Here is a 144,179-nt window from a genome sequence, read left to right on the forward strand (position 1 = left end):
CCTCCATCCCAACCTCTCAACAATTTACATCCAGAAGTTGAGAAGCAGCTGGACAATAAAAGCAGCTTAAAAGGACACACTCCCACAGTGTTTATGTTAACCAGCCCTGAACAGCAATCAAACTGAAGAGTAAAGAGGCCAGTTGTTTTGGTCGCTAGCCAGATTTGTGCGTGTAGATCCATCTCTGGCTGCCACAGTCAAAGCGACTTTAGGACATTCTGGGGCAGACACGGCGTATGTTTGTGTAAGTTCATGAGGCGATGTATCCAAGAGGCCTGGGTTTGGGGGCTTTTAAAACACAGCTCAATAGCGCAGTTTCTCCAAACAAGCTGTTAGGACGATCAGATTAGACATTAGAAGAGGGAACATGCCCAAGATCAAGGATGAAAGAGCTTCCTCTGGTACATCTTACCAGCAACTGATGACACGTTATCATTTCTATCTGTAAATATAAGAAGACTGGTGCTGCATAGTGTAGCATTGTGCACCTCCTTTTTGATTTAGCTTACAGCCTGTACTGGACAGATAGTGGCTTATCTCATTTGAAAATAAAAATAAAAGCTTCTGAAGAATATATTTTATGAAACCTTTTTTTAATTCTACAAGGACACCTTAGCGAGAGAGGGCCACTTAAAGTGTAAGGAGTGCTAAGATGGTAGATAACTTTGTCTTTCATCTACTATATCTACTGTTTTTGTTTTGTTTTGTCTGTTTGAATTTACAAGCAACCATTCACTTCACAATGCCTTGTTTTTGCCCTAACACACACACACACACACACACACACACACACACACACACACACACACACACACACACACACACACACACACACACACGCTTTCTTTGGCTGCAAACTCTTCTTAGACCATCAAGACGTGGCCAACCAAATGTGTCACACAGGTACATCTTAGGCCCCTGAAGGTTCTTATCTAAATCAGACATTATGGGGTCAGCATGCCTAGCAACCACCTAGCAACGTGCTAAAATAACCCTGATTTTAGCCTTTATGCACCTAAAACATGACAGCATCCTATTGTTTTAATTTAATGAAAAAGAACATCACATTTACGGACACAAACATTTGAAATTACATAATCTAAAAGGACTTGAGCATGGACATGTATGAGTAGCTTTAATTTAATGTTGGATTTTTCCCATTGACATTTTTAATTAGTTTGCTCTATTTTTGGAGTTTCTTTTTCGGTACATTTATTGCGGTGCTGTTGGAGTTTATTCATCTATAGGATAACACTGGTAGAAAATACCACTTGAAGTGTTAATAAAAGCTTTAACACAATTAGCTTTGTGTCAAAGCTTTCAAAGGTAGTTGTATGTGAGCTCATTTTTTTCTCCTGTAGCAAAGCTGTAACATTAACGAGCCAGTTAGAACATATTGCTCTGATTTGGGATTCCAGTTAAAAATGTTTAATAATTCTGTCTGTGGTGAGCTTAGGGTGTGGACAAGTGACACATTTGTCCTTATTTGCACATCAGTAGATTACCACATTGCGAGACATGTCAAACACACTTTCTGGAAAGGTTTCATGACACAGCCCAACTTTATGCTGGAGGACCCATCTCCATAACCCTTCAGTCACACAGTTACATTTACACGCCTTTCAACAAGATTGCCTCATTTACTCAAGAGAATATCTGTCTATTGCACAGAGGAAAGTAAACACACAGACACACACGCTAACTCAGATCTGTGTGCAGCATAAGCTTCCTTTTCACTGCGAGAACTTTTGTCGGGCATGAGGCAGTCTGCCTTTCGTTTCCATTGTGCAGTAAGATCAGCCAGATTCACCACGTGATATAAAAATATTTCACTTTGAATGTGATGCCAGAATATTGTAAGTTATGTGACTATCGATATACCCCATGATTTAAAGAAGTTTTTGAAATAAAAACTAGACTTTATAAAAATGAGAACTAACTGAAACAATATTTTCCAGCTAGTTCAAATAAAGATAAACACGGGAGATGTTGTTAGTCGTAGTTTTTGTCACTTGGGTCAAACAACCTGCCTCAAGAGACCTTTTTCATAATAACTCACACAGTTAAGAAATAAAGTAAAAACTAAAAAGAAAAACAGAAATAAAACAGTATTTGAACATTGCTGCTCACGAATAAGCACTTCTACACACGCATGGATATACTTATTTACAAGCATCTATACACAATCAGTCTAATCTATATGCATTCATAATTATATACAGACAATTCAGTACTTACACTACATTTGGCTCATGGAGCATCTTGTTTTCTTGAGACTCAGGATGTTTGACTGTGAGTCAGCTGCTTTCAAAAGTGTGGTATCCATCTGAAATCATGCCTCTGACAAATATTCTTCATATTATAGCAATGAAAAAGGCTTAAACTGAAGCTAATAAACATTAAACTGAAATACAAACAAAAGTACAAAACTATAATTTTATTCATAAAATTGGGGGCAGAGGGGGCTGTGGCTCAGGAAGTAATCTGTGATTCCTCCAGTCTGCATGTTGAAGTATCCTTGGGCAACCCTGAGTTGCCCCTGATGTATCCATCAGAGTGTTAGATAAGGTGGAAACATGCGCTCGTATGAATACATATGTAATGAATGAGCGTTGGACTAAAAAAAACAAGATAAAACAATGAGTGTTGAGGGACAAGCTTTATAATGACTGCTTTTATCTAATTTTATTTTCATCTCAGCTGCATGCCATATTTTAAATGTTTTTGAGATTCACATTGTGATATTTCTACTTATCTGCAATTTCTCTCAGATAAAAGATTAAAAAGTATTCTCTCATCAAAACACACTCCTGTCATAAATAATTAAATACCTTCCACATCAAATCGCATGCAAGGCCAAGAAAAACAAATTAAGCAAATTGTCTGTGTGTGTGAGTATTTTTTTCCAAGGAGGGCAGACTATCCCTGCTGGGAGGAAGGATGGAGGTTTATTGTGTCTGGAACATGCTGCGCTCTGAGTAAATACTGGCAGCGTGTCCCTACTTCAGCTGATGAGACTGTCACCTCTGCAGTGATCTTCCCTCTCTCACACACTCTCACACACGCACACCTTTACAATGACCTGAAGTCCTCCTGATGCGTGTTGCAGACATATGAAAAATACTTTCTATTTGCATTCAAGAAGAAAACAAACAAACAAACATAAACATGCAGGAATTCCCTGACAGTGATTTCCAAACCTGTTCTTTTATAATTATCACAGCAGTTAGCCTGTGCTCTGGGAGTGACAGCTCTCCTTAGATATCCTCAAGCATGCAACCAGATAACAGCCTGTCTGAGTGGCACTTGTTACAGGATGAAACCACCCTCATCATGCACACATGCAATCCCCATGTCCATAAATCTATCTACAGTTTAATCAACTCAATCTATGTGGGTACCACTCCCTTTCTAAGTGCCTCTAGTTTACTCTTTGCTGATGAATAGCAATCAAGTGCCGCTTGTAGGTGAAAATATCACACAGCCTGATATTTACATTTCAGTCATTGTAAAAACCCTCATCACAGACTCATGCAATCCCATTCTGCAAAAGAGGGACACCTTGAAGTTAAAGTGGCTTTCCTACCCATTGTGCTCATCTTCTACCCGCTGCCATTCAGAGAACCAGGACTATTCTTTGTTTATACCTTAATTTTTAAAGGAAAACAAAAATTTGAATCATGTTTGTGGCCGGAGTTACGTCACTTCCCAGCTGTGTTTCAGTGTTTTATTTTTATGGCTGTCTTCCTTTTAGTATCATCACGAAATGTATCATATCTTATTGTGAACCCTACCATCTTATCATCTGAAGCGATCAGTGCGCTGCCTTAAGCATGTATTTGTCTTTATAGTTTCCTTTCATGCTTTAAAAATCAAAGCAAAAATGCTGCTAAATTTTTCATGCTGTTTTTATTATCTATAACACAAAAATGTTAGTTATGTTTTTCAGCAATACTTTATAAATAAATGAATAAATACAAAGGAAACCCTTTCACTGCTTTGAGCTGTTTGCTAATGTGCAGCATTCAGACGTGTGTTAACACAATGCTAAGTTGGAAAGATATCTTCAGTGATCTTAGAGAAGAAAATGCTGCTGCCATCAATCTGGGAAGGGTTATAAGGCCAATCCCAAACAATTTGACAGCCATCAGTCTACGGTGAGAAATATTATCCACAAACATTCAAGACAGCTGCTGATCTTCCCAGGAGAAGACATCCGAACAGGATAAGACTTCTAAGTAAATGTCCAAACAAATTTAGACGGATGAGACCGAACTGAATACATTTGGTGAAAAACGAAGCATATCAGCACAAACATCTCATACAATCTGTGAAGCACAGGGGTGACGATTTGGGGACCCTGACACTTTGCTATCAGTTGGGCAATTTGCAATTTGTTCACACAGGATTCACACAGGATTCTAGAGTCAGATGTGAGGCCATCTGTCCAACAACCAAATCTTGGTCACACAGGGTCACACTACAGATTCCAAGCACAGCAGCAAATCTACAACAGAAAGGCTGAAAAACAAAAAAACAAGGTGTTACAAAAACCCAGTGAAGGTTGAAATGCTCTGATGGGGCCTTAAGAGAGTTGCACATTATTTAATGTTAATGCAAGAGTGATAAAAATCTTTCACATTGTTGATTACTTCAATTTTTATCCTAAAGGTGGTTCTAACAGCTACCGAATCATCACATGTACTTAGTTCTGCACAGGACTTTTATCTAGTCAAGAGAAAACAGATTAAAAAACAAAAAACAAGAGCATGCATTGATTAATATGTCACCCAACAGAAGTTTGAACTTTTCCAAGATGACATATTTGTTTACTCTAATTACACTCTGAGCTTCAAAATGCAGCGTTTCCTTGTTTTGTTCACAAATGGAATATGAAAGGCGATGTAATCCTATGAACATGTGCTGTAAGTGTAAAAGTGATAAAAGCATGGTGAGCTGGAGTAACAGAATCTAAAACAATGGCCATTTTAACATTATAAGACTTTGCTACCTGATTGGCTGCCCCTCACAAACCGAAGTTCGTTCAGAGCCATTAAGGAATTAGGGATGAACTTGAATTTTCTCCATGTTTAATGAGTATCCGGCGTTGTGGCGGTCGTCGGTGGATCGTGTTGTTTAGTCTCTGTAAAGCTGCACTGGGGAAATGATGCATGTGTGGAAGTGTGGATAAAACTCCTTCCTCCAGCTTGTGATCCTTCATTTAGTTAATTGCTGCAAGTATTTTAGTTTTCAACTCTGCCATAGAAGATTGGGCTGGTACCATTAGCCTCACAGCTGTGGCGGACCTCAGGGAAATCCTTGCAGATCAGAATGTTTACTTTAAGGGAATTCAACTGCACCTTTCACCTTTAAGTGTACGTCAGGGAAGAAATTACGCTTTCAGGAAACTTGTGTAAATACAGATTTATTAGGGATGAAAATGTTCCATGACAAACAAAAGAGGGAAAAAAACAAGTTCACAGTACATTTCATCAGTTCGTCTCCATAACATGGTGCACTGAAACGTTGTACAACTTTAAAACCTCATTGTTGCCCTGCCTCTTTACAAAAATACTTTCCTTAAAAAGAAGAAGAAACGCAACAGGCATAAGGGGGGAGGGATACTAGCAGAATTATCAAGATTTTCCATCACTTTTAATTTGCTCGATATCAAACAAAGAATGCATTTCCTTGTGGAAGCTAAGACGTGAGAACGATAGGCCCTCATGAGCACTAGTGACATGTGCAGCTCTACACTTGCACAACGAAGCAAACATGCTGGCAGCAAACTGAGGTCAGGTGGTTAAAAAAAATGCAACATGAACACAAAACAGAAGGCTATTGGTCCTGTGTTTGGTTGGAATTTGTCTGTCCTGATCCTGTGCTTGATTATGTAATAGGTGACTGGTCAGGTGAAGGTCCCCGTGGAAAGGTATTGGCCATTTCATGGAGAGGTAGGACAGTTGCCAACATATCAGGTCCCAGGATGATACTATAACAACTAATGCATACAGTACTTGTAGATTACAAAGTCATGAAGACTGCTCACATGTTACCTCATGACTATTGTTCAAATTACGCCACAATATACATTCTTGCCAATTGATCTGCTGCAGCAGTGCAACCGCAGCAGAAAATAAATGGAGCACATTCAAACGTGACTCAGTTGTGACACAACAGGTAGAAAGTGGAAGCTGCCATCTTTTTTCGGTCTGTGATCTACTCAAGTGTTTTTTCATAACGCAAATCTTTCCGAATTCGAGGGGCCATTTGGCACTTTTTTTTGTGTTTTGGACTTTAATAAAAGAAAGGAAGAAATAAAGATTTTAGAAGTACTTCATGATAACGGACACCTCATATCTGCTGGATCGTGGCAACAATTTTAATTAAATAACTGCTTAGTTGCTTGGACTCGACGCAACAAAGCCGACTGACATATGGCCCTACTTTACAAACCTTCATTTCACCGCAGAGCAATAATGAGGGCACGCATTGGAGTGGATGAGCCACATTCACTTAAAAGGAAAAAAACTAAACCTTCTTTACCATTAAGGCCAGCAGGATAGCATTTAGTGTACTGTAATATCTGAACCACACAGAAAGAAGAAACACATCTGGCTCAAACACATCATAAAAATCCAGTCGGCTATCAGAGTGTTTGTAAGAGTGAGACGGGCTTCACTAGCGTTCAGCACAGCTGTGGTGGCACACATAACGTTCAGATCCTTTTGGTTTATTGCATTGCTCATCTGACGGAAGAAGTCTGAATGGAGTTTTTCTCAGCTGTTTTCTTGATGGAAGGTCACGAGATACACTCAAGTGAAAAGAGAAAAAGCAAAACAGCACTAAATACAGACATTTTCTAAAATAATTATTAGACCAAATACAAAAAAATCTCCCAATACAGCATAAAACTGGAACTGAAATGTTGCACTATTCTGCCTTTTTTCCTTTTACTTGTACAGGGGAGAAAAAGAGCAGATCTATCAAAGGGAACACATGACTAAAACAAAACCAAATTGGGGGAAAAAAAGGGGCGAGGAATCTTTACAGGGTGGTAAAATGTTAGCGCTTAAGTCTGTCATACCTCCTCTTGTGATTCACCATCATATTTTTTAAATTCCAATCCAAGTCTAATATTTCTTTTAGCTATTGGCTATTTTCTAAAACACCTTAACAGTGAAATGCATCATCTCTAACATCTTATCTACATTTGTGGCTGTTTTACATTAATATACGTCTCTGTAATGAAGATGACTCGCTGTCAGCTGCTCCCCTTATTAAACAGAAGACATGCAGAAAGTTGACAAACCCTTTCTTTAAGATCTAGAAATAAAAGAGTTGTGCATTACCTCATTAGAAAATGATAAATCTACAATATCTGCATTATTCAGCTCTGATTGCAAAAGCAAATTTGCTTTTATTTATAGATCACAGAAACGGTTTGCAGAAAAGCTTTTACCCTATTAATCATCTTTGTTCACTTGGCTGCGTTACAATTGGACAAAGATGAACTGAATGCTGGAATACTTTTGGAAAAACTAAGCCTTATTGTTGTCGTCCTTTCTCTCTCCATGTGTGTGCTCTCAGCGGAGGTGCCTGGTTGAGGCAGGGGGCACATTACTGGGACTCGCGGACCTTGGCTTGTAGGGCATCGCAAGTCTTCTTAGCATCGCCTAACAACATTGCAGTGTTGGGTTTGTAGAAGATGGGGTTGTCAACAGCTGCATAACCCACACCCAGGGAGCGTTTCATCACAATCACCTATGGAAGGAGACAAATTCACACAGGCTGGTAAGCTTCTGATTGGACAACAAACAGATGACAAAACAGAAGACAAAAGTTTTTAAGGACCATCTGCAAAAAGTGTTTTCCTCATCTTCTCCATTCAATCCCTCCATTAACAATGGTTGAGGCACTGCCGCACGACTTATAGCGCATAAATCTGCACCATGCCACGTGCATGGATCACATTCACTGGATCAAAATGGTAAAAGTTCAACTTGAATTTCTTGGAACGTCACAGTGAATCAAATCTGGCAACTAGGGAAGGAGGATCAAAAAACTTCTCGTCTAACCATTAGAGATTAAAGTTGCTTTCTGTGTGATGTAATCTTTTTCAGGGTAAATCTACGGCACTATGGCTCTGGACTCAAAGGATTGTAGCTCCAATTAACACAGAATTATGGATGCTTGAATCTCTGAAATATTTGAATCCCCAATCTCTGACAGCAGATTTGGACGTCTGCAGAAAGCAAACTTTTGCAGGCAGGGGGATGATATTTTATTTACAGCCTCTCATATACAAGGCACATAATATCGTTTAAGACAGTCCAAATTAGGAGAATGGTTTGACAGATATTCAAGCTTGAATATGGAAACAAAACAACAAACAAAACACATTTTCATTCAACTTCACTCTCATATTTCTCAGGTGTCAAATCCAAATTAATCTAAGGAAACTGAAATTTCTGTTGATACTGATATTTAAAAGTGGTGATGGTGTTCTCTCTTATTTTCCAACCACTATGAATTTTATGACAAAGAAAAATATTGGAGGACTAAGCTGAAGTAGTTTTCTAGACAATGAAATTTCAAAATGGTCCATTAAACGAAATGATCATTGAAAAACGCTAAAAACACTCCAACTTTTACCCTTAAAAGTTTCTTAGTAGGCAATTCCTAGTATGAATGAGTCTCTGAGTCAAAGCCAAAGATTATTTCAATTATAAAAGTGGTGTGTGATGAAAGTGTAATTGAGCACTTAAAAAATAGTGATTTAAAATCTGTATGTGTGTCTCTGCATGTGCGGTTAGGTAGAATGTCCTGTTTTATTTCCTGTGTGGAAACTAGTGGGAGCACTGTATAAATCACAGATCTCTGATCAGTGCCAGTGGGATGCTCCAAATGTTGATATTCCACACGGACACAGTCTCAGTAATGAGATCATGATGGGACTGCACCTGGAACTGCAACAGTCTGTAAGAGCCTGGGTTTATATGTCTATACATGTGTGTTTTTGTCTTCTTTTCTTTAGGTTTGTGTGCATCTTTAAATGAAGCAGGTCTGCAGGTGCAGACAGTCGAACTGTTGTAAACGCTTCCATTTGTTCCTCTTCGTGTTTTTGTGCTTCAGGATAAATCTTATTATCACTCATGCATGCGCCAGATTTCTCACCTGCTTCGCCTTCCAGACTTCCAGCACGGGCATACCAGCGATGATGGAGTTGGGGTCTTCTTGGGCCGCTGAGTTAACTGTGTCATTGGCGCCAATCACCAGGACCAGGTCAGTTTCTGATTGGATGTACGAACACATCTCCATTATTTCACATCAATTTATTTATTTTTAGGTAAAATACCAAACACTTTACCCACTCATTTTTGTTTGTTCATTTAATACTGAAACATGGGACTATTATGCTCTGGGGATGCTTTAATGTGCCTGGAACTGTGAATCTCATCAGTGTGGAAGGAATCTGTGGGATAAACTGGAGGTCAAGACCCAATCCTGAAGATCATCACGTTTAAAGGCGTTTGAGAGAGTCACTAAAGAAAAATGGGCTGGAATTGCTCAGAAGACATTTGTGAGACTTGTTAAAAATGAAAACAAGCGATTGCAGGCTGTTACCCACCAAAAAGGACACACAGCTGACCAACAGCATCAGCTAATAATACTTTTAGCCCTGGTAGTTTTTGTGAAATAACTTTGTTTCTGTGTGCAAACTAAAACTAATGTAAGCATCCAAAATAAAACTGGGACGTTTAGAAAGCTGTGTTAAAAATTCCTTGCTCTGTTGTAACAGCACGTGGGCAATACTTTTGGTTTTCATGAGAGGGCCAATAATTCTGTTCTCACCTATGTAAGGCCTTTGAAGGTTTTCCAATAGAAGTCAAACTATCCTTTTAACCCTACGTTCGTAAATATAAATGGGTCTGATTGTAAACTCTGTAAAAAGGCAGCAGCATTTACGGATGAATTAATGACAATGTACAGATTTTAAATGACAGAAATAACTAGTTCTCACCAGGGAAATCCTCATTGATCTCCTCCATTTCCAGGACAATGTCATACGGGACACCAGCTTCAGCCAACAGCACATTTAGCTGACCAGGCATGCGGCCAGCAACCGGGTGAATACCAAACCTGAGGGTGAAAAAAATACATTAAAATGAATACTTCAAATCAGTCCTACCTACTACAAACTTAGTTCGTAGTTCTTCTTGACTGCCATCAACTTCCTTAAATCAAAGAGAATTGGACAAATGGAGTTGATGAGTGTGATTACAGTCTGGTTCCACACAAACACACCTACTGCACTCCCCCACCAGTGTTATTTGTTGAGTGTGTGTCTGGGCATACACAGCTCTCAAACTCAATTAGCCATGTAATGTAATCATGGTAGGAAATTAGCACCAGCCACTGAATACTGGTGGCTGGTTCTCCTTTTCTGAAACCTTCCAATCACTTTGGCCACTATTTGGAGGTTTGATCTTTCATTTTTGTTTGATGAGCTTCGGCGGATACAGACAGCAGATGACCCCCGCTGATTCTGGGGTGAATTAGCAAGTCAGTTTATGCCTTTTGTGTATTTCCATACGGTCTGCATGCACAGGACGACAGTGGGGAACACAGTGGTTTTGGTCTGGATGAGCAGAAGTTGTGGCCAAGTGTTATATTGCTAGTACCCTGCAAAAAGGAGGAGGCTGGATGAAAAAGACAAGCGGAAGAGGTGACAAAAGCAGGTACAAAGAGTAAGAAAATAAGTGACAAAAAAAGAGTTTTAATAATACAGAACAAAGTTTTAAAAAAATGAAAGAAAGAGATCAGAGTGAAGGAGGTTTTTTCTGTTTTTCTCTGACCACCCACTTTCCTCTAATCAAGTACAAATGCTCTAAGCAATAGCAGCTGCAAGAGCCACGATCAAACGACAGAGGCAGGACAATTACACATGCTTCCACTGTACCTTGTCCTTCGCATCCTCTCTTTCGCATTTCCTTTTTTACCACACACACATGCCCACTACGTGTTGTTGCCCTTGTCAGTCTCCGCTTGTTGGTCATGTCCTTCGTAGTATAACTTTTACATTATGTATCGATATACCCAAACAGCTTCCAGTGCAGCTACCATTTTTAGATGGCTCATTTGAAGTCCAAATCTGACCACTTACACTCACCACCACACACGCACGCACTGCCCGTTATGTGATATCACCACAGACCTTAAACTTGTGCACAGCGAACATCGGCTTTAGCTCGAAACTGACCCAAATTTCCCGTAGAGGATCATCACTGGGACTGAGCCTCCAGCAGCTTTCGGTTAAAAAGTTCTTTGTCGTGCTGATGTGCTGTCTTTGGCAGCACATCAGGTGAGGAGTTAGACCAGGTGGTGTCTGAAGAAACTGGACTGTGGTGTGTGTCATCATGTGGTGGCACAGAGTGCACTCAAAACAAAGGAGGGTTTTGCTACAAATATAATTTTCGCTCATTTGATTTGCCTCAATGGAACTTCCAAAAATGGAAATCACTTAGAAGGATGGGACATTTTGATTTTGATGCACTAAAGGAGGTTCGGTGCCTCTCACTGAGGCACAAGTGAAAGGGGGAGTTGATCTAAAAGTAGCAGCCATGTTGAAAATGACCCAGAGATGCTCAAGATTTACAACCCATAAAAATCCTGTTCATAAACAAAATTGATGGTATTTTTTGTTGTCGTTTGGCAGCAGTTTATTTTGACAAATTAAATCTACTTTAAAAAAAAGTCAACTTTATCATTCCTTTACCTGACACTCTTGCCCGCCTCTTTGAGCATCTTCACCAAGTCCGCAATGGGGTACTGGGCCTTTGCAGCACAGAGACCGTAACCTGAAATAGATTTCAAAGCAGTAACAGACAACAAGAATTAGATGATTATATATACCCAGCACAAACAAACCCTTTAAATTTAGCCAAAACATATGTGTGGTTACAGCTATATACCTTACAAAAGCACATGCAGGAAAGGAGCGTAGCTAGAGTGAGGCAGCCAACACAGTGCCTCAATGTTTATTTGTAAAATCCCTTTCATCTCACTCAGTCTCTGTGACTGAAACAATCTTCTAATCTTCAAATCTAATTTCTGCAGTCTAATTACGCTGCTTTAATGATTCACCAATAATATAAATATTCTGAAAATGAACTGAATGACCAAAGAGTAAAAATAGAGTATTTTTTAACCCACTTTATTTCCTTGTAATATCCTGTTTTTATCATTTTAAGATTTCTTACATAAATTCATGTTGACATTAATTGTCAATGTAGCATAAAACTACATAAGCATAAGTACTTCTGCCTCCCAGCCTTGGATTTATCTCATGTTTGATAATAATTCTGGAGTATGCTACTTGATTTTTTCTTTTCTTTTCTTTTTTTAAACTCACGCTGTTGCTCACAAACACAAACACATGTCAAACGGTCCGGTGATGTTTACTAACCTTGTCACAACAACCAGTCAAAAACTTTCATGTTACAGCACACCAATCAAAATGACAGTTCTACTGAAGACAAACAGAGACCCCACCCCCCAAAAAATCTCCAGAAAATTGGTTGACCCACTGCCACCCAGCTCAAAAATGAAAAATGTAGCGCTTTTCACTTCTCTGCCTCTCTCTGTCAAAATTACTGTATCCCTCTGCGCTTCCAAAATTCTCAGTGGAGCTTCTCGTATAAGAACAACAAGTGGACCCAGACCATGAAGATACGAGCCGGATGAATGCCAAGAATGCACCGTGTTTATCGGGGCAGTGTCTTAATCATTTCCACAGATGTCAGGCAAACTGACTGTGACAGCTTCAATTTAGAGGGAATTGGTGAAATGAAAACAAGGGCACTGACTGAAAGCTGGTGCAGAGAAACAACACCAAACTACTGCTGCCTCACACAGCTCAACAAACCATGCATTTGGCTGATGTGAGTTATGCAGGCATAGCCATAAAAAAATATTGGCTCTGGCTATCTGGCTAACTCTGGCTATTGTCATGTTTTACCAATTAAATTTCCGATTGTTCTGCACATTTTAATGTACTGGGTTCTGTACAGTGACATATGAAGCGTTGTCTCCAGTGGAAACAGTCTGGCTGTATAAGTTTTACATTTACCTGTCATCACAGGTGACAAATGGCACATGTGCAGTGAAAAGGCCTTAAAACTGTAAAACTACAGAGTTGTAAACAAATCTAAGATTAAGAATGTTTGAATGTTTAACACTAAGTGGAATTTTAGAAGCTTGCTGACATCCAGACTTTGCAACAAAGTCTGGATAGCTGATTGATGTTGTTTAAAACGGCCAATTATTCAACAGATTGTTTTATAATTTGTTTTAATGGATTTCAGTTCCCAGGATTGGGATCTTATTCACAAGTGATAGGAACATGGAGCACATGGAGTTGGACCGGCAGATCGGCGACGGTTTTAGCAGTAATTTAGGAGATGTACCAGAGTGTCACAGTGAAGAGAGAGTCAAGCCAAAAGGCAAAGCTTTCATTTAACAATCGATCTACGTCCCAACCCTCACCCATGATCATGAGATCTTTGTAATGACCAGAACACAAGCAGCCGAAATGCATTTCCCCCACTGGGTGGTTAGAATCAGCCTTAAAGAGAGAGTAAGGAGCCAAGACATCTGGATGTCACAGTGCCTCCAGTTGGAGATTTTCTGGGCATGACAAACTTGAAGAAGATCCCAAAGTAGTACCAGAATTCACTGGTGAGATTATATTATCATATGGCCTGAGTAGAGTTTGAGATGGAGAACTCTGAGAGGGAGAAGAACATCTGGAATACCCTTGACTCACCTCGCCTGCTTTCAAGGTGAGTCAACTTCAGATAAGCGAACGATAATGATTTTAATCATCGTATTTGCGCTGGAATCTTTTCAAGTAGACTGATTCTTAATTATTCCTGATTGCTACTTATTAAAAGCTCATATTGTCCAGCATGTGTCCCTACTAGCTGGAAGCTGCCCAAAATGCCTGGTTTCAGCCAGTTTTTTCTACTATTGAATCTGTATGATGTCAAAGAGAGGAGATATCCTCCATATGATAATTTCAAGCACACAGCTCTGGCCATTAGCACAGAAGCCCCATCCACCTGTTGTTCAAACCTTCTGCTTGTGAGGGGAAGCCAATCAGAAGAAAGCTGGTTTAAACAAGACAGCAATGAATGACCCGAGAAGCTGCTCCAAGTACAAGATAAACGATTATTACTCTGAAATGTAAATCATTCAAAACCTTTCAAAATATGGAGCAGGAAATAAGTAATAACAGACCAACTGAAGAAATGTCTGGTATTTTATTATTTATCCTGTCTTGGTGTTGATTTGTTTGTGAAACATTTTTGAGAAAAGGCTAAGAAAATATATCTGTTTTTGGGGGGCTGGTTTTGGTTTTAGCTGTCAGGCGTGTTCCTGTTCATCTGCCATTATTCCCAGAAAAGAAGCGGGGGTGGGATGGTTTAACCTAAATTGGATGCCACTCTCTCCATGGATCACCTCTTTTTCACTTGACCACGTGACCACTTTAATTTTGCAATTCTTGTAAATTGCAGCGGTTTCCTCTGAAGACTTCATTTTTGTATACAGCCACTCAGCGCTGTGACTGGAATCACCAGTTTGCAGATTAGATGCCTTTGGTCTGTGTTTACATGTACCCACGTGAGCGAAACAACCCTTTGGAACTGCGAATGGTTAACAACAGTCTAGACGAGGGGACCGAAATGTCAGTGGGCCACACAATAATGAGTTTAGAGCAGCAGCTCCAAGGACAATCGTTGTAGTCCAGGTGGGAGGTTCAGGCACATATCTAGACAAATATTGAAAACATGTGAAACAAAGAAAATCATATAGCTGGAACAAAGACTGGAACCCACTCTTTAACCCTGAAAAAGGAACTAGAAGCCAATTTGGAGTGTGGTATTTGAGTTGTCAACAAAAAACCCAACATACCCTCATTCCATCTAATTTCCCCCTTTGACCTTGCATACATAAGCTGCACTGCAGAATGTCTATTTACGAGCACTGACGACCACACAGAAACCTAACAGCGGGTTTACGTGTGTGTGTGTATGTGCTTTTGTGTGTGTTCGTGCGCGTGCGCTCCACCAGGACCAGCAAAATGATGTAACACGGGTTAACAAAAGGTTAAATAAACAGAACACACTGTGCTAATGATGGCAAAAAAGAGACTGGCAAAGTCAAAGTACTGTATTTTTCCACTCACATAAAATCCTCAGTGTGAGTATAGGGTTGTGTGTGTATGTCTTACCTGGAGTGATGATTATGTTTTGGGCCTCTTTAATCATCTCGACAGTCTGATCCACATTGACTTCTGTGTGTGTCCCTGTGATCTCCATGGGCTTTCCTGTGCCGGTGGAAGATGTGCCGTAGCCTCCCAAGATCACATTAGTCAGTGAGCGATTCATGGCCTGGAGGAGGGGGGAAAATCAAGATACTTTATTTCATATTTACTTTACACTAAACGCTGTTGTCTAAAACAAAACATGGCTATGAATTTCACACATTTGTGACCGGAATATTTAGAAAAGCCACTCCACAGTCTTGCTATAATGGAAAAGTTAAGAGTCCCTCCTGGTGGACAGATAAGGAACAACCACATTAAACTCTCTGCTACATGAGATGCTGAGTCTGTGCTCCACTCACCACACACATAATATATGACAAAATGGCTCCAGATGACCCGATGAGAGCTCCGACGATGGTCAGCAGGTTGTTGTTGAGAAGGAAGCCCTCGGCACACAGGGCCCAGCCTGAGTAACTGTTGAGTACGGTGATTACCACCGGCATGTCAGCACCTCCAATAGCTGCTGTCAGTGTTACACCCTGGAAGAAAGGAGTAGGAAATGTGTGGTTAAACCCACTCCTGTGATCATCTTAAGTATTCGTTAGAGCAGCAAAATTGAGAGCAGCTATGAGCTCAACTGACAGACACGTTTGCTGACGTTGTCGAATGATATTGGCCGCGATTTCTGCATATATGTCGTCCAGTACGTGCCAATATTAGAACTTTGTGCTGCGAACATACAGCAGCGCAGCAGCGGAGTTCTTAAATCATCACTGCAAATTCCTCCAACACAATCAGGAGTTGAGTAGCTAAAATTGGCACAAAGGCCCCTGACGTTTCTTGTCTATATCAGATATTATGAAGCCAGTGCAGCAGCTCCATAATGTAGTGGTTTACACATTTACCTAACAAACAAAACATCTCGGGTTTGACTCTGGGAGGAGACACAAATCCCTTTGGGACTGCATTAAGAAGAGCATCTGGTATAAAAAACCAAAAAAAAAAAACCCAGAACAGATATGGACCCACCCACCGAGGTGACAAAGTAGCAGCTGAAAGTAGCTTTAATGCGTTGCTCAGCAACCACATACCAACAGGCTACAATGACCCATTTGTGGTGTGTATACACCTGTAACACCTTGAAAAAAAGCATTGTGTCATTTTAATTCCACGACAATGACATCTAATTTCTAACCACAAAACTTTCATTATGCATGACATATTATGACATCATAAGCCGCCACCGAACAACAGACCAAACAATCCTGTAGCGTGTGCGCGTGCCAAAACTTGGGCTCTGTCGTGTCAACTCTACACTTAGTCCTCGCTCTGAGTGTGTAGAGCCGAGCCCTGCACATTCCTGCTCCGTGATACTGCACATGAACTTGGTGCTTTATTGAAACAGAGCAGAGCAGGATCCAGTGTGACTTTTACAGTTTTACACAGAGATTGGTACACAATGAAAACATCTCTGTCCTTCCTCAGCAGTGTGCACACAGAGCAAGACTAAAGTTTCTTTCTTTCTTTTACTTCCCTTGGTAGGTGCTAATCCATAAAATCCGACTGTCAAAATACAACTAATAATTTGTTAGGTTAATGTCTGAATGTTACAATGTTAGGATTAAGGTTAAGTAATGTAATATATGCAATAGTCGCACTCTAGTGTTGAGACACTCACATTCAAACAAAACCTTACAAACTTTTAAATATACTAGAATGAAACTCCTGTCCACTTAGTGTTTTGTAATAATTAAATAAACAACATTTTATTTTCAAAGGATAAAAACATCATCCTAGTTTTAGACATATTTTTCACAATCAAATTTTTCTTGTCCTCCATTCCCGCTATCATCTGAACAGCTTTCGTTTAATAAGAGCCAACTGTAGTTACGAAAGCCTCAGCAGGATCCAGAAGTGTTAAGAAACGCACACGTGTACAGTAGATGATGCATTATACTGTATCTGAACGACTGATTAGAGGACAGAAATATAAAACAAACTGTGAAATGATATCCATCAACCTTCTCCGGGGACATGCTAATGTTTTTAGGGGGATTGGCACGTGTAAAAACTGAAACTCCAACACGCGGCTGTGCATAAAATTTCTTCCGTTTTTAACATGTACTGCCTGGCTTCCCTTAATGTATAAAGTACTCAGCATCAGTAAATGAAACTTTGAAGGCCTAAAGACTCTCTAAAGAGAACAATTATCACTTTCCTTTATTATTTACACTGTAAAACGCTTCTCTATAGATCCTAAGTCTAACTTCATAGAATATAACTATTGCTAATTGTAAATCTAAAGACTGTCAGTAAAAAATAGATTTAAAAGTAGGTGGGGTTGTTGTTTATTGTTATTGTTCACTGTCACATGCTTAACATTTGACACTGCTATGGAGAAATGCCTGCATTGAAGATGTCTGTCTCTGATTTCTACAGAATTGCAAACGTTAAGCTTAACGACAGTGGAGAAAATTAACCCAGCAGTTTGGCCACTGCCAACTCTCTGCTCCATTCTGAATTTCTGGGCAGCTACTGTTTCCTGTGCAAAAAGCCTCCTGACATTTATGAGCAAATCCCTTCGTTTTGTTTCTTTTCTACACCTCTCTGGCATCATTTCTCTTGACTTCTTTATGCCCTTTCACCACTCGTGAAAAATTTTTACCATCATGTCCAGTCTGTCGGTATGAAATAACATCTCAATCTGTGATTTTTAAGAGCGAAAAAACAGACTTCATACATAAACACAGCATACCATGACAGCAGAGAGAGCAGACACTGATCCGAGACAGGTGATGCCTGTGGTGTAACTTGGATCCAGCATGTAGGGAATCATCCCACCGACACTTGCTGCCATAAGAGTGGCATTCAGGGCGTGACGACCGGGGAGCATCAGAGGAGCGCTGTTCAACATACCTGCAAGTGGAGAAAAGTGGTGAGAACAAAAAAAAATCTGTTAGGTGTACACTCAAACTCCTAGCAGTAGCTTTTTTTTTTTTATGTGTGACATTTATCATTTTAGATTTCTTCCTTCGCAACCACCACTTGAGACTTGTCATTAACTGAATGCCATGTAGATGCATAATTTGTACTTATGAAACACTTTCAGTCAACATGGAAATTACAGTGTGATTACAAGGACTGGAGCCAGCACATGAACCTGATGAACTGGGCTTCTTTTTTTTAACGCTTCACAGCGAGCAGCGGTGACATGAAGCAGCAGACTTCCTTATGTGGATAAACACAGTATGATCAAGCTGGCAGCAAAGTGTGCATATGTGTGTCTGTGTATATAGTCGATGCAGGTTAGAGTTAAGTTTGTTAATCAATAAAGATAACATTTTTTTTCCTTTGATCATTTTTCACCTCCAAATGTCAAAAAATAATTGTAGGTCAGTTAACTGGTCATGTTTAGGAAAAACAATCGCAAATAAAACTTAACCATACATACATATGAAATATAATAATAACAATAATAATAATAATAATAATAATAATAATAATAATGGATTGCATTTATATAGCACTTTTCGGGGCCCTCAAAGCGCTTTACAATTCCACTATTCATTCACTCTCACATTCACACACTGGTGGAGGCAAGCTACAGTTGTAGCCACAGCTGCCCTGGGGCAGACTGACAGAAGCGAGGGATGTAGGTGAAGTGTCTTGCCCAAGGACACAACGACCGAGACTGTCTGAGCCGGGGCTCAAACCGGCAACCTTCCGATTACAAGACGAACTGCCAACTCGATCGTGGCTCAATCGTCTCAATTATAACAAAAACAAGAAGTGAGTTAAACGAATTGCAGTATTCAGACAGGAACTGGAAACTAAAGATGGGTGGAGCTGCTGTGATGGCACCTGGTCTCAACAGTAACGCTTTGGACTTTTACAGTCAGAAGGTACCTGAAGAAAACAGTTCCAAGTTCTCTTATCTAGCAAGTATGGTTAGTAAGTTGCAATGCACAGATGTCTGCTTATCAATCTGAAACAACAGTAATAACAAAATACAAGAATTCACTCACTGAAGCTAAAACACAAACTTCCTAGATGGTCTGTACCACACTGTAATCCACATCACTTGTTCCTACCAAACAGCAAAAGCATGGCTGAGAAGTCTAGTTCAGTAAGTCTGAGTAGCAGGTGTGAAACCTAGCTTCAAGCTATCTGCATCTACACTCTGTGTTGGCACATCTGCCAAAGAAACCACATCCCTAACTTTTGGCCTTAACAGTATCTAAACGGATTCACTCAGTACAAAGTTGTTATGAAGCGGGAAACTATCCATAATGGACCAAACTGTTGTAAGCTGGGCATTTTAACACGGAAGTCTCTGGAGACTGAGGTGGTTTAGGAGCAGCCTCAAGTGGCCAGTAAGAGAACTGCACTTTTTGGCACTTCCATACCAGCTTCATTTTTCAGGCATTGAGGTTGCCACCCATAATTAAGACTTCTTATTAACTTAAACAAGGAGTTTACTTTTGCTTATATAGTGTTTATGCTAAGCAAAGCTCAATGACTCCCAGCTCCAGTTGAAGAATTAATGCAGAGACTCGAGATTGGCAGTGATCTTCTAATCTGGCTCTTGGAAAGAAAGTAAAGAAAGAGCACATCTGAGCTTAAAAAATATTTTTCTAAAAAGAGCTTTGCAAAATTAACATTAACTGTAGCTTTACAGATCACAGTTGACCCAGATCCATGGTTTTCCTAACATGTATCGTGCACCTAAAAGTAGCATCTCATGATGGACTGTATCTGCCTCCTCTCTGGCAACCAGGATGATCAAAAGTGTAATAAATATGCTTTATAATAACATGTCAGCATTATTCCAAAGTGTGCCTGTACATCAGCAAGTGTAAATGTTTCTTTTCCATTCAATATTTAGTATATGCAACTGCAGCTCTCACCTTGCAGTTTGCCATATGCTACCAAAGAGCCGCTAAAAGTGACTCCACCGATGTAGGCTCCAAGATACGCAACTATCTTGGTGAGGTTGGCTGCAGGGTCTGTGGCGAAGTGTGGGTACTCAATCATGTATTCAGCCACACAGGTGAGCACAGCAGCCAAGCCAACCAAACTGTGGAAAGCAGCCACCAGCTGGGGCAAGTCACTGATCTGGATCTTCTTAGCAATGGCCAGGCCTAGAGAGAAGGACAGATAAGAAGTAAATAAAGTTTAGTGGCCCTGAAAGACCCACACACAAATAACATGCAAATCACAAGCACATGCACATGCACTCAGGACTGCTGGGAAGTGGGCCCATCTAAAGAGCCAGGTGTTGCTGATGAGGCTTGCTTGGGGAAATTCCGTGTGTGTGAGTTGGTCTACACTTTCTGTACATGTGCGTGTGTGAAATACATTCCCGTATCTGGGGTTAAAAAGAAAAACAGCATTATTGTCTGTGTGGATAGTTTAGTCTGGGTTTCGGCTTTGTGGCTGGAACAATTAGCATTTAAATGATCAAACAATCCTCAAAGAGAGAGAAAGTGAGTAATGTGTGATGCTGACCATTCTGACAGATCTGCTTTGTCTGGCAGAGATTTAGTCATGATGTAAATATCACTGCTCTTAACACACCTGCTAACCTAATGTAGCCAAGGCCAGAATACATGCAAACAATGCAAAAGCCGCGTTCAATATATTTGAGTCAAGAGACATTCCTACTTCTGTGTAGGGGAGAAGGACAAGTCGATCTTTTAAAATCTATGCACAGCTGCAAGAAGGGAGTTTGTGAATCATTTGGAGTTACGATGATTTCAATCAACTTGAATACAACCGGACTAAGCTAATTAACACACAAATAGTTGTGCTTTTCATTGCTTAATTGAACAAATTAAGTAGTTATGGTGGAAGCTGAAAAGAGTTAAACATTAACTCTTGAATTCAGTAACTTGTGGGACATCCTTTAACAATCGAGTATGTCCAGTAAGTGCTTTTGCAACATGCAGAATGCTGAGGAGGAACAGTGGAGCCTTCCTTCATACAAAACTCCCGGGATGTCAAGATCAAAAAAATCCCTCTAAAGATCCCTCAGGATCTTAGCTGGATTAGAGTCAAACCTAATCAAAACCTGAATCTTGTTTCACCGTCTTCCAGCTCTTCTGGTGCTAATTAACTTGTGTGCTTGTTGCTTTGCATCAATACTGCTGCAACACCCAACCTCTCCCAATCTCAAGGTTATGGACTGCTGCCTTGACAAAGTTACTTCATACAATTTAGCTTCATTATTTCATTCATTAGATATATATTCATTATATTGTTGCAAGGTGTGTGTGTGTGTGTGTGTGTGGGGGGGGGGGGGGGGGGGGGGGGTAGTGGTTTCGTTACTGTTCTTACTATTATCATCCAGTTGAGAAGATGTCTGCAGGTGTTTTGCTGCTACCCTTGTGCTTACCTCTTTTTGGACTGAAACCTTGGGATGATCTTTGCAGTACGTCTAAAACAATTTGGCTCATTGTAGACTGATGAACATTCAGGTCCCTGTAGTTTTCTAGCCTTTCCCACTTCTTTTTACCTCAGTAATGCTTCTAAGATCTTGTGAAAGCTGTCGTAATCAAGGCATGTTAAATGCCAAGCAGGTTTTCCTTAAGAGGAGCAGACTTTGCATGCCTTTATTTACAGGAATGGCACCTCCTGCAGCCCACGCATCAAGTCTCATGTCTTAAATCTGAACATCAGACATTAGTAGCTTTTAAGCTTGCAGTGTAATTTATTACTCACCATGTTAAATAAAGACAAATGTCTGTGTGTCATTGCTTTACTCAGACTGTTTTTATCTCCATTTGTGACTTAGATGAATATCAGACTGCATGTCATCAGTAATCAGTACTGAGATCCTGGTAATTTTAAAGTTTTTATTTGCAACTCTAAATGCAAACAGACTCACCAGCAGTGCCACCCACAGCCATGGCTGCACTCATTTGTGCCAGGAGCTCAGGACTTGGTTTGAGGGCACCCAGAGTGGCTGCAATCCCGCCTGCGACTCCCATCATACCTAAAGTGTTACCCAGACGGGCTGTGGTCTGGTTAGAAAGGCCAGCCAGGGCACCAACGCAGCACAAGCCTGAGCCTAAGTACATCATCTGGTCAGGGAAAGAGAGAGAATGGAAAAGAAGGGTGGACAAGGATTAAGGAACCACAGGATGAAAAAGAAAAAAAAAAGAAAAGTCCAAATGATTTTACTTAGAGTTCCTGCACAACATCTGTGGAATCAAAGAATACATTTTGGAGGTCTCAAGGACTTTTATATAGTCATGAGCTGTTTTGCATCAATGCACATGGATAAAGAAAATAGCTTCAGTGAGAAAACATGAAAACACTTTAACTAACGGACACAACTTAAATGTCCTCTTTCACCTGTTCAATGTTATATCCAGACTGCAGGGCAGCAGCGTAGCCTCCGACGAAGACACCACCAGGAAGCAAATAGAGGTAGTTGTACTCTGGGGGATCAGTGGGACGTTTGAACATGTCCAACATCTTCTTAGTCACCAGAAAACCACCTGATGAGGAAATGAAGACACTTACATTGACAACTGCTAAGTCAATTAAAATTAACAAAATAATCATTTATACAGAAAAACACAAAAAACTTTAACTAAAAACAACAAGATGAGGAGAAGAAAAAGAGTAAAAATAGTTGACGCACCTGAAAAACAGTTTCTACATTTTTAGACTAACAGGTGTTTTAAAGGACATAGCTAAAATTTGTTGCCAAGCCCAATAACCAATGTTAGGAATTTAATGAGTCTACTTTATGTCAGGGTAAATATTTCAAGTAGAAAACCTCAAAAGTGTCAAACCGGGAGCAGACAGTGTCTTACTGCTTTACAGGACAAGATCACATTACTGCATGTATGCCTCCCTTTTCCCCTCTGGCATGACTGTAGCCACGTGCATACACATGCACTAATACACAGAGGGGTGAATCGGAGGTTAGCATCTGTTTCTGTCCCGTACATGTAATTTTAGTCACATAATGTCCCATTTAAAACATGTACTAATAATCGACTATTATTCCAGACCAGACTGGGTCAATACAGTTACATATTTGGACGGAGACAACTTTCTTTTTTCTAATTTTGGGTTCTGTACGTTACCACAATGAATTTTAAATGAAACAACTCAGATGCAGTTTGAGTGTAGACTTTAAGCTTGAATTCAGTGGGTTGAACAAAAAGATTGCATAAAAATGTGAGGAACTAAAGTATTTTTTAAGCATAATCCCTTCATTTTAGGGGCTCAAATGTAATTGGACAAATTAAATAACTGAAAATAAAATGTTCGTTTCTAATACTTGGTTGAAAACCTTTTGCTGGCAATAACAGCCTGAAGTCTTGAACTCATGGACATCACCAGATGCTGGGTTTCCTCTTTTGTAATGCTCTTCCAGGCCTTTACTGCTGTTTGTTTGTGGGCCTCTATCCAACGTTTAGTCTTCAACAAGTGAAATGCATGCTCAACTGGGTTAAGATCACGTGACTGACTTGGTCAATCAAAAATATTCCACTTCTTGCTCTAATAAACTCTTGGATTGCTTTGGCTGTATGTTTTGGTCACTGTCCATCTGTATTATGGAACGCTGTTCAATCAATTTTAGTGCATTTAGCGGGATTTGAACAGACAGTATGCCTCTGAACGCCTCAGAATTCATTCGGCTGCTTCTGTCCTGTGTCACATCATCACTAAACACTAGTGTCCCAGTGCCACTGGCAGCCATGCACGCCCAAGCCATCACACTGCCTCCGCTGTGTTTTACAGACGATGTGGTTGCTTTGGATCATGAGCTGTTCCACGCCTTCTCCATACTTTCTTCTTGCCATTGTTCTGGTAGAGGTTGATCTTGGTTTCATCCTTCCAAAGAATGTTTTTCCAGAACTGCTGGGGTTTTTTTTGTTTTGTTTTTTTGCATCATCCAGTCAAACTTCACTATTCTTGAGACTTGTGAGTAGCTTGCACCTTGCAGTGAACCCTCTGTATTTACTTTCATGCAGTCTTCTCTTTATTGTAGACTTAGATATCGATACGCCTACCTCCTGGAGAGTGTCGTTCATTTTTTGTCCTACACCTCTTGAACGTAGATACCCTCAAATGAAAACAGAGTGTACACATCATATCCATTATATAACTATAATTGGAATATGTTTCAGTAAACAGGTTTTTAAAAAAAACAAAAACAAAAAACAACTTGTTTCAGTGCCCAAATATATATGGACCTAACTGTATATTAATATGGAGGAATGTCTGTGTATGGGCTGAGCCAGTATTGGTCTCTTTTTGGGGGTAATTCTTAACCAAAAATGGGGCTAGTGGCACTATATTTGGAAAGCTTGCAAGAAAAACAGCCTATAAACAAGATTAAGAGTTTACACTCATGCTGGAAGAGTTGTGCTTGAACTCATTCAGACAGCATAATATTGATTTACTGTGTCAGATTAAGCAATAACAGAGTTATGAAATTCTGATAAACACTGCTTATCTTACTTCATTTAGCACCTCACCATGATAACATCTGCTAAATACTGCGCTGGGAATGCTGCCGGTAACCAAAGAATGTACATACAACATTTTTAGCCTGTTATTTTCAGTAAAAGATGAGGTATTTCACAAGACCAGTAAAAACTTTGACCCATTAATAAAGTTAAGAAAAAGGCAACTAGCTGTTAAAAAAGCTCATCGTGCTATCACGTGATAGCAAACAAATTAAATACTCAAAATGTTAAAACATGAATTATACAATCTTTAAAATGTCAAAATGCTTTTGCTTCGCTTACATGAATACATTTAATGGCCACTTTGTTAGGTACATCTATCTAATACTTGGTTGGTCCTTAATTCCTTGGTCCACAGATTCAACGAGGTGCTGGAAAGATTCATCAGAGATTTTAGTCCATGTTGACATGACATCATCACACAGTTGCTCACTATGGAGGCCATTTGAGTACAGTGAACCAATTTTCTTGTTCGAGACACCAGTTTGAGCTTTTTTATACTCACTAGACCAGGCAACGTTTTTCCAATTGTCAGTTGTCCAATTTTGATTAGCCTGTGTTAAGTGTGGCCTCAGCTTCCTGTTTCTTAGCTGACAGGAGTGACACCTGGTGTGATCTTCTGCAGCTATAGCCCATATGTTTCAAGATATGACGTGTTGTTCATTATTGATACTTTTCTGCGTACTTTGGTTGTAACAAGTAGTTATTTACTACTACTACTTACTTGCTACTTGCTTCTATTACTGTAATTTGCTTTTAGTGAGCAGTAAAACAGGTATACGTAATAAACTGGCCAATTAGTTGATATTAGCTGTAAACAGGCATTTGAATATTTGACTTATCAACAAGAAAGTGCCTGTTGCACATGCAGATATCAGAATCCCAGTTTTACATGTTTTTGGTTTTATTGAAAGGCTCGTTTTTTCAGTTCAGTAGCTTAGAAAAACGTAGCTCTGGGTTTTTTACCCTTCTTGCAGTGCAACCAACACACTGGAGCTTTCAGGCATTTTTCAGATTTTTGCTAACAGATGGAATTGATAAGGCAGCATGTTCACATTTTACATAGACCTAATTGTGCTCTGTCTTTATTGTGTTTGTCCGTTTCCATGGCGTGTTAAGTTTGTTCCCATGGGGTTATGGTAATGTGGTATACTGCTATGAAATATGTCTGAGGAACCCAACTCAAAGGGAACATTAAAAAAATAACTGGTAGGTATGTCAATGAAGGCTGTGGTATTTCAGAAGAAAGAGCAAAGTTAAGTGAAAGCGCTAAAAAGTGGTTTGTACAGTGATGCATTTGAAAGCAATGATTGATCTGTGGTAAGATTCCACTTAATGCCCTCTGCATCTCTAACACTCAACTGATGCATCAGTATATTTTAACAAACAAACCAAATGTATCTGTTATGCAAGTCAACTATTTATTTGCTTGCATCAAAGTCTGTCCTGGTGTCTAGCAGTGAGCTAATAGGAGAAATTAAAACTAAATCATGGCTCAGCCCTGGAGGAACACTCTGTTTTTCCCAGGACTATTACAGAGCGATGAGTATTATAATGACTCCAGGAACAGTTTGTCATTATAATGGAAATTATTGAGGCTAATAGCAGGAATGGATGTGTGTGGTCCGAACGAGAGCCACCGACTCTGGGCTGAGCAGGTGGGCAGAGAGGGCAGCTGCAAAACTTGGGTTTGAAATGATGTTATTGCACAATCAATATTAAACACCTCAATCTTCAGCCCAAGATGATATATTATTGGCTCTGGGTTGCTGTAACTGGCAGGGGTTACCGTGAGGTGTCTGTGTTAGGGTGACTCACCAGCAATGTTGACCGAAGAGATGAAGGCAGCGAGCACAGCCAGTGTCTCAGCAGTCGAAGTTGGGACGTAGCCCCCTCCCATCAGGGACAGACCACCCACAGCCGTCAGACCTGTAGACCACAGACATTTCAGTATTCATGAACCTACACTTTCATAATACAGTGGGGGGGGGGGGGGTTCAAAAATTTGGTGAAGATGTCACAAAAACAGCACAGAACTTCAAAACATGAATTCAGTTGTCGAAAAAATAAAAAGTTAATCTTGACACTTATTAGATTTGGTTTAATCAAACAGTTTCCTCAGAACACTATTTGTTTTCCAGATAGGAAAAAGATACGGAGATAAAAAAATGGATGGAAAGGAAAAGAGTGTGTGCGTTTTTACCAAAAGAGACTCAGGAAACCTCGATAACATCAGTCCTGTAATGATTTACAGGCAGTAGGATGCAATGCACAACTACCATTGGAGCCTGCATTCACATGGGCTTGTGACTGTGTGCTATTTTGGTTGACTAACAGGTAGTGTGTGTGTTTGTGTGTTTGAAGTCAACAGTGTTAGATTGGACTTTCAAATGAGGAAAAAAGGAAGTCTGACCTCCTTTTTTCTCAGACAAAATGCAGCTTTATAAACACGCCTGTATGTCGGCTTCAACTTTTAAAGCTGCCAAACACTCTTTCGCCACTTGTATTTATGTAAATACAACCTCATTTTAAATTAGCTGTCGCAAATAGAAACCACTGTTGCAGGATAACCTGGAGCATTAATACTTTAAAGTTGGTTTTTAATCACCCCACAGAAACCAGCAAAAAAATAGTCAGGGTGCCACTAATCAATCTTCTTTTAATAATGATTAATGTTACACTCTCATGAACAAAGTGACCGTATGCAGTCTGTATACATCTCACACAAACTGAATCCGTGTTCTGTATTTACGTATGTAACCTAGTGATGATCCCTGTAACTGTCCACATTTTCCAACCACGCTGATCCAGTCAGTTTTCCATTAATTTGCTTACTACAGCATTCTGCAAACAGCCAGCCTCGACACTGGTCGTTGATAACAATCATCTGTCAAGTCAGCGGTCTTCTGCATGAATGTGGTTGCGTGTGCTGAACTAGACCGACAGATACGATATTAATACAATGTAAGCAAGTCAAATTTGAATACTGAGGTTTTAACAAGCAACAGTTACATAATACATTGAAGTTGGTACTATTTAAATTTAACAACTAAATAGTTTTAAACTTTTTTATACCACATGCAAATTTCTTGAGATGCAAGTATATACGTCCAGTAGGTGTGTTACATTTTTCTTTGGCTTTCACCTCTTTTAACTAACAGCCTTTTTTAACTGTATTTTCTTTTTTTTAATATCTAAAAATGTCCTTAGAATTCCAACTTTGCTTTAAATTTGATAACAAACAAACTTTTAGCTTTTAAGTTGCAGCGTATTAAGCATGGCCTTGGTTATTTCAAGCTTATTCTTCAAGTTTCCTTCCCTCTTTCTATTTTTTTTAGGTCACATACTCATTTTAATGTTTATTGTCCTTTTGTTTGCCATATAGATGGGTATCTGTTATGGTTAAATGGTTAAATAAAATTACCAGGTGGGCCCACTTACTAAATGTAATCTGAATGGGATTTTTTCTTGCATTTTCTCAGGGGAGGTTTTTTGTGTGTGTTGTTTTTGTTTTACCTACAGCTAATGTCAACATATATATGTTGATGTTAGAAGCCTTGAAGTCTCAACAAAGAGTTACATTAGGGCACTACGGTCTTTACTTCTTTCTGCTCCTGATCAATGAATAATGTGTGCAAATGCAACCTGACTGAAAAAAACAAAACAAAACAAAAAAAACAAACAAAAGCAATGTTGCCACTTGTCAACAGGAACTGAGCTGCACAATAAAAAAAAGCCCATGCTATAATTAGTCATGGCAAGAATGTGCCCCTCCTTAAGACTCCAGTATACCCGCCATGTTGGTCGCCTTGTGTGCCACTGTTATGATAAAACCGACGTCTTTTTATGTTCGCCAATGACACACAAGCCACTGCTGCAGTATTCACAGGAGAAACAAACAAGATGGGATAAAAGTGAGGATAAAAGTGCCATTACGCCTGTTTTGGTTGGAGATTTTCTATTAAAAGGGAGTTCTTCATTCCCACCATCTCCAAGGGCTTGTGCATGTGACTGCTGGGGTTTTCTCTCTAATATAAAGCACCTTGAGCTAATTGTTCTGAAATACTTCTAAATAAATAAAACTAAACTGGACCTACAGAATAAACTGATCAGTCACCAGGAGGACAGCAAATAACTAGTTAACTCCTTGCAACTAGTCACTAACAATGGGAAAAGGGGGAAAAATGAGAATTTGATTTTTTCTTTTTTAAAGAAAAGAAAACAGATGCAGTTACATCTTGTAGGTGGGGATCAAAGACATTCCTGTCCAACTTAATGAACGGATAAGCCCAAAAGCAAGCCAATAGGCATCAGTGGACACATGCAAACTGTAAGGTATCAACAGATGTCTGCACTGGGTGGCCTAACGCCCTGTGTGTGTGTCTATGTATCAAACATTAGGTTTCAGGCAGTAAATCAGGGCTCTCAAGTAGATTAAAGCCTTATTATAAGTCACCAGATATGAAGATACATTTCAATGAGCCACTGGATGTGAAACCACTATCTGAAGAATCAAAGATGACCCACCAGTCGGAGTCACTACAGGCTGTAACACAATAATGTCCTGAAAAGAATAAAACTGTCCCTCATTGCAACCCTAAATTCCAACATGATTCCCTAATGTCTGTAAGTTATTGTGTGTGTGTCTTTATGATGCCTGGCACAACAACAACAATTCTGCAGGTTTCACTGTTTCCATAACCACAGTCAGTGACAGAGGTTTTTAAAAAAGCCAGTGAGTCCCTGCCAAATATGAGAGGAAAAAAAATACCTGGACAAAGAGGAAGGTGAGAGGGGAAAGGAGGTGAAGGGAGCAGACAAGATGGAAAGAAAAACAAAAAAACGTTTCGGGAAATCTATCAAGTTCTACCAATATTAAGCGACGAACCCCATGAACCCCATGTGCCTTTTCGAGCCATCTTATTTAAGACAGCACTGGACAAACTTCACAGAAGGCTAAATGATATATAGGTGTTGCTAATAAAATTTCAAAGAAAGTGAAAACTATCTCTTAGTTATTACACTGCTTGGCTCTGCAGGCGAGCTCTGATGTCCGGCTGTGCACACGAGTAAACGAGCAAAAGACTTCCCTGACCCTCAGAGATCACCAACGGCGTGTTACTTCCTACCTCAGTGTGTAGCTGTGGAGTGATCAAAGCTGTGAGAACACACACGTACCATTTACCTCTCTAACCTCTTAACCCTTCTGTGTTAAGCAGCAGCCGCAATAAGAACTCGATCCTGAAAGTTTTAGAACGAAGGGCAAAAAGGCAACAGCAGGGTTACAGCAGCCAGCTGGGTGTGATCGATCAAAGATTAAGGTTAATGCTTTTTTATATATATATATATATATATATTTTTTTTTTTTTAATTAATGTATTGCTATTCTATATCTGTATACCACGAGGTAGAGGATGTTGTGTTTCAGTAAATTTTACTCTGCTGGACAGTAAAGCTGTACGGGTGTCAGTGGGGATTAATGACACTTGTGAGTACACATGATTAATAATTTTGGTTAAACAGCTTAAAGTCAAACTTTCAAAAAAGTTCTTTTTTATTAGTTAAAATATCCAGCGTCCAGTCAAGAAGTGCATAAAATTACCGGTTCGTGTGATTCAGACTGAATAAGGAAACATCAATATTCATGTCTGTAATTACAATTATTCTTAGAAATGTAAACGTGATAAATGTGTATCACGCGGCTATAAATCAGGCACTGTGTGATCTGTGATTTGTGCTTACACAGATGGGAGAAACGATGACTTCATTCATACTAGACAGAAAAATGACTTCCGTTATGGGAAGTTTAACTCACAAACTGTAATGAGACACATTGCAAATAACTGACCTGAGATGGCGTTGGTGACAGACATGAGAGGAGAGTGCAAAGCAGGAGTGACTCCCCACACTGTGTGGTATCCCACGATGCCAGCCAGACCAAAGGTGGTGACCATCTGAGTGAAGGCAGCGTTGGGAGCTGACAGGCCCAGACCAAGCAGGGTGGCGATGCCTGGCACAGAGAGAAGAGAAGTTAAGGAAATAAAAGAAGTAGAGTAGCTCTGACTGCACAGCTGAAGGACACATTAAGAGTGAAATGCAAAATGTATGCCTACTGAGAAGCTCCTATTTATTACTCACAGAATTAGGTGGAGAAAGTGTTTTAAATGTGCTGGCTCTTTTTCCTGGAATATTCTATAGAAGGAGCTGAAACTGTCAGGACTGGTTTATGTTGGAGCTGAAGTCTAAGAAAACAGTTCTGTCTTCATTTTAATCTCAAATATACGTAACTGGAAAAATAAAGGGTGCATATGTGGTGGGCACTTGACCACCCATGTTGTCCTAATTCCCTTCACTTTAGCAGACAAGTTTATTTTATTACTTTGGCGACTATTCTTTTACACACTGAATGCACATCCATGATGATCTAAATGGCTGCAGATAAATGGGTATTTACAGGCAGTCCACACTGATTAAGAGGAGCTAACATCAGTAGTTGTGTGTTGGTGTTAAGTAGGAAACTACTCAAGCACCTAAACAATGTGTGAACCGCATCCACTACATGTGCTGCACTGACACAGAAGCACCATAGGAACACCTCACCACAGCTCTACTTCAAACCAACACTCAGCGTGATGCTGTTTTTACAATGCACACTTCCTGACACTAACAGGGTGCCGGTGTGTGCATCTGTAACCTGCCTCTGTCACTTCTCGCCTCCTGTACACATTCCAACTGTTAACAAAAAGCTGAAAGACTTCGACCTCCCCTAAGACCCTTTGATGACAGTTAAAATATATGAGAGTAAACTGTGTTAAAGAACACTTTAGTTGAATTACTCCACCCTAAATCTAAATTTAATGGTACACCCACAGTTATCTGCAACAACCAACCTCCAGTGTAAACCCCAGCGCTGGTGAGTGTGGCCCTGAAAGGGGAAATCTGTGCAGCCTTCTCTGCCTCCAGTTCCTGGACGCTCTTCGTTTTAGGAGGCGCTGCGACGGGCACGTTGAGAGGCTGAGGAGCAGGGAACAGGTTCTTTCCTTTCTGGAGGTGACAAATAGAGAAACAAAAAGAGCAAACCATTTTTATGGCTCAGCTGGTGATGATCTTTGTCTGATTTAAAAAAATAAAAAAACACGGTGCAAAGTTATGAATTTAATATATGACACTTATCATGAAAGCAGTCCAAGCAAAGACCTCACTGATGATGATAACAGGAGGCATCCCAGTAAGATGCCCAAGGACAGCTTAACTGACTCCTTTCGATGTGGAGGGATAGCAGCTCTACCCTGACCCCCCTCACGAATGGTCAATCCTTACCCTTTTAACTGTTCAGATCAATGAGGCAAGCTAATGGACAGGTACAATAAAAAATTGCTGTGTTTCAGCAGCATTTGTAAGACCATTACTATATGAGTTAATTCATCTCTGAAATCTGCTCTTTTGAAGAAGTGAATAAGATTACAGACTAATATAAGCAAAATAATCTCTTATCTCTCTTTTCCTGTGCTAAAAAACATGGATTGAAGAAATCTGCAGCAGCTGTAGTGTGGTTTGCATATGGATATCCATATTGTAGTCAATATTTCAGCTCATTATTGCATTAACTTTGCTTAACCTAAAATTCTTTGAAGAATTCCATAAACAGGAGGTGAAAAATAAACTTGCTTGTAGCGTTGCTTGTAAATCATTAGATAAAGCAAAAATGAGAACCTCTGACTGCAATATTTAAATAACATAGAAATTAGAGTATGTCATGTGGCATAAAGATTTAATTTGCCTTGGGGTTTGGTGTAATGAGAGGACACTGCTTCATTTGCAGCTCTATAGAGACTATGATGCAAGAAGAATGCATGCTAAGAGTGACATCTAGTGACTGAGACATGATCCTACAACATGTGCAGATGGATGGATGGATGGAAAGGACCAGTAAAGAACAGCTAGAAAATATTAGGTAAGGACAGCCAGAGAAAAGGCAGAAAATGTCCACCCAGCCAAAGATCACATTGGTGATACCAGCACGTTTGGCTTTGGACTGCACAAGACCTCATACCTCCATGACAACAGATCCTCTGACAACGTGATCCATGGTCCCATAGTCGAACTCGTCCTTGACATTAAAGTAAAAGTTCTCCTTGTCAGGGCTGATCGCCCGGATCAACTTGGTGATGTTGTTGGAATACAAAGTGCTGGACTGAGTTGGTAAACGGCTGGGTAGGTCTGTGTAGCCAACATGGGTCACGCCCTGTAACAAAAAAATAAATATTTAAAAAAATTTAACTAAGCCAATCAATTAAAGAAAACCAAACAAAATCTTCCTTTTGTTTAAGTGTGAGAACGTCTGAAGAGTGTATGCACTGACCTTGTATACAGACAGCTCTCCAGGTTCTGTGGTTTCAATGTTTCCACCTGCCTCAGCAGCCAGGTCCACCACCACTGAGCCATCTTTCATACTTTCTACCATTGGCTTGGTGATTAGGATGGGTGCCCGCCTACCTGCATTGTTAAAACAGAAAGACTAGGCTATTAATGCATCACTGGAAAGATGATTAAAATGTGTCCACATTTACAAAGTATCATATCACATCAGCCTCAATGGAACCTCAATCTCAAAGTATAACCCAGCAAGTAACTCATAGTCACTGCAGTTAAGCTTACTGTGCCCACACTACATTTAAAAATTGTTAAAACCAAAAGATTATTGGAGCTAATGGGCACTTTTCTAAGAGTTGAGACGAGAATACACATCTCAAATCCTATTTCAAATGGAGAGAAATCTCTTTATGCAACCTTGATGCTGAGGACAGGGCTCGTGGCCACAGCCAACATTCTTATTCTGCCTGACACTGCGCTTCTCTGCATACCAGGGATAAGAGCAGTGCTGATGACAATGTCCACGTCCTGACACTGCTTAGCAAACAGCTTCATCTCTGCCTCTATAAACTCCTTAGACATTTCCTTGGCGTAGCCTCCCTGGCCTTCTCCTGACTCCTTAATGTCCACCTCCAGTGGTTCTGCACCCAGAGATTTAAACTGCTCCAAAGCTGCAGCTCTAGGAGAGAGGAAAATGAGAGGTTACTGGTAATTTCAAAATCTCAGATGAGAGCACATTACACGTGTGATAAAAACTGCAAAGATTAATATATTATTTAATGGAAAACTATTTGGTAACCATTTACTGAAGGAAATCCCATCCTTCCTGTGCTCTATTAAAGGAAAAAGTCCCAAACATTTAGCAGTTCTGCCTTCTGAAATCAGAGAACTTTATTTTCTACTTTGTACATGAAAATAAAGTAACTGTCACCCAAATCAAGATATCAAGTTGGGATATGAGAGATAACAAGCACTACATTCAATAAAGAAAAACAATAATCATGAAAATATCAGAAGAATAATCACTTCTAAAAATGATTATGTGGTACAATATGAGAAACACTGTATGTCCATAAAACCTGAAGAGAAACACACTGTGAATACTGTGTTACAGCAATAACATGTGTTAATGTCTCAGTCACACTAGAGTAAAAATAGGAAGCCAACCTTGTGACTAGGAAAAACAAAATTGGTGGTTGTCTAGTGATTGCACTGAATTTTGTGCAGTAGCTGTGGCGACAGGCTGGTCAACCAGACGTTAAGCATACAACACCCTTAATGAGCACAACTCAGCCATTCTCAGATGCAATTGTTGGCATGTTTTTGCAGTAGGGAACGTGACTCAGATGGTTACCAACTGCACCAACTACGTCCCCATTATTGATGAGGTTGTGACTGAATTTATCACAGCTAATCACTATATTATCACAAACAGAGTATGCCAGCTGGACCCCAATCAATCGCAGACAGATTGCAGACTGAATCTGGCTTAATAGTGGCTTTAATTTTGACTTTATCTGTTAGGTCTACAAAGTCTGCAAATAGTCAGAGATCTGTCTGTGAAGGTTTTCAGTCATCCAGGTCATCGTAGTCTAAGGAGCTTGGAATGAAAAGCATCTGGACTTCTTTCTCTTCAAGCAACTCAAAGAAGTCCAGACGCTTTTCTTTCCAAGCTCCTTAGACAAGTCCGAGATCTGGTTGCTGACTTTAACTGCTGTAAAATAAAATCTATAGGACAGCAAGTTCACTGCACACAGAAAATTAGCATGACTGTAGAATTAACTTTATAAAACTGAACGGTATACAGGGCTTGCAAAATCGCTAGCCCGACGTCCCGGGGCTAGCGATTTTTCCAGTCGGGCTACCAAAATCTATCTCTGCCCTGCCCGTCGGGCTATCATAGGAAGGAAAAATATATGTCAATGCTTTTGCATTCTTTCGGAAATGTAGCTGGGTAATTATGTCATTGGCATCGGTGAGCCACTGTCAATATGTGACATATTGAAATCGCGTTTGAATTTGCGCTTGTTTTTTGCTTTCACTTTGCAAATGTCCAGGTGCCTTCTTTTGGCGCACCGGCCGGTCACGACCGGCGGCGGAAAAGTCACTCGGGTCAGAACATGGGGTGCCACCATCATCCCACTTCTGACACCAATGTGGCGAGCTCAGACAACGAGGAGACGGAGGTGTCGTTTGGTCTTGCTTCCCGTGAGCTAGCCAGGGAGCACAGCCGTTTATTGACATCTGCAGAAGAACACTGCCGCTAGCTAACTGCTCAGCGCGGCAACCGGACAGCAACAACAACAACACACAGGGCGCCCTCTGACCCCGGAAGGACACACCGTCGCAGCGAGAGGGCGTCACCCGTCACTATGGCAACATAAACAAAACATAACTGAACAAACAGAAACCCGAACAGCCCTGACCCGCTACAATATGCTGCTGAGAATATAGCCCAGAAGAAGCGGATAGTATAGCTTTTATTTTGGAAAGAGCCATTTCTCTGTAATAAACTCTCTTTTCCAAAGAGGAGTGATTCCTCAATCAGATACAGGTGTTACCGCGCCAGATCCGCGGCCCCGAACCGTAGTAAGGAAACCTCTGGCAGTTACTTGAAGGTTCCGTAACTGACTCGTAGCCGGCAACAGCTTACTATACAGGTCAACTCCGCTAGCAAAAAGATCGAAGGAGGCGTAGGAAACTGCTTCACCGAACTTTATTTCTTCTCTAAGGCACGAACACCGCGTACAGTGGGCTGAAACAGTTTACTCACAGCGAGCATCGCCGACACAACTCTGGCTGTCGAGGGAGTTATTATACTCCTTTTATTTATTTTCTTTTCGTCTCTTCTGTATGGAGTGCCAGGACTGCCATAATGCATTAATTAAATACACCATTAAATAATTAATTAAATGTGGCAATAATTAATTAAAATTGGAATTAATTAATTAAATAAATAGTTATGACACATGTAATTAATTCATTATTGACACATTTAATTAATTATTTATGTATTTCACATTTTAATTAATTATTGACACATTTAATTAATTAATTATTGACACATTTAATTAATTATTTATGTATTTCACATTTTAATTAATTATTGACACATTTAATTAATTATTGACACATTTAATTAATTATTTAATGATATATTTATTTATTTCATTTTGGCAGTCATGGCGCCTGGCTCTCATCATGAAATAATTTTATCTGTCAGCCTCACCCATCAAACTCAGGGGGCGGGGTTAACGCTGATCGAGTCAAAACCATTGCTTTGGCCTGGTGGCCATTGTTTCTAGCACACAACAACCGGCATGTGGAAGCTAACAGAACTGAACTTTGAAAAACCCTGTTTGTGTGTCACCACATACCGTTTTAATATTTTTTTAGCCGAGAATGTAGTGGTTTAATCTTCATGTGTCTGGTCGGTTTGTCAAGATACAGCCTCTTTGCAAAAGTGCTTCGATGATTTCGGAGATGTCTGCCCAGTCTCACGGCAAAGCGTGGGATAGACCCGCTCGCCTCGCAAGCAATCCCACCGACAAAGCGCAGGCCCCGGTACACAGCTGTAGTAACCCCCGCTGACTTCTTTTACTGAGGTTATATTTATCGGTGTTTTATTTCCTGATGTTCTTATGTGTCCTACGTGTTTCAGTCGCCAATTCTGAATTATAACTAACATTAAAAACATGTTTAAGGAGGAGAGAGAGCAAATAAATCTGTTTAACATCTGATCTTTGGGTTTTTGTTCAGTAATCAGCGTGACCTGTGTATAAACGCATAAAAGAGATAACGTTGGTGTTTCTGTCATGTAGTAACTGCTGGCTTTAACTGTACAAAGGTTGTTCGACACTATGAAACACATACAGACTTCATGATGTTCGGCTAATATTTTTATAGTGAATATTAATCATGAGGGTAAACGGCCCTGTACACCACGGAGCGAGGTCAGCATATCCACGATATCCTCAGCTCCATGAGTTAACACAAAGTTTCCCAGCTGACTATCTAACTGCCAACTATTCCAGAGACGTGAAAATATACAGCATAAAGAAAAGTGTAAGAGACTCAGCAGCAGATTAGAATAACAGTTATACATTTAATAAATCACCAAATGAATCCAAGAAACGAGCAAACCTGTTCCGACAATTTGAGTTTGTATTCCCTCAGCTGCAGACTCGCTGCTGTTTAAATGTTTGAAAAGGAAGATTAGATATAAAAAACGTCAAACATAGACTCAGTCTGCCTTCACATTTGATATGAGGCCAGCACGTATAGTGGCTGTGTCCTGTTTTAAGATCATACATGTAAAATTGTTGTCTGACCTCCGTCGATCCAGCCGCTCAGAGTCCGTGGTTACCATGGTTACTGCATAAGCAGCTATAATGTTAACAGCTGGCTGGAAACCTACACCAGCATGGGTGTTTATGTTTTTCATTGCAAAAGAACTGTCTGAATGGTTAACTGAAGTTAACTTGGATAAATTATAGTTAAGGAGTTTCACAGATAACGCCTACGTGAGCTGTGCGACTGTTCACCTGAAATCAGCAGGCTATTACTGAAATACACGTGCTATATCATAAACTATGATATAAATAGGGAGGTCCTATTAACATGTTTAGTTTTAAAGGACACCTTCCTGCCTTTAGTCTCCTTCATGAGCAGTATTAGTTTTCTTCTAACATCCAGAAGTCTGCACCATGTGTTTCATAGTTTGTAACAAGCCTTTGACAGGTAAACATAACATGACCGAAAAAGCAAAAAAAAAAAAAGAAAAAAAAAAGAGAGAGAGTGTTGACATAAGAAGAGAAAATGCTCTCAATTATGGAGACAGGCAAATGGTTCATTTATGTTTGATGTGTGTTTATTCCTCCCTAAATATCGTCGGTGAAGTTTGCCATGCACGTCAGATTTTCCTGCGCATTTTTATACCTCTGCCAACAGAGAGAAAAAAAAATCACATTCTAACAGACAGCTGGTGCTTAGAATACAGTTGAATAACTATTAAAAAACATGATATTTAGATGATAGTTCAGTCTAACACATGTGCCAGTGAACCATTAAACGTCTGTGAAACTATGCAGTTATGAAACGTAACTTTAACCTCAGCCAAACCGATTTGCTCAGTTGTAAATAAAACAGCGAAGTAAACGTGACCCGACAGACAGAACCTGAGTGAATGAAGTCCAGCGTTTAACCACTGAGAGCTAAAACTCAGCTGAGGTTTCAAAGCTGTGTGCCGGTGATTGGACATCAGCCGCTGATGAAGCTGCTTCGCCTATAAAGTGCTCTGTAAGGAAACAAGCTCCAGCAGCTCTGCGCTCGGGGAAAACACTATATTTACTTATCTTGTGCAGAAAAATGCGCTGACATTGCTTTATATTGAGTACCGGCTGCCCGGTTAAACTGTGACTATCACCAGGTAACGTAGGCGTGTTTCTTGAATTAGCAGCAGGTGTTAAACAGCTGACAGATGAGGAGGAGGATGCATGCAGGTAAACTGAGGGTCTGTTGAGCTGATCGCTGGTTTCGTGAGAAAAATGTCAGCTCGTTCTTTATGTTACAGAAGCACAGAGACACAAGACCAGGCGGAAAGAGACGATCGTTCGGTGAAAATGAGAATCTGCGAATGCAACATGTGGAACACGGAGAGTGGAATATGTAAACAAACCGGTTAACGTAACCCCCTGGGTGCACTCTGCATGCTAATTGTTAGCAGAGCTAGTGAAATCTCTGAAAACATCTGAGCACTTTTGCAAACATGTTCTATGTTGACAACCTGACCAGACATACTTCGTGACATTCGCGGCTAAAACACTGTTAAAAGTGTAGCTGGTGACAGAAAAACGGGGTATTTTAAAACTACACCACCACCATTGCTGCCTGTGATTTGATCTGCATTCTGGGATACCTGGCTGCCCCAAGTCTACACAAGCAATCGATTATCTAGGATCGACCTGTTTTGACTTACTTTGCACGGCAACCAATCAAATGTTAGAGAAGCTGCATGGGCAGCGTTAACCCCGCCCCCTGAGTTTGATGGGTGAGGCTGACAGATAAAATTATTTCATGATGAGAGCCAGGCGCCATGACTGCCAAAATGAAATAAATAAATATATCATTAAATAATTAATTAAATGTGTCAATAATTATTTAAATGTGTCAATAATTAATTAAAATGTGAAATACATAAATAATTAATTAAATGTGTCAATAATTAATTAATTAAATGTGTCAATAATTAATTAAAATGTGAAATACATAAATAATTAATTAAATGTGTCAATAATGAATTAATTACATGTGTCATAACTATTTATTTAATTAATTAATTCCAATTTTAATTAATTATTGCCACATTTAATTAATTATTTAATGGTGTATTTAATTAATGCATTATGGCAGTCCTGGCACTCCATACTTCTGTAGCTAACCGTTACTTTTCCCCCTTCTCCGCTCTCTCTCGTCACACACACACCAGGCAGGCCCGCTACACACATCCCGAATACATTTCCCATCAGGCTTCATCCTTAAAGGGCCATGCCTGTAACACAGGGCTTGCAAAATCGCTAGCCCGACGTCCCGGGGCTAGCGATTTTTCCAGTCGTACTACCAAAATCTATCTCTGCCCTGCCCGTCGGGCTATCATAGGAAGGAAAAATATATGTCAATGCTTTTGCATTCTTTTGGAAATGTAGCTGGGTAATTATGTCATTGGCATCGGTGAGCCACTGTCAATATGTGACATATTGAAATCGCGTTTGAATTTGCGCTTGTTTTTTGCTTTCACTTTGCAAATGTCCAGGTTCCTTCTTTTGGCGCACCGGCCGGTCACGACCGGCGGCGGAAAAGTCACTCTGGTCAGAACATGGGCTGCCACCATCATCCCACTTCTGACACCAATGTGGCGAGCTCAGACAACGAGGAGACGGAGGTGTCGTTTGGTCTTGCTTCCCGTGAGCTAGCCAGGGAGCACAGCCGTTTATTGACATCTGCAGAAGAATACTGCCGCTAGCTAACTGCTCAGCGCGGCAACCGCACAACAACAACAACAACAACACACAGGGCGCCCTCTGACCCCGGAAGGACACACCGTCGCAGCGAGAGGGCGTCACCCGTCACTATGGCAACATAAACAAAACATAACTGTACAAACAGAAACCCGAACAGCCCTGACCCGCTACAATATGCTGCTGAGAATATAGCCCAGAAGAAGCGGATAGTATAGCTTTTATTTTGGAAAGAGCCATTTCTCTGTAATAAACTCTCTTTTCCAAAGAGGAGTGATTCCTCAATCAGATACAGGTGTTACCGCGCCAGATCCGCGGCCCCGAACCGTAGTAAGGAAACCTCTGGCAGTTACTTGAAGGTTCCGTAACTGACTCGTAGCCGGCAACAGCTTACTATACAGGTCAACTCCGCTAGCAAAAAGATCGAAGGAGGCGTAGGAAACTGCTTCACCGAACTTTATTTCTTCTCTAAGGCACGAACACCGCGTACAGTGGGCTGAAACAGTTTACTCACAGCGAGCATCGCCGACACAACTCTGGCTGTCGAGGGAGTTATTATACTCCTTTTATTTATTTTCTTTTCGTCTCTTCTGTAGCTAACCGTTACTTTTCCCCCTTCTCCGCTCTCTCTCGTCACACACACACCAGGCAGGCCCGCTACACACATCCCGAATACATTTCCCATCAGGCTTCATCCTTAAAGGGCCATGCCTGTAACACAGGGCTTGCAAAATCGCTAGCCCGATGTCCCGGGGCTAGCGATTTTTCCAGTCGGGCTACTAAAATCTATCTCTGCCCTGCCCGTCAGGCTATTGTAGGAAGGAAAAATATATGTCAATGCTTTTGCATTCTTTCGGAAATGTAGCTGGGTAATTATGTCATTGGCATCGGTGAGCCACTGTCAATATGTGACATATTGAAATCGCGTTTGAATTTGCGCTTGTTTTTTGCTTTCACTTTGCAATGGCGCGAACTGTGTATAGAGAGCAACAGCACTGATTGGTGAGTGATGATAATTTGCGCACCAATTCCTCTGACATCGTCTTATCAATCGTTAGCTTACTATGCAAACATGACAAGTGAAATCTCCCGCAGCAAGCTTAAACATATGAGAGGTTGATCGCGCAGAGAATCGCTGACCGTTATGTGTGTGTGTGTGTAAAAGCAGCAGGATATATATTTTAGTTCTGCTGAGCCAAATAAGACAGGTCAGGGTGAAGAAGTGACAGCCAAAGAAAAGCTTACCACAAAACGGAGAAGTTATGACAAATCAGACTATAAGGCAAAAAGAAAGTGCAGCTTTATGGTTTCATGGACAAAAGAATTTCTGTGGCTGCAATATGACGAGCTATATAACCGGGGCTGCACATAAGTGGTCAGCAGGTGCGCATTCGCTGTCAAAAAAAAAAAAAAAAAAAAACGCGCACAAGATATGAAGTTGCAACGCGTGTTTGCATACATAAGATTTTCTGGAGGAGGACAGACATTTGTTTAGAACTCTTAAAGATGTCGAAGAAGCTCCTTTAAGCAATTACTTTGGTGTTCCTCTACCTCCAAAGAAATGTCAGAAGGAGTCCGAACCACAAAAGAAGCGCGTATTCTCGGAAGAGTGGTTGCAGGAGGTGAGCTGGCTTCAAACAAATGATGAACGCACAGAGATGTGGTGCGGAATGTGCCGTGAAAATCCCACTCTAGCGGACAAAAACAGTGCTTTTTATATGGACGCAAACGCGCGTTGCAACTTCTTATCTGGTGCGTGTCTTTTATTTTGACAGCGAATGCGCACATGCGGACCACTTATGTGCACCCGTGTAAATAACATAATGTTCTGCTGGGTGTGTTGTTGGTTTTCTCTCGATTTCTGAGTCGACAAGCGCCTTTGTTACTAGGATCAGTCATTTTAAGAAAGGCCCCCATTAGAACCCATGAGAAATGCAAGAAATGCATTATTGCTCAGTCTGCAATATCTTTCCCAGAACAAACACCAATTGCAAATAACATACTAAAAATAAACCTGAAAAATCTGTTTAGAACAGCGTACTATGTTGCAAAGAGTGAACTACCACTGGCAAAATTTAGCAGTCTTTGCAAACTTCAAAAAGCAAATGGCCTCGATCTTGGTTCCACTTGTCTCTTACCCGTGACTTCAGTGGAAATTTCAAACTCAGGATCTGACACAGACTGATTCATGTCCTACACAGTTCTTACAAGTTCATAGAAATTTCTGTTCAATTAGAACCAAGTATTTGAGTTGATGATTGTAATTTTTATACAATGTTGTAATTTGTTTTTCAACAATTTTTTGATTAATGTTTTGTTTCCTTTACAATATTATACTTTAATGTATAATATTGTAAAGGAAACAAAACAGGAAACAAAACATCAATCAAAAAATTGCTCTCTTTTTTATTCGGGCTACTTGCATTTATTTTGGGCTACCAAAAACTGAAGAGTCCCTGCCCGAAGGGCTACCAGGGATTTAGAAATTTTGAGAGCCCTGGTATAGTATATGAAGGGATGAAGGCCCTTACATTTACAAAGCCCTTGTTTTCTTTGAATTTTCCATGTACAGCAGGTATAAGGAACTCAAAGGAAAGAAGGCATGCGTCATAATTTTATCCCATTTTTACATCATTACTGCACATTTCCTTCACTTTTCTCTTAGCATTTTACTGCTGCTGCTTCAAAGTGTTCAACTGCCAAATAATAATAATAATAATGGATTGGATTTATATAGCGCTTTTCAAGGCACCCAAAGCGCTTTACAATGCCACTATTCATTCACTCTCGCATTCACACACTGGTGGAGGCAAGCTACGGTTGTAGCCACAGCTGCCCTGGGGCAGACTGACAGAAGCAAGGCTGCCATATCGCGCCATCGGCCCCTCTGGCCAACACCAGTAGGCGGTAGGTAAAGTGTCTTGCCCAAGGACACAACGACCAGGACAGAGAGCCCGGGGATCGAACCGGCGACCTTCCGGTTACAGATACGCTTCCCAACCCCCTGAGCCACGGTCGCCAAAGACAGCTTTTATTGTGAAAAAGCCAAAGGAGACACAACGCCTTTGTCCCAACAAAAAACAATAACAAATAATATTTTACAGTCAATAACTTTTCTAACCTCGTATCAAATCCTCTGACAATGGCTCCCATGGCTCTGGCGGTGCCCGCTGCTGCCAACCCAGCCACTCCACCTCCAATGATGAGCACCTATTAAAGAAGGCATAAAAATACTAGTTAAGGATGACCAGAGTTATGGCCCGTGCTTAAAGTTAAAACTGGCAGAGTCACATTCACAGACGCATACCTTCTAAATAAAAGAAATGCTACCTCCAAAAGTACACGGACTCAGACTACACACCTTTGCAGGAGGCACTTTCCCGGCTGCTGTAATTTGTCCAGTGAAAAACCGTCCAAAGCTGTTAGCTGCCAGCACCACTGCCTTGTACCTGAAAAGACAGGGAATTCATAACAAAGAAAACAATGAATATAGATGTGCTACATGCAAAAAAGAAAGAAAAATTGAGCAGTTGCTAAAACATCTGAAGAAATGTTTTCCTTTTTCTGGTCTGGGTCTGTAATCCAACATTTTGTTTATAAGACAAGAGTACAGGAAGACAGGAGCAGATCATTCAACTGGACGCAAGCAGTCAACAATACATGCCTTGAAGGCACTGTGAACATACCCTGCGATGTTTGCCATGGAGCTCAGTGCATCGTAACCCTGGGCAATGGTGACTCTGGGCACCTGGTCCATAGCCAGGACAGTTGCTTTCTTCTTGGACAGCATGTCCATCAGCTCAGGGTTCTGAGCTGGATAGATGAAGCTGATCAAAGTAGATGCATCCTTCATCATATCCACCTCATGCACACCCAGAGCAGGGTTGAAAATAGGAGCACGGACCTGGAAGCAGACAAAGCTCACATAGTTCAAAACAAACGTAGTGTGACCAGAAATAACTGATCAGATCTTATCGAGATCAGTTTATCCCAGAGTATATATCAAAGCTACTATAGAGTACTGCAAGTGTTTCCTTTTTATAGATATGTATATTTCTACCTTTTCTTCGACATCAGCCAACTACAGTGCAGTGTTTTAGTTTTAGTGTTTTTTAGTTCTGACTTTTTTATGCTATGAAGTTCCAGTCCAGACTCACCCACTGGTTTCATCAGTAGTATATTACAGTTACCAAGGCTCTTTCATGAGTGACCAATGCACTAAAACTCAGGTCCATACTGGTATGTATAGTATCCAAGGAAGTAAGGATCCAGTGGGTTGTGTTTAAAGTAAGTCATCCACAGCAACCTCCACTTCTCTCTGACATTTTTCCACTTTCACATTAGTTTAGATTATAAAATAACAAACCTTTAATTATAAATGATTATTAAATAAGAACCTGTAAAAGCATGAAGCTGCTTCTCATTTTCTTAGAATCGCTGCCTTTTTCTCATCCTCAACCACCATGTCTGACGTGAAGACAGACAGTTTAATTGTTTTGGGATAGTGACATGTTTTTTTCCCTGCATTCACATACTCTGTCATTCCTCCACATCCTCCTACACTTACACCACAAGACACACATCACGCCAAAAGCTGCTGTCATCATCAAAACTCTGACTTCCTTCCTTTCCCCCACTTCCTTCTATTATCCCTCATTACCTCTTCTTAACCAGTCAGTCAGATAGTGATACATTTCTGGCACAGGTTTCATTCAACCGCCTTTTGTGCCCTCCTCTTCCCTCTCTACAACACACCCTCTCTTTATTTAAGACTTACCTTAACCACCACATCAGAGGCTAAGACATCTTTGAGGTCTTTAATTGTTGCTCCGGCCTGGGCGTACTGTTCATCACCGAACTTGGAAGACTCTCCAGCTCCGGACTCCACAACAACATTGAAACCCTGTTTGATGAGTGCCTGGACACCGGCAGGCGATAGCGCCACTCTGCGTTCATTCTGGAAAATTTCTTTGGGAACGCCGACTGTGAGTTGTTTGTATGGAATACCTAGAGAGGGAAAAATGATCTGGTGAAACTCACAAACTGAAGGAAATTTTTTAACGAGCTACAAAAGCTAAGGTGAAATAAATAAATATTGAATCCTTAATGAAGAAAGATGGTAGAAATGTGCAGTGTGTTTCTGGGTTTGTACGACTGAAGATGCCACGTTCCAAAACAGCAGAAAGATATAGTGACAATAACGGCCTTTGTTTGCATTCCTGATAAGATCTTTCTCTTCATGTGACATTTGCAAATTAGCAGTAAACACAAACTACAGCTTGGACTGCTGGTAAATTCATCAGTTTTGCAGGAATTTTGAGTCTCTCATTTACTAATCAAAGCTGACCTGATTCAAATGGTGACATAAAAAGGGGAGTATGATATGAGAGAATAACAAGGGATAAATTAGTAGCAAAAGAGAAACTGAAAAGAAAACAACAGAAAGAACAAACTGAAAACGTCAGAGTCTTTTTATAGTACTTTCTTTTTCAAGTGACAGGCAGGCACATGCTTTATTGGCTCCTATGGGAAATTCCACTGCAGTTCCTTCCTGCTGCCTGCTCAACCCATACACATGAACCTTTACTCTTTTCTGCTCCTGCTGCTGCAGTGACCCATCCTATGGCCACTTTTACAGGAAGCGTCGCAGCACAAGACGGCTCAGAATTTATTTTCTGAGCCAACCATGTGAATATGGTCTATAAATCAAAGGTCAGTACTGATATAAGAACCCTATCTACCAAAATAAAATGCTCTCAGGTAGCCTTCCGGCAAAAATTGGGATTACTGAATAAACACGCTGAGTAGACAAAAGCAGATAAACCCATTCACCACTAAAAGCAGTGACCAAGGGCTGTTGATTACCTTTTTTTGCTAAAGACCTAATCAATTACCGCATATGTAACGTGACATTTTCAACAAACTAAACTAATGTAGTCCGATTGCAAACATACGGATAGATCGATGATGATCAAAGTGATCCGTGTTAATCCCTTCACATATCAACAACACTTGCAACATAGACGTGCTCGGAAGACCCGGTGCAGACACAAGAGACAAGACAAGTGAAGATAGTCTTATGAGTTGAAGATAACTTATTACGTTACTGTGAGAGCAATGAAAGCTTCCACGACTGAAACCCTGAGCCTGCAGCCTCGACACCTTCCCCTATGAATGAAACATTGAAAAGGGCAGACCTTCAGAGGCACGTGATTGTTGTTTTTAAATAAACATGTTTACACTGTGCCGATTTTCTTGGAAATGAGGACAAGAGGAAATGCTGAGAGGCTGACAGACCTGGGTTGTTTCAAAGGAGGGGATGCTTAGACGTACGGCAAACCAGCCTTTTATTATACAGGGACATTATAATCATTGATTGGGCTGAGATAAAAACTTACAAATAAGATTACAGTGATTTTTATTTTTTTAGATTAGTGCTGAAGCAGCTCTCTGACAATTTTACAAAAGAAGTCAGAAGCATCATGCTGTGCTCATTTGCTAACTCTAATCCCACAGTCATCTATGTCTGTAAGCTTGCTTGCAAGTTATGCCAACACCATACACAACATGCAGCAAAGTCTGATCTTGTCCACTTTAAAGAACAAAACCCGTCTCACGTAAACACATGCTTTCAGGTTATGCTGTGAGTCTATAGGTTCTCTGGAGGTCAAAGCATAATCACACGTAAGCATGTGTGCCCCTCCTACATGAGATCATAATCTGACACTTGTGTGTCCAGAATAAACGCTGCCAGCTGTTACTGGAGCGAGCTGAACTGCAGAAAATCAACCCATGTCACCATGAAGCAAAGGAAACCAGCACACGCAGACATAAAGCTCCTCTAACCAGCTGGTACTGGCTTCACAGTCATCACACCTACTGCCTCAGAAACTTCAAACTGAGAATGTCCCTGAAACTGGGTTATGATATGATATTTAAACAGAAAGCAACACCGACTCTAAAGCAAAACTCCAAACTGAAAAACTGCTGGATGAGACTGAAGTTTGTCCTCTGGATTAACTATTTCATAACACTGACCTTCAAAACAAGCATGCAAGAATGAATGAATAGAATGCTACAACAGTGATTAAGGTGAACTGAATAACCCTCTATCTGTTTTATATAATGCGTAGCAGACACCTGTAACACTCATGCTGTACACCTGACACTGAGAAAAGACATGGATGCTACAGGTGGTGTTGCTCCTGTGGCTATCAGCGGTTAAATATCTACCTATATCTCAATAAAGATATGTCTCAATGAAACAGTAGAAAAACCCAGCCTGCTATTAAAGAATGACCAATCATACATAATTGTGACTTTCATGGCATTATTCTTATATAGGAACACTAGGTCACAAAAGCTTACACCTAGCAATAAAACACTGTTCCAGGCCTGGGTCACCTTGCCCATTTTATGGATTACGAAGACAGTCAATAAAACAAAGAGTCACACCACACTGATTATAGCATAAATGATTCTTTAACTTACGCTCCTCACTGTGCAGTGCCTTACCTGGACTAGCACATCGCCCGAGAGCTTGATGGGTCCTAAAAAAACGCAGACATGTTGACTTGATGGTACGGCCACTCTGCAGCTTTACAGCAGAAACCCCGCTGAACACAGGCGCTGAGCAGCTGGCTGCCACAACTCGGAGGAGGCTAGCCATGGTGCACGCACACACACCTGACACTCACACTGCAGGAGGAGCTATAGAGGACAGACAACAGCCCTCCTGGGGAGGAGACATGAAAAGAGAGAGAGGGGAGGGTGGTTAGAGGTTAAGAAGAACTGCAGGATGAAACTATGTTGAAGTGAGAGGAAAAAATAAGCATGTTGAATATTTTTCTCGATCCCAGAACTAGAATCCAACTACACACATGTCAAATCCTTTCACAGAAAACTGTCCTTCCCTTGCACATCAAGGACATGCAAGTGACCGCTGTTTATGCAACAGGTCACATAGCTGCACTAAAATTCAACACCTTATTATGAGTGCGTTGTTTGATCGCATATCAACCTAACTGTGCACTAATAAAGCCACAGAGAACTACAATCACTTATTTTAATTGCAACAAACCAAATGATTCAAAGGCAGTAAACAGCATATGTGGCGTAGTGTGTTTGCTTTAAAAGAAGATAATATGACTGGGATAAACTAGGAGAGGAGGCTGGTGCAGAAGGGTTCAAACTAGACCGCACTGGCTACAAGCTCTACTGTGCCACTTTTTATGTCTTGAGTAAAGGTTAAAAACATGCACCAATCATTAGTGCAGAGAGTGGCGTTCAAGGGACTCAATGAACTGAGGAATCCTCAATATTTCAAGTAATTTGTCAAGCAAAAAAAAATCATATTATTTGCTGCTACACCTTTGCGAGTGGAAAATATAGTTACTGTGTAAACTGCAATCAATGCTATTAATTGAGCTGTCCGTAATTTTTTTGTAAAAAGTATAAAGAGCTAATAACAATGTCTTAGTACACAAAAAACACAAGTGATAAATTATAAACAGCAATCAATACATCATTAAATCTAAATAGAGTCATACAATCATAGCGTAGGCACATTAATGAATATGCCTGCAAACATTTTAAATTAAGTTATTTATTGTTATTTCATTATTGAATTAAGCTCTCAATCTAGAGTTAAACAGTAGTCAAAATGTAACAGGCCAAATATGACCAACAATATTCAAAAACTACCCAAGAAAACCAAACTGTACAACTTCATAAACAAAAAACAGTCATTTGATGTTTACTGATAATTAAGAAGCTCATTAACAATGGGATCTCTCAGTGTACAGCCTTGGATGTGCATACACTGTTTGGATATTTCATGCTAGACATTTTTAGTAGTATTATTATCATCATTATTATTGATTTTTCAGGCATTCAGTTGGAGCACAAAAGCTGAGCAGTCCTCAGTAAACCAAGACTGAAGTTAAACAGGCCTGAATGAAACGTGGCAACATAAACGCAAAATGAACTACGTGTATGAATTAATAAATAAACAACAACACGAATAAAGGTCGATAAAAGTTAATTGTGGATCATTTAAAGGCAGTAGTTGAGGGTTTGTTTGTTTTTTTAACCTGTAACTACCACGTCATTGAGTTTCAGCTAACATGCAGCTAACAGTTAGCTAAAGATACATAAAAATAACCACCAACATCATCATCATCATCATCAAGCTGCTTGGGTCTGCTGCTTTGTGTTCTATGCTTAACCCGCTCTGAGCACCGGTAACCTTTCCACCACCTCGTGAGTCACCAGTAAAACAAACCCACATATCAATGGCTTCCTTACAATAACAACAACACAGCGGTGTCATTCAAATAATCTGGAGCATAAAAGCTGGTGCATTAAACGCATTTCAGGCGGGCCAGCTCTCACACAGCTTCCCCTGCGACTCAAGAGACAACACGCTCACAATCCAGGCGGGCTGCTCGCTTCTTTTTGTCTATACCCGTGACAAAATATATAACGGGGGGGGGGGGGGGGGTAAGGAAGCTAACCCGAGCTAACATAAAGCGCGCTAGCTTGCATACAAAGTCATATGGTTCTGATTCATACATGTAGGCGACGTGTGAATCAAAAAGGCCCCTCGCACACTCGCAGAAATGCAAACCGAAACAAATGTATGGTGGAAAGCGAGAGTGGAGAGGTTAACGATTGATAACTCGACTGACCTTTGAAGACAGTCCCCGGCTCTGTGCAGCACAGGCGAACTTTGCGACGACCCGGAAAGAGTGAGGAGAAGCGGCCGGCACAGAGACGTGATTGGACCACGGGAGATGCGTCAGAGGATATCAGGCGGCGCATGTTGCGCTGTTACTGTCAGTGCCGTTTCTCTGTCTTGTCAACGTTTCCTTTTATGCTTTATGATAACTTTTCCACATATCATATGTCATCAGATTTACAGCCTTAACAGCCTTAATTCAGACGAAAAGTTATGGTGAAGCCTTTCCATGTGCTGGAAAAGACTAATGAGCACATTTCTGTAATGTACCTGAAAAATGCATAAAAAAACGTTGAAGGTGCAACTCTGCATGGCCCCACTGAGGCGCGCTCTACTACAGTTTACTAAATATGAGGCTCCGCTTGGTTCATAGAGTTTACTGTACAGTTTTTGTGTTGCTATTCGCATTTGCTTTCATTTCGTGGATAAAGCAGCCCGCAGCCAATACTCTCATTCTTTTTGTTCCTGCACAGAGGAATTCTTGGTCTCCCCAAAGTAGCACTGAGCCAAAGAAATAGGCTATTGCCAGCTGTGTTTCATTAATGCATGCTCAGTGCTGTGAAAAAGTATATACCCCTTCCTTTCTGCAAATAAAAAGCAGGAAGAGGTCGGATATTTTTTCAAAGCACTGAAAAATGCAATGTATGAGGACCCACATGTGCTTATATCTCAGGTTACCCCAGAAAGATTCATTCTGAGCTATGAGAAGCCCCATCTACATTTGGAGTAAACATTACAAAATGCACTTTTGCATGGGTCTACAGATGCTTACTTGGGGACCTGGATTAAAAAAAATATACTTAGGGCCAACTTTCAGGGCTGAGACTTGCACTGAGGTTGATTTAATTGTGTGTGATTCATGTGCATTAATTTGTGCACATGTAACAGTCTCACATAGTCACAAAGCCAGCTGTGCACTTTGCATACTTGGCATGCCCACTGTTAATAACTAGGATGTCCTTGCTTTAAGGTGACCCTCTCTGTGGCTCGTACTAGGCCTCATATAAGCAAAACAAAAAATTCATGATGTCACAAAGGTAGACATTTGACACAGAGGTCCAATTCATAGGATTTGGTCAATATTAGTGAGGGGCTTTTTTAAGGTGTTTACCTTGAGTTGTTTATCTTTTCAGTAAACCTAGCTGACAATGTTTTTCACAGTCCAGACTCCAAAATACTCTTCTATTCAGATTAGAACAAGTTTTTTGTGGTCACCAGAAGGTTGGGGGTCCCTGGAGTTTTTTTGTTCATCGTGGCAGGTCAGTTATCTCAATTTACTATGCATACAAATATATTTGTACAAATTTAAATCTTTTCTCTGTGTTTATGATTTGGAGACTGATGTTATACGTGTCCTCCCCCTTGTGATGTCATCATGTGCGACCTCATACTGACCTGAGGCTGTTGTGCATTTGATTATGTTAGCATGTCATTGTAATCTTACATATAAAACACTAAACTCAACACCTGGGCTTCATTTGGTATGTTGGAGACTGCACAGCTGTATGAAATTCAGCGTTCTCGTGCAAAGTGTAATATGAATGGTGCTGTGAAGTCAGCGGAAGGAGGCTTTCACTCTGTTATTCTTGGTCTTAACCCAAAGATATCTCATCATGGTAAATGTAAGCTGGTACACTGTCTGAAATGAAATCTGACATCATGATTGTCTCTTAAATGATGTATTTGCTATGAAAAATCACATTGTTGTGCTAACGGGGAGGTGAATTCTTACTGTTTTTACCTTTTAACTGTGTATCATTATTACAAAAACTGATACACGACCTGTTTTGACACTTAAACAACAAGATAGCAGCTTCTTTATGTGTCTTTGTTTATGCTATTCTTAGCTTCTTTTCTCTCACATTCATTCACTTAAAGCACAGCACATGTAAACAGAACAAATCCTCTATTTCTCATACACAGTGATCATCTGGTTCTCTTTATCAGGACCACAGAGGGGGATGCATTGTGGCTGCACCTGGTTCTCATTGTATTTCATTTCACCCTACTGACAGCTCTTCTAATTGCACTGACAGCCTGCATTCTTCCATTGTCTTTATTTTGTCCCTATTCTCACTAAATTCCATTTTTGAGGTCAAGAAACTTGTGCAAGAATATTTAGAATGTCATAACTCTTCAAAGCATGTGTTTTTCAGTCCATCTGACAAAAAATTCTACCTGTTGCACTTCCTCACTATGTGCAGTAGATCCACTAATGATTTGTTACAAATGAAATTACATATAAAATACTAACAATGTGCAGTTTTCATACTTATGTGGATACTTCATTTATATAATATAAAAAATTGCATTTGATTTATCGTACAAAACATGAAATATTTGCTTGTTTTATAGAATAAGGGCAATAATTCTAGAGTAAGCCATTTATAGTCAGTAGCCATTTTATTAGGGAAACCTGTTCAACCTCTTTTAATGCAAATATCTAATCAGCCAGTCACATCACATGGTTATCACTGTATTTAGGCAACAGAAGACTGGAAAGACTACCTGTTCTGATGAGGCTCCATTTCTACTGGAACATTCATATGGTAGGATCTGATTTTGGCATAAACAGCCTGAAAAGCATGGATCCACCCTGTCAGTTTAAGCTGTTGGCCATGTAATAGCGTGCCAGTCATGTCAATGTGGACCAAAAAAACTCCAACGCCTTGTTGAATCTACACCACAAAGAATTAAAAGGTGTTCAACCCAGTAGTAGCAATGTTTACCTAATAAAAACTGCCCAGTAAGTGAACATAACAATAATTACTAAGATCACTACTAAGAATGCTCTAAATATTCTGCAAAACAGAATTTCTGTCACCATTTCAGTGATTATGTTTGCATTTGAAGAGATCTTGAGAGAGGTCAGCTGAGCGCACCATCCGCTCCGAGCTCCCTGACCTGCACTCAATCTACAGCAGGCGGTGCTGGACCAAGGCCAGGAAGATCGTGAAGGACCTCAGCCATCCCAACAACAGACTGTTCTCTCTGTTGAGGTCAGGAAAGCGATTCCGCTCCCTGAAGACCAACACAGAGAGACTGAGGAGGAGCTTCTTCCCGCAGGCGATACGGTCTCTCAATCACACCACCACACAGTACTGACCCACACATACAGTTCTTACACACACACTGGACATTCTGGACATTGTTTTCACTTCATTACTTAAATCACGCTGCTGTTATTGTGTATATGCTGCTGTTATTGTGTATATATTTATTTATATTTCTTCATACATTCTTATATAGTTCTATATTGTGTATTTTGTTGTACAGTTATTTTATTTTCAACTTTAATTTATATATTTTATCTTATTCTCCCAGTTAAATTTACCCTTCATTCTAATTTGTGTTGTACAGTTATTTCATTTTTAACCTTAATCTATATTTTATTCCTTCCTAGTTAAATTTACCCTTTTTAATTTTTCATATTTATTTCCTATCTTATTCATAGCCTTTTCCTTTTTTGTTTTCTTTAGGTCACGAGCAGTTGTCCAAGCATTTCACTACATATCGTACTGTGTATGACTGTGTACATGACAAATAAAATTTGAATTTGAATTTGAATTTGATTTGAATCTGGGGGTTTATAGGTTCAAATTGCAGCTATTTCAAGTCAGATTTGTAGGTTTTAATGAGAGGAAGGTGGTTGTAAGCTATCTAGCTTTGTTGTTTTTAAGCTTTGTGAGGCTGGAGAAAGATGAGTGCTTTTACCTGACAGAAGGCTATTGCCCTGTGAGGACATTTGTCTCAGATTGACAATTTTGAACTGGTGTGACCTTTTCTAGACATCGGCATCTGCAGTGTGGTCTTGGTTATTTATGGTAATTGCCATTTCCCATCACTTAAAAGCTTTGACTCTCCTGAACAAATGGCTTTGGTCTGAACTGCCTGAACTTCCCAAAGTTCATGACCTTCACTGTCTTTGCCCTTTTCCTGGGAAAACCCCATCTCTCACAAATCATGTGTGCGGTAACAAAGTTTGTGATTAAAGTTCATCCTTTTGTCTGACAGATAGTGACATATGTGTAAATCAAACATGCTGAATACAATGAAATTTCATCTGGTGAAGAGATTCAAACCAAAGACAATGTGTGGCGCCAATTATGCAACAATGACTATTTTTTGTGGGGTGTGTGTGTAATAGTATGGTAGTGTGTGGGACAGAGAGGGAAAGAGAGTTTTCTGGGAGAAAATGCTTTGAAGTTGCAGAAAATTCCAGGAGTTTCCTGTTAAAGGGTCTGGGGTTTAATTCGATCCAGGAGTGTGTGTCTGTGTGTAAGGAGAGGAGTGTCTCTCGAGTCAGTTTCTCTGCTGCAGAGAGGCGTTAACACCACGATAGTCTTTGCTTTTCCCTTTCCTTTACAGATTCCAGGTTGGATCCACCTGTTTTTCACCATAAAGCCTTCAGTAGAGTGTTGAACTGGGATTCAGGCTATTGTTTTATTAACTGGATACTTTTTTCCCCCTTTTTTAAAATAACTGCACATCACTTCTAAACAAGCGGTGGTGAAAGCAACACTGCACATATGTATTTTTACTTCAGATGAGGATTTATGAGCTGCTAAGCAGTTCCAGCTGATCGCCAGACCAATTTATTTGCAACATCAGTGAGGATGTCTCAGTTTTTTACCTCACACTATCTGTTGCTGATTGCAGCTTTGTGGAGCCTCAACAACCTGGGTTTGCTGGCTGCATGGCAGGGCTTCGGTGACGGTAAGCCAAAGGAACTGTTGGACCCAAATGTACGAGACTGGGGAGACTACTCAGACCTTCCTCCTGGAATTGAACATGGATTAGGGCTGGAAGAAAGCAGAGAAGATGGATATAACAGAAAAGTTGGAGAGTCATCATCAAGCTTGGCTCCAGAGATGGATTTCCTGGCTGACTTTGCAGGTAAGAGGAATTAATTGACCAGCAGATGTTCCTGTTCTTATGTCCCTACAGTCACCGATTTTCCCTTGCAGGTAAAAAGCGTCTGTGGGTGATAACAGCTCCATCCCACAGTGACCAATATCTTCGTATGATGGAGAAACAGCTAGAAGAAATGGAGCAAGTACTTCTCTGCAATTTATTCTGATACATACACATTATTTACTCTTTTTTCAGATTTAAAAAAAATTAAAACTAGCTGCTTATCCATCAATTTTTACTTGTTTTATTTGATTGTTTCTTTCTCTGCCTTACTCAGAAAGGCCTGAACTGCCATTTAGCAGAAAGAGATACGTACATTGTAACTATCATTCAGAATGCTATGATGGAGGGACGGATCCAGAAAACAACTTTTCAAGGAGATGCCACAGTCGAGAACCTGGACCCCGACACGGTTACCAAACTGCTGCACTACCTGGAGCTTACCAGCCAAGTAACCAGTGTGCCATAAACTGTGTGATTCATTTCAAACTCTTGGCAACATATAAAAAAGTTATTGCCTTTTTAATTCTTTTTTAAACTGAAATGCTTCTTGGTGGTTTACTAGTTGATGTGCTTCTGATTTGTGTTGAACACCAATCATGTCAGGAGCAAAAGTTCACCATGCTGGTTATAAAGAAGAACCTACGGGTCAGCGAGCGCTTCCCTTATCCGGTGCGTGTCGAGGCCGTTTTGGAGGTCATCGATCAGTTCCCCATGAGGAAGCTGGAGAAGATGACCAGAAAAGGATCTCGCCTCAGGTTTCACTACCTTACTTTTATTTTTATGTGATGACTAATTTTAAAGGTCCTATATGTGATGATCATGCTTCCTTTTCAGCTGTACACTGTGAAATGTTTGTCCTGTTTAGCATCAATAATTCATTTTCTTCCACTTACACAGTTCAGGGTCATAGAGGTCTGGAGCCTATCCCAGTGGTCATGGAGTGACAGCCAGGATATACCCTGGACATGTTGCCAGTATATTGCAGGGCTAGCAGAGAGAGTCAGACAACAATTTACTCTGACATGCACACCTATGGTCAAGTCAACATCACAAATTAAATTAATGTAATATTTCTGAGCTTTGAGAGGAACGTGTCAGAAAGTTTGCCAAACAGTCCTAGAGAGGCTCCTGCAGTGAATTCAGAAACAATAAGTACAGAAGAGTCACAAAATGTGCAAGGATATTTGTACCCAGTGCAAATCAATTATATACAAGAGTTTCAGAGATCTTTAGACCATTATATGGCGTACGCACACAAATAAGACTAGCAGTTACAGAGACTGAGTAACAGTTGTCTTCCTTCCACCTGGAGGCTGCTGAGTAGTTGATGCAGGTAAAGAAAAGTCTCATTAGTTTATCCGGTCACTTAAGTGTATGACCGCCTTGCATTCACCGTCTGATGATGAAACTGACGTCACTCAGATCAGAGTAGTCTCTAGCAGACTCAAGAACACAGAAACTATAACTCACCTATAAGCAGTTGGGCACTAGCTTAAGTCAAACTCACTTCTGAGAGACTGAATTAACTACCAATGGGAAAGAAGGGTACTATGGACTAATAAGGTTGGAAAATATGCAAGACTAATCTACACAACCAGAATATTGAATATCAAATGCAGCAACTGACAAAGCGATGGGGAACAAGTGAAGCAATTCATTGGTGAATAGGACGTTATTCCATGGGCAGTATCTGCTCACCAGACTTCCTGCTAAACAACTCCCCCTCATTTTATTTTATTGTATTTTTTTTTTTTTTTTTACAATGGCTGACACTTACGTTCATCAGTTTAAAAAAAAAGATGATTAAAAACAGATAAAGATTTCATAGTTTTCCAAGTGAACACACATGTGAATTTTTTGTTTTCTATGCCATGTTTTAGATGTAAAACCACCAAAAAGAAGATTGTGAAAAAAAGAAAAAAGATGACACTTAGTCCTCAGAGGAGAGGAAATGTGACTTCTATGGTGCCATTACAAAGAAGACCACCTTTGGACAAAAAAGCTGCTCTGAGGAGTAAGATCCAGGATATACTGAGTGGTCGGTCGAGGTTTGTAATTCGTAAGCCGTCTACAATGAGAAAGCCTTCGAGCAACAATGATCCCATCAATTCTAAAGTACAGGAGAAAACAAGGGTGAGCAGTCTTCCATCTGTTTCAAGGAGCAATGAGGAAGTAAAGAAAAACAGGTAATGTCTTTTTAAGTTTGTATGTTTTGTTAGACTTTGAAACAGAGTGAAGAGTATGCCTTTGAATGTTTTGATTTGTGTTCACATCTGGTATTTCTTGCCTCCTCTTCTGCTTACAGCACATAAATACTGTTTTTAGTGCTGGATGGACATCAAAGTGACTTTTTTATATATTGTATTGCAGCACTCATCCATCTGTGGAAGAAGGAAAGAAAAGAAATGTAGAGAAAAATAATGGAGATAAAACTGGTCAGAGTGGAAAGGAGAACAAAAAGGAAAAACAGAGGTCTAAGAAAATAGGCAAAGGGAAAAAAGGAAAGAAAAGAAAAGGAAGGGGGAAAAAGTCCAACAGAGAGGCAAGTGAGAAGGATAAAACAGCGCTGAAGGAGTTTTTGGACAGTTTAAAGGGGACAAGAAGGTTGATGGTAAGACCTTTTGTCTAATCGTTGCACTTCTCTTTGCCTCCAGATTGTTAATGAATTTAAATCATGTGTTTTCACGGCTGTACCTGAACCAATTTTCATGTTTTTGTTTTGCCTCATACAAGGTGATCTCAACACCCAACAGAGAGGCAACACTGTATATCCAGCAGACTGAGGAGAATGAGAAGTATCGCTGTGAACTCGCTATGAGGAAGATCACAGTGGCAACCATTACTGGACAGGGAAGTGATGGCACACTTATAATTCAGCACTACCACCTAGGTAGGAAGGGTTTTTACCTTTTTTGGCGGCTGTGTGATGTTACCAGTTATGTATTTGCATTTCAACATTTGTTTAGGTTCTCTTCATGAATGCTTTTAAAACTACAAATCCTCTCAGGGTTCACTGAACCAACACACATTTAGTTTTGTTTTGTTTTTTACTAACATGCAACCAAAGGCAAATATGGTGCTTTCTAGAAACTGAACAGTAACAAAATTGTCCGTGGGTGTTGACCTATTGCCAGCTATTTTAGCATGCTAACAATAGCTAACGGTAAAATACACAGACTGTTTATAAGCCTTAAGGTTGTTAGTAAAGAGATAGCCATCTTGGTATACACCTTATGCGTGTACAGACATGGATTATTAATAAATTGATTTTAACCTTTGGTCTGAAGTCTGTTTTTAGACACACTAACCCTGCGCATGAATGTCATAGTCATTCTGATATTTCAGTTTTTTGTTTTTTTGTTTTCAGTTATTGAGGGTGACAGTTTGGGTCTTCTTCCACATAGTGATAACACATCTGAATGACACATACTTACAGTCATTTAAGTTAATTATCTTGGAATCTGCAGTTGTTTAGAAATGGCTTCAAAAGGTTTTAATTTAAGTTTCCTATTGTCTTTCTTTAATCTTGACTGAGTTCGTTGGACTTTCTCATTGTTCTGAATATTGGTCAATCCGATTAGTGGCATCAAACAAATTCTTTTTATTCTGGAAAAGAGAAACTACTAGTTGTAGTCAATCAAGAACCTAATAGGTCTTGGCCTTGTCAAGTTAAGACAATGTAGAACCTTCAGCACCAGTTACGCTGAAAAGCCCTCAACTGCCATGACATTCATGGCCATGATGAATGTATGTCAACTTTTGAACACAACTGTTTGTGGACTTGTTTTTGAAGAACTGTTGTTTCGAGCCTTCGATTAATATTTTAGCCTAACTCCCATATGTCACCATATTGGTACATCATTTATTAATAACATATGGTTGAAGGTAAAGTAAGACAGTTCAATTTCAGAGGGACATAAATTATCCCTCAGTCACATAGGCCTAGAGACGTGGCATAGCAACCTCCCGTCCTCCGGGAAAAATGTGTATTCCATGATTGGGTCGAGAGTGGTTGCTAGAAGTTGTACAGAAGGCGCTGAAACTAAAACCTCCTTGTGATCACTGTGGTTGGTAGTAGAGTTGCTGCAATGACAACATCTTCAATGCAAACTGTTATCAACCAAAGAAATCATAAGGAGAGTTTTGGTGCAGCACCATATTCCTCTTTGCCACCAACGTCACCAAGCGATTGCAACCACTTGCCAACCAGTCAGGGAATATATATTTTCCCCAGGAAAAATATATTTGCCAGAGGGTCACCGTCAATCTATAGACCTGCAGGACTGGATATTTAAACATGCATTAAGTGATTAGAGAATGCACATTTTTATCTGGAGACTGATCTGTAGACCTGTGTGAGCGGGCGCCTTACTGAACCAAATTTAATGCTAGCCTAATCCAGTCAATGTGCGTTGAGACATTTAACTCAAAACTACAAAGTTCAGCCTCAGTATGACGCTGAATACAAAATCAAGAGCACAACAAAGTCAGTGGAATTCATCATCAGGGAACTAACCCATACAATACACAGTTCCCATCAGCCATAAAAAAGCAGATAGTATCTAATAAAGCATATAGCAATACACAATAATAAAGTGAAGTGGTTTAGTCAGAATAACATAAACAGCTCAGGTTTACTGCTAAGCAAAACGTAGTAGTTCTCTGAACTTGTGTACCAGGAAGTAACAGTTTAATTTTGCACTGCGGAATGTAGTAAATGTTTAGTTTAACCTTTACACTGTGATACTTCAGTAGTTACATTTTAACAGTTAACACAGTAGTCCCTTTCCACAAGAGGACTTGGTGAATATACACAGCCAAACAAAAGCCCTGTGTACTTACTGTCTTCAAGTTCACGCATCGTTCAGAGACACTGATTTGGGATATAGTGGTTATAATTACTGTTTTTGTTGCATCCACTGTAACGTGTACTTGGTATTTTCTCTAACATCTGTGTGTGCACACATTGATTTATATCCTTTGTATATGTGTTCTCCAGATTCAGAGCCTCCACTCAGTGGCCAAGCAGAGCACTTCTTGGATTTAGGGGCCATCTCTCTGCTGAGGGCAGAGCTCGGCCTGTCGTCGCCCGACCTCTTTTCAATGACTGTCACAGATTATGACATCAAGGCCAGTGTAAGAAAATCTCACCTGAGCTTTCCAAGTTTGGCCTTTTCTTGCTTATTTGGCTTTCTGATAGCAGATAAGTTTAGAGATTAAAAGGACAACACACTCATATTTCAAAACCATTGCAATATTTGAACTTCAAGTAACCCATCGAGGAACCCATTATTTAACCAGGTAAAGATGGGACTTTGATGTTCATAGCAACAAATATTTCTGGCACAACTTCACCTACTTCCAGGGTGCATGGAGAAGACAAAGTTCTGATGACTCCAGCAACACTTAAAGTAATCGGGAACAACTTTATTATGTGACCAAGTGTTGGTCACTTAATAACTTTGACATTCACCAAAAAAGAAAAAAATTGTAAATAATACAGTTGTATCGCAATACATTTTCCTTGTTGTTTAGTTGCTTATGTATGCCCATAAAGACTAAAGATCTAATCCCTCACCTGCTCTTATCCTTCCCCCCCAGAGAGTCTTTGAGGCTCCACCATCGAGCCAGGCTTTGTTTGACTACATTGACAACTTTCCCTCGAGGAACCGAGAAAAAGAGAAGGAAAGAAAGAATCCACCAGCGTGCTCTAAAGACATGGGACAGCCTGTAGTAGAAAACCCACTGCTCAGGTAATATAATTAATCTGTTTTTATTGCAGTGAGCACCATCCACTAAGAACAAAACAAGCTCAAAATAAATTTGAAGATTGCTGTAAACAGGGTCAGCATATTTTAATCTCTCCGTCACCTTAAATTATCAACAGTGAAAAAACCCATGTGGTTACAGCGACCTGTTTTTTAGTGGAGCGTGGATCTCTGAAGCTTTCACAGTCCAATCTCCTATCTTTATCTTAAATCGTGTAATTATTCTTCATGTTCGTCTTTATTGATTCCTGTGTAAGTTTATGTTTGTTTCTATTTTATTAACACAAATCATGACATAAAGTGTAGCATAATTCAAATTTGAAAACTGAGTAAAAGTATGATTGAATCTATGGTCTTCCATTTTATAGAAGGTGGTCTAATGACTGAATGAAACTGACAGCCATCCAAGTTTAAATCTATATTTTTCATTTCTAGGTTCATTTCTAAAAGGAGACTGCTGCTCATCTCTGCTCCCTCTGAGGATGACTATTTGTTTCAGCAGCAGCTCTCTGCTGTCAGAGGACAGGAATGTCCCCTGGGTACGTGTTTTAAAAGACCCGCGGTAACAAGGAAGTGTTACAAGGAAGCCAGAAGTCAGACATGGGTAGATTTGTCATGGTTGTGAAATTCGGACCTGAAAAAGCATACCATTAAACAAAACTGTACAGATCATGACAGAATCAAACAATGAATATTATAATATGAAATTAGTGTATTAAAAATGTTATGCATTTATAGAATTGTGCGGTACAAGAGCCATATTATTTGAAATATATAACCATAGCTAGACAGGCACTTAGCTAAATAGGTTCATCGACACAAAATCATTTCTTTGTCTTTATAAAAAAGGATCGTTTTGATTATCTGTGCTGAATGTGTCCCTTTTAATGAGTCTAAATGTACCTTCTCTTGTGTTTTTCTCAGGTATTCGTCACTTTGCCATGCTAAAGCTGATAGGAACAGAAGAAAAAGCATCAGGAACTGTTGAGTTATTTCCCTTAAATGGTACGTCATGGTAATGTGGGGCATTCCAGGTGTATGAGACGTAATGGAGCATACACGTTTGAAATCATTAGTAATATTGTATATTTTAAGGTAGGTAGTTTAATAAACATTTTGGTTTAAGAGCAGATTCTTTGTTTAAAAAAAAAAAGAAAAAAGATTGATGTGGCTTGCATGATCTCACAGGTTTTGTGGACTGCAAAAGGCTACATCTGTCAACCAAAGGAAGCCTGTAGCTGAGGAAGACACACTCAGTATTTATATTCTATCATGCTGTCACTACTGCTAACCTTTTGCCACATGTAGATATGTGGTTTGGCCTGCACAGAGATGGAGATGCAGTTGGCAGGTGTAGTCTACATCAGTGGTAGGGAACTCTAGGCCTGAAGTGCCAGTGTCCTGCAGGTTTTAGATATCACCCTGGGTCAACACACTTGAATCAAATGATTGGTTAGTTACCAGGCCTCTGGAGAACTTCAAGCCATGTTAAGGAAGAAATTTTAATCAGCTGTGTTGGATCAAGGACACATCTAAAACCTGCAGGACACCGGCCCTTGATGCCTGGAGTTCCCCCTTCATTATAGCAAAGAGATCTATACAGCTGACCAAAAATGATCCCAATGGATAAATAGCAATACATGCTGCACAAAAACAAAAACGCGCTTTTGATTAATTTTTTGACTCCTTTTTGTATGTTTCCTTTAAAAATGCAAAAATAAAATCAATGTCAGCACAGATGACACAAAGGGGAAATTTAGCTGCAGAGCACGAAAAAGTTTCTGTTCCAGGTAGTAAAAGTTTATTTTTGCTGTAAAGTCGAGCATTTTAACATAGAAGTATATGGGACTCTCTCCCTTTTGGAGCCTAGAGGAAATGCTTTTGAAAGTTTTGTTTTGACTGTGGTTTTAAGGTTGAGCTGTCATAATATTTTATCTAATCTGAACGTATCTGTCACGATCTGGTTGTAGGGACTCAAGTGCAGAGCGGTTAGATGTCTCCAAAATACAGTTTATTTACGGCTCCAGTGCACAATATATATACAGTGAAGGGAATCCAAAACTCCAGGGAATCACAGGGTAGCTCTCTCACACTCGCTCACGTCTTCTTGCCCACACTCACACACGTTCACACAGCAGGGAGGTCACAGGTCCGGGGGGGGGGAGAAGGTCTGAAGCAGAAGAGAAGGGAAGTCACAAACTAATTACAAATCACGAAGCACAAGTCCACAGGAGCTGTGGGAACACTAACGTCAGTAGTACAATCATCCAGCGACGAGAGGATCTGTGTTCCAGCCTCAAATAGTGCTCCCGGTGATGACAGGTGATTGTTGTCAGGTGTGTGGGCCAAGGGCGGGAGCCCACAGTGAGCTCCGCCCAGGCAGAGAGGGAGAGAACCGAAACAGCAAATGTAGTCTTGTGGGGCCGGCCGGGCAGGCACAGAGACCATGACAGTATCTGGGTTATCCTAGTTTTCGTTTCTTTCGCTTTTCACTGTTTTGTGTAATTTAAATGACTTCCATTCTGTCATCCTTCCCCCAGGTCGCAGTCAGACTGAGGTTGAGTCATTGACGCCTGACTTGGTCAACAATATGAGGGAACAGCTAAAGATCGATAAGGACTATTTCAGCATGGTGGTTGTGGGGAAGGATGGTGACCCCAAAACATGGTTTCCATCACCTATGTGGTCCCTGGATAACATCTACGACCTGGTGGACTCTATGGAGCTCCGCCTCCAGGAGGCGAAGCTGCAGAAGAGGCTGGGGATTCACTGCCAGGAGGACAGAGGAAGAGGAGGCAATGAGCAGGAACACTCCCACGGATACAATGAAGAGAGGGCAGAGATGATGCACTTCTACAGCCAATCGGAGAAATAATGACAAAAAAAGAGGAAGAAGCGTATATCTACCTAAATTTTTTAATATGAAACAAAAAGTATCAACATGTGGATTTGACTTGAGCCAATGAGACCTCAAAACTGGACTCATAAGAATCGATAAAGTCGATGTATAGATGATGATCTGCTGGATCGTCCAATAATAAGCTGGATATTTTACAAGAAATAAATACATTTGAAAAGATAAGCAGACAACAATGGCGTGGTCTTATTCAAGCATTTCAACTGCCCTTTAAAAAAGCAATTTTCTCTTTGACTTCATATGTAAAAAGGGAAGAAAGTAATTTCAAGACAGAGCAGACGGTGCTTTTTACTAATATGTCTGTCTAGACCTTTCAAACACATCCACTGTGCAAGTACAAAAAAGGAAAGGTTCTCTACTGAAATATGCTGATACTAAAACGAACAAAGTATTGAAATAGAAGAGAAGTTCTTTTATTTAAGCCATGACTTTTTAAAGAGCCGCATAAACCTCGTGGTCAGTAATACAGATGTTAACAAAAGTTTTACATGAGTTCTTCACTTGCCTGCATGGACTGATTTCTTGAATTCAGAAGTCCTAACACTGAAAGTTTAACATCGAGTTGTGACCAGAACATGATATGACTCATTCATCCAAATACTAAGAAACAAAGCCATCGGTCTTAACCAAACCGGGATCCAGCAAGGGGAATAGCAAATGTTTACAATGAAACTCATGTCAGATATATCCTGAAGCAATGTTTAGTAAAATCAACACAAGAAGAAGATATGCAGGCTTAGCTCAGAGCAAATGCAAGTGTCCAAAATAGCAAACACCTCACATGCAATAATATGGCTCTGCAATATTGACTCTGCAAGTGCAAAAAGAGTGAATTAAACCTTTAACATAGAGGTTATACATCACAAAAGAAAATAGAAAAGAAAGTAAAAGCATTTTTACTTTAAAAATGAGGGTTGATGCTAAAGGTAGTAACACATAATATAACAGATGTGAAGAATAGTGGGTTGTAAGATAACTATGATGTGTAACAGAAAGTGAATGTACAATAAGTTGAACAATAAATCTAATCAAAAGATGGTACAATATAACAAAGCAAAAAAAGTGAAAAGAAAAACACATCCATCACACAACTGGCTCTAAATTCAGCGCTGGCCTTCACCTCAAAATGTGAATTATAAGTAAGAAGAAGAAGAATGAAGGTTGAAGTAAGACAGAAAGTCACTTTAAACTGTCTCTGTGTCAAATTTGCATGCTGACATAATGTGCCTCACAAATTCCAAGGAAAAGGAAGCCAGGTCGAATAGAGACCTTGGAGAGAAACCCAAATAGTCCCTTTGAGCTTCCACTGACAGTGGCGTAACAGACTTTGTTTTACCAGGAGTGACCCCTCCTGACCCCACTGACCACCAACCGGACCGGTTGGTGCAAAAAGAAACAACAGACAAACACAGCAGGTTGGTCAGGCCTGTAACCACAAATACAGAGAATGTCAAACACAATGGAGGAAGGGGGACAGATAAGAAAAGGAACAAGCAAATTACAAAACATGAAAGGATGCAACAAAATATGTGTAGCCATCATTAAAAATACTGTCTGTCCAGATTTTACAGCTTGTTCTGATTCCGGGTACAAATTCTATGTTGCATGAATTTGTTTTAATTGTTACTACAAAATACGATAGAAAATGCCATACTGGTGTCCACTAGGGGGCTGCTTAGCTCTCTTTAGGGTTAATAAGCCTCAGCTGGTGGAGTTACTCAACTTTCACATAGAAAGCCTGTGTTGACACTTGTATTTTCTGCTCTTTATACAGAGTGTGTTCTCAGTTCTAAATTGAGCTTATTAGCTGTTAGCATGCTGAAACGGAAACTTCTCTGCAAATTTTACTTATCACTACATCTTCTCATTAAATTTCGGTCCACCCAGCTGTAGCTCTCGCCTGCAGTTACATATGTGCTTGAAAATTTTTAGCAAAAGGTACCCCAGACACTGGATATGCAGAGTAATAACCTAGCTAATAAAGACTGGCAAAAAAGAAGAATGCTAATGCTGAAGGCAGACAATTCATGAAGAAGTGGCAGACTACATAAATTACTTCTTCACCCTTGTGCATTTCCTACAAGATTATTTGTAATCATCATTGCCATTTTTGATCTACACACCCACAACAAAACTTAAACCATGAAGCGTTAACAGAGGTTTTCTAAATGAAGCCTAGTATTATGAGTATTCTTTTAGTGAAGCTGTAAAGCTCACTTTCTCACAACAGAAAAACTGTGTGCATTTGCAATTCTTAAATCCTTACATGCAGCCAATTTTCATGTCAGAAAGCTGAATAGTGCATGTAGATAACACCATCAAAGGTCTTTTTCTTCATATTTATGAAATTTTCCATAAAACCACTGACTTTATCATTTGAAAACATGATAAGATCAACCTAAAGTGTTCTCACATACTTAAAGATAAGTGTGTGAGAACACAATTGCATAAAGTACATGAGGCCATGTGATAAATTCAATATATAAGCTTGGCCATATGTGATTGTCATTTACCAGTTTGCCCCTCTGTGAAATGAACTGTGGCACCTCTGCTTTAGCTCAAAGCACTTCTAAGGCTTCAAAGAGCCACTAGCATGGATGTACGCTGGTCTTATACGCTTGTCTTGTCTTTGCGCCGCTCATATGACCACAATGTTTCCTGTGCTGTCTTCTAATGTTGTTCATTGGCTATGGCTTGTTGTCTTCCCGCACTGCTGACCAAAAACGTTTTCATCATACAAGCTGTAACACCTCTTTAACACAGTTGCTATGAAACAGTTTTGACTGTGGCTGTTTTGTTTTGTTTTTTCATTTTGACCTGCCTCTGACTGAGTGAACATCATTTGTTAAGGACAGTGGGAAACTGCAGGGAATTTGGCAGGGATAGGCAAATCAATGAGATCAAAACACGGAGATAACAGGAGTTGTGACACCCACAGTCACACAAAACACACATACTACTAAGAGAGGAAGTAGTCAGTTGTAGACAGATGCTTATGTCACTGAAAGAACGGGAGTATACATCCCCCCCTCAGACATACATGCTCAATGCTGAGCCACACTCTTTGTCATTCACTATCAACACTCACTATCTCAGTGCCTTTCTCTCTGTGACAGAAACAGAAACTCGCACAGAGGCACTGAACAAACACTGAACAAACACTCTCCTTCATCCACCAGCCAGCCGTTGACCAGCTCTCTGCCTGGGAAAATCTTCCTCAAGATGGTGAGTAAAACTTAAGACACTTAAATAATTAATCATCACATTTTAAATGATTGAAATACTCTAAGTGGGCACTGTGGGTTTAACAGAAGGAACTTGCTCTTGAAACTGCAGAATGGTTGTTATGTGTGTTTTAGACGGCTTATCGTGACAGGATAGCATGAGCTTTTGTATCTTTTAGAAGTCAGCCATACTTGATTATTATTACAAACTGGTACATTTTAATTTGCTTGAGCGAGTTAATGTGTACACACTGACAAAAGCAGAGTTGTCATATTTGTATTCTGAGCAGTCAACATAAGCTTTCATTCATTTCAGTGATCGTTAAAGTTAAGTAAAGTAAAATGCTGAATTAAAACCACGTGTTTAAACTCGTTAAAAATAGTTTGATATTTAAAGCATTTTTGTCCCAATTTTCTTTTCACGTACTGTGTAAAAAATGAAAAGTTCAACCTCACAGTTGGGGTTGGTGGTTCTGGGTTTTGTGTCAGTTCGATTAAGCAAGGCACCTTTGCTCTGCACTTTTCATCACACTGTAAATAGAAATCGTGGTTCCTCTTCCTCTGTCGTTTCTCAGCTGGTCACTTTTCACAAGGCTTCTGTGAAAGAACAAACATTAAAAGAGAAAATGTGTTTGGAGTAACTGGTTTAGCATCCAAGACTCTGTGGTTATTATGTTATTTGTGCATTGACCCTGCACCATAACAATGGATTATTTACATATAATTATTTTCATAGCTAGAATTACATTAAACTGCTTTGCATTAAATTTATGGTTCAAACCTTTGAACCATCTCAGACAAGTATATAAGTGCCACACAAACTATGGCAGCTTTGTGTTCCCGTTGAGCTGTAGTGCATTAAATGGCTATCCTATCAAGAGGTGTTTCTGGTATGTGACAAAATTTGCAGGTCCTTTACAAAATTGCAACTGCAGTGCACCCGTATCTCGAGAAGAAGCAACTGCAATAATCCTGTACATAACATATTGGGCAATTTATAGCTTACCGCGGTTAAAAAACAGAAGTATTATGAGGGAACTTTCCTCTTTTTCTTTCTACCGATTTAATATTCAACCCCATTTCAGGCTCAGCGTTAACATATTTAACGCTTGATGTTACTGGCACCACTGCAGTGAAGTTCCACCCACTGTCTCTCTCAGTTTACTGAGAGATTGGCTGTTAAAGAGCATATGCTGACATTTCTCTCTTCAACACTTAAGCCATGTTGTTGACAGCGGATGTGCATTCATTGATAACAGTGAATGCACATTTCAGAATAAAATGTGTCCAAATGTATCAAATAAAACACCATCCACTTCTCCACTGCTGATTTAGTTCTTTAGACAGTGTAGCTTTTAAAGACTCGAAATTCCCTACATGGTCTGGTCCATGGTCACTGGTGGTGACTAAAGTCATCATCTTAAAGACTGAGACTGGTACTTTTTGTCACTCCCTTACTTTCCAGAGAGAGGGTCGCCAGAGTAGATAGATCCATGTACAGTACTGGGGCATTATGTCATCAGTAAAATATACTGGAAGTGTATTTCTCAGACGCTACAGTATGACATGTCTGGAAAGGCTGAAAGAAAAAGCTTCTTCTTTCTAAAAAGAGCAGAGCCGCACAACTTAGGTTACAAAGTTGCATCTGAAAAAAATCACAAGACTCCTGGAACAGTGCCTTTTGGACAGATGAGGCCAAAGAGCAAATGTTTGGCAATAATAATACACTGTACCATGCTTGGGGAAAACTAAACAGCATGTTAATACAAGCGGCTCACACTAGCTTTCAAGCTTATTGATGGATGATGTTGATGATTTGGGTTTGTTTTGCAGCCACAGGACATGTGCACCTTGCAGTCACTGAGTCAACCATGAAGTCCTCTGTATACCAAAGTGTTCTAGAATTAAATGTGCAGTTTCAGCTAAATCTTGGTTGAAATTGGGTCACGAAACAGATCAATGATGCCAAGCACAGCAGTAAACCACATATAATGACTAAAATAGAAAAAGAAAAAACAAAAGGTACTGCAATGCTCTAGTCAGAGTCCAGACCTCAACCTCGCTGTGGTGGGACCTTAAGAGAGCTGTGCATCCAAAACCAATACAAATGCAAAAATGCCCACAAATTTCAATGAACAGAAGCAGTGTTTTAAAATTCCTCTATAACGTTGCAACATAATACAGAAGAGAACTATTTTTAGTTATTGTTACTAAGGGTGTTTCTACAAGCTACTGAACCACTGGGTGATATTCCTTTTTCACAGGACTGTATGCTGATTATGAAACTCACTGAGCCATCATATGCAATATCACATTATTACAATGAGAAGTCAGTAAGAGAAATCAGCTTCCACTTCACTCTGTGTTTTTGTGTCTAAGTCTTAGCACATAAGTGCACATTAACACTGTGTGCTAAGTGTTTCTGTTTATAGCGGTGCGCATTTGCACTTTCCATTGCATTGTGTTCCCTTGCTTTTATTGCTCCATAGGAATAGCTGCAGCTGTGTGTCCTCATGCTCTTATCTCTACTTCCTGCTCAAGCCAGCTTCATTAGAATAGGTGTGGCTCCTAGTTGGTCACGAGCCCAATATATGACACTTTGTTAAACTGACGCTGGATGAAAGTGTGGTTAATAATGTACCTCAGGTTAGTAATGCAGCTTATTCCTGCCTCACACTTTTACATACTCACAGACCGACTGTTCCAGTTCACATATTTGAACTCCTCATTCATTCAAAGCCACTCTAAAAACACAGACCATCTAAATTATTTCCAGTGTAAACACCATTTTGCAGCTACCTTGAAACAGGTATATTACAAAGGTCCATGTAATAAATGCTTTTAAACTGGGGCCATTTGAAACTTGTGTTTATGACAGCGACAAACCAGGAAGTTGGTACAAAGTGTGGTTTGAGAGAAGGGTTTTTTTTAATTGGAAGTTTTTAGTTATTGTGTGTTTTTTAAAAGATGAAACCTGGAGTGAAGACAATAACTGGGCAGTAGTTGATGTTAAGACTTCCACATTATTGTGTGGGATTGTAAGACAAGTATATTAAACATCTGAAGAAAAGAAAAATCACTCAATCCTTCGATTGATTATCTTTTCTTTTATTAATCTTAACCTATAGGATGCTTTTGTTGTACAGACATATGTCACATTTGAAAACACAGGTAGCACATTTACTCTGACATCATGTGAGAGTAGGGATAGCTCGCCAGTTTATCACAGGGCAACATAAGAGTGTACCTACAACAACTTTACAACCACCAGTTAGCCAAATATCCATGTCTTTAGACTGTGAAATGATGCTAGAGCACCTGGAGAAAACCTACACAGGCAGAACATGCACATACAAAGCCTGACCACAAGGGTCAAAACTCATACCAGGTATGAGTCAACAATACTAACCACTGCACCACTGCACCATGCTGCCAAATGCAACAGACTCAGAAACAAATGTGTTTTGAATGCTGGCAATTCTCAAGGTAAAATACTGTAAGACAGAAAATAGTCTCTTTTTTTCCAAATATTGCTTACGAGTGCCAAACATAGAAAAATAATGACATGAGTCATCTGCAGAGTTCCTGTATTACACAATCCTGTAAATGCTGAGAATACTTATAGTCAAGGAACATAAAATCCCTTATTTTCATGACAGAGGATATTTTGTTATAAACATTAAATCTTTAACAGAGAGACACTAACAAACAGGGTCACTTTTGCAAATCCGTAGCTGCAATCAAGGTGCTGGCCTAACCACTACGACACTTTGAGATGTAGTGTCATTTGAACATGTTTGAACCACAAAGCCTGTGATTAACCTTTTGAGACAAAGCTCTGTGCATTAAGTTTCTATGTGTGCATAGAAAAAAATAGTATGAGAGGGATCTTGGGTAAATTACTGGGGAGAAAAAAAGATTGTTTAATTGAGCAGTGAAAGAGAAACTGAAGAGAAAGCACAAATTCTACTGACTGGACAATGAAAGGAAATGAGAGGAAATGAAACTTTCTGTTCCTATTTGAACTTTCATGGCAGCTCAGTGTGAGCAAGTCATTTTTTTAAATTCCCTTTTTGCTCTGTCTGGATTTTATTTTCTGCTGAAGCCATTTATGTTCTAGCAAGCACGGTCTTATTTTCCTTTAGCTTAGATTCTTCTTTAAGTAAAAATCAGTTTGATCCTTACTGTGGTGTTGGATTCTTATTAACTCACTTTCTGAACCCCTTATGTCTTTTTTTTCCCCTTCAGGACAATAAGTCAGATGTAAAGGCCATCATGGCTCGCTTCCAAGCAAGTGGGGGAAGCACTGACGAGACTTCCTCTGCGCCCCCTGGACGTATCAAACAACCCTTGCACCCGACCCTCTCCTCTGGCCCACCTATACAGAAGAAACCAGTCTTGGAAAGCCTCTCTGGCAGTGCAGTAAATACGCCTCCAAAACCAAGTTTCCTAAAAAACACAGTATCTACTAAAAGTGACACAGAGGTACAAGAGCCAAATAAAGCTAAAGCCTTGGCAAGCAGATTTGCCAACATCCAGGATGATAGCAACACGAACAGCAAACCCTTTACTGTTAATAAACAGCAGACACCCTTGAAATCACCCTTATCACAGGCTCCTGAAGCTAAAAGCCTGGCACAGAAGCCTCCATTCAACAAACCTCCTCTTACCTCCACCCTGTCTGAGTCCAAACCTGCCTTTCCTAAACCTTCACCAGCAATCAGCAACAAGCCTAGCTGGGTTAAAGACGAAAACAATGCAGCACCAAACAGCAGTCCTGCGCCACTTAAATTGCCTGGTGTGCAACAAAAACCGATTGGCGGCATTGTAAAATTACGGCAGCAAGCTGAGGAACAGGCAGGAGGGAACAAAGACAATGTGATCAAACCTTCATCGCTGGCCAACTCTTCTTCTAAGCCCACCTCAAACTTCAGGACTGCTCAGAATCTGTTCAACAAGGAGGAAAAGACTGAGCAGACAGAGAGTGGTGGGACCAGCAAACCTGGCCTTACAGCTACTAACTCCATTCCACCTCCAAAACCTCCAGCCAGTAAGAAGCCCAGTTTTAAGAAGCCAGTCAAGCCCTCTCCTCTGGCCAGCGGTGGTGTTAACGGAAATGATTCATCAGGCCCAAAGCGTAACCCTCTCCCCAACAGCTTGGCTCTGGGTCCTCCTCCTGCTAAACCTAACCGACCTCCGAAAGTCAACCTGGAGAACATTAAAAGAGGCTCAGAGGCCTCTGACGAGGGTAAGTTGGATTTGTCCGTGTAACCGCAAAGCCACACTATCATTTTGGTCAGTGGCATGCTGACTTTTTGCCATACATACAGCCAAGAGGCGTAACAGTTTGGTTGGATGCTAAATTGTCTGTTGACAATAGCAATCTCGGATAGTACACTCTGGATCTGTACACTGCACAGACGCATATACTTGAAAAGTAGTACTATGCAGGGATAACATAAAAATAAAATACTATAATTTCGCTCAACCAAAACTGTTGCACAGGCAGGCTATTAATATAATTAACCACAAATAACCACAAAGCTGAGAGATTTTGTACTTGTTATAAATATGCCCCAAAAGACCCCAATGACACACAAGCTATAGATAAGTCCAGGTTATTGACTTGAATTAGCAACACTGAGACCAAATAATGTATCAAGACCCACTTTTAGTTGTGATATGTGGCCCAGCCTTGAGCTAAATGTCATGAGCCATGCTCGATATGGGTTATGGCAAGCATGTACATGATGTGACCCAAATGTTATAACACATCTGACATCTGGCCCATAATTGGTAGACCTGTGGCTGACATGTGGTGTTTGCACTCATCCTGAGTCAACTCCCAAAAAAAAGTAAAGAGATGGGCCACGTTTTAGCCAAACGGTCATTGCCTTTTGGATTGTGGCTTCATCTGGCTCAGGGTGTCAAAAGGAAGGAAGCGACGTAGAAGCCAAATATATATTTTGAGAAAACTTGGCCTGCTTCAATAGAGTGGTGGATCTGAACCAAGACCGTTTGTTGGCCTGTGTGTAAGGGTCTGATAAGGTTATTGAGGCAAGTTATAAACTAATAGAACTTATTGCAGGTCCAAATGACCAAAAGTCCTTTAATCTGACAGTGTAATCAAAAGAAGCACCACGTGCATGTAAAATGTTTGAGATGCTGTTTTTCACAAATATGAACACAAGTGTGCCTTGAAACTTTGGCTTGTTTAGGGTGTCGTGAGCATAAATTGACTGAATTACTGAGTTAGGCGGATAGCAGACAGGTTGCTGACATCCACCTGTATAGCAAGCCACGATAAAGTTGTCACATTCACAAGATTTTGAGGAAACTTGACCTCTGACCCCTGACCTTGAGGCCGAGGTCACTGAGATTTAAACAACTCCTAATAGTTTTAGTAGATACAATTGTATCAATTTGACACTCCTATGTTGCTTTGTTTTCGAGTTATCGCATTCAGAAACCTGCTGACAGCCTTCCATATTTGTAAAAGTTAAATGTAATCATCTACTGAATCAATTCAGTTTCATTTATATGGTACCACTTAGGGTGGCTGTGGCTCAGCAGGTCAGGCAGGTTTTCTACTAAGTTGAAGGTCAGTAATTTGATCCCTCCTCCAGTCTGCATGACACAGGATCTTAGGGCAAGATACTAAACCTAAATGAAAAGCAGTCTGGTGTTTTCTACACAAGTATGCAGTGGAGGCGTGCTTTCACAGTTTAACGTTGTCCCAGACACGTGTGATCACACCTTCATGAAGCTAAAGTTAACCCAGCACGTTAGCTACTTCCTTTATTCAGAATCGAAGGAGAGTTCAGAATTTTACTTTAAAAATATGCATAGATGTAAATATATTTGTTGTTTATTTTAATTACCTGTTATCACCCATTACTGTAAGATGACAGCAGAAGTGTTGCAAGACTAGAATGTGTACTTTTCAATACAGAACAAGAAACCTTACTATTTGAAAGTAAATAAATACACTTGTACTAGACAAAAAACTTATTTTATTTGATAGATGAACAGTTCGGTGTTTCTAGTTTAAAGAAATGCTGAACATCCAAAGAGTACACTAAGAAATACTAGAAAACAGCATTTAAACCCAAACTTAGGTCTTGGATTTGTTTTTTATTAATAAAAAATGGATGACCGCTGTGGTTGCTGACAAATCTTGATGAGATCATGTGGAAGTAATCTGTTCCCATGTATCTCTATCAAAAGAGAACTCTAAAAAAGTGCTTAACAAACTCACAAAGTAGGCTTTTCAAAATGAAATGAAAATGAACATTTTATTGCTTTGCAGTATGGCCTAACGTACAAGAAAGTAGAAAATATGCTCTACATATGCGAGACAGGGAGTTCAGCTTCAGGCAGTAAACTTCTGCCAGCCAGCAGGGATGCACATGTGCGCCCCCCACCCCCCCAGTCAGAAATACTTCAGCTTTTTGTTTGATTTTACATCCTTTGTTTTCAGTTTGGTCTCATGAGTGTTTGGTTCTCTAATCTCAATCTGTATACAACACATATGGCAAATTAAACACAGCAGAATTTGCAGGAAAACAAGCCCCAGCAACATTTTATGTAATGGACTCTCTATAGAAGCAGAGTCAGTCTCCCCACCCCCGTGAAAAGGGTTAAATGTGTAAGAGTTAATGTGGGGCACTCAAGAGCATGCAGCTCTCGTGACTGTCTAAAGAAGGTGTTCCTCTTATTTTATTGGTTCAAGTGCATTTCCTCTATATCGCCCACAATGCAACTTTGGACAGGATCTGTTAACGCATTTCTGAAGTGTGAAATAGAAGTTGCTTCACAAGTCAGTGTGGTTTCAGTGACGTGGGCAGTGTTTGGCCAGCAGTTATTGAGCATACTTTAGCTTATCAGACCTAAAAGAAATACACAAAGTCTGCTTGTGCATGAAATATTGCACTGCATAAGTTACTCTGTGTATTTTCAGTGTGTTTACACAAATGCTGCAGTTCTTCCGAGCTTCACATAAGAGACTAAAGTGACACTAGGTTCCTCTATTTGCAAGTTCCCTGTCCAGTTTCTCTTTTCTACCCCCACTTCACTCGCCACTCTGACAGCCGAGTTTGTTTCACCACATGGGGAAGTAGGTTCCAGCAAGCCAGTGAGCCTTTTTAAAGACAGGCTCTGTCTATAGCCACATACGTGAATATATTCCAGTCAGAGGTCGGCTGTCTTGGCTGGAATTCTGGGTCACTCACTAGAGGCCAAGAGAGCAATGTTCTGATCACAGTTTTGCAGTTTTGTGAGATTCATTCCACCAAACCACATTGCCTAGCGTCCACTAGTAATAACTCTGGATAATAACACTGTACTCTCACTTTCTTTCCTTTATTTCTTATGGCTTTTGTGATCCTATATTGATCTTGAGTAAAGTTATAAAGATTTACATAATTCGCATCGCCTACGTTACTGGAGTTTGTTTTTAGGTGCATCATTCAAATTTAGTGGCCAAAGTGGTTGGACGGATGGAATTAAGCACATTTACCGATGTTATAGACACACAATCTTGAAGCACTTACTTTTGATTACTTCCTGGTTGTTGTGCATTACACATTATACACCTGAATACATTTCATGGCAAAAAAGACTCCATAAAGACGTAGCCGTTTTCACTTTTACTTTCAGTACTCTCAAAACTTCGTGAGTCACATTTTAAAGTTCCTGGGACATTTTTTTATGTGGACACTGAACGAAGATTGGTCATTGTTCTCGAAATCTTGTGACACAAGGGTTACTTAAGCAGGAAAAACACTCTAGGAGATTCAAATGCCTCGTTGCAGAAATTTTTTATATATTATTCTTGATCATAGTCAGAGTCCTATTAACACATACCGTCAACAGTCTCTGAAGGTTATGTACAGAGGACCATCTTTGCACCAGTTTCGATGTGTCTAGATGAGACTGATGTGACTCTTTGACATATATAATCATCACAGAAATTAGAGAGACCTATTTCAAAGAAAAATGGAAGTTTTTCACATTTAGAAACATAGATACCCATCTATTTATGTACACGTCTTGTGTGGTTATCAGAGATGGTGTCAGACAGTGTTGGTGAAATTCATTTGCATTGGTCTAAAAAGTGCTAAATTTACACTGGAAGCAAGTAAAGTACAGCAAAACCACCTAAAGAGTAATCGACTAACACAGCGTCAACACTGCATGTTTCTGCTGCAGGTCCCAGTTTTAAGAAACCCATTGCTGCGAGCAACCATGTGGCCCAGAATCAAGCCCCACCACCTGCACTGCCAAATCTGCCCCCACGACATCCTGGAGCCATGTGAGTGACACATTAAACACACTTTTTCATTTTCCTGTTTGAACAGAAACACGGTGATAAATGTTGGACATGCTGTGTATTTTCTGGATAATGCTACTCCAATTAATAACAGCTAAATCCTAACCTGCTGTTTAGGAACCAGCAAGAAGACACTTACGACGATGTCGATCACGTGACCAATTCTCCTCCGCCTCTACCACCATCTGCAGGTCCAGTAAAAGTCTCTAAGTCTCTAAAACTAGTGTTGCACAACTTTTTTTTAACATCACAGGAAAACAGAAGAAGCTGAACTTTGTGCCATATTTGTGCTAGAAGACAGTGGTAATTTCTAAATACGTAAAATGCATTTTATTGGCATTGAAAATGTGTGGAGTTGTATGAAAGGAAGAAAAGAATATTTGTAGAACTCAAAATGTTATGGCTTCAACTATTCCTAAGTATAACGTATACTATTTTAAATGCTTCATTTTGGAGTAATCCCAAAATATTTTTTTAATCCAGTGGATTCTAGTGCAACCTCACCATCACTGTTTACCTACCTTTACCTACATTAGTTAGCATACAGCTGTGTGAACCTCAGGGAGACAGCTGTAAAGGATAAGGACAAGATGCAGGGAGCAGAAGCAGTGAACATGAATACTTTAAATACCGTACAAAGCAACAGAACCGCACAAGAGAGGTGAAGAAGAGAGTCCAGGCAGGGTGGAGCCGATGGAGACAAGTGATTTTTGACAGAAGGATAGCAGCAAGACTGAAAGAGAAAGTTTACAAGATGGTGAGGAAGATGCTAGGGATATGGTGAGATGGACCCAGATGATCTGCTGTGGCGACCCTTGAAGGCAGCAGCTGAAAGATGAAAAAGTTAGCATGAAGCTAAAGAGATTTAGTTTTCTAAATATTATGTATTTTCATATCATACTTAAAAAAAGACTAATTCTTAAAATGTTTTTGGTACAGTTGACAGTCAGCATTGAGCACGTTAAACTTCACAGTATGAACATGAATTCAGATAGTGATATCTGCTTCAAAAGGGTCTCATTGTAACGCTGCTTTATTGTTTCTCTTTTTGCAGCCCACCCAAGCCAGAGAGGAAAGGTGAGACATGCTGAATTACTTTCACTCATATAAATACAGATTGCCATGCAGGTGAAAGTGCAGAATAAACCACATCACCACCAGTGGTACCACAGAAGGAAAAGGCAACAGAATAGTGACTAAATAACACCAGCCCTGGAAGTAATTATAAATGAACGTATGGGTAGAAAAACATGACTTCTGACAGATTGTAGGTCTGCTTCAAAGAGGCTTTTGTAGTCCAAGCAGAACTTCTGGAGGTTAAATATCTTTAACGAATTCAAATAATCAAGTTGAAAAGTTTATACTCTAAAATTAAATGTGTCTTAACTTGACTAAGGTTATAGCCTTATATATTTCTGTTGCTTTATGTCCTCTCCTCCCAGGAGGAAATTAATGACGACGATGATGATGATGGAGAGATGTATGAAGATCTTGATGAACGATGGTGAGAGATTGTCACACCTCCATTGGCTTATCCCACACCTCACTCGTGATGTCTAGGTTTTAAAGTGTGAAAGAATAACTGGCCTTTTTATACACAATGTTTGAGGACTGCGTATGAAATAAGTCTGCTTAGACCCAAAGTTCAAAATGTCTGCGGTAAACGTTCAGCTGTGTCCACGTCACACCTTATTAACACTGACATCTAGTGGTTGTTTTGCATCACTATGAGATGTTGTTGCTTTTCGGTCTGTGGCACTTTAACCGATTAAAACAAGGGAGCAGACAAACTTAGAGTAAATTAAATCTCCTTTCTAACTTCACTTTTTAAGGGACATCAGAAGTCTTGGAATATTTTGGGTAATGATATCAAATAAAGCTCTTGTTTTTATAGAACCTAAGAATATCTTACATAAACATAAATTATATACATTTATAAACCAGGTTTATATTGACTAAATTGGTACAATCAATCCCTTTTACTCCCAGTGAGAGTCTGAGCATCTTCAGCATTGATGTGTGGCTCGTTAAACTATACATCGCTACCATCTTGTAATCTCTTCCCTTCAAGGCTTCCTGCTAGCTTTCTGTCACAAACTCCACCCAGTCTGAAAGCTCTTCTTCACCTTTCTTACCCAATAAAACTGAATCTTAAACCTACTTATCCATCCATCTATCAAAACTTTTGTTTTTAAATGCTTTGTACTTTTGGTGTTAAAGGGAAGCAGCAGAACAAAAGCAAGAGAAGAAGAAAGAGAAAGAGGACAAAGAGGAGAAAAAACGTCAGGAGGCTGAGAAGAAGGAGCAGAAGGAACGCGAGAAGAAGGAACAAGAGGCCCGGAAAAGATTCAAAGTGAGTGAACGTCTCAGGTAGAATCAATAAGACTGTCACACCTCAGTCATCAAAACCAAGTTATTTGTCATGTGCACATTTGAATTCATGTGCATGCGTGGTTGTGTGTTAGTTGGTTGGTCCCCTGGAGGTCCTTCAGAAAGGAAAGGCATCCACAGATTGTCGAAGCACCAAGACTGACCTTGGTCTGAAGCAGGGAGACCCCGTGGACATCATTCGAGTTCAGGGAAACCCCGAGGGTAAATGGTTGGGAAGAGCACAGGATGGATCCAGTAGGTTCACAATCTACCCCTCGATTTTCTCAGTTTCTCGTCACCTTCCACTCTAACTCTTTGCTGACAGGATAAATTGTCACTTGTATCAGCAAATACAGGATCAGCTATCTCTCTATGCACCATCTATGGTCTTTTTTTCCATTTTTAGTCAATATTTTAGCTTCAAAGCTGACTGTAGGAGCAACACTAACATCTCGTCAATGCTTCATTTTGCTCTCACAGTTGGCTACGTGAAGACGACTTCAGTAGAAATTGACTTTAACTCCTTGAAGAATCAAGGAGCCTCACTTCAGCAGGCGTACGAACCCGAAGTCTACGATGACATCGATGTACTTGATAACAGGTACGGCATTGCAACTGTAAATGATGAGTCCTTAATGTGGCCCCAACACTCCTTCACAGACACAGACATAGATAATACATTTGAAAATGCTAGTCAGTCAGGGTTATGAAACGCTAATGGCAACTCCAGTGTTACTGTCTTGCTGTTACCCCATGAAGCACTTCTCCAATTTACTGTGAAAAAACAAAGTTAGCCAAGTTGGCCTGCTTCTCATTTAATATCTCTCTTTTTTTTCTCTACAGCACTAAAAAAGGACCAGGAGGTACATTTTACAATACTGTGTTTCATTTTATTATTATATTAATAATATTGTTGCTCACACAATGAAATCTTGCTGATTACATCTCTTATGCCTTGTAGTTGTCCTACCACCTCTACCAGGAGGAGAAGAAGGAGAAATATATGATGATGTTGTCGATCCAAACTTAGAAGTCAGGTGAGAACTGGTTTTGTTATTTAAAAAAACGGGTAAATGCAAACGTAAAGACACTCTGGAAAGATTCAGAAAACATGACAGAAGAGCAGATCATTACATCCTTGGTTGGCTTTCCAGTCCCTTCGATCCCAGGTCTTCTTTGAAGCCCCGCAGCTTCCTGCGGATGTTTGACCGAAACAGACGCCCTGCCAGCTCTAAAGTGTAAAATACACTCAGTAGTAAGACTGACCACAGATCTACTGTCCACTGTTGTTAATCCTTAATCTTTCAGCCGTCACTCCTCTTTTATCGGTGACGGCGCATTTCAGTTTTGATTTCTCCCGACATCGGCATCAGAAAAAACACTTCACCTCCTCTGTCTGAATAACACTGAAACGTCCTAATTTGCAGTTTAACTTCCGCAGTCTGAGAAGCTGGAGTCTAACGGTCACGTTTACATGTTTGTGTCTGATCACTGACTACCTGTGATTTTACTAATCTTTGGGAGTAATTTGCATGTGCGCGACTGCTGTACAACTCAATCAGAAAAATCAATGTATTAACAGCTAACACTGTCAAAAGCATGTTTTAACCAGAGTTGAATATGATTGTTTATCAGGGCTGCTTTAAGTCACATTAACATACTTTTAACTGATGATACTGTGGCAATATAAAGGATATAATAGTTTTTAATTATCTTTTCCTCTGTTGTCCCAGAGTGCCTCCACCCAGCCAGTTTACAGCAGATGGGAATTCAGGTATAACTCATTTGATACTACCACTTTACTGTCCATTTCAAAATAAGACATCTTGACACGGTTTCTCTAACATAAAAAGACGTTAATGCACACATAAGTTTTTCTGGTACAGGTTGGTTTGTCTTTTAGGACCCAAAGGCTTATTGAGGCTAATCGGTTCTAAGATCGTTCAACTTTATATTGATACTATTGTGTCGTTGCCATTTCTGTCCCACTTTCTTGACTTTAACTTGTAGTATTTTTCCACTGTAACACTATAGTGATGGTCTGTGAGTTATACTTGTTATATTTACTCTTTTGTAACATTTATTATAATGTCTACGGTGTTCCTTTAAGAAAGGTTTGCAAACTAAAGCTTCATTCAGGCTTAGTGAAAACTATCCAATCCAATACTCACCGACCATTTCCTTGTGTTAACACAGATAAGCCGGGTCAAGCAATTGATGAGGAAATATATGATGACGTCGACTCTCAAAATGCACCTATCCCACCTCCCATCAGCAGGTAGATCAACCTCACAACAAAAGACTGTATTTAAGATGAACTCCAACCTGTTTAGATCCATGAACTGAAATGTCTTAATACAGCTGCCATTTCTTTCCAATTTCTGTTTGTTTTTCCATCAAGTATTCCACCTGGGAAAATCAAAACCAAAGTTGAAGAAATGGACCCTAAGAAGCAGAAAAAGTTTGAGAAGGAGGAGAAGGAATTCAGGAAGAAGTTTAAGGTTTGTCACTCTAACATGTTTCAACCACACTTACAATATCTTTTATCTTATTTTGCATGATCATATATATATATATATATATATATATATATATAATTTTTTATTATTTTTTTTTAAATCTGTTTCAGTATGAAGGAGAAATACAGGTGCTGTACCAGGTGAATGTCATCCACAATCTTACGAATAAAAAATGGAGTGGCAAAGAGCTGCCAGTAAAAGCAGGAGAGGCCCTTGATGTGATTGCTAAAGCTGTGGATAACAAACTGATCTGTCGAAATGAAGACGGCAAGTGTGAGTATCTATTTACTCAATTATATTGATTAATCGATAGATATATTTAAGATCTCCATTTACCCAATTAACAAATCCTAGCACGATTTACCGTTAAACCCTTAAAATGTGCATTTTACAGTTGGTTATGTATCGACCAGCCACATTGCTATGGAGTAAGTACTACAGACATTCACACATTTATGCTAAGCTAGAAACTGAACAACATACTGACAGTACTGATGTTTTTGTTTTTGTTTACAGCGATGGAGATATCTATGATGATATTGGAGACGGTACGTTCTGAATACATTGCTGTGCAGCTGAACTTTTAGGAGTATAACTGCTGACAGAGCAGTCTTTAAAAAGTGGATTTTATTCTAACCCTCCCACAAACCTCAGTACATTGAGGTTTGCAGGTATGGGTCGTTATGCACAGCTCTCTTGAGGTCCCACCACAGACTTTCTATATGGTTGAGTTCTGGACTTTGACAGTGTTTGACACACCCTCATATTTAACTCCACAATACTTTGGGAGTTCATGGTTGACTCAACGACTGCACAGTGCCCAGGTCCTCTGACTGCAAAACAAGTGCAGTACTATTAATGGTTAAGATGGTTGGTTAAGATTGTGTATTCCCTCTTCTTTCACAAAAGTGGGAAGGACCTGAGCAGCAGACACATGACTCAAAACACTGAGAAAAAGAAATTCATTCACCTTATCAATTGTAAACTATGTAAACGAAATCCATTTGTCATCATGTCGAATACTTTGCGGTGTCAGTGTATTAAAACAAAATAACCAAAACAGCTAAACCAAACAAAGTAAATGTGAAACCAGTAGAAGAGTGTGAAACCAAAAAAGCTGTACTTCTGATTTGTGTGTTGAGTGTGGGTTAATATTAAAAATAAATATTTTATTTGTCTGGCTGTGGCTACGACCCTCACAGGAAATACATTTTAACTATTGTTTTGCTTTCATTTCAGAGTGCATCTACGACAACGATTAAGGAACATCCTGCACCAGCTTTTTTGTTTTATATTGCTTATTTGCATCTTTTGTTATTTATTATGTTTACTGTTGCTATACACTGGGAGTTGGTATAAAATGGCCATTTGGTGTCAATCTATTTTTTTTTTTATATCATCGAAATTAGACAGAAAAAAATGTGTGGTTGGTGGCTCCAACTGCTGGAGCCAGGCTAGCCACATACAATCTCATACTTTAACCCCCACCCCCCAAAAAGCTCTAATTCAAACTATGTGTCAAATATTTGTTCAAACAACAGTATTTTAATACATTTCTCTGTCTGTTTTCTTCATTTTTTTCCTTGTTTGGGCTTTAATTTATGAATTTGCTTCAAAGATTTTGCAAAAATTTAAGAATATTTGCAGTATACAGCTAATAAAAAGATTGTACTTTTTTTGTCTTTTCGGCGGATGATGTACTGTTTGTATATTCCTTTCTATAAGGCCAATTCAAACATTTATCTTTGTCTAACTAAAGATTTAGACAAACGTAATTTTGTGCCAAAGTTCTTTTGATGCACTGTATATAAAGTTAAGAACTTCCTGTATATATTTTTTTTGATTTATTTGGATTTTTTTTCTCAACACATTATATTTTGTCCTGTTGCTGCAATAAGACAATACCTGAGAAAGATAATAAAGACCCCAAATTAATATGCACTGCATCTTTCGATATGTACCTCTGAACTTAAATTTGGCTGGTTAATGGATGGTGGTGAGTCAACAAAGAATTGTTTATTTATTTGTTTTTTAGGAGAAGGGGATTAGTAGCCTCTAGTGGCAGCTATCAGAAACTACAGCGAATTCAAACTTCAATGAGACACAAATCACAAAAACAAATAAAAACCTGGCAGTACTGACACATGACCACGTACATAACACCTAAACCACGTGATTCAATTGAAACACTTACGAATGAAACACTAAATTGTGAACAATTTAAGTGTTTTCATTGTAAAACTCTTTAAAAACTTTAAAAACAAAGATGCTTTTATCATCAGAAATGTTAGTTTTACTCACGTATAATGCACTTTTGTTTATCAGATACTCTGGATTTTCCTGTTATTTCTGACTATCAGGGCCCTATTTCAGGAAGCCGGTTTAGAAAACTCAGAGTGAAAAACGATACTCAGGGTTGAGTAACCCCGAACTGTCCAACTCGGAATATTCGGTTTCAGAAAGGCTGATAACAAGTAGTTCAGTCAACGCGGAGTTGCTTTAACCCCAAGTTAAGCGCGCGCATGAGGATACATAAAGCCCTGATTAGTGGAGCACAGATTAAGCGAGTCACCATGGAGACGGAGGGAAAGAAGGCGCGGTCAATGTATTTTACAGCGCTTGAGGCCGAAATTCTTATGGCAGCATATGCCGATAACATGCAAATTCCGCGGGAAAAAAGTAACACAGCCTCAGCTGCGAAAGAAAGGGAGCATGCATGGCAAAACAAAGCCGACAGAGTCAATGCGTGAGTGTTAATTTAAACATTGATCTAGGGATTTCCACCCATTTAACACGTTATTTTATTATATTTTATTTTATTTTTTATTTTATACATTTGATTTTGTGATGTGATTTGAGCGCAGGTGCAACCCAACAGGCCCCAAACGTTCCTGGCAGCAAGTAAAAATGAAATATAAAAATATAGTCCAAACAGGTAAGGTGTAATTGTATTATGAGCCATAGTGCTTGGTCTGTTTGTCCGATGTAAATCAATTGCAGTTAGAGGCTACATTAATTTCCCCTCTGTAAGCACTTATTGAAATTATCTGAGCACATTACAAGTACATATTTGCTTACTCTGTATGCTCAAATGTGACCCGTTATAGCCAACAGAAAAAAAGCGGAGGCCCGAAAAACAGGTAGGGGTCCTCCACCACCACCACTCACAGAGGCTGAGCAGTTGGCTTCCACATTTGTGATAATGTTGGCAGCATCACATATGATCTTCACAGTGCAGAGAACACAAATTAGCATCCATTACTATAATGAAATAATTTGTTAGTTTGAAATGCTACAGGGAACTATGTACCTGTACATTAATGCTGTGGAAAGACTTCCTGTTCACATAGTCTCCTTCATTTACTGAAGGAGCAATGATTGGAATGTGAGTGCCATCTATACAGCCAATCACGCCTGGGAACCGTGAGAATAAATGTAAAATTTAAGTAGTAGTTCAAGTATCACCACATCATGAATTAAGTTTCGTTCATCCTGATACCTGCAATTTTGTGGAATCCCTCTTTGATAAATCTTGTGGGTCTATGACCGGGGAACACCACAAACGAGTACAGGAGACGTTTCAGTGCAACTGTAACATTCCTGACTGCCCGACAGACGGTAGCCTTGGAAACGTGCTCAGCGTCACCAATATTATACAGAAAGCTCCCGTTTGCAAAAAACCGAAGTGCAATACAAATAATAAGTACAGAACTGAGAGGATGTCCGCGATGTGTCACATGAGCAATATTAGGCCTGAGGATGTTATTCAAATAAATTATAGATTGTGCTGAAAAACGGTAACGTTCACACAGGAAATCATCAGGAAATGATAAAATGTCCGAACGCGCTCTAATCACTCTCTCCCGGCGGAGAGCTCTGCGGAGAATTTGGGCTTCAACATCTACTGGCTCTTCAAGGAAGGAGCACGCCATGTCTGACACTTCCTACAGTCAGGTTTCCGACAAAGAGGCGGAGAACGTCAGGGTTAGTTGAAGTAAACCTGCTAGGGGGCAGGTTAGCTTCACGGAGTGTGTCGTCATGGTGACTCACTGAGGCTTAATCTAAACTCGCTTTGTGAAACCGAAAACCCAGAGTTTTCGTTAACTCAGGGTATACTTACTCAGTTTTTCCACTAAACCGGCTTCCTGAAACAGGGCCCAGGCCTTCATTCTGAGCCAAGCTTACCACTGAATAGCTGTTCATTATGCTGAAGAAAGCACACTAATCTGACATATTTCTGTCCATGTTTGGATATATTGGTATATTGCTATGGTATGTTCTATATGGTATATTCTAAGATTCATAAATACTGACTTTTGCAAATATTGCCCAAAACAAAAATAAAATGAACATTTAAATAAAGTAAATCCTAACTAAATAAAAACGTGTAAACTAAATGAAACTAAACAGAATTGAAATAAACACTAAAACGGACCAAATCAATATCTCTTACACATTTTTGGAAACGTCCTCTGAAAATACATAATGCAAGTTCTAAGATTTATCAAACAAACACTGCCCCATTAATAAAAGGTTAGATATAAATGGAAGAAAAACTCGAATTAAACCGTGTTGTCTAACGAAATATTGTTTGCAACAGATATTCAACAAATAATTATTTTTTTCTAACTTGTTAAAGCACTCTACCTTGTCCGTGTGGTAAGTTGGCACGATATTGCAGCTTTATATCTGTTGTGTTAGCCCACTGTTTGCATTGACGTATGATGATGATGATGATGATCATTATTATTATTATTATTATTATTATTATTATTTCATGTTCCGCTAAAAGTCCAATTTTGCACTGCTCCAAGGAAAAAAAACTATTTCCGCTTCGACCGGAAGTCACATCCTAGCTTCAACATGGTTCCCCCCGTTGCAGTGTCGCCGCTCATCAAGGTAAAACATTAATTTTGTAGCTTGTATAGCTTTTATTACTGTAAATGTAAATGGACAAATATGTCTAAGCCACAGTCTGTCCCTAATACACGCAGACTCGCGTTAATGGAAGTTGTTGTATTAGCATCTTAGCTAGTGTTTGCTAGCAGTGACATTGAGAGGTGAATGCTTCCTCTCAAACAGTTGCTTTTTGCGGCATCTTACACATCTGACAGAGGCATGTATTATGACTAGTAATACCCATGCCATGTTGTTAGGCTGAGTAATAGTTAATAGTGTTGTGGTTGTTGTTCACTACGTATGCTGAAAGGTCAGAGAAAAACTGGACTTCGTCCCTTGTCACGGCTCATTTGGCGCACTTCGTGTAGGTTTTTGTACGGTATCGTGACCACACACGATGTTTTTAAATATGAAATTACAGAATTAAGCATAAAATGGTAGTTATATATCAGCGATTGACAGTAACGACAGAACAGGCTGAGGAAATTAAGTTCATCTTGTTCATCTTATCATCTTGTTCATATGATATGAACAAGATGATAAGATGAACAAGATAACCGTGCGTGAGCTGCGACATATGAATCACGCACGGTTAGCTGGTTATTCACACACGTTTCGCTTGATAACATGTTTGTTAACACCATTTTTTTCCATTTCAGACGGCCAGATGGTCTGCCCTGCTACTCGGCGTGATCTACGGCAAACAGCGATTTGGTAAGTCCATGTGTGCGCATGCGTTAACTGGTTTGTGTCAGTGCGTAAAAGGAAAAACTTGGAACAAAAAGTCAGGAATGTACATTGTTTGTGACAGATGCAAGGGTTTTATTTTATTTTTTACTGTACCACATATCACAGCATTTATACCCTAAACAGGAGATGCACCAATTGTAGTTTTCGTGGTTGATTCTGATTTCTAGGATCTTCTCTTACTGAAACAACTGATTAGGTGTTGCTCAAAAGCAGGTGCAACAGATTTGTTTTTCTCTGTTTCCTTCCTCATAGCTGCTTTGAGCTCCTTTGCTAACACCGAGACTTCATGCTTGTAGTTTAGCCACTTTGCTTTTGTTAGCTAAAATTTCCAGGGTCTTTTAAAACACATACATTTCTTTAAAGTAAAGTTTTCATAGAAAGCTTTCTTTTTATTCTAAGATAATTTTATCTGCTTTAGTCATTTAACATTTTATCTTTTGAAAGTCATAAAGTTTGAATTACTAAAATTATATTAAGAATGAAGCATGTAAGAAGGCACACATAATTAGACACAGACTAGTGTGACAGAAGGAAAAACAGTTGCGAAAACTACTTAAGAGATGTCTGATCTCCAGGAGTTGCTTATTAATAAATTTATGTCACAGAGGAAGGGATATGTGCTTGCAAGGATTATTTGTACTTTAGGGCACCCTTAATTTCCATGAAGATGTCTTTAGCACATGGGGAGGGGGAACTAAAGGATGGACTTATGAAGTCACAAAAGTCTTAGAAAATGAGGGCTATCTATGCTCAGATACACTTATGTCATGTGTCTTAAGAATACCACTGTGATTTCTAAGAATGCTTAGTGATGGGCTCTGTAATTTTTGTTAAGATTACCTGAAGCCCATTGCTGAGGAGGAGAGGAGGGTTGAGGAAGCGGAGAAGAAGGCCAGAGAGGAGCAGGAACGCATCTACAAACAACTCTCTGAAGGTAACGCAGAATCACACGGCCTTTGTTTGTGTGTCACATAAAATTAGGTTTGTTTGTTTTAATGCCAACATATTCATGTTTCCTCATTCTTTTTCTGTCTCTGCAGCAAATTCTGACACCATCCTGAAATGAACCATTTCCTGACTTATGTTGCTGAACAATAAATATTTCCAATGTAATCAATAAAGTGTCCTTTACTTTTTTCTTTTTCTTTTTTTAAATTTGCCTCGTATTAGTCATCACTTCTTATTCTGAACTAAGCCTTTTGAACCTTCTAGTTGCGTTTGACAAACACACATGCACATTTCGTGACTCGAGCTAGTCTGTGTTTGTGTGTACACCTGTCCTTCAGTGGGAATTGAGTCTGGAGGAGGAGCATGGTTGTAATCCTGGCCTAGTTTAGCAGCAATCCTAGGATTGGGGTCAGGGACCAGTAGTAGAAAGTGCAGTGTGGACAGAAGCGATCCCTCAATACTCTTGTGCGTTGTGTAATATTGTAACCTTCATAATGAACTCCATATTGCATTATAGCATTATATAGAACATGTTCTTGCATTATAATCATAATGGGTGGGGGTCAGTTAAGGCCAGGACGTGCCTTAACTGACCCCTGCATTCAGGATGAGGGGAAGATTCATAAATGAATAAATGACCAGATTCCAACAATAACGTTGGCTCTTGGTAAGTTTCACCACCACAGGAAATAAATCCACTCGGTTAAAAATACACTTGCTTTTATTGGGGTCATCATTGTACATTTGGAGCACATGAGGAGACAAGCTTTGAAATGCTGACCAAAAAGTAATTTAAGTCTATTAAAAAACATCCAGGGTACATCCAAAGCACATTTAAATTGATTTGGGACCTAATATTATCACACAGGCATTTTTATCAAAGCAGTGCCATATCTGGAATACTTTAAATATTTGTAAATTGAAGTTAGCACAATGCATTTGTTATTCAGCTTTATGACTCTTTTTCTAGTGCTTTATAAATAATAAGGTAAGGCCCTCTAGCATCAAACTAGAAAAATATTTGCATCTTAATATTTACAGGAAGGGCGATGGTATGTACAAGTCTATACACAAAGCTCAGTTGCTTCTTCATGCTGTTTCAAACAGCTCTGTCCTTGTTGCCTTCGAGGCCTGCACTCAGGGATTGTTATAAGAATAGCCTGATGGCTCAGCGATTAGTGCTGCTGCCTCGCAGCACAACAGTCCTGGGTTTGGGTCTCGAAACCTGACCAGTCGTGTGGCGTTTGCTTGTTCTTGCTTTTCCTTTTGTATCCTTTCACATAAGCCACATGGTTGTTTGTCATTATGGTTACTCTTCCTGATGCTGAGCAGGTGAGCTCTGACTGACTCCTCGTCCTATTTGGGAGGAGTCCAGTGCAGGGAGAAGCTTTCAATCAGGGATTGATGTAGTACAACTCCCTCTAAAGCAGTTTGAGTAAACTTTCTGATCCCAGTATTTGATTGTGCTCATGTTGTAGCAGATATGAACAGAGCAAAATTAATTAAATCTCAGACAAAATCAACAAAATAAATCAGTTTTATGTGTGACCACCTGATTTCCCGCTCTTATGTAATAAGACATAATTCTATATTTGGAAAATACATATCCGAGGCTACCGTCTCAAACTCATAGACCACATACTGTATATGTACAATATAAAGGCATCATGAATAAGCATCTACAGACTTTTGCTGACTGTGAACTCATAAGTGTTCACTGTAAAACTCTTTTTAAAAGCTGTTCCTGTAGCACGACCGAACATTTACCTTTGGCTCTCTGCAGACAAAGTAAACAGACTCTCATTTGTAAATAGTAAGTGACTGGAAGTAGTCAACAGTGGATTACTTTTGAATATGATTAAACAATAACTGTCTATGTTCTGTGAAAACTAAAGTACTATAATAGTAAGTATATGGAAAATTAAAAGCCCAAACATTTTAAATAATCTAAAGAGGCCCGAGCATTTAAAAAAAAAGCACTGCACTCACTTTCTGTACAGGATTATTGTTTACTACACAGATGTAGGCTGTGTCCTCCTGAGATGTTTGCCATGTAAATAAATACTTGGAAGAATTGGGGAAAAAATAAAAAAGTTGTACATATGAGAAACACACAACAAGCATACAGCACACACACACATTCACACATTGTCACTAACACAAATCCTTTAAAGATAAGCAAACTTTTTTAAGATCAGAGAAACCCGAGATGCAAAAATCATCTTCAGTCTTGATTCATAAAAGTACAATTATTTTAAGACAGGAAGCAGCAATTTTGCCTCAAATGTAATCGCAGGATTTTTTTTCCTTTTTTCAAAATGTGGTCAGTCTTTCCTTGATCCGAATTAATTTTTGGCTCACCTGGCCTCTTAAAAATAAAGCTTTGCTCTTCTTGGTGGAGATCTCGCCGTGTTCAGGTTTTTCCTTTTCCAACTGGACCCCCTTTTCTGAAGAGTTACTACAGGGCTGTGCATTCATATATCCGTCTTCCTGACTTCCTGACTTTTTCTTTTGTTTGTTTCTGCTGGGGTGAGACTCAGTCTGTCATGGGTGTCTTCGTAGACCCCAGGAATGTCAGCAGTTCTTTGGCTGATTAGCACACAGAGCAGGTCTTGGAGCCAGACCCACCACTGGGGTTGTTTGCAGCCGCTGTTAAACAATTAAATATTCAACAAAAGGGTAAGTATACAATTAAAGCACTAGAAACCAAATGATCACTTGTGTTGTGGTTAATTTTAATATATGAACCCATTCTACAATCCAAACGAGATATTTAATTAAAAATAGACACAACACTGTTCAAAAATATTGGTGTTAGACCAAAGAAAGGCTGAAAACCTGGTGGAAAGTTTCATGACAAGTCGATGACATAGTTAGGTAGAAAAAGAGACCTCAGAGAGGTTTGGTGTTTCAGATGTGAAGCAAATTAAAAGCACTATCACCTCCTCTGGGCCTGAACCCATTCAAGATGAACTGAGGTGGAAAAAAAGTGGAAAACTGACATTATTTCTTGTTTTTGTTTTTTTTAATGTTGAATCCTCCACACTAAAGATGGAAGATTCAACCTGGCTTACTATCAGCATGCAGCTCAGCGGTGTAGAGATGGATTAGTGCACATGATGTGAGTAACTTGCCCTTCTATGAAGGCCACATTAATGCTGAATGATATTTGGGCACAACATATTCAGCTATCCATTGAATTCTGCATGTATTAAACAGTCCAGACACCAAACTGGGCTAATTGGTATCGATTTAAAAGTGTTTTTTTGTTGTTGTTGTTGTTGTTTGTTTTTTTAGCACTGTGAAAGGTTGTCTCTGTGCTACCTTCAGATTACTTAATAACTTTCAAATCATTGCATTTCTTTTATTTTTGCACTTTACATTGTTCCACCTGTTTGGGTTCAGTGCTCTGCCTCTCTGAGTCAACAGCCTTTTTAACAGTTCCTTGTAGGGTTCTGATTATTGTAAAGACACACCCTACCTTTGCTGGCTGCCGCTGCCTCTTTAGCAGCTTTTTCTTCTTCGATGGCTTTGAGCTTAGCCTCGTACTCTTCCTTTTTGGCATTCCACTCCTTCCTGTTGTTTAAGATGCCATCCAGCATGGGCTGGATTTGTGGGTGGAAGCGAGAAAACTCCTTAAAGATAAGATGCAAAGAAGAAATGAAAAATTAGCATGGAGCAGCACAGAAGAGGGGAGCTGTACAGGAGATGGTGATGCTCCATTGAAAACACAAATACATAATAAAAAAAAATAACAATAAGAAGAAGAATTGACCCAGTGGTTTAAATGTGTTCAGACTAACCTAGTTTTTGCACAGAAACAGTGACAGGAGCCATGCAGTGCACATATTCGGTGAGCAAGAATGTAATAATCATTATTACCTTGTAGACAAACGTGCAGACAAAGTCAATGAAACCACACTGAAGCTTTGGAAGCTCAGCTGACTTGTTCCTGTCCATCATGGGCTGGTGGGAGGGACAAACATTTAGCGCAGTCAGAACTGTCATATAATTAATGAAATCAGTGCAAGTCTGTAGCTAATCACACACACTTCTACACACGATTACATTTTTACTTTAAAATAGTAAAAACGGCCTGTATTTGTATAGCGCTTTACTTAGTCCCTAAGGACCCCAAAGCGCTTTACACATTCAGTCAACCACACATTCACACACTGGTGATAACAAGCTACATTGTAGCCACAGCTGCCCTGGGGCGCACTGACAGAGGCGAGGCTGCCGGACACTGGCGCCACCGGGCCCTCTGACCGCCACCAGTAGGCAACGGGTGAAGTGTCTCGCCCAAGGACACAACGATGGAGACTGTCGGAGCCGGGGCTCGAACCAGCAACCTTCTGATTACAAGACGAACTGCCAACTCTTGAGCCATGATCGCCCCCAGTGACTGCACTTTGTCTGAAAAAGCTTTATTTTTTTACTTGAAACTTGTCTTATGACATCCTTTGCCTCTGTACGAGTAGTTCACCTTTCCTCAGGTGGGTTTCTGCTCAGCTACATAATGAGTGCGATCCCTAAAGTGACGTGTGTGGGCTGCTGAAGAGACACTACAACTTTATTCTGCCCTTTACACATCTGTAATAAGCTAGGAAATATAGTGCTGGACATTGTATCTAGCTGGCACTATCATGAAAAAAACAACAACAAATGAATAATTATACATTTAAATGTGAAACAAATAAGTATATTTTTATGAGCACAAGTACACTCCAGCAGTAAATAAACTCACAATGGGTTGCTGCTCCAGTACAGTCCTCTCCAAGTCACCCTGTTCCCAAAACTCTGCTGCCACAGACAAGGCGACCTGGAAGACATACAAACATGGTTATGCTCTTAAATAATGCAAACATCATTATTTACTCATTTGTGACTCAGCTTACTATCAACACCAATGATTTCTGTGCTTCTCACCTTGCTCTGAACTTCCCAAGGCTTTGTGATTGCGGACAGGTCACATGCGGTCATCATCATGGCCCTGAAACAGAAAACAGTTTGCAGCCTCAGAGAAATGTGCAGGAGCAAGTAACACTGTGCATGTTAGTTGCACTCACATGACAATCTCTTTTCTGGTTGTTTCTAGTGACATGAAGTCGACCCATTTCTTTTCATCCTCATATGTATGTGAGAGGTCCACAATCTTTTGGAACATGGTTCTCTTCCTAGAAAGGTGCAAGGAGAAGAATCATTTACTTACTGTTTGTCTACTTTTTAATGTAGTTTGACAGTAAAAACATTAGAAAAATAAGACATTTATCGTCAGGGAGCAAGGGCAGGCAAATGAAAAGTAGTACTGACTTGAAATAAAGAGCCAGGTCAGTGGCGATGATGGCGATGTCCATGAGATGGATCACGTGGTCAACCTGTCGCCTGTTAAGGTTCTGATAGATATTCAGTGTCTGCATAGGAGAGGAGCAAAGAAATGTCATTAGTGACTGAATAAAGAATACAAGTAACCTAAGCTAATCTCTCGTTAGCGTCTTGTTACTCACCTCGTCAGCCAAGAGGAACTTTCCAAACTCTAGATGGTGCCGTTCCAAAATGGAAGAGCCGTGTAACTTGGCCAGAGGATTACCAGATCTGTTGAATGAAAATACAAATCCTCAGATACCAGCAAGATTTCAAATGGGACTGAAGTCTGTTATCATAATAATTACTATATATGAAAGATTTGAAAAGAATTTACAGGCTTTTTAAAACATCATTCAGTTTATTACCACATTTTTCCCCATTTGTTTTCAAAAGATCTCATGAAAGGTTAAAATGTGCATGTGAACTTTTAAGATGATCTAATGCTCATTCTGAACTACAAGCGAATGCATAATCACTGTAGTAATGACTGTGGATCACTATATCCTTTCAATCTCCCCCTCCCCGCAAAAACAAATATGTGTAGCTATGGTTCATCAAATGAACAATGACGACTCACTGTTTCTGTTTACAAGCTGATTGCTTGGCATAATTCAGAAAACGTGTAATTACTTGGTTTGTGCCTTAGATTTCACCATTTGCAGCCATTTCAGTGACATCTGCAGCACATGCAGCAGAGTAGCATCGAAGCTAAACAGCCAGTAGTTTTTTTCCTTTTTAGGGCATGTTGCTAATTACTTTATAGAACACGTTGCTGGAAAGTAAATGAGAATTTACCTCATCATTTCCCCCTTTCAAAATAAACCTAATATAGTGACTACGTCAAAAATTCCTTCCTTAACTTTTCTTTTTATCATCGACCTGCCAGCAGGCCCACTTTACAAGCACTCTTTAAATGACCATAACTCTGTAATTGTTTGTGTTAGAGACAAAATTCAAACTGTTTCAGAAAGAGGAGAATCCCTTTACTCGGATTACAAGGTATTGTAATTATATTGCACAAGGTACTGTACAATATATTGCTAAATGCTATATAATGCTGCAAACCTTAAGCAGTTTTCTTTATTTTGTTGTGAGAAATCAAAAAGTTCCCATAAGCACTTACTTGACCTGGTACAAGTTATTTGTCCCTCTGTGATCAATATCGTGAAGGAATCCTGCGGTTATCATCGCCATTACCTCCAAGTCAGTGTAGTATCGCTTCAGCATTCCTGTCTGAGCACACAGAGACACACAAGATATTGCCCTGCTGTGTATAAAGATATACATTTAAGCTGAGGTAAATGGAGTTTAATAAAATTAAAGAAATACCGTCAGTAGCGTAAACATCGTCTGTCCAACATTAAAGCCGTGACGCCAGTTGTGGTAGGTGATCCTTCTGTACCCTTTGCTGACTGAATACATGAATCGAACCAGCACCTGGGAGGAGAGCAGCAAATCATTAAATCTATTTAAAAACGACACAGCTCCAAAAGGCTGTTCACAAACTGAAGATAAAGATGCACACTTGTGTTTATCTGCATTACCTCTTGTGGAATCTGGAACTTCTTGACCACACCGACTTCATAGTACATCTGGATCCCGCACTTCACCAACTCCATCTCTGTGCAATTAAAATCTGAAAAGCGGAACTCATAGATCTCAAACTTCTTAATTAGTGGAGGAAGGTCTTTTTTCTGTGAGGGAAATGAACGAAAAAGAGACATATATGGAAAATGTCAAACTTTTCTGGTAACATAAGCCAAATTGAGGGACAAATTCATGTGCTGGACATCAGAATACGCATGTTGGACATACCAGGATAGCTAGGAGCTCGTCCTCTTCACAGTCTCTGGGTTCACAGTCATAGAGCTCTCTGGTGTACTGGGAGAAATTACAAAAACCATTGATGTTATAGGTTTAAAGTGAGGCAACAACGCTAAGTACAAAGATGGCAAGTGTTAGTTTGGTCTCCTACAAAGAGAAGAATTAGTGAATCTTGTTAAAAAAGAAAAGCTTTTTTTGGTTCTTGTTGGATGGTTTGCAATGTCTTTTGGTGAGGTGGGAGTTCAAATGAGGCTGGAAACCTTTTCTATTGTCATTCATCTAAATACTCTAATGTTTACAGTCAGTTAACAGCTGGGAGAGAAAACACATTTAAACAGGACAAACCAGGATGTTCTGAATCTCATCGTCTCGACATTTGACGTGGTAGAGCACCATGTCCTGAGCGATGTCTTTGCGGTTCTCAAGCTTATTCATCTTGTCGTAGGTGTCTGTGTTCAACGCTGACCATCCCAGGAACTGAGTCAAAGCCTGAGAAACAGGAAAATCATCAGAAGATGGCCATCTATGTTACACGTACAGCCTTCACCACAAACAGTGTCGGCAGTGGACTCCACACATAAACATAAAACAGATATAGACCCTTTATCTTCCCAGATTACATTGGTGGGACTTTATTTGTCTTTATTTGCACTAAATGATTTTGTGAAGATTACTGTTACCTCCATGAGCTGCTCATCCTGATCATCAAAAGGCTTTCCATCTTTTCTGTTGTAAAACGTGGCTACGCCAACTATCTCTTCCTTTTTGTTGACGATTGGCAGCGAGAGAACATTTTTTATTGTCCAGCCACTGCTGTCCAATGGCTCTTTCTGCAACACACAAGAAACAAGCAGACCTCATAACATATGTCTACATGCAAAAGGTTCTTCAGCTTTTTTTACAAGCAGAACATCTTGCGTGGCCTGTTTAAGCTTAGAACTGTAACTACAATCTAAAACATTGTAGCCCAAATACTTCAGGGGGTCTTAATAATAATGAAGAAACAGGTTTCATTTTAATCATGTTAATTTTCCAGTAAATCATTCTGACTGGTTTAATGATGCATTTTGGTGTTTTCAAAAAAATTCAAGCTTAGTATGATTGTCTGCATATTTTCTCTGTTTAACCAGTTTGTTCCTAGAATAACTTAAAGATGATAACTGATTCAGATATCCCTCTTGCCCACTAGTCACCTGGATAATAAACCAGGAAGAAGCATGACAGGTTTGATAAACCCTGACTGAAGTTTTAGATATTAATGTTTTAAAGTTACGACAAACCTTGGCTATGGGTCACAGACCCCTGGGCGTTCCCGGATACCACTGTGACTGCCACTGCTCTAAAAGTACTCTGCACTGTTTTGCTTGTTTTGTTTTTTGTTTGTTTATTTTAATAAAGTAGCGTCCTCTCTACACAGTGACATCTACAATATCTTACCTGAAAATCAAACGTCTCATCAGCGCCTGCATTCATAATGTTACAAATCTACGAGAGGGAAGAGAACAACCTGATCAGTTTGGAAATATTTATTAGGTTAAACTGGTTTGACAGCTTTCTGCAAGTAATTAAAAAGAAACTTACAAAGCCGCTCTCAGCAACATAAGTGGGAAGGCCACTACTCAAAGCCCAGTGATCTGCGGGAGGATTGCTATAAGACACACAGGCAGTAAGTCAACAGATGTTATCTCTCACTAAAACTTTATTAATCTCTTTTATTTTTTCATCTAACCACTTACGGTATTACTTTGATGTCTTCCTTTCCGTGTAAAATATAATCAATCACTTTGTAGAAGTTTACCTCCTAAAATCAAAATAAAACAGGAAGAAAGAGGAAGCAGTGTGTAGACATTTACTAGCAAAGGCAGTGCTGGTAATAATGTTAGATAAATAAAATAAAAGAACATACCCTGCCATCAGGGGTTACAGGGCCAGAGTAGGGTGCCTGCTCTCCCATCAAAACTGGCCAGATGTCAAAGAACTCCTGGAAGCAGAGAACGAGTCAGTAACTTCACGGCGGTACAAAAATACGGCTTAACACACACAAAGATACAGAAAGAAGCCACACCTTTTCCTTCGTCATGTCTAGTAAACCAACAGAGTAGCGGTCACAGTTGAGGTAGGCTCGGACTGTGTACAAGGCTTTGTGAAACTGTCGCTCGATGTCTGTCAGCTCTTCGAATACCTTGTTGGCTGACCATAGCAGCAGCTACAAAACATGCAAAATATACATTAAAGAAGGGTGAAAATTAGGTTAATACACAGTGCAAGTGTAACACTGCAGTAATATTTCTGTATCTACATCAAAGACAGCACATTAAAACTGCCGTACCTGTCCTTTACGCGTCTCACAGCTGTGGAGGTAACTCAGGTGGTAGATCTTCAAGTTCAAAGTGGCAACTCTCATATACTTCAAAAAAAGCTGTGAGGATGGAGAAAACACGGTCAAAATAACATAAAAAAAAGTGGCAGAATTAAATTTGTGGTACAAAAAAATGCTGTAAATAAAGGTCGAGGGGTGATGAAGATAATGTACTATAAATATAATCAGCAACATCACATTATTATTATTATTATTATCATTATTATATTTATTATTGTGCCTTTTTTAAACAGAGAACATACTGACATGTCCGATAACAGGGTTCTGCTCTTCCCCGAGCTTGTGGATACATAACGTGGCATTATTTTAGCCATGTTGAAATATTTTCTTGTAAAACATATGAAATAGGGAAAAATGAATCTTAATTCTGATGCATTAACCTGATGTGGCTCTCAGTCCATTCAGTTCAGGTATATTTTTAAGAGGAAGGGGGGCATCCCTAACTGACATTAATGACCTTGCCCATATTTCATGCAATACTTATCAGCTGTAATAATAAACTAATTGTCTTTAATTATAATCTTAAGGCTGACTGACTGTCTAAAGCTGATTGTCTTTATCTTAAAGCAGAAAAACATTGTTTACAGAATTGTGCACATTAGTTTCAACTGTGAGTGGTTCAAGCATGTGTGCTTTTGTGGTTTGGACTCACATCTTCATCTTCAGCAGTGAAATGTGGTCCTGTGGTCTTGTTCACAGCCATGACCACTGCCACCATGTCTTTGCCGTTGAGGATGGGTGTAGCCAGAATATTCCTGGTCTCGTAGTCTGTGAGCTCGTCAACAAATGAGCTGAAGTGCTGGTTCTAAAATGCAGGAAAGATGCCTTCAGAGCACATAGACATGTAATTGCTCATCCAGAAAACATTATTAATACAACACTGCAAAGGCTTTCATAAGGCCTTACTGAAAGCCGAATACATCGCTAGAAAAATTCATTTAAGATTATTGTTTTGAAGACAGAAGACTTTTACAATGTACTACAGTTAATGTGTGTACACATATAGTAAATACTCCAACTTAACACGGTGGCATAGAGACAATGAACAACTTTTATACAGCAGAGCTCTGCAGGAGCCAAGAGTAGATTTATTAGAGAATAAATAGAGTCTATAATAAGAGGTAAGTGTGTAGGTAAGAACGTATCATATGGCCCACAAATCCCACATTTTTATTAGTTTGTCAACTCAATTTAATTATGAAACTACAAAACGTATGATGCACGCTACTGTTCCTTTAAAATATAACAGTGTAAATAACAATATAAGGTTTATACAGGGATATAAAAGTAAGCTATCAAAGTGAAATGATCTGTTTTAGATTCCTGCTGACTAAATGCCAGAGATGTCTAATCCACAGCTAGAGCAGAGCCTCATGGGATCTGAAAATAAATGGATTATGTCTGACAAGGGGATTTACACCTTCAGGTGGTCAAGTGTAGTGTGTGACTAGCTTTTCTTTTACTCGCCCTATAACCATGAGGCTTTAGGGTATGATATCTAATATATGTGAATATTTACGAAAGCAAACGTGCAAAAATGTTACTTTGTTGTTACTCTGTGAGGAAAAGAGTAGCGGCAGCTCTTGCTGTTTGATTTTAAAGAGGCTGATTTTAAAGAGACTGTAACAAATCTTGACATTCTTGCCTCTTTCATGTGCAACCAATGAGCGCTCGATTATCCAACAGAACTGAACAGATCATGGGTAACTTGCCACCACCTTTAACTTCCATTGGAGAGAATAAATGAGAATAAATCAAAAGTGTTATTGTGATATATTTATAACTGATTTAATTCTTAATTCTAGCCACTGTGTGTCACCTGGTGGTAATCTAATATGAATCACACCTTCATCATCTAAGCTTTCCCTCTAATTAATTAGCCCTCCCTCCTCCTTACCTCCTTGACGTTTTTCACATTAACTGACTTCTTGGTCAGAGCCACATTGCCAACTATTCCCATGTCCAGCGGATACACGATCTCAGAGTCTGGTGGCACAATGCAATCGTCAAACTCGGAGTCTTTGCTCACGTTGAAGAGTCGTGTGGCGAGCTCTCCCACGCCATTGCGCTGGCGGTACATGAACAAGCTGCAGCGGTCAGCGTGGATGAGCGCGCTGACTCTTCTCAGGATCTTGAAAACCACCTTTTCCATGTTGATGTTCTCTTGCATGTCTTTGATCAGGTCATACATGATTTTGCTTTCCTCGATCTTGAAAAGGACAGAAAAATCACTAAAGATCCAAAAATAATATTAATAATAAACAAAAAATAAAACTGTAACTTACCTGACTGAGCTCTTGAAACTGGCTGAAGTCGATCTGTTTCTCTGGGAGTCCTGAAACCTTCGATATGGTGGAGGTGTTCATCTTCTTGGCAAAGTACTTCTTAGCAAAATCAGGATTCCCGTTCAGGAACTTTTCCACGTCTTCCTTTTGTACACCCATGATTGCTTCTTCCTTGTCCTCTTCCAAGTGTCCCTGTCTTCTCCCTCTTCAGCTCAGTGATCGAGCTCCCACTACGTCCAACACTGCTCCTCCAACTTCCCCACCTAGAAATCGAAGACAAAATAAGAAAGGAAACACTTGCATAGTGACAACTTTCTAAACTTTACCCCCCAAGAAAGAAAGAAATCTTACCCAGATACTACACACAAAGGTGGGAAACAGAAGTGGACACATTCAAATGCAGGTATAAAAAAATAAAAAATTAATCCCCTCTTGTTAGTGGGATAAGCAGACTGAGAGAGGGAGATCCCTGAGGAGAAGGCAGCGGGCTGAATCCAACAATCCCTCTGTCATCAGCAGATAGTGCTGAAGGTTAGTGGGGATCTGCCTATACTAAACTCATCAGCTGATCATGTAGTAAGGGATATGTAGGCCAAAGGATCCAGACACCATTGTGCTTTTGTCCAAAACAAAAGTAAAATATATACTGTCATGTCCCTAAAGGAATAATTATTTTTTAGGTTTTCTGCTGGCATTGCATTACAAATTCAACTTGGCTCATTTTTTGCTGTTAATTACTGATTTTGTTGATGTACGCATTTAAGCATCGATGCACAATAACTTAATACACAATAACTATAACTTTTCTTTAAAATTCTGAGGGGAGAATATAATAAAAAGCTTAAAAACCAATGAAAAAACAGCGAGTCTTCTTCGTTGGTCTCAGACTGTTTTTTTTATTGAGAAGGTGTTTTAAACGTTTAAACATTTGTTTAAATATATAAGCATTATAGATATACAGATATAGGTTTAAAGGCTCTGAAACCAATAAATAGAAATGATGGTCCTGTTTTTAAATTTCTGGACAGACGTTTAAAATAGCAATTTTATTATTTTATTAACATTTTTTAAATTCTCCACTAATAATCATTAGTATAAATATATTTCTCTTTTGTGCTAGTCCAAAATATAAATAATAACAATAATACAATTTTACTCATCACCGTGGGACCTAGGAATATTTAGCCAATACAAAATTGATGTGCACCACTGATAAACACAATTTGTAAATGTGTAAATTTACTTGTAAATGCTGATATAGCAATGGATCCACAGTAAAAATGACTAGTAAGAAAAACAAATATGAAAAAAACAAATTAATTAGCTGACGTTATTACTGAAAACTTTAATGAAACATAAAATCAGTAAATAAAATATTATTTGTCTCCATATTTCTGCACTGCTGTGAATGAAAAATTTGTTGCATTATTAAATCTAAATGATTATAAAATCTACAAAATTATAAGATATATATTTGTATTACATACACACCCTTTGCTTTTCATGTCTACTGTATATGTTATATTTTTCAGTTGCAGTATGCCAGTTCTGCCTCTCTCTCGCTCTCTCTGTCTCTCTCTCCTAGGTCTACCTGTGAAAGCTCTTTAGTTCCTCATTAATCTCGACCTCCTCTTTATAAGCTCTGTTTAGTTAAAACGCTGCCTGATGAGGTCAGCACCCAAACTCTGGCTTTCTCCTCATGTAGTCTTTAAACCTGTAATGCACATATAGACAGTGGAAAATGAGACGCTGTGTGCTTCTGTGGGAAAACTAATCCTTTGATTCAGTGCAGTGAGGTCCTGTCTATAATAAGGTTTCATAAACATCTTAAACAAAAGGTCAAATACATAATCTCCTTCCACTACAATAGATTACTGGTACTGTGTGTGTCTGTGTGAGTGCGTATCTGTGCACATTCATGATAGGGTCAGGAGGTGTTTATTGATTTAGTTTGATAAGGATGTGTATGATGTGCACCGGTTGTGTTACTCCATGTATCATCTACACAGGAATCATGTACGCACTCACCTGAGCCTCACTGTGCATGCTCACTTGTGCACCAGCATATTTTCCTCTTCTTAGTGCTTTAATGAATGAATGCTTAAATCTTACACAGTGACCAGCAAACTAAAGCGTCCCACCATCACCATGTTAGCAGCTCTGTGAAGTACTGAGATGGCCACATTATCAGCCACACAACTATAGTGTATAATAGTATAGTATAAGTCACCTAAAAACACTTGAACACGCATTTGAAGCATCTTAGTTTTTGGTTTTTTAAATTACACATACATATAATTTTGTTTTCTGGCTCTGTTAATGTTTCTGGTGGCATATTCTGAATGAAGTGGATGGAGCTCCTATAAATACAGGAAGTGGTAATTGGAATATACCAAATGTTGCCACATCACAGGGGTGGAATGGAATTGTTTTGTCAAAATACCTTGATTTAATTCGTTGGTTTTGATGTTCTGTATGTGGTTGTTTTGGATTTGATTAATGTTAAGTTAAAAGTAACTGTTACACTAACTGTTTTTTTTGTTGTTCTTGTTTGTCGTTTCCCTTGATTCTTTGTTTAGTTTTGATCAAGTATTTTTTAGACATTAGCTAGCAGTGTTATTTTTAGGTATGTCCCAATTTACTTCAGATAAATCCTGAGTTTAGTTCTTTTTAGCTGACTTCTTGTAAAAGCCCAAAGTTTATTCTTAACTTTTTTAGGTCAGATAAACTTGTTTCCTTGTGCCTAATCAGTGGTCTCTAATACGGTACTTGAGCAAGCCCTTACTTAAAGCTAACAGCTGTAATCAGCATGCTACAGCAATAATCATAGCAAGTAAAACAGCTTATAATGTAAAGTTCCTTGAAATAAATCTAATTGTTAATTTGAATAGAGACAAATTGAACTGAATCAATGACATTGTTTAACACGCTAATGAATAGTAATGTCTACTGTTTTCACCTTCTGTTAGCATGTGAACATTTTCTCATTAGCACTGTTAGCAAAACAAAGGACATATAAAGCCGATGTCAGTGTCATTTGTTTTGCATGTGTTAATCATAAACCAAGTAATAGAAAATGTTACCTAATTATGGGTCTGGATGAAAAGCCATATGGTCATTAATGTTACTACTATTTCAGTATTTGTCGAGCTATTCAATTCAGTTCAATTCAATAGTATTTATGTAGCACCAAATCACAACAAGAGTCATCTCAATGTGCTTTATATTGTGACCTAAAGACTCTACAATAACAGAGATGAAACCAAAGATGTAGACTTTTAGTTTAGTACATGAAAAAATGAAAATAAACTGAAAGATTTACTCACATATTAGCTTTCTTATATTGCAATCCTGCCATGCACCACACGATGGCAACAGACTCTTAGAGTCTGCAGGCTAGAAAGATGTTGAGTGATCCATGATCTGCAAGTCTCCTATTTTTCCTTCTGTGTGGGCACATGCAGTGGTTTATCTAAGCATATGTTACAAAGTATGTGCTGCCGAAAAGGATTAACAGACTTCCCCATACTTTTCACTTTGTTCTTCATTTTGGGGGGTTTCCTTTTTTTTATTAGTCTTTATTAAGCATACATATTGGGGCACATCAGTCAATACAATTCTGCCTCAATGAATTATGAATCTGGATTGTTCATAAGGAGTTCACTGAAAAAAAGAAGTGTATTTTCTCGTAAAGATTTCTCCTCTTGGGCTAAAAGTGAACTTTCCACTACATAGATATCATTGACAGCATCCATCCATTGTTTGAGGCTTGGTGATTTGGGTTTATTCCACTTTTTTGCATTTTTATTTTTTATTTGTATTTTTTTGCAGGCTACTGAAAGTATTTTTACAAAGCTACCAGTACTTTAAAAAAAAATAAAAAAAATTTTTTTACATTTTGGGGCTTTCGCCTTTGATACATATCGTAGCAAATTAGCAAAATGACCGATACCAGATTGCCACCATGTTGTTTCCATTTACGGTCATATCAAAACATTTTGTTCAAACAAGGAACCTCAGATTTATACAAAGAACATCTTGCAATAAGGATAGAAAACATATTTTTAGTTAGAGCTCTTAAAGCCTAAGACCTACACACTCTAAAGAAAGGCTCACAGACCAAAACGCCAGAAGTGTAAAAAAAAATTACCTGAAGATCATTCTTGAGATTTAAAGTAGTTGAAGGTCAAACAATGACACCAGTTTTTTTTTTAGCTGTTAGTAATTACTGTGGCCAGTTTCATAACCTTTACATACACATATACCACGCTTAGATTGTTTCAAGGTTAAATGAAAATACAACAGTATTATAAAGGAACTAACTATGGGAACTAACTGTATTTCTTCACATAGGAATTTAACGATGGTGTAGAGTACGTATTTTTATCAGGGATCTATTTCTGTTCTTGCAAGCAGGATTAAACTGTATTCTTCCAGTCAGTGGAGAAAATAGAGCTGCTGTCTTGACTGACTTGTCTGTGTGTGTCCTCACTGAAGATGCTGTTTACTTTCGGAGCTGCACTAGTTTACAGCGATTGCTTAATTTTTCACCGGATATCGGATTAAAGAGGATAAATTTGTAACAGTAGTAAGTCGAATATAAACAAACAGACACTAAGGTAAATTTTAAAACAGACACCTGTGGATATTATTACATGATGTATAATGCCAGCAGTAATCTCAGGTGACCAAGGTCAATCCAGGAAAGTAGAAATCACAAACAGGGGGCTGTGTGTAAGTTTATGAATAACAATGTGATGTCCGGTATGTTCTTGTGGGCTTAGTTTGTACTCTTGTGAGGCCAATTCTCTGAAATTACCAAAATTCTTTAAAATAATTTATTTTTTTTAACAGGTGGGGCACATTTTCTTATTTTACTCATCTATCAGTATTTTTGGACTTTTTTAAAAGAGCGTTACACCTTGATTGTTCAGCCAAAACAAGATGACATAACTAGATTGTCTACTTTTATTCACCCTCTCCTGCCTGGTGGCCTGAGCTAGTGTCCATTAAATTGTGCTTATCAATGAAGTGCATCTCAGTTGTTTACAACACTTTCCAGACTTGCCAAAGTATCAAAGCAATACCGAATACAGCTCACATCTCAAATCAGTGTTTTCTGACCACGTTTTTATTATACAGCTGATAAAAACATAGGTTTTTTGGTGGTTTGAGCTCCAAGTTGTTCTTTTTCTCTCACTTCACACACAAATGTTGCATGTGGGATCTAAGATAGAGCTTAATTCCTTACTGCATAGCTGTTTTTCAAGAAATGCATGTCGGAAAAGGGAGCATGTACTCATTCTTTCCTGTTTGTTTTCTCATCCTAAACAGACACGGAAGTTTCTCGGGTGAATTTGTACTATGCTAACACAGCACTTTTCCATTGCTGAAATTGACTTTTGACCTCTTGGCCCTTTTTTGACCCCAAACTCTTTTGTTTTTGCCATTATTTTATCTACTAAAAAGAAAAGACTAACCTGCTTCCTCATAAAATACCTTTTCGGGTTTATCAAAATCCAGTCAATTTTGGAATTTTCAATTTTTCAATGTGGTGTCACACAGTGATTTTAGTCTCCCTCTGTCTTCATTGTGTAGCCTGGCATTTTGTCCTTTAATTAAACTCCCAATAAAGATTCCTGGTTTTAATAAAATAGATAAAACAATCCAAACAATTGAACTCATTGTTTGGATTTCAGACATGCATTTTCATTACTATTATCAAATCTCTAAGTTCATTAAAAATCAACCGCTGCTTGTATTTTGCACACAGTCAGACACATTTCACCTGCCATCTGTTGGCAGCATGTGTCTTGTTTTACAGCTCTTCCAGTCACTTACATAATGGTCTAATTGTTTTTATAGTAAGTCTTGGGCAGGTTTGAAGGTAAAAGCCAGATTACGGTAAGGATTTCAGACGAACAGGATTAGCTCTAGATTTAAGCACTTTATTTAGTCCCAGGCAATGAAAATCAGCCATAAGCTTGTCTGAGGTGCATGTATATAAAGGCAGCTTCTGACACAAGACCCAGCCTGGTGGATAACTGCACTCAGAAAACTTATTTTTAACTCCTATTGCTAATTTAACCCAAAACAGGTATGACATTGAAATATTTATTTGAAAAAAATATACTTTCAACTACTTTTCGGGAATTTCTTTTAATTCTGTCAGTCGTGATGATCAGAAATTGTGTGATTTATGTTCCTTCAGCTCCCGTTAGGTTTAATTATTGAGAGTGGTGAGCTGGACATATATAGCTGTGAATTAGTCATTTTCCTATAGTCTTACATGATATAATTAATGATAGACTGGAACATAGTGCTCGAGTGTAAAATGAGATCTGACTGACTGTATCTCCGATTTTAGTATACAGACTCCAGGCGTTGTCGTGAACTTTCCAGAAATGTTTTTCTTTCATCGGTGGAACTTATTCATTCAAATTTGTATTTAACAGCCTATTACAATGAATACTGCGGGCTCTCTTGTACTGAATCTTTGATTACTCTGAAAACACTGATATATAAGTTCATTACAGAATGGGATCCTCTAAGCTTGCCCTGCTGTTGGTCTTGGTGTCCTGCGTGGAACGCTGTCTGTCTGCCTCCTGCGTTGTTGATAGCTTCTCTGTGAAAGAGGACTTTGACCCCAAGAGGGTGAGTGAATTTAAAATACACAGACAGCAACAATGATGAACAACAAAAGGATAATTTCTGACTTTGCTTTTCTCGTTTCATTTTCACTGAAGTATGCAGGGAAGTGGTATGCACTGCAGAAGAAGGACCCAGAAGGCCTGTTCCTGCAGGACAACATCTCAGCAGAGTACACCATCGATGACGATGGCTCCATGACCGCTTCCTCCAAGGGACGCGTCACTCTGTTTGGGTAAGTTAAAAGGTCGGGTGCAGATTTTTTGCCCTCACAGTTGATGTATGCATCCGTATTGCTGTATTACACTCATTATCTCATTATCTGCTCAATATCTGTAAGATCTGATGAGGTGAAGGTAACTTGAACCTTCAGTTTATCAGGTCAGTGGTTAAGAAAAGCTTACACGTGGTGCTTGAGTTCCAGTAAAGCTTTAAGACATAAACACATACACTTTTTAGAAGAACATTCTGGACAGCATTAGCTGCAGGCTTGGTTTTCTCAGGATTAGGAAGGATTAGGAAGAAACACAGTTTAGAGAGAGGGTTTTTATACAGGAATGTAAGCTTAGATAAGCATGCAATGAGCTAGGCTTTGCTTAGAGAAAGTGTAAAATATAGTGTTAGACATATTTGTGTTTGTATCACTGTTTCGCAGCTTCTGGGTTGTGTGTGCTGACATGGCTGCACAGTACTCTGTACCTGACCCTTCCACACCCGGCAAGATGTTCATGAACTACCAAGGACTGGCCAGCTACCTGTCCAGTGGAGGTTGGTTCTGCACACTTGAACCCTCCCGTATATTTCTTTTATCCCCTCATTCCTCCTCACACTCCTCCTTTCTTTAACTCAGGCGACAACTACTGGGTGATTGACACCGACTACGACAACTACGCCATCACCTACGCCTGCCGTACCCTGAAAGAAGACGGCAGCTGTGAGGACGGCTACGCCCTTGTCTTTTCCAGGAACCCCCGTGGCCTTCCTCCCGCCATCCAGCGTGTCGTCCGCCAAAAGCAGGACGATATCTGCATGGCTGGAGAGTTCCAGCCTGTCCTGCAGTCTGGAGCCTGCTAAATCGAAAGGGATTAAGAGAAAGAGTGAGGAGCAGAAGAGTGTGCCAGCTAGCTGCAGTCTAGGTGGTTTGACACCAAGAAGTGGGAGAATGTGAGAGTGAATGTGCATGAGGAACACATGAAAGTAGAGGAATATCTGAGATCTTCCACTGTTTCTCAAATCCATCTACTGTCTGTTAAAGGAAAACATCAGTGTTCCAGAGTCTCGTGTGAATGTGAAAGCTAAAATAAATGTTTTTTCTAAACAAAATATGTCTGAAAAACATCCTTCTTTATGCTGCTCAAAAATCTGGCCCATAAAGAAGAAAATTCAACCTAAATGGATTAAGATAAGATGTTAAGTAGCACACCAAACCACAGAAACATAGGGAATGTTTGTCAGTGCTCCAGCTTTGAAAACACGGCCATGTAAAGTAAGTGGGTAATCCTCTCTGAGCCCACGAAAATGCAGCCAACACCACGCAATACACTCGAGCAGTAATGAGCTTACTAATGTTTTGCGATCTTAGTCCTGTTATACTAACTCAGCTGAGGGTACTCTAGGGTCATGGATCAAATTAGGAGTGTTCTTGTCTGGACTGTTTGTGTCAACTGACCCTGTGTGCCCTTCTTTTTTTGTAAAGTTACAATACAAGTTAGATCAAATGCTGCAAGAGAAAGAGGAAAGACATCTGTCAACATAATAATACGTCTTTAATTTCAAGAATGACAGAGACAGAAATGCTTTCTATAGCTGGTGAGTGATTGTGTTGGTTTTTCTACAATAAGCTGGAAAGTAATGTATTTACTCAAATAGAACCAGGGAGTTTTAGGGACTCTAATATTTTGTTGTTGGGTCTTGCTTGCTCAGATATTCGGGGGATGGGCAGTCTGGACAGTGTTAGTTAGAAATCGTCGGTTAGGCAGCAGGCTTAACTCTGATAGGATTGTTTAACGCCAATAACACCATCTCCTAGTTTCCATCAGATCTGCTGAGTCCCAGCAGCGCTTTATGCTTCTGTGTGACAAAAGTCTGCAATCCCAGTTTATTATTATCATTATTAGACCTTCCTCATAAACTCTTTCCCCCCCACTCACCAGCCACTTCCGTGGGTACACCTTGCTGGTCCCACATTGGGTCCCTTTTGGGAGTTGTGTGAATTCTTCATGGTGGAGATTCAACATATTGCTGCAAATATTTCTCAGAGATTTTGGTCCATACTGGCATATACCTAAATGCACTGGATGGATGTTTTCTTTACAAATTAATCACCACAATAAAATCTGTCCAGCAGAGGGCAGTTAAATAACGTTAAACATTAAACCCCAGGCTTGAAAAATGCTACACAACCTTGACAATTTCATGAAGCATTTCATTCACTATTATCTCCCTTGATAAATTACTGGATGATTGGAGTGACCAACACGGTAACAGTAAAACATAAACTTTTATACTCCTTATGTGTGCAATCTTTGGTGATTTCAAATATTTAAACAGTTGCTTATTATATCTAATGCATTTCTTTTGTTGCCTTGTCTGCAGATGACAGATGTCATCACAAAATCCAAAGAAAAGCAAGCAGAAGTTTCCAACATGACTGCTCACAGCCTCTGTGGCTAAACAATTCTGCAGAAAAAACAAACTATATCAGAGACCAAGGCATGAAAAATAGAAAAAAAATTATTAGAGAACGGCCTTGAAACGTTTTCCCGTAGCACAATAACAGAAGGATAAACTTGAGACTTTAAGCATGAAATATAATGGATTTAATTTACGGCAATATTTTGCTGAGATGAAATCTTTCAAATGCTGTCCAACCATCATCTGTGCTCAGAGAAAACTTGCAGTGCTTGTTTTTGAAACACCACGAGACTGCTTAATCCACAGATCTGCTTGTCTCCTCATCTTTACAGTCATCTACTCGCACATTCTCTGTGATTCTCTCTACACTAAAGAAGTAATGTAACTGCTCTGCACTTCAGTGGACACAACAAAGGATGAACATCTACAAGCAGGTTGAGCTCCATAAATCTGCTACACTATACTGCCAAAAGTGTTCACTCGGCCCACCATGTCATTTATTTCAGACCTCCAATCTGGCCTACAGGTTAAGAACAGCAGTCATGGAATTGGTTTTCATGGCCGAGTAGCTACATCCAAGCCTTAAATTAAGAAATCCAATGCAAAGCATCAGCACGCAGTGTCGTGAAGCATACTGCCATTGGACTCTAGAGCAGCGGAGACTTGTTCTCTGGAATGATAAATCACACATCTCCATCTGGCAATGTGATGGATGAGTCCGGGTTTGGCGGTTGCCAGGAGATTATGGTGTGGGATTGTTTTTCAGGAGTTGGGATCAAGCTTAATTCCAGGGAAAGGAACTATTAGAGCTTCAGCATAAAGAGACATTTTGAATAACTTCATGCTCCCAATTTTGTGGGAAAGGTTTGGAATTGTCCCTTCCTATTAAAACAGGATTGCACACAGCAAGGTCCATAAAGAAATGAACGAGCAAGTTTGATGTGGAAGAATTTGACTGGCCTGCACAGAACTGAATTAGAACGGAGATTACGACCCAGGCCTTCTCACCCAACATCAGTGTCTGAATTCACAGATGTGCTCCTGGAAAAATGGTCAAAAAATAAATAAATAAACCCCTAAATTCCGTGGAAAGCCTTCCCACAAGAGTTGAAGCTGGGAGGTGGTAGCACAAAACAACAGTCTGGTGAGCCGACATCATATTAAACCCAACAGATTAAGAATGGGATGTCACTCAAGTGTGAGGGTGAGATGAGAGAATACTTTTGGCAATACAGTAAAAATACACTATACTGAAGTAAAAACATCTCATCAGGCAGACTGCAAACAAACAAGTTTGTCAGAGTAAACAGACTTATTAGTACTCTTTGATTAAGAGTCTTTGATTGTTAATTATTGTTTAGAGAGATTTCTGGCGTGAAATTGTGATTTCTTTCCTAGAAGGCCTCACTGTGCATCCTGTGCGGCTCTGAGGATGTAAATGGCTAATATGAGTCTTATTCATGTAATCTGGAGTAAAGTTGTTCACTACTTAAATAGTTACTGACATGGGTTGCCAGATTAATTTGTGCCACTGCTTCTAGTTATTAATGCAAAATTTTTGCAGCTCTTTCTGGATGAATTACCAGAAGAAGAAAAACATACAATATAAGAAATATATTCTTTATCATTGCTTTAATACAGAAGTAAGAATTAAATTTTTATTATACATCTTTATTAGGTCCATTAGGTACTTATGGCAGGGGCAACTTTCACATCTGTGAATATACCTTTGTTATTTAACTATATTTATGCAGCTGTTGCATTAACTTGTGTTGCCATTCGGATGATGCATTTTCAGCAATGGATTTTTTTAATAAGACAATTCTGCCTAAAAGAAACTATGTATGCTCTCAGCAGAGGCACACATTAGCTCGTTGCATGGTGAAACAGCTGAAATGCTAAACCGTGTCACAACCTGGGTCACAATGCCATGACCAAGAGTGAGATTCACACAAATGCCCCTTTAAAAAACTGTTTATTTTAAAGCAACATCCTTTAGGAACTTGAATTAACCAAGACATGTGTAGTCAGCACTGTGAGTGAGCAGGGAATGTAGTGTTGTTCAGTGCAAGAAAATTAAGCAACACACAACTGAAATCCAAAATCCAGAATGATTCATGAGGGAAGAGACCCACCCGGCAGCTGAGCTCTAAGGGATTTAAATTAGAGCTCAGCTGTTGCTAATGTTGCTAATTGGGAGCAAACCACTCGTCCTCTCCAAGAGCTGCAGAAAGGAACTGCCAAGTGGAGCCGATGAAAGGACATTAGGGTGAGGGTCATCACAACTGGCCTGTCTGCAGTCCAGTCACCTACTGAAAACATCTGGCAGGTTATGAAGTTGGAAATATTACAGTAGAGGCCCCAAAAGCCTTGTTTTCAAATTGACAGCAATTGGTCTGTACAAAGAAGATTTTCATTTTCTGAATCCATGAATCTAGAAATTATTTCAGGCATATTAATAATTAATCTCGCTGCTTCTTGCCATGTAACCATGTGGCACTAGTGTGAGGCAGTTCTCAGAGTTTGTTTGCCCTAAAGTTTATCAGACTTTCTGTGTCAATTGCTTTATAACACTGTGAGCTGGCCGACAATGCATCAGCCTTGGTCTTTACAAACTCAGTGCTCTGTGAACAGGACTTGCATGTATCTGTCTTATTTATTCAGAGTAACGGAAAAAGGCGTTGAGTCAGTGGTGTTTCAGTTTTCTATACACGAAAATCTGATCAAATAAAACAAAACTCCGTCCCATTTGTTTTGTGGCCTTTTAAAACCACAGATTTCTATAAACACTCACAGAAAATGTATATTTGTAACATGATCTCAGGAAGCCTGTTGATGTCTTATTGTGTTTTTTGTCTGCTCCTTTTTATCATGCTCCTTTCCACAAAAACAAAATGTTTGACCGCTAAAAAAGCCTTCCTGTTTGAACCCGTGTAAAAGTGGCTCCTACGATTGTTTGCTGTTACACATGGATGATAAATTTTTTTATAAACAAGTTGACAGTGTTGTCATAACTGGTACCTGCTTTTGTCCTGATTTATCTTTATCTTTTTTTTTTTTGTTTTGGTTTGTTGTGATGGTTTGGTTGTAGAATCATGAAAGTGGGCATTCACATAATAGCATGAGCTTTTAAAGGATTATCATGCCAGAGGAAAAAACCCTAAATGTCACTCATAAAGATTATATAACCAAACTAATTACTAAGTCTGTGTGAACTATAGAGCTGTCAGTCATTCTAGATAATGTGCTTCATATAAATCAGACAGGAAAGACTTACAAGTACATCACCCGTCACTATAGGACCCTATTATTTTCAGCCTATTTTTTTCTATATTTGCCTCGGCATTAGAGGAGCTACCTCAAAAATGTCTTTAGTGAAAGAACTGCAGTATGTTTTCAGTGCTTTTGAGATATTACTCAACACTTTACCTCAGTGACAACAAACATGCCCTCCCACATAATGACTTTGGGCTTCACATGTTTGCAGCTGAACCGCAGGCGTAATAACTCTGTGATAGGCCCCGGGGCAGATATTTCTTTGGGCTCTTACCACCACACTGTACCAGAGCAAACACAACTTCTCATACTCAGACTCTTTGCGCAGCAAAGTCATTGACAGAACTGCTCAAATCCAAAGTGCAATGTCCTCATCCTGCACTCTCCTCTTCTTCTTTTAAGCACCACTTTTTTCTTTTTTTGGTTTTTGCTTTGCTTGCTGCACATAATTTAAAAGGCTGCTGCGCTGAGACACTCTCTGGAGTTTGTTGTTTGTTTGCATAGTTTGTGTTCTTGGGCATTTTGCACAAATGGCAGGGAGCAACATCATCTTCTGACTTTAAAACTTTTGAGAAAAGGTGGCAGTTTTTATCAGTGGAGTACAAAATGACTGAGTAACTATTTGCAACTAAAATGTAATTGACAAGAAAAATGTATAAAGCATAAATAAAGTCAGGTTTTGGTTCAGAACCATGGCTGTAATTATCCTCTTTACAATACACTGAGAACAAAAGACAGTGATGTAATCTGAACGGGATTCCCCTTGATAGTTACTCCGGGTGGGCTCCTTGTACTTTCCTGTTCTCTGCGTTATCTCAGCGATCCTGTTGGACATTGAACCTTTGAATTAAACTAACTGTTATAATCCATTTAATACTCATTTCATTCTGATTTTTTTCTTTTCATTTTCTTAGAGTAAAATTGTTTTCCCAACAATGTTTTAATGGAGGAACATGTTTGGAGATTTACTTTGGCCTTCTTTAAATAAACATTTATTGCAGAAAATTAACAACAATCAATTATTAAACAACAAAAGCATTATTCACAAATCCTGCTTTCTATTCAGTGTGTTTTGATTGGATTTTGAGCCCAATTTAATATAGTTTTCTGTTTATGAATAGCTCAGGCTGTAGGCCGTGGTTTCATTGCCTGAAAAGGAGCAACTGTGACGACACCAGCAGAGAAAATTTGACTTTTGACTGAGCCCATCATTTTCAGATATTAAGATAGTTCTGGGGATGGATTTTAGGTTAACCATTAACCCAAACATTAATAAAAATAAATAAAAAGACTGTACAGCATATACATTGTGCTCGTATATGTCAAGTTAGTGAGACCATCCCTCCAGGTCTGTCTATCATCATTCTTCACTTTTAATGAGCCACAGAAATTGTGGTTCGATACAAAATTTGTGTTAAAATTTAACTGCACACCCCTAAAAATGATTAGTATTATTTTCTTCTTCATCTTCTTTTTTTTGCTGCTCCCTTTATGGGTTGCCACAGCAAATCCTTTACTTCCATCTCACCCTATCCATCGCATCATCTTCTGTCACACCAGCCCCCTGCAGTACACCGTGAGATGATGTACCCATGATGCTCTAATCTTGTCTGTTCTGGTCATTCCCAACAAAAATCATAATGTGGTGGCGTGAAGGAGGGATAACCAGTGAAGGTGACTATGAGATGTTGACAACGCCACCTGGGGAGGGAGTTACACCCCAGGACAGATTTCTATAGCCAATGTAAATGTTACACTAGCTACCAAGCTCAGAAGAGGTGAGGCAGATCAATTCCACAAATCAAAATGTATTAAGAAAAACTACTAAAAGCATAGAACTGTAAAATCAGAAAAGTTCTTAAGGTAGCAGGGCTGAGACTGCAAGACAGTTAATTAAAATGCTTTTTTAACAAACAATGATTAAAATGACCAGGCTGCTGCCACGATGCTACCCTAGAACAATCACGGCTCAATAAAAATAAACAAAATGGTGGAGACCGGCCACTTGAGGAGGCAACCCTACAGAGAGCAGTGCCCAAGGGTGCCCCCAATTACTCACCCGTGTAGTTCCACTGCAAACCTCACTGTCACTCACACTGAAATCTAAATGGTGCAATCTACCATCTGTATGTGTACAATCTCATACATTGGGAAGGGGATTCCACCTCACGTGCCTAGCCCCTCAACAATCGGCCGCACCTCCAGTAAAGCAACAAAACAACAAAGCATAAAACGTTAAACAAATTAGTAAAAGAGATATAAATAAAACAAATACAGCTTAAGATACAGTTCTTTATAAAAGCAAGATTAAAAGATATCAAACAATTCCAAGTAAAAGACCATAAAACCGGGAGTCAGTCATGGCCAGTCCATAGACGCTTGTAAGATAACAACAACAACACAACAAGACAGCAGCAGTATGGCACAATCCTGTAACAAAAGAGGGAAACAGTCATCAAGGTCCACCCTACTATATGCCACATTATTGTTATTTTGTGCCACCGTATCCAAACCATGAATCACAGAAGGTCTCACTGACATCTTGTAAACCTTCCCTTTCACTCTTGCTGCCATCTATTTGTCACAAATAACCCCCGACACTCATCTCCACCCACTCCACCAGCCTGCACTCTCTTCCGCACTTCTCGTGTGCACTGTCTGTTACTTTGGATGATTCCTACTACTTCTGGTATCGCCATACTTTTTATCTGGTACCACAAGTAAATGGCCTGTATTTGTATAGTGCTTTACTAGTCCCTAAGGAACCCAAAGCGCTTTACACATCCAGTCATCAACCCATTCATTCACACACTGGTGATGGCAAGCTACATTGTAGCCACAGCCACCCTGGGGCGCACTGACAGAGGCGAGGCTGCCGGAAACTGGCGCCAGATCACCACCAAGAGGGAACGGGTGAAGTGTCTTGCCCAAGGACACAATGACCGAGACTGTCCAAGCCGGGGCTCGAACCGGCAACATTCCGATTACAAGGCGAACTCCCAACTCTTGAGCCACGATCGCCCTAGGTTGTACTTTTCATGGCTGTTTATATACTGTCCCTTTAAACCTGGCTGCACTTTATGCTTAACTTCAGTAAACTTGTTTAATTAAATAAAAACTGTTAAACATGGCCTAACGAGCTGGGAAAGAAAAGCTATCGGATGAGAGGTGAAACGTCTTCAAGCAACTTAAAGAAGTCCAGGCGCTTTTCTTTCCAATCTTCTTAGACTATGATGACCTGGTTGAATGAGAACCTTCACAGACGTTTAACATGGCAAAGCACTTCTGTGCTGAAGAAGAGCCTCATGAAGCCTTTAGGTTGACTCTAAGTTGTTCAATTCAGACTCAAAAAATCCCAAAATCTAGGCCATTATCAAAGGTGATGTAAGAATAGAGAAGGTGGACACATTGTGGATTTATTCTGTCTTTGTATTCAGAATGCAAACAGTAAACAGCAGACATGAAATTGTTGTAAAAGGAACAGAGGCTCATTTAGTAAAATGAATGTTATCGCACTAGGAATTAAACATCATTTGACTACAAAACCCTTTATTAGTAAAACAGTCAGAGTTTAGCAGTGATCAGTCAGTTTTCACACATTTCTATCTAAAAGTCAATGAACTCATGCAAAGCATAGCTTGTTTGTAGTGACGTCTGAATCACGTTTCATGTGAGATGATAGGAAACACAGGACATTCATAGTCAGTCATTACTGTACCTCCAACAATGCTCTCAGCTTCATTTTCACAATTCATGAGTAATAGGGCGGACTCTTAATTTTTCTTGTTTTTCCTTTTCTCCTTTTTTTTGAAAAAAGTTCTAACTTCTACTTATTTTGTTTATTTTAAAATTTCAGCTGGCTCTTTGCTTGTTCTATTTCTTCGACTCCTCAATCTGCTCCACTTCGCTGGACTCGTCCACCACCTTGCCGTTGACCATGGTCTGAGTCACCACCTTCACGATCTTTCTGGTGCGGACTTCGGGCTCCTCTGTGTTTAAAAGACATGAGAAGAGAATGTGAGGCTGACTAAACTAGTTTTTTACGCATATAAATACATTAAAAAATGTAAAATCTCAGTAGTTTCACATATAGGATGATATGTGGCTGCACAGAGTTTGTAAAAGTTGTGTTATCTATTCATCTCACATCACATCACACTCCAGTTTCTTAATCCAGCAGTGCAAGTCAGAGAGATTAGGACACACAACATGGGGGGAAATGTTTTCAGACCCACATTAGTTGCTATAGGAGCTGAGCTGTAAGTGGTTTGAGCATTGTTTGGATATTTACATAAATATAATTAGTTGTGGGCCTCCTGGGTGTGGTAAAAGATAGATATACCCTTCTGTCTGTCTGTCTGTCTGTCTGTCTACTACAATGCTGGCTCAGATCCACATTTGACTTTGAATACAGTTTTCCTTTTTTGCTTGACTTATCTTTCTCATAACTTCACTTTTAGTCATTCTTTACTTCCATAAAGTTTTCAATAACTCACTCACTTTTTGGTGGAGGAGGGACTTCTTTGACTCTGAAGGGCAGAAAGAAAACCTGTTAGAATTACCTTTCAATTAAAGCAAGACTAACACATTCAAAGCAATCACTTAAAGGGAACTTGTATATTTTATAATAGCTGGTTTCATGCAGCTTTATTTCAGTTTTTAGCTCTTTTTGATGTCAGTGAGAGCTGATATCCTTAATATAGTCACCTCAGGCACACAGATCTGGCTGTGAGTGCATAAGCCCCACCCATTTGTTGTTCAAACCTTCGGTTTGTTAGGGGCAGCCAATCAGAAAAACACTGCCCTAAAAGGACTCTTAGCAGGAAACACGCCCGGACACTGACAGCAAGCTTCAGTTTCTTACAACTTGCTTATTATTATATTTTTTTGTGATTAGGTTTTATAAACAACGCAGTACAGTTTACACTCTCGTCAGTTTTCCTGTCTGTTGCTTACTTTGGTGAGAACATTGCCACAGTAACAGTGTTCTCACCAAAGCTGACATCTGAGAACAGCTACACCCAACAATGCCAGGCGGCAGGCTAAGAAACACTTGATGTAAGATGATCATACAGGTATTGTGATCAAGGCAACAGTGTAGCCAAATTATCCCCATTCTGACTGAACATCAAACTACAAGGATGCACCATAATCTCTGAGTATATCAGGTGTGTTATTGTCCTTCTCTAACTTCTTCACTAAAGTTTCTGTGTTACCTGCTGGCCAAAGCTAACATTCAGATTTATTTTAAAGGGCTGGGTAAAGCATACTTAATTATAATTTCCCTTTGAGACATGCGCTAAATCTTTATTAGTATCGCTATACTTACGAGTCCTCTCCCTCCAGCAGGCGTCTGTAGGTGGCGATCTCCATCTCCAGGTTTTGCTTGATGCGAAGAAGCTGCTCGTAGTCGGTCTTGGTGCGCTGCATGTCCAGCCTGAGCTGAGAGAGGTCCTCCTCCAGCTGGTTCAGGGTGACCTGCAGCCGCTCCATCTCAGCAGAATACTTTTGACCTGTCTCACCGAGGTTTCCCTCCAGAGCTGCTATCTGAGGAGCAAAAGGGAACAAAACAAAGCAATCTATAGCCGGAATTGCCGTGAATATTCCTCATAGTCGTGATATCAGTATCAAGTTAAAAAACACCGGCATGTCCACCGGACATGATAACCCTATGATTCTCCTCATAACAGTGACTCTGCTGTGCTGTGTTGTAACCAGCGATCAGTAATATGATGCTACATAGTAGGTCGCCTGATTCTGAAATTGCTTCCCAAGCCCATATCAACAAACTCCTGTGAACGGACAAGTCCTTGGCACCTAAAGCAAACATTTGCTGCGCAGACACAATTAACCCACCTCGCCACTGAAACTCACCCCATACTATTTTGCAACTGAATGTGATATGTCCCTGCACGGTAAAACATGTTTACTGTCAACACAGGATTAAATGAAAGAAAAACAAAATGATTTTTTCCCAGAATATAAGATGCAGTGGTCTGGAAATGTACAAAGAATGTACACGAGACTTATCTGGACGTCTGTAAGGATTTTCTGTTGCTGTTGGACAAATCTCTTTCTTTAATACAACACCATATTTCAGTGCGGCTTTTTTGAAAAGTTAATACTCGTAACCATAAATTTAGAATCACGCCTGAGGTGTGTTTGCACTGCTCTTGCGGGTATTAGGCTATGTTTGCACAACTCAAAATGTTTTTTTTAACCGAAACACAGACACGTCACTCTTCTGCCTGCAGAAAGGAAAAACAGCAGTGAAGTAAGACCACACCCTCACCTACACCACAACCTTTCCTAGGGATGGGCGACTTTTCTTGCTGTAGTCACTGTGTAGACATTCTCTGTCTACACAGTGACTTTTTCAATTCAATTTTACATACAGTCAAATGACAGTAAGGTGCTTTGTATTTAAAGGTAAATACACTACAGTAACTGGGAAAATTCCAACAATTAGACAACCCCTATGAGCAAGCACTTAGTGACAGTCGGAAGGAAAAACCATCTAACATGACCAGTTGGTGTTGAGTGGAAGCTAAAGGAATTTACAGTATGTCCGTGCGCTGTTTCATCTTGCTGTTGCATCCCAGCTCACCTGTTTGTGCAGACTCTCCAGCTCCACCTCCAGGGTCTGCAGGAAGCGCTGCCTCTCGGTCAGCTCTCCCTGAGCTCCCCTCAGAGCCTCGTTGCTCTCCTTCACCTCATTCTGCATCGTCTCCAGCTGGGAAAGAAGTGTTTTCTGTGACCTTTTGTGTAATTTTGCGAGGACCATTCAACATTATTACAGTGATTCGCACTAGATATTACTCCCCACACCTTCTTGCGATACCACTGCTCCGCCTGTTCCTTGTTCCTCTTCACAATGCCCTCATATTGGGAACGCAGCTCGGACAGAATGGTGCCCAGCTCGGGCCCGGTGGCAGAGTCCACTTCCACGTTCACCTCATCTCTGGCTATACGAGATTTCATCTGCTCGAGTTCCTGTAGGCACACAGGAGATTATTTTTATTACATTGCTCACATTGTCATTTTTAAACCAAATTATTTTAGTTGCACTGTGTATTAAATGTCACTTCTAATTAAATGTAACCAACACTGGTTTCCACAGTCAGCATATGAAGAAGGCGTGGAAGAGATCGCTGAACCCTACACCGCAGAGTGACAGAGAGGATGTGATGGCACTTTAATTATTTAGATGTTTCTCATAAATACTGAATGGGAAAGAGCTCAGCTTACCCCTGGCCTTTCAACTTGCACACAAATAATCCTGCTCAAGCATGCTTGGTGGATTTCTTTCACTCTCTCTTCTTTGTTACAGTGTTCTCTGTCACTAGTCTGTTTTATTCTAAAGTAGTGTATTACTAAAGCTCTTGATATATGTTTATACACATTTTTCTAAACTTTATTGGGCAACAAACTTGAATTATAGTTTATATATTTCATGCTTAGTCACTGAATTCTTGCTTAGGGTCTATCTAATGTCCCAATGGTCCCCAAAGAGACACTGCTTATCTAAATGAGTTGCCATATATTCAACAAAAAGGCATAGATTCCAGAGATTCACATTCACAAAGTAAGCACCACATGGGTAAAATACATAAAAAGTAAGAATGTGTGATCTGTTCTAATAATCTACTCTTTTTCGGTTAAATTCATGCTGAATATTTGCAGCAGTTCATTGTTTCATTGTGAAATTGAGGTTTTAAAAACCTCCAGTCTCTGACATATTGCTTCTTTCAGACTTTGTGGACTGGTGCCAGCTGAACTACCTCCAGATCAACGCCAGTAAAACCAAGGAACTGGTGGTAGACTTCCGCAGGCACAAGCATTCTCCACTGCAACCACTGAACATCCAAGGTATGGACATAGAGGCTGTGGACAGCTACAGGTACCTTGGTGTTCATCTGAACAATAGACTGGACTGGACTCATAACTCAGACGCCCTCTACAGGAAAGGGCAGAGCAGGCTGTACCTGCTGCGGAGACTCAGGTCGTTTGGAGTGGAGGGCCCACTCCTGAAGACCTTCTATGACTCTGTTGTGGCTTCTGCTATCTTTTATGGCGTGGTCTGCTGGGGCGGCAGCATCTCTGCTGGCGACAGGAAGAGACTGAACAGGGTGATCCGAAGGGCCAGCTCTGTTCTAGGATGCCCTCTGGACCCAGTGGAGGTGGTGAGTGACAGGAGAACGGCGGCTAAGCTGTCATCCCTGTTGGACAACATCTCCCACCCCATGCAGCAGACTGTGACAGCACTGAGCAGCTCCTTCAGTGGGAGACTGCGGCACCCACGGTGTGGGACGGAGAGATTTCGCAGGTCTTTCCTCCCCACTGCTGTCAGACTCCATAATAAAGACTTTAACTGATCAAGCACACACATCCATACATATACAATAATACTAAGTGCAATAATCCTTTCTGTCATCGTTGTATTTTTACTCAGTTGTATATAGTATTTGTATTTGTATTCTATTTTTATCTTATTGTATATTTATTTTATTTTATTCTACTGTATATAGTATTTTATTCTATTCTGTACAGTTGTGTACTGTATTTATTCTTATTGTATTCTAATTTTTGCCTCATAACTTTTGCACTGTCCACTTCCTGCTGTGACAAAACAAATTTCCCACGTGTGGGACTAATAAAGGTTATCTTATCTTATCTTATCTTATCTTTCTTTGCATCACATTGTTCTAGTGGCCTCTAAGTGGCACCAAATAGGATCTACACAGTCTTGTTTCAGTAAAAGGGAGATCAGTTCCTCCTTTGGTGTGAGGGGGTAAGTTTATCTTTGCCTTGGAGAACACCTCGGATCAGCTGACTGGACAGAGAGAGCAGGTGTGAGCAACCAGATCTACCTGCTGCTTTTGTCCACAGTAACCAGAGGACCACCTATCGCTGCGCTCTTCTCAACCACACATCGTTTTCTGTCTATGTTGGTGCTAAAAAAGCCCACTGAGTCCACCAAAGTGGGTCAAGCGTGTTTCAAGCAAGTGTTTGTGAGGGCAGGCTGGGGAAGGGAGAGGGCCAAAATGAAAATGAGACTACACAAATGTCAAGTAGTGAGAAGAGAAAACGAGAACATGGGGATGGTGGCAAACACACTAACCTCTTCATGGTTTTTCTTGAGGAAGTAAAGTTCCTCTTTCAGGCTGTCCAAATCTCCCCTCAAAGAGGCGATGATCTGCTCGTGATCGGTCTTGGCCTTTTTCAGGGCAATACAGTCTCGCTCCACAGACTGACACATCACCATTTCAGTCTCCCATCTAGTAGTTTGGAAAGACCAGCAGCATCGTATATTACAGTAAACTTTTATTCATTACCTCCACAGATAAACTGCTTCCCCCCCCCCCCCCCCCCCCCTTGTTTTTACTGCGGTAGAAACTGCCTATACTGGATATGAAATAACATGTTTGCAGGAAAAAGTACTTTTTTGTTGTTTTGTTTTTTCATAATTAAAGTTAAACATTTGCATTTGTGTTGCTGTACTTCTGCTTGTGACTTCCCTTTGCATAATATTTATTAGTCAAAGTAGTAAGAAATGCCTATGCAGTCAGCAAGTCTTACAAAAGTAGCCTGAAATTAATTAATACAGCAATAAAAACTCAAAGAACACAAACATTTTCTAATAATAAGAAAAACTTTGTATTAAATATACATTTACTGATATATACTGATAAATATTTGGCTGTATGTAATGAAAACTGTATGTTAGCTGACATACTATCCTTATTATGCTTTTTAGTGTTCCTACAGTAATCTTTTAATTTAATAATCAGTACTTAAATAACTTTTTCCAAAGAACGCTGTGTTAATGTGCAAACATTTTTTTGTTGATTGAGCAAATATTTGACCAAAACATGACAGAGGCGTCAATGACATTATTAACAGAAACATCTCTCTGTATCATTCTGCGAAAACAGCTTTACATCACCATGGTGCAATCATTAATCACTCACTTGATTCTGAAGTCATCGGCAGCCAGTTTAGCATTATCGATCTCTAGCATGAGACGAGCATTTTCCAAGGTCTTCTTCCTCACCTGATAAATATTAACATAGGTCAATAATAGCATTAAATCCTGGATTAAAGCTTATATAACATAATTTAACTTTAGTGTATGTTCATGTTACCTTTGTGTGTTACACTAATAGCAGCAAGGTTTCTAAATGATACATTAAGAGTTGGATTTGTGGCTGGTGAGAAGTTCGAGATTCATTGAACTGTGACTAATTCTGTTTTAAAAAGCACAAAACAATCATTAACTCTGGCCTGGCTTCTTTTACTACTTGTTAACTAGAAGTATGAGCTGATTCTGCCTGTGATGACTCTCCTAGTGCGCTTCCTGCTAAAATAGATCTGATATTTGCATGAATGTTTTGTCTATGTAAAGTGATCAAAGTCATTATAACCTTGAGCCTTGTTTGTCCCTTCTAAACTCAGATCTTATGCTGACCTGACTTTTTTCCCTGCCTGCCTGCCACTCGATGCCTACCTCTTGCTCAACAGCATGAGCTTGGGCCATCATGGAATCGAGGTCATGACCTTTGGGAATGCGTTCGAGCATCAGCTGCTTAATTTTCATTTCCAGATCAGCGTTGGAGCGCTCCAGTGAACGCACCTGGAGGATACAAAGAGCCACAGAGAAGAGAGGACACAGGTTAATGATCAAAGTCTTTCAGCTTACTGCTTGTGTTATTTCCTGGGCTGATAACGTAACAGTGGAGTGCTGTGTTATTGTCAGACCTTGTCCAGGTAGTTGGCCAGACGGTTGTTGAGACTCTGCATAGCTTCCTTCTCATTGGTGCTGTTGCCATGCAGTCCGTTAATTTGAAGGCTTGCTGGCCCGTTGAGATCCTGGCTGATGGAAGCTGAACGGGTGAGCGGGCTCGCTACAGCGAAAGACACAGAAGCCCGAGAGCGAGCACGGCCGGTGTCCATCAGCGAACGGCTGGAAAAGGAGGGCTGACGGCCAATAGAGTAGCTTTTCATTGAAATACTGGAGGCCATGATCGGCGGCTGTGAAGGTGTAAAGAACAAAGCAAAAAGGGTCGGGGGTTAAACAATGTTGTGTTTCAAACCAGTGGTTCCCAACCTTTCTGATATGCCTCATGGCCCCTTTATCAACTCAATTTAAACTGGATCTGGACAGCTTTTACCTTACAATATCAAGGTTTTGCAGTCATGTGACCACTAACCGCATGGCGTTAACTTGTCTAGCATTTTTTGTAAATGTGACAAATGTCAGGTCAGTTGAACAAGACGCCAATTACACAGCCCTGGACACCATTGGTCGCAAGGGCAAAATGTGTATTCCCCAACCTGATGGCAAATGGTCGCTGGAGGTTGATGCTAGGCCTTTCCCCGTCAGCCAGCGACAGATCTTGCCAGATACCCGACCATTTGGCAAAAAGCTTGATTTTGTTGGTTGGTAGTTTCCGTGGAGCATGTGCTCTTGAGTGCAAAGATTCACTAACTACTCTCTGAGCGCCTTCAGAGTAAAAGCTGCACCTTTTGAAAAGTGTTGGTTGGGGCAACAAAGTACAAATTTTACTTTAAAGATGAACATTCTTCGTTTCAGGTTTGCCTCAAACTTTTAAAACTTCTACTACTGCTCAGCAAGTATTTTATGAGTATTTGCAGACAACTGGCACCTTCCACGCAAACTACAGGCAACTGTGGCAATCTGCATTAAACATTAAAAAGGTAGTCTCCTCTTTGCAGCTGATTTCATACCGACAGCCAGCGACTTCCAGCAAACACTCGCCAACCAGTTGGTAAATAGATGTTTTTTTCCTCAAGACTCACTAGAATAACTTTAATGACAACTTTTAAATGTGTTTTTTTTATTTATTTATCCATCCTATAAGTTAACAAGTGAGCAGCTTAAACTTGATTTTAGTAGTTCTGTGCTATTAGCTGACAGTTAGCTATAATGTTAGCTACTAATCTCAGCCAGTTGTTTGTATTTAAAGCATATGTACATTTATTTTGGTTGTGTATTTCTATTGCTAGCCATTACTTTTAGTTGTCTTTAATGCTGAAACCTGTTCTCATCTTACATTAAATGGTTAATTTCTGTTATTATATATTAGCTAAGTTTGGCTATGTAGCATGACTTGCCCTTGGGGTACTTATACGTTTATTTTTAACTACGAAGACAAGACGGAGGAAAGGCATAAACTTGAGAAACAGAACCAGAGCACAATCACAGAGGTTTAGTCTCTTACAGGTTCATATCTTTGAAGAGAGCAGATGAATGTTTAAATTACACACATCATAACTTCAAAAGCCAGTCTGTTTGACCTTTGGCAGTCATTTAAATGTAGTGTTGCATGAGATCCGGTTGTAGAAAAGCTCTTTTGTGGTCCTTGAGCAAATGTGCTTTATTCTAGCATTTCAGCAGACTTTGATGGAAATACAAGTAGGGTCTTATATTCAAGACCACTGATCGCCCACTGAAAATGATGAAAGGAGTCTTTCAATGAGCATATGCACGGCTGCCTCGTGGCTGTTCATCCTAAGCATCTGCATCAAGAGATGACTGACTTCGTGGCCGGAGACTCTTCAGTCTGTCAGTCTCAGCTCTGTGCAGACATAATTCAACTCAAGTCAGCATAAAATCTAAATGCAAATGACCACAGCTCGGCTATGGGCTGAAGAAGAGCCTCTCACTGAGACTGTGGGACTCTCACATATTCTTTTACGTATGATAATAAGATGTGTTTTATATTCAAGAAGAGACTGATAGAGGATTTCTAAAAGAACAGAAGCAAACAGAGAAGGATACAGGTGTCTATGCGCCTTCAAATGGCACGTCTTTGTAATTGGTTTCTGTTTTTAATGATCAATGATGTTACTGTCTGTAATATTAGTACCAACGCAACAGGTGTTCATGGTATTTCCTTGACTTTACAAAAGGTTAACTGTTTTTTGGATGTCAAACGTAGTGAAGGACAGGGTGGCTTTGTGTGTGTGTGTGTGTGTGTGTGTGTTACACTCGCAAAGTTTCAGTGGCAGATTAGCGGTCAAGGCAACCTCTCTGTCTCTCTGTCACTTGATCCTCACAACACCGTTCCCACAACACTACAAAGGACCCAGCAGGAGACAGACAGTCCTTGTTCAGATGAGAGATAGAGCTTGGGAAAATGATCTAGAAAATATTCAGAGTGAATTCCAGCAACACAACGAGACACGCTGTACAGCAGGAAATGGGCATTTTATAATGTGGGATCATCATCACGCTATCAACTGACTAATACGTGTGCTGACCATTTGAATGAAACTGAGCAAGAAGTTTAGAAGTTTTATTTTGATTCATGTCAGTGCATTATTATAATTATTCCATGATAACAACCTTATTACTAATTAAATGTATTAAACAAGCAAGCAAAACCACTGATTAATATTTACCTGTTTCATTTAAGGAAGTCTGATTCCTAAAAATAAAGAATAAAAGAATAAAAACAACAAGATATATATTCTCCTTACCAGGACTTTGTTCAGGTAGAGTCAGTCTACGATCCAGAAGAATGTAGTAGGCTCTGTTTGCTGCTGATGCTACAGGTGTGCTTATATGCAGGTGAGCACAGAGTGGGAGGATCTAACTCTCAAGTAGAGGTGTGTTTAATGCACCTGAAGGTCTTGAGAAAGGTAGGGTGCTCTTCCCACTCATCCCTGCTCACTTTATGTCTTTGTCATTGTTATTTGCGTTTAAACTCGTTGAAAAGTGAACAGGTAAACTAAATGCAAGACATAATGAAAAAACCAGGTGCTACATTTTTGGGAGGTGATGGTAGGGATAGGGGCTTTAGATCTCCTCATAAACCTGATAATATGTTCTATAGATTGCTGCAGACACTCATGGAGTCATCGGGTTTCACAGCATCAGGCACACATTTAAAACCACTATCAGGCAGAGTGAGTAGCACTGTTTATCTCAGGAAAATGACACCTGTAAACATTACTAGCAACATACAGGCAGTTCTTAAAATTGCTGCGTTGAAGCAGGAAAAATGGGCACCATAGTTGTTGATGGCTAAAACTGCAAGACTCTTGGTCAGATCATCTCCAGAATGGCAGGTATTACTAAAAGGATATAATAGAAAGGAAGCAGAACACATTGCAGCATACCAAAAGTTCTTATGCTAACCTCTTCCCTAAGCCCCTATAATTGGCATGTGTGCTCAACTTACCACGGAGCAATGAAATAGTATGAGTTGGTCTGAGGAATTACATTTTGTTTTAATTCATGTGACTGACAACAAGCGCATGTGTGTCATTTATTGAGAGAAGAGGTGACAATGTGATGCAGTGCAGGAAGAAGCCAGGTTGACAGGTGCTGCTAGGAAACCTGGCATTCATGTGGCCGTTACAGTGACTTGTGCTCATAACTGAAACAACAGTAGTCCTTGAATGTTCATAAATGGTTTGCAGAACATAGTAAAGAGTTGAAATTGCCTCAAAATTCCCAAGACCTCAATCTGAACAAGCATTTGCGAGATGTGTTTGGAAAAAAGTAGTATAAAATCATGGAGGCCTCACCTTTAAAGTCACAGGATCTACAGCTAATTCCACTTGTCTGATACCACTAGACACCTTCAGCAGTCTTGTGGAGTTCATCGCTTGTTGGTTTAGCATAGGGAAGAAGTTGACCGAGACCTTTCTGTGGCTCTGATCTGTATAGTTTGACACGCACAATATTCAGCAGAAATGATTTTCATTTTGTAGCTAAGTGGTGGACTTCTATTTTGGTCTTTTTGGGAGTAAATACGAGTCTCACTGGCAGCTAAATGATCCACTGTGGTCATTCTTTTGTCGATGACTTTGCATTTGTTTGTATCACCTCACTGATTGCAGTCAGTTATTGTCATTCCCAGACATATCAACACTATCTGGCCTGTTCCACAAACTAAGTTCATGTCACCTCAGTTAGGTGTGTTAGTCCTGTGTTACTGAAACGACGTTCAGGCCCAGTGTTTCCGCTTTATAAGCACAATAAAATTTTGCATTAAGAGAATCAGTGACGTTCACTGAAGAGACTTGAGTTTCATATGTCTTTTGTTTTAGGTTTTGGGTTTTTTGCTGTTTGGTTAGGCGCAAACACCAAAACTACTTGGTTGTAACTAGGGAAAGCCAGGGTTTGGGTAAAAACAGACTTCCACCACATAGAAAGCCCCAAAAGCCTCCAAGCATGAGATTTTACAAGTAAGCCTACATATTCTCACGGCTACAAGAGCTGCCCTGCATGATCACCTACTGAATGACGCTAACAGATGATAACAGTCATTCCGTGGGCTAGAGCAGGGCGATATGACCAAAAATATTTATCTCGATATAGATTTGAAAATTTGCGATAACGATATAACTTACGATATAATTGACACTAGACAAGATACTTTACAACTCCACAACTTTATTCGTGCAAAAAAAATAAAAAATCAAGGTATTTTCAATTAAACGAGCAGCTGTTTTTTATGTGCATTAAAGCTATATAAAAATGTAACAGTGCAAATTCCTTTTGCTGACAGTTTAACCAAAAGGCATTTCCAGTGGAAATTGGCCGACATATTCTCAGCATAACCATGTATAATATCCACAAAACTTAAAAACAGGTTATACACACACAATACCATAATATTATGTTGAAGCACAGTACGTATCACTCCGCGAGGCTCCTGCCTACGATAGCCATAATGCTCCGACAATCAGTGTTGCCAACTCCTCAGTAAGGAAAATCGCTATTGGCTGTCCTAAAAGTCGCTAGAAGTCGCTAAATGACATCATTGCCTAATTTGCATAATTGGTCATGCTAATGTAATTGTAACTTACATTGTTGGAGAGAGAAATAACATCGTGGAAGAGACATAGAGTGAGTAAAAAACGTCTTAAACGAATTTAGAATTTATTTAGAACTACAAATTAAATTTCTTTTAGCAATTATTATTTTTTAATGTCACAATTCCAACCCTGCTCCTTTATCCGGGCCTGGACTGGCAAAAGTGACCCGAGACTGGCACTCTGGTGGAGTTAATTTGTGTGTGTGTGTTTATAAGTAGTTTTAAACCTTGTGATCCACAAAACAGCATAACAGTAAAAGAAGAACTGACTGCGTTACAGTCAGTGCGGAGCAGCGGCTTTGCTCATAAGTGATTCATTTGCAGTTTGGAAGCATGGGTGAACATCTCCTGCCCTGATAGCAGCTGGGGGAGGACTATCCTCCGCCCGTGAGCACTTTGGCATGGGTGAGGTGCCCACGGCAGCACCGCTGCTTGTTGTGAGTGAAAGCGATATGCGCTTTCATGTCAAAAAGTCGTCATAAATAAGTCTCCAGTAACACCAGAAAAAGTCGCCAGATTTGTCGCTAGTCGCTTTTTAGAAAAAAGTCACTAAGGGGCTCTGAAAACTCGCTAAATATAGCGACAAAGTCGCTAAGTTGGCAACACTGCCGACAATCCATCAAGCGGTGCGGCTTCGTAGCTTAGCAAAGTTGTACTAAAACATTTGACAGATTTTCGAGCGCCGTGTATGACATAAAATCATTTCGAGGTCAGTAAACACAACTAGAATTCATACATAAGGCACACGGGATTATAAGGGGCACTGACGATTTTCAGAAAAATCGAAGGATTGATTTTAAGTGTGCCGTATTTTCCAAACAACTACGGCCCGCTAGCATGCTCTACCAAAAATAGTGCTTTGTTGTGTATCTGACGGATGGAAGCCAAACCAGTTCCACACCACTGAAGTTGCAGCATTTTTACAAACCAATTCTGGTTCATCCGTTTCATTTAACAATCCGCTTTCGCCCTGCTCATTCTCTGTCGCCGGCACGCTTTTTCCGCCATGTGCGTATGAAAACAAAGGCACTGCGCATGCGCGTTTTACCCATATTCTATCACGATATTTCATTTTCCTATCATTGCCCGACATTACACCGGTATTACCGTGAACGGTATGATATGGCCCAGCCCTACCGTGGGCTGATAACCTGTCTGCTGGGTAGCATTGGCTTGTTGTGGTTGGCTGATGAAAGCAGTGAGTAAAAGAGCTGCGGTGTAAAACCATAAAGCAGTGAGCACAAAGATGCTCGCAAGGCATTACAATAATTTTTTATTAGTGATATAAAGACATTGATTAGAGTAACTTTCTGAGTAACTAATACTCCTTAACCAGCATATCCTCAAAACGTAGCTACTGTGCTGTTCAGTTTCCACCTCTCATCACAATAATGCGTGTGCTCTCATGTGTCTGTGCTATTAAATATCTAATTAGCCCCACCAGCCTTTTACTGCTAGCACGTATGTGTGCGAGGCTCCACCTGTGGATCTCTGCAACCCTCCTGCCCTGCAGTCACTCATCCTGCTGTAACTCAACCCTCCTTCTCCACGCTGGAGATGAAATATTCAAAAGTCACTCAGAGAAGGAAAAGCTGCTGGTGGAAGCACTTATACACAAATGTGGTAGAGGATGAGAAAATTAGCCAAACGATCAGTGCTTTCTGTAATTGGTGCACTGAGGAACAAGACAGAAAAATGTTTCAGTGTACTTAAAATTTTAACCTCTAAACTAATTGTGTATGCATTCTTTACTATGGAAGCTCCTTGTCATGCTTACACTCTCAAATTCCAACAGAGGAAGAAAGACGAGGGACTCCATTTACTCTGGTCTTGTGAATTTTGTCTATGCAAAGTCCCAGAGAAATAGTGGTGCTGCTGATATTAAAATGCGGGTAAAGCATGTGACTCCAGCCTGTATTATCATATTCAAATTGAAGTCTGATGAAAATAATGCGTGCATCTCACAGCATAGCAAATATCTTTATTTGCATCTCATTCTTAGACTTTCAGAATTCTTCAGTCCTGCATGCGATAAAATGAAAACACATTTGTTTATAACTTTTACATTTTGTGTCTTGTGCAAACTAGTAAATCAACACTCAAGATTCCTCCTTAAAGAAAGGAGGAAAAAAATAGATTTTATAAACACCAAGCACTCTTGTGATTGGCTAAATACCATATCATCAGAAAGATGACATCAGTCCTGTGATGAATGTAACTGTACACACCCTGCTTTTTTAGGCCCCATTTGCCTATTTGTACACACATTCATCCAGAGCATCATCCGCCATACGCACTGTTTGCTGGTGGATGTATTCAGGCCAGGTTCAGAGCTGGGCATCGAACCTCCGACATCAGTGGACGACCTGTTCAGCTGTAGTCACTACACAAGATCTATAACCAATGCAATAATTATTATTATTATTATAAACAGGAAACAAATGGGTAAACTTTAGTTTTAAGAACTGATCATTAAAATAATAAAGTGCATAAATTTATGTAGGAAGACTTTGCAGTAAGATAACCAAAAACCAAAGTGGACATGCTAATGTGAGTGGTTGAAAGAGGTGTTTAAATACTGAAATAATAGTCCATCATGCGTCTCCACTGTGTGGCAAAGGCTTGTAAATACAAGCGAAGTTTAATCTAAAAGTAGCACCAGAACTTTCCAAAAGAGGGCAGCAGCAAGCTTTGCTACTGCACTTCCCTTACAGTCCAGATGAAAGGCTGTAATCCTTTTTGAATGTAGTAAGGGCAAAATTCACAATAACTGAGCTCATGACTGATATTAAAAACAAAAAAAGTATTATTTTAACCCTCTCACATATAGTTTTGCAGTTTAATTAATATAGATTTTTTCTGTTATTTGGGTGAAACGTTAATTCAGATGAAAATAATTTACAGGTATCGGGCATCATTTTATGCACACGATGCTTAATTTTTTTTTATTTCTTCCCAAATTTCTTTTTCACATCTTTATGAACTTTTGGATCTGTATTTTTGCAATCTATAAAATGAATAAAAAGCTGGACAAACAGTTGGATATGAGATGCCAACACCAGCCACGGAGCTCTGAACCTTAATCAACCCCTCCTGCTACTTTCACTTTCTCGCTCTCTGCTTTAGTCGGTGTCGATCAGAGTTTGGCTGTTAAATAAATAAACAGGTGATTAGACTGCCAGGATGTCAGGATACTACTCATGACCCCACTTGACCCACATGACCCCTGTCACAAATGATCATATGGCCATATCAGCCAAATTGCACACCAGTAAAAGAAAGTAGAGCTGTGATACTGTGGTAACTGAGGATGTCCAGGTAAGATCATCACTTTACAGCAATATGCAACAAATTACACTTGTAAAAGTCTTTCAATGGTTCATCTTGATTCTGAAATATTACAATGAAATGTTGAATTTACGCTGAAATCAGTGTGAAAAAACACCACTTATGATTTATACTTTTTTTGAATATAACCGTTTAATTTCAGGGAACATATTGTGTTGTAAGTTGATGACCACATGCAGACTAAAGTCATAAGAAATACACAAATGTGACAGCCATCACTTATACACAACCACGGAAGTGCTTTCTTTGGCTTGTGGAGCAGGTCACCATCATGAAACTAACTTCAGATGACTTGGAGCTGTGCATCATCCTCGCTTCTTCTCTCGTGAGAAGTCACCTCCCAATAATAATTCTGCTCCTGAAGTGATATTGCTTCCTGTTACAGCTCTGCTGCTCCCCTCACAAGCTTTCATGTTGCTTGGCTGACAGGCAAACAAATACAGACACACAGACAAATTTAGCTCCACGAGCTTTGGAGCCTTCCTGCCATAATAATTCAGTCCAGAAAAAAAATGTAAGACTGAAAAATATCTCAGCTTTTGTGTGTGTGTGTGTGTGTGTGTGTGTGTGTGTGTGTGTATGTGTGTGTGTGTGTGTGTGTGTGTGTGTGTGTGTGTGTGTGTGTGTGTGTGTGTGTGTGCTCAGAAAAATGCAGGGTTTCGTTTCTCAAGCTGATCAAACCAAAAACGTGGGATGATTGAAAACTAGTAGTAATTCAAGTCCAAGTTTAAAGTTCACTCACTGATTGATCCAAGTGAAGTGCCCCACTCTCTTGTGAAAACCATGTAATGAGTTTTCTTCTTTGAGAAATCAAGCTACATATAAAGGTTTCCTTTCTTTAGGGGGGCAAGTCTGTAAAAATTAAGGAAAACCTTTTTTAAGCAGGTAGTCTGTGTGAAGACGTGCTTTAATGCTTCAGTTCACTGCTTGGCAAAACGTTTCGGCATTATTTTTTTCCGAACATTTTCCTGTGCCTGGAATCACTCTTGCACATGCTTTTCATAACTGGGGAAATGTCTAATGTATCTCTGCGCATCATCTGTGTGTCTGTCTATCCTTAACTTTATATACAAATATTATACTATGTGCATTTTTTGTACACAGATGCCTCTTTAAAAAAATATGAGACCTTTTAAAATAATGGATTTCATGCCCAATAAGACTAGCAAACATTTTATGCTCATCTTCTGTGTTTAGTCATGTCTCAGATTAACTTTTTAACATCCGCCAGACCACGATGACCCATTCAGGCTTCATGTTAGGAAGTGTTTTAGCCACAAGCTTTAGAAGCACAAGCTTTTTCTTATTAAACAAAGCCCATTGCTTGAAGTTTGGCCAAATAATTATTCAGTCCTACACCATAACATACCTCCGGAGACGTGGTAGATGTTAAAAGATGTTAAAAGTTTAATGACAGACAATATCATAATTTGTCTAATAACACTTTTCCCAACTTTATTATTCAGCAGCTACTGTGTTAGCGACACAGAAGCTTTCCTTTTTTGTTCATGCAAAGAAAATCTTGCTTTGTTATATCATAAAGCCTTTCATTTGGACATATCAGTCCTCCTTCAAATGAGGCATGATGGGAGAAGGAGAGCATAAAGGGAGGTTTCTTAAATGTAACAAACTCCTGAGAGCCATCTCTCTTTGCCTGAATTATGCATAAAGCAATGTGTTGATTACCATAACACACTGTGACTACATTACTCATAACACCTTACTGTAATACAAACAAGCCTGCAGGCTTTTCTCAAGCTCTGTTTCTTCCAGCTCCTCATCAAATGTTTAAATCTAAGGTAACCAGTGGAAGTGAATTCATTATTCCCGTGGTTTAAGGAACTCCAGACCCTGATGTAATTTGGGCCCCAAGTCAGCATTTGATAGGCAGACCTCAGTTCACCAGCCGTTCTCTGATAAGAAGATAGCAATCTGCAGTGGAGAAATTACACACAGATAACAACATATGTGAGCAACTCTGGAGGTCAGCACCTGCACTTGCTCTTTCTTTTCTTCTTCTGTTACTATCAGGTTTTTTCCCCCCCTTCATTTGGGCTTTCCTTTCCCCCACCGCCGCCTAAGTGCAGGTTGCTTTTGTCTGACGGAAACACGTCAGACCTCTGTGTGTGTGTGTAGATTCTTATCAAAAGGGGTTTGGCAATATTTAAGATACAGATCTATATGCATTGCTGGTGACTGTATGAAAAGTTGAAAGGAAAGAGGTCTGTGTGTGTGTGTGTGTGTGTGTGTGTGTGTGTGTGTGTGTGTTTAAACCACGGGGAAACTTGGCTAAGAGCTGTTTTATCCTGTACATGACCTGGGGAAGTAGCAACAGAAGGAGGCAGGGCGGCACCTTCGGGAGCCGCTTAGCGATACAAACCTATCTTGCCGACAGCTGAACCACTGTATTGAGTTTGGTGCTGTGCTCTGTGGCGCTCTGGCAGCTGTAATATTTCCCACAAACACTCAGAGTGAGGGTTTAAACCGCACAGGCTCTGATTTCAAGCTCACCTGCCAAGGCAGCAGTACCAGCTAAATGGGCATAGCAGGCAACTGTCCCACCACAAAACTACCTATTTAACCGTGCGTCTGTCAGTTATGTAAATCTGATGAATATGGAATATGTTTGGGCCTTTTTCCCAGTGAAGTACAACCAACTGATGCAGGTTTTGCATTACAGGGGAGTTTTTTTTGTTTACCGCTAAGTTTTAAATGCTCTGAAAACTATTTTCTCAGTTTGAATGTGTGGGATTGTTTTAATCCATTATATGGTTTTTACATATTTTGCATACAATTAAATGTGTTTATCTCATACTGGGCATGACCTCGACTTTTATCTAAATTTGTATATAGTACTCTGTTCACATATTTGAAAGACAACCATCGGACCATCGCTTCTTCTTGATATGAAGTGTTTCTATAATAACAGTATTTAGATTTGATGCTTTACATCTACATCCTGTCTTACATGATTCCCACAACAGCTTTTTTCTGTAAGTGTTGCTGCAGCAGTTCTTCTTTTTTCACATGATGATTCATTTATAGGAAGTTACAGAACAGGAGCTGTTACATGTTGCTGCACACCCCACATAATTAAATGATATTTGTATTAAATTGTGATGACAGTTTTTGGAAACACTGCCAGCACTCTCAGTCTGACCAATCCACACCTGCGCACTACTGTAGGAGTTTAACTGGCTCTTTGGCCATTAAATTCATTAAAAAATAGTCAGACGGAGGTTTGGGTTTTTTTTTAAACCCTGTAACTTAATAATTTAGACATACATCAACAAATATTCATAGAAATGTTAAAGATGTGACAACAGGATTTCATGGGATTTCAAGATGCTTACTTTTTACATTTTTAAATGAAGCCAGGTATAAACAAATGTGCACAGACACATGTTAGACACTGTTAAACTGTAAGCATGATGTTTCCAGTAAGCTGATGTTTTCAGCATTGGGTTCCACAAGTTCCATATTGTGCATAGCGGATGGTATAAGGAGCTCAAATCCATATTGTTGTCATAAAGCACACATGTCACTTGCAGGTCAGTCATCTTACACTGGCCACGAGAAACCGGTGTAAATTAATTTTACTGAAACTCTCCAAAAATGTATTTATGTTGGTGAAAACAAGTGAGGCTGAGGCCGTAAACCAGAGAAGACACACAAGACAATAATGATATATCTCTGTCATCCATCGCTAATGCGATCATTGAATGTTTGTTTTGAGGCAGAGAGCTCAAAATCCGATGTTGCTCAGCTTTCCTTCATTTGGTCCCATTAACTGCTGGCAGCACTCTTGTTTTTCCGTTGTTGTTGAAAGAAGCCCTTTCATATTCATATGCCATGTTCTGAAGTCTGCACTCACTCTGTGTGTGTGTGTGTGCTTGTGTGTGTGCATTTCCTCGGGAATGATTTCATAACTAAAAGAAAAAAAGTCTCCTGCAGTCCAAAGTTGAGGGTTAAATATTGAGCAGCATGAAAAAAGGGGAAAAATACTTTAAACACACTTTGTAGAGGATAATAAGACTAATTATTCAGTTAAAACCATTTTTTTGATGTAGAGTGTTTAAGAAATAAATGTATTACGCACATCGGTTTGCTATAAATGAACTAAGAAACGCCTGATATACAAGTGTTTGTGAAAGTTTTTTTTTTTAATTCTAACCCGGCACAGCATTGTTAGGGGCAGTGAACTTTAAGTGCAGTTAATTAGGTTAAGTACAAGCAGGAATTAATATTTGAATTAAGACTATTTTTTAATGAATGGCATGTTTTGTCACTTCCTTTTCAATGTGACACGTTAACAATTAGCCTGTACCTGAGCCTGATTAAAATAAATACTCCTTGCCTAGTTAAAGGGCTTGTCCTACCAGATATTACTGTGTCAATTTTGACAACAGGAAAGGAAAGAGTGTTTCTTTAGCAGTGACAGAGCGACATGATACATTTCAGTGCTTCTTGCTTGAAGTAAGTTGTTGATCAATATGCCCAGCGGGTGCAATGAATATGCACGAGGCGTCCGCCGCGGCGGCCCGGTAATTGCCGGTCGTCAGGGGTGGCAGGCATGGTAATTTGCATCTTGGGGATCCTGCAATCAGCGTTCTATTCATTACCGCGCCAGCCGCTTCATCTGCTGGCCACTCAGAGCTGCCAATCTCCCCTCGGCAGCCAAAGCATTTGGGAAAAAAAAAAGAATGGAAAAGTTTCAATTATAAGCCAAGGCTGCGGGTAGTGGTGTAACAAGTCTTAAACCCTATATTTAGGCTTCTTTATGCAGGTGATTGACTGTTATTGCATTGTGAAAGAGAACTGGAGGAAAAGCTCAATGAAACAACCATAATCTCTTGTATTCTCGATCACCTTTATCTCTGGCTGACTGTCTCTATTCACAGGGGGAAGGGGAACAGTGGCTGCAACATCTTTGACCGTCTGAAGAGGGCCTTCAGTGCCTCCATCGAAACAGAGGGGGGAAGGGTTACATGAAAGAAAGCTTATTATAAGTGAACACTGGCACTCAACGCCATTGTCTCATGACGATTACACACAGCGGGCAGGCTATAGGCTAGCACAAGCCACCCTGGGAATCTATCATTTTCTTTGCAACAATAATGCAGTGATTGCAATATGGCTGCACGTGACACACGAGGCGAGCGAGCTGATGTATGAGCGGTGCACACACACCTGACACACTTTTCTCTTTTTTGCCCCCCTCGCAGCTTCATAAATCTAACACATGGCATGCTGACATACATCTCACTTTTATATCCTGTATCCTGTCTCTGTCGTCTCCCCTGTGCTTTATTTCTTTCTTTCTTTTTTTGTACCCACTTTGGAAAAAAGGATGTACGAAGCTATCCGGATGACTTGTGAGTCCAGGGGGATGTGTCACTCAGTGTGTGCGTTTCTTCCAGCAATGCAGCAGGAAGGGAGTTCCTTGCCGTAGACGCACAGGGGTCTGAGGACAAGTGCCAAAAGAGTGCACGTGTGTGTGTTTGCAGTAGCGCCGTGAATCTTCTATTGTTTTACAGTGACACAGTTGCTGTTTCCTGCATCATAAATCTGCATGTTCACACACACACACACACACACACACACACACACACACACACACTCAATAACATTCAAGTAATTTATAAGTAAAATCACACCTCTTAATCACCCTCAAAAACCTACTTTACACGCATGCACAGATATTTAAAATACCTCCCCACCACTAGTAAAAAAAAAAAAGTTACACACTATTGATCAATAATATTACACCTTCATGCATTCATTTGCTAACTTTCTGTACACACACCTCCTTTGCCCTGCCATTGTCTTGCAGAGGAAGCCTGTGAGGAAGAGGAGGTCAGTCTTGCCCTCAGCTGGAGGGCAACATGGGGCAACTGATGCAGAGAAAACACAGGGATGGAAAGATGAGGCCAAGAGGAGATAAAGAAAGAAGAGGTAGGACCAAAAAAACAGGAGGAGGCCAGGTTTAACTGTTAGCTAATCTATGTGTACGTACACAACAAAGATAAAAGAAATAGTTCAGTTTTTGAGTTAACAAATTTCACAATATTTCGTTCTTATGTCGAGACAGCTTATGTTTGCAGGGGAACAAAACCTGTGTCAGTCTTTGTAACATATAGGTCAGCAGTCTCTCTGACACATACAAATGCACCTCTATCACACAAGCAAGGATCTGATGGCATTATAATAGAGTCGGCTAACTGGACTGTAATGCCCTCCCTGGCACAGAAACATTCAGCTGATTAAAGCCACCACATCAATCTTTGTGTGCGTAAGCGTGTGTGTGTGATTGATACAGTATTTATATAATCATAAAGAGTTAACAGCTACCATGTTTGATGCGTGCAGCCTGAAACAAAGGAAACAGTGGCCTAATTCAAAGAATACTAGACTTTTGAAGGTTTTAATGTATTTCGAGGGGGAAAAAAATCAACACAGCATTCATTCCCCCAAGAGCAATTAATCATGTAACAGCCAGATCAGCATACGGAGGCCATAAACAATGAACCACGATTGGCTTTTGATTTTTTGATTTGCTTGTTTGTGTAAGAGGTGCAATACAGCAACGAAAGCCACAAAGCTAGCGAGCATTTGTCAAAGACGTCTATGTTAATTATTAAAGTTGAATTCAAAGCGCTAAAGGTAAAGGTGCAAATGGTGAATTTAATGTAAAACAATGACATAAAAAGTCATACATATACTTCACAGGACCCACCTAGATATCCCACTCCTACATCAGCACCTCCATCTCTTCAGGTGGCTACTGACACAGTCTCAAACCAGCCCACAGTTCTCCAGCATCCTAAAAATGTTCTTTTTGGCTGCAAGCTTCATCAAAACCCAATGTTTTGCACAGAATTTTAAATTAAAAAAGGATACCTTCAAAACATTTAAATGTCATACAATCTAAAACACACATTTCTACCACTCTTTCATTGACGCCAATACATTTGCAATCATTGCACGCCACCCAGGTGCCGTGTCACTGAAACTGAAAACTAAGGGGCACTGTCTCTTCGCTCGCTGAAACAACATAACTGATTTGACGTGAATCTGTCAAATTATTATATAGCACCTCTCCCATTTCTGCTTCGATGCATATCTTTGCTTGCGCTATTGCAGCCGGACTCTGCGCACACACTGGCGCCCCTTTCTCTCCAAATGACTGAAATAACACTATTACTCTCACCATCATCATGTCAAAACGCCTTTTAGTGTCAGTTTGTCTCAGCCAGCGTGGATGACCAGACCTACAGCTGTCAAAATTAGACAAAAAAAAAAAAGGAAAAAAAATAATGTTGGTTGTAAGAAAGAACTCAAAGAGGAATCGAGGAGTAGTTGAAAAGTAAGGTGAATTCCAGAGAGGGAAGCCATCGGGAATTTACCCTGGTTAGGCTTCTTGTCCGGTTTAGAACAACAAACCTTTTTTTGTTTTGTTTTTTTGTTAAGAGGTGTGAGTGGTATGCCAGCACCGTTGCGCTTTGCTGGACCTGAAAGGAAAGAAACCGCAGCGAACTCACGGTTCTGCCCACAAAGACACCTTGACACGCACCTGTCAGAGACATCAGTGTGGTTTGTGTGCACGTGCACGGGAAAGACACGGCGAGGAGGAGACAGAAAAGGCAGCAAGCAGACAGTGCAGTGCAGCTCTGTGGGTGGCAAAGGAAAAGGATCACTGGATCTGACAGGAGCCATTTGACTAATCCAAAACAACAGCTGTAAGGTAGGGCTAGAGGGATGAAGGGGAGGAGAGGGCGGAGGGGAGGTGAAGGAAGCAGGAGGGCTGTCAGTTGAGCAGGATTTTGGAAAAAAGGGAAGTGGAATATGAAAATTAATTCCTCATGTAAGCCACAGCGGTGGTGGTGGTGGTGGTGGGGGGGGGGGGGGGGTATCAAAATGGTACAAATAGTAAAATGAAAGGATTGGACACAAGAAAAGGAAAAGTGAAGGGTGAGGCGCTGTAAAAGCTGCAGAAATGTGGCGGGAAGGAAGCAAGACAAAGGGGAGAGAGACATACAGAAACGGTGTAGCTAGCCTGCATCCATTAGCTTCCACACAAGGGGTTATATCAGCACACAGGTGAAAATGATTACACACACACACTCATACAGTACACTCACACACACCATCCTCACACATACACTGGCCTTCATTAAACATCTGGTTGAATTTTGTGGAGAGAAGCTGCAGTTGGGTGGTCCTCAATCCTTGAACACGTCTAGCCTGTTAACATGGCAGGCCACGGTGAGTCCAACACCTGCAGGGCAACATCCGAACATCTTAGTGTGCCCTGCATGTGTGTGTGGAGTGTAGAAGCAGCAGTCACGGCTCACTGTAGCAGTGCAAAAGCAGCTAAGAAAGAAAACTCTAAAAACTGTTAGTTTAGCATGTGAAAACTAATAGGAAGCAGGGTTATTTATTTTCTTGTGGAGCAATCCGCGTGACGTCATTAGCCGTTTCTGGTGCAAACTCTTCTTCAGTTCCCAAACTCAAACAGACACTGTGGCAACACTGAGAGTTAAAAACAGCCCAAACACTTTTATTGTTATCACTATCCATAAGAAAGACAGGATTTATAAAGTTTAATGGAGTTTGAAGTTAGCATAAAGTTAGCTTGCTAGTTTCCACCTAAAGCTGATACTGAGGGATTCCTAAAACACTACAACGTGCAGTTCTCCTATCTCTGCCGATATAAATGAAGACAGAAAACTAAACAGCAGCGATGTTTATTTGGTTATTGAATTTGGCATACAATGGTGGCTGGGTACAGAGCTAGCCAGCGAATATGTAGGATGAGCTCTAACTTTAAGTGAATGTGAAGATCTCCGATGGACAAATGCAACCACAGGGGAGGAAAAAGATGCTGAAAACAGACCAAACGTCAGTCAAGAGAACACCTGAAATGATCCATCCATAGCACAAGGTTAGTCACAAATATGCTTCCTCATGGTTTGGATTACTGATCTGAAGCATTATATACCCATTGAAATCTTAACCTAAGGCTGCGGTGCACATGAATAGTAGTAGAGAAGCCTAAAGTGACCACTATTTTTTTCAGAGGCTTATTTATATTAAATAAAACAAGATATGAAGCATTACGCATGATCAAAACACAACAAAATTAATGAACGCAGTAGGAGCTTGGGCCCAGAAGCAGATTTGAGATGTCATCACTTAACAACCAGATGACATCATCTAGCAAAGCAGAACTTGCTAATTCCCTCTGTTGAAGACCGACATTCACACGCGGCTGCTACTACATGGTGGCTACTTCCATCTTTCCTATGCAGTCTAACTCCAACCCCAATGTATGGACACAGAAATCTGTGTGTCATTTGAAGACTTGGGAAGCTATGCATTTTTCCAAATAATTACATGATCAGATGAAGTTGCCGTGGCAACCTTGCCCTGCTGCACTGCCTGCCCCCCTCATCACTGCTACAATGTCTAATTTTTCAATCAGCACACACGAAAATAGTAAATGAGACGTCCTCCACCCGTGCAAGTGATAGTCCAACATGTAATCCTACCCCAAAAACAACAGCTACTTCTATAGTTTTATAGTGAGCACGGGTCCAAGCTCTTAAGACCAAATCTAGCATAAAAACACAAGAGTCATTTCTTCTCTTCTAATGTCCAACAAGAAAATAAACAACCAGTTTCACAAAATTAAACAACCGCATTTCTTAAAGAAAGAGAACGATCAATTCTAATCACTCAATCTATCAATTCAATATCCAGTAGGAGACCCCGGGGACTTCTTTTGCATGATTTGAGCATGAAAAAGAAATACTACGCTGCTATATGCTTCATTCAAAATGTCAATTCCCAACACAAAACATTAAAAGTTGCTATCTGATGCATTTTTTTCTGTGCAGCCTTCAAAGCATATGGTGACAACCTAAAGATGGTGCTTTCAGAAAGCCCAATCCAAGGCACTGAATGCTGTCTGCTGTGCATTAAATTTAGTTGTGTGATCTATTACTACAATCTATTTAAATATGTGTATTTTAATCTGTGCCTCTCTTCATTGCACAAATTCTATTAACAAACTTGAGGTTCAGCTGGTATCCCGGCCCCTGTACATAGAGAGACAGAGGTCTGCAATCTGCAGTTCTGGGTTCTGTTTAACCCACTGAGGTTACCTCGGTTCGGCTCAGAGACTTGGCTGTGAAGCCCAGTTCTTGTGGCTTCAGCCCAAACCAAGAAAAGAAACTTGCAGAGTTTTTCTACACGTCTGGCTTCTCTCATCTTACTACCCAGTGTCTTCTCGATCTCGTTCCAGAAACCATGGAAGCAAAATTGGCGTAATCTTCTTATGCACTTCTACTGCTGTGGCATTGCTGAAATATCAGAGGGTTTTCACTGATGTATGCTGAAGCTTCATTTTTGATGGGATCAGGCCGTGTTTGGGCATGAATATGGTTTGGGGCAAAGAGACGTGAATGAAAGGGAATGAAAACTGACAGAGTTAAACAGTCGAAGGTGAAGAGCTAATGCGGTGGGCAGCCAAGGAAAGACCAATGTGGTCGGTGTAACTATCAGGCTGTAGTGTTTGCTCGGTGAAGTCAGAGAAAAGCACTACTGTCTGTATGTCAGTGATCTAATATCAAAAGAAGAAACAGACAAATGCAGAGGAGCATGAAGTCAAACAGCTTTTATCGTTTTGCATTGTAAGGTAAAGACTGCACAGTATTAACCAAAATATAAATAAATTCAATGATCCACTATGAGCAAGTACTTGGAAACAGGGGGAAGAAAAGCTAAACCACTCTCAGAGTGCAGCCATGTGCCCCGACACTCACATTACATCATTTTAAATATTACATGCAATAAGCATTAGACACATCTATTATTTTAAAGGCCATAATGCTTAAATTATTTTCTAAAGGTTTAGCACACACCACATCGCATCTTACCTGAACGTCTAGTCATGGACTTTTCTTTAACGTCACTTTAGGAACTTTAAACACGCCTTTATGTCTGATTGGCTGTCAGCTCCTCAGTAACCCATACAAGGCAGCTCCTGCATCATGTATGTGTGTGTTGTGTGAGTGTGTGCACGCCGGTGCTCACGGCTGCATCATGCACCTAATTAGCAACAGATGCTGCACTGACCTCAGAGACTTCCTGGAAACGCAAATTTGTCAAAATGAAGCAAGAAAACGACAGAGCAGCAGTTTAGGTAAATGTAACATATAGGACACACACACACGCACACACACACACCAGCATACAGACAAACACAAACTGGCAGCCAAGGCACACTGACACACATGTCCCTTCACTTTGTGGACACAGCCACACTTTGGGTTGTACAACATGGGATGCACACAATAAATAATTGCAAATACAAACACATACATATCTACACGATATCTGGCGTTGACCACAAAAACACACATTTACGACTTCTAACTTCACTACAAGTGCAAAGTCAGTCTACGTTATAATTGCATCAGTATGATCCCTACTGATAAAGGATAGGCCAGATATTAACCAGGCGATATAAACAGAAGAAACACTGAAGAAATATCTGGCTGAATGGGGACAGAAATAATTAAATAACCTAGGCTAAAACAAAAATGTTAATAATTGCCTTTAAAAAGGGAAGCTCTGACTGGCTAAATCTTTATCTGACATTACGTTTCAGGGAAAAAAAAACCCAACAATAAATCCCTGCAGCTGAAATTTTATCTTCAAAAGATAAAAACTACAAAAGTTTGTTTTTTGATGAAGGACAATTTCCTGCCGATGTAATGACGGAGCATTTAAAACACAGCTTGCAAAACAAATCATGTTCTGACTTTGGCTTTGCTCCAGAGGGGCTTTTTTTGTGTGCTTGTCGGCCTTTAAACGATAACACCAAATAATTTGATGTGTGATTTACTGCAGCGGTAAATCCTCACTGAGAACCACATTGCCCTCTCATCCATCTCCCATCTTTCTTTCTGCAGTACCGGAAGCAATCACACTATCTTGGTGACGAACAAGCAGCCTGACCGCATGATATCACCTCTTTAGGAAAACAAGAGGGAACGCGTGCCAGTTGCGCTCACATGCGATCAATTATTTTACGTTGAAGTCAGGCTGGGGGGAAATTTTCAGCCATTAGCCCTTTAGTGCAGGGATCATACCGAGGGTAATAGTGACTAAACACTGAATAAACACATTTGGCTAATAGGTCATTCAAACCTGAAGGGGAGAAGTTGGGGTTGCTGATTGGCTCGAAGGTTGTTTTAAGTAGGCCTACTTATTCTGAAGTGCTGAAATGGGAAAGACAAAAGGCAAAGAAAGCAACACAAACACTTTATAAAACAGCTTGTGGCATTTGGTTTTTGTTCAGTCTGTCACATGAAATTACAGCAAACACTGTAAATCACAGTTTCAAACGAAACAAGTGACACATATGAGCCACACTGCTGACTTACAATTAGCAATGTGTGTGTGTCAGCTTTAATAGCATTTAAGGAAACACAGGCACTTCGACGCAGACAGTTCCTGCCTGGATTTCTGGTTCGTTATTCATTTTTTAAATTATGCAGTGTTGTAAAGGGGAGAATGCTTCAACATCTGGGACAACAAAACACAGCTGCACAGGAATAAGCAAGTTAATTTGTTCCTGAAACTGTCAGACAATGACAGATATAATAGTTACCTATCTATTGTTTCACAAAAGTATATTTAAAGCATTTCTGTGTTTTAAGCAAATCCATTTCATTAGCGTAATAAAGACTATAAAAATGTTCAGTGCCTCAAAGTTATTATTAATGATCAATATAATAATGATAACTATTATATCATTGAGTTATGTCATGTTATTATTTAGTTCAATTCACAAGCTGCTTAATATTGCATGGTAAAGACCCTATGTTATTAAAAAAAACAACAACAGTCACACAACCCTCTAAGAGAAAGCACTTGGCGATGGTGGGAAGGCAAAACTTGCTTT

The 144,179-nt window shown here is 39.8% G+C and overlaps 6 protein-coding genes across 7 annotated transcripts; 3 read left to right on the plus strand and 3 right to left on the minus strand.

Annotated features, from left to right (window-relative positions):
• Positions 1 to 5,409: 5,409 nt before the first annotated feature.
• Positions 5,410 to 49,999, minus strand: nnt (nicotinamide nucleotide transhydrogenase). The gene is made up of 22 exons (XM_040000015.1): positions 49,901 to 49,999; positions 47,727 to 47,946; positions 44,989 to 45,218; positions 43,898 to 44,115; positions 43,573 to 43,660; positions 43,333 to 43,421; positions 33,687 to 33,874; positions 33,185 to 33,318; positions 32,876 to 33,067; positions 31,713 to 31,866; positions 30,671 to 30,832; positions 26,641 to 26,751; positions 22,688 to 22,833; positions 22,218 to 22,413; positions 20,239 to 20,472; positions 18,087 to 18,247; positions 15,691 to 15,870; positions 15,296 to 15,455; positions 11,780 to 11,861; positions 10,025 to 10,143; positions 9,178 to 9,293; positions 5,410 to 7,764 (listed from the first exon to the last, which is right to left on the minus strand). Exons 2-22 carry the CDS (start codon positions 47,878 to 47,880, stop codon positions 7,621 to 7,623), a joined length of 3,258 nt encoding a protein of 1,085 aa, XP_039855949.1. The 5' UTR covers positions 47,881 to 47,946; positions 49,901 to 49,999; the 3' UTR covers positions 5,410 to 7,620.
• Positions 50,000 to 54,243: 4,244 nt separating this feature from the next.
• ccdc80l2 (coiled-coil domain containing 80 like 2) lies at positions 54,244 to 63,722 on the plus strand. The gene is made up of 12 exons (XM_040000787.1): positions 54,244 to 54,846; positions 54,918 to 55,006; positions 55,142 to 55,315; positions 55,471 to 55,622; positions 56,748 to 57,053; positions 57,238 to 57,478; positions 57,601 to 57,757; positions 59,867 to 60,003; positions 60,469 to 60,620; positions 61,071 to 61,174; positions 61,560 to 61,640; positions 63,176 to 63,722. The coding sequence occupies exons 1-12, from the start codon at positions 54,567 to 54,569 to the stop codon at positions 63,508 to 63,510; spliced, it is 2,208 nt and encodes a 735-aa protein (XP_039856721.1). The 5' UTR covers positions 54,244 to 54,566; the 3' UTR covers positions 63,511 to 63,722.
• A 2,648-nt stretch (positions 63,723 to 66,370) lies between these two features.
• fybb (FYN binding protein b) lies at positions 66,371 to 82,933 on the plus strand. Of its 2 annotated transcripts, XM_040000622.1 has the most exons (19): positions 66,371 to 66,777; positions 71,025 to 72,024; positions 75,987 to 76,089; positions 76,225 to 76,298; positions 77,162 to 77,184; positions 77,550 to 77,611; positions 78,328 to 78,460; positions 78,573 to 78,732; positions 78,958 to 79,078; positions 79,321 to 79,340; positions 79,439 to 79,514; positions 79,632 to 79,715; positions 80,211 to 80,251; positions 80,674 to 80,755; positions 80,879 to 80,978; positions 81,107 to 81,269; positions 81,391 to 81,424; positions 81,513 to 81,544; positions 82,236 to 82,933. In XM_040000622.1, exons 1-19 carry the CDS (start codon positions 66,775 to 66,777, stop codon positions 82,256 to 82,258), a joined length of 2,334 nt encoding a protein of 777 aa, XP_039856556.1. In that variant the 5' UTR covers positions 66,371 to 66,774; the 3' UTR covers positions 82,259 to 82,933. The 2 variants fall into 2 exon arrangements, with proteins under 2 accessions (XP_039856556.1, XP_039856557.1); XM_040000623.1 differs by lacking the exon at positions 79,632 to 79,715 and having other exon boundaries at positions 66,373 to 66,777.
• A 5,387-nt stretch (positions 82,934 to 88,320) lies between these two features.
• On the minus strand, positions 88,321 to 99,991 carry pde6b (phosphodiesterase 6B, cGMP-specific, rod, beta). The gene is made up of 24 exons (XM_040000783.1): positions 99,801 to 99,991; positions 99,450 to 99,712; positions 99,062 to 99,373; positions 97,817 to 97,969; positions 97,114 to 97,203; positions 96,850 to 96,990; positions 96,691 to 96,765; positions 96,521 to 96,585; positions 96,366 to 96,432; positions 96,222 to 96,269; positions 95,465 to 95,614; positions 95,130 to 95,273; positions 94,776 to 94,841; positions 94,505 to 94,654; positions 94,290 to 94,397; positions 94,084 to 94,193; positions 93,101 to 93,188; positions 92,907 to 93,007; positions 92,663 to 92,770; positions 92,523 to 92,586; positions 92,341 to 92,415; positions 91,476 to 91,559; positions 91,075 to 91,228; positions 88,321 to 90,242 (listed from the first exon to the last, which is right to left on the minus strand). Exons 2-24 carry the CDS (start codon positions 99,606 to 99,608, stop codon positions 90,187 to 90,189), a joined length of 2,568 nt encoding a protein of 855 aa, XP_039856717.1. The 5' UTR covers positions 99,609 to 99,712; positions 99,801 to 99,991; the 3' UTR covers positions 88,321 to 90,186.
• A 5,375-nt stretch (positions 99,992 to 105,366) lies between these two features.
• On the plus strand, positions 105,367 to 107,424 carry rbp4l (retinol binding protein 4, like). Its single transcript, XM_040000798.1, has 5 exons — positions 105,367 to 105,546; positions 105,986 to 106,103; positions 106,196 to 106,332; positions 106,753 to 106,865; positions 106,948 to 107,424. Exons 2-5 carry the CDS (start codon positions 105,987 to 105,989, stop codon positions 107,169 to 107,171), a joined length of 591 nt encoding a protein of 196 aa, XP_039856732.1. The 5' UTR covers positions 105,367 to 105,546; position 105,986; the 3' UTR covers positions 107,172 to 107,424.
• Positions 107,425 to 115,409: 7,985 nt separating this feature from the next.
• On the minus strand, positions 115,410 to 125,587 carry si:ch211-243g18.2 (uncharacterized protein LOC559906 homolog). Its single transcript, XM_040000797.1, has 10 exons — positions 125,511 to 125,587; positions 122,766 to 123,038; positions 122,515 to 122,640; positions 121,979 to 122,061; positions 121,129 to 121,285; positions 118,836 to 119,000; positions 118,615 to 118,740; positions 117,337 to 117,554; positions 116,508 to 116,536; positions 115,410 to 115,996 (listed from the first exon to the last, which is right to left on the minus strand). The coding sequence occupies exons 2-10, from the start codon at positions 123,027 to 123,029 to the stop codon at positions 115,881 to 115,883; spliced, it is 1,284 nt and encodes a 427-aa protein (XP_039856731.1). The 5' UTR covers positions 123,030 to 123,038; positions 125,511 to 125,587; the 3' UTR covers positions 115,410 to 115,880.
• Between the last annotated feature and the right edge of the window lie 18,592 nt (positions 125,588 to 144,179).

The sequence above is a fragment of the Simochromis diagramma genome, unplaced genomic scaffold (assembly GCF_900408965.1).
Source record: "Simochromis diagramma unplaced genomic scaffold, fSimDia1.1 OVJJ01000596.1, whole genome shotgun sequence".
NCBI lineage: Eukaryota > Metazoa > Chordata > Actinopteri > Cichliformes > Cichlidae > Simochromis > Simochromis diagramma.

Bases quoted from the DNA above. Each gene is read 5' to 3' on its own strand.
- nnt (XM_040000015.1), bottom strand. From the start codon at position 47,880: ATGGCTAGCCTCCTCCGAGTTGTGGCAGCCAGCTGCTCAGCGCCTGTG. The intron at 26,752-30,670 runs GTCAGTTATTTG...TGTGGTCTACAG, and splicing joins TGTCACCAACGCCATCTCAG to GTCTGACGGCTGTGGGTGGT. The intron at 20,473-22,217 runs GTGAGTCTGTTT...CCTTCTCTCTAG, and splicing joins GGCTGTGGGTGGCACTGCTG to GCCTGGCCATTGCTAAGAAG.
- ccdc80l2 (XM_040000787.1), top strand. From the start codon at position 54,567: ATGTCTCAGTTTTTTACCTCACACTATCTGTTGCTGATTGCAGCTTTG. The intron at 57,758-59,866 runs GTAGGAAGGGTT...TGTGTTCTCCAG, and splicing joins AATTCAGCACTACCACCTAG to ATTCAGAGCCTCCACTCAGT. The intron at 60,621-61,070 runs GTAATATAATTA...TTTCATTTCTAG, and splicing joins GTAGAAAACCCACTGCTCAG to GTTCATTTCTAAAAGGAGAC.
- fybb (XM_040000622.1), top strand. The intron at 80,252-80,673 runs GTATAACTCATT...GTGTTAACACAG, and splicing joins TACAGCAGATGGGAATTCAG to ATAAGCCGGGTCAAGCAATT. The intron at 81,545-82,235 runs GTACGTTCTGAA...CTTTCATTTCAG, and splicing joins CTATGATGATATTGGAGACG to AGTGCATCTACGACAACGAT.
- pde6b (XM_040000783.1), bottom strand. From the start codon at position 99,608: ATGGGTGTACAAAAGGAAGACGTGGAAAAGTTCCTGAACGGGAATCCT. The intron at 94,194-94,289 runs GTATTTCTTTAA...CTGTGTGCTCAG, and splicing joins CGATGTTTACGCTACTGACG to ACAGGAATGCTGAAGCGATA. The intron at 92,771-92,906 runs GTCAGTACTACT...GCACCTTTCTAG, and splicing joins GACCTGGCTCTTTATTTCAA to GAAGAGAACCATGTTCCAAA.
- rbp4l (XM_040000798.1), top strand. From the start codon at position 105,987: ATGGGATCCTCTAAGCTTGCCCTGCTGTTGGTCTTGGTGTCCTGCGTG. The intron at 106,104-106,195 runs GTGAGTGAATTT...TTTTCACTGAAG, and splicing joins AGGACTTTGACCCCAAGAGG to TATGCAGGGAAGTGGTATGC. The intron at 106,333-106,752 runs GTAAGTTAAAAG...ACTGTTTCGCAG, and splicing joins GGACGCGTCACTCTGTTTGG to CTTCTGGGTTGTGTGTGCTG.
- si:ch211-243g18.2 (XM_040000797.1), bottom strand. From the start codon at position 123,029: ATGGCCTCCAGTATTTCAATGAAAAGCTACTCTATTGGCCGTCAGCCC. The intron at 122,641-122,765 runs GTCTGACAATAA...TGTATCCTCCAG, and splicing joins TGGCCAACTACCTGGACAAG to GTGCGTTCACTGGAGCGCTC. The intron at 117,555-118,614 runs GTGAGCTGGGAT...TTTGCTCCTCAG, and splicing joins TGGAGAGTCTGCACAAACAG to ATAGCAGCTCTGGAGGGAAA.